Consider the following 144,179-nt stretch of genomic DNA (forward strand, 5'->3'; position numbering starts at 1 on the left):
TCGCATATTTTTTGGGGGGATTGCTAAGTAGGCGATGTTACAGTAGTCAGGTTGACTTAATACGAGGGATTGTACCAAGATTCTGAAGGCAGAGTTATCAAAGTATGCTTTAATGGATTTAAGTTTCCAGAGGGTGAAAAAAACTCTTTTTGATTAGGGAGTCCACCTGATCTTTCATGGTGAGGCATTGGTCCAGAGTTACACCCAGTATTTTAATGGTGGGCTGTATGGGGTAGCTATGTTTGTTGATGTCTAACTGAATTAACTGAATCTTCAATAATTGAATTCATATCTTGAAACAACCAGGCTTTCAGCTTTCTTTTAAATGTATTCTTTTAAACTGGTTTCCAACCTAAGATCTTTATGGAACATAAAGTCAGAGTCATAACAGAAAACATCTTGGATCCTAGCCATTGGCCTTTGATCTCTTTCATCATAGGCACATCTAATAATAGATCTTGACTTGATCTTAAAATCCTTTATGGCGTCTTTTCAGCATATTATGCAAGTATATTGGACTTGTGTTTTTCAGTGCTTTAAATGTCAACAACAAGTCCTTAAAGTTAACTCCAGATGCAACTGGTAAGCAATGAAGTTTCTTCAATAGAGGAATCACACTCTCATTTCTTGATCTATCAAATTACATTCTGACTGCTACATTTTGGACTGATTGTATTTGTCAGACACTGGCATACATAATCTCTCTCTCTCCCTCCCTGCTAACTGTGGAGCACATACTTTAGATATCTGTCCAACATTGGTCTTAGTTTCCAACTTCTGAAGTTGCCATCAAAGCTCACTCTAGTTATTTGTCATAATGCCGCTTTATAGAGCAATGGTCAGACCACACTTGGAATACTGTGTCCAACATTGGTCTCCCAACCTAAAGAAGGATATAAAACTGCTGGAGAGGGTGCAGAGACGAGCAACAAAGCTAATAAGAGGTATGGAGAACTTGGAACTATGAGGAACGACTCAAGAAACTGGGACTGTTCTCCCTTGAGAAGAGGAGGCTGCGAGGGGACATGATCGAGACGTTCAAAATGCTGAAAGGCATCGATAAAATAGAGCAGGAAAATAAATTATTTACATTGTCCAACGCGACACGGACAAGAGGACATGGTTTGAAGCTAAGGGGGGACAAGTCCAGGACAAATGCCAGGAAGTTCTGCTTTACACAGCGAGTGGTAGACGCCTGGAATGCTCTCCCAAAGGAGGTTATTAAGGAATCCACTGTGCTAGGATTCAAAGGCAAATTAGATGCACATCTCCTTACGAGAGGCATAGAGGGATATGGGTGACTAAAACTACATCAGGTGTATACCTGACTGGGCCTCCGCGTGTGCGGATCGCCAGACTCGATGGACCATGGGTCTGATCCGGAGATGGCAGTTCTTATGTATTTAGTTTTCTATACATTTTCCCAGGGAAACTCAGAATGGTTTATGTGAAATTATGTAAGTACTCATGTATTTTTCACTGTCTGTCCTGGTGGGCTCACAATCTATCTAATGTACTTAGGGCAAGGGGGGGGCTAAGTGGCTTGCCCTGGGTTATATAGAGAGTAGCTTGGTTTTGAACCCACAACCTCAGGGTGTGAAGCTGTAGCTTTAACCACTGTACCATACTCTCCCCATTTAGGGGAGGGCATTTAATTTTGCTTTAATCGGATTTCATCCTTGTACTATACTGATATATTGATCCTCTGCATTTACCACAAGCATTTTTCAAATCCATCATTGAGGAGGAAAGGAGAAGAAGAAGCCAAATGTCTATAGGAAGAAAGATGGGGAGGAAAGTGATAGAAGATGGGGAGAAAAGGGGAATGAGATGCCAGACCTCTGCAGGAAGAAAGATGGGGAGGAAAGGGGAAGGGCATAGCGAGGAAGGAGATGGTGCACATTTTGTCTTCTTCAAACCAGCCCCCACCAGAAGAACACCAGTGTCGCTGAAGGGAAGCCCCACACACTCAATGTGCACTAAGATTCAGCACCCTTAAAGGGCCACCATCCAGGCAGGCCCTTCCATTTTGTCTCCTTTGGATTGGCAGAGGCATGAGGAAGCTCTCTACCCTGTCCCTTCAGACCACAGTGGAAGAGCACCAGCATCACAGACGGGAAGTCCTGCCCACCCAATGTGCATCAAGATCCAGCACCCTTAAAGGGCCACTGTCCAGGTAGGCCCTTCCATTTTGTTTTCTTCAGAATATCAGAGGTAGGAAGAAGTTCTGAACCTGGTCCCTCCAGGCCCCACTGGAAGAGCACCAGTGTTGCAGATAGGAAGCCCTGCCTACCCGACATGCACCAAGACCCAGCACCATCTAGGTGGGCCCTTCCATTTTGTCTTCTTTGGACTGGCAGAGGCAAAATAAATCTCTCCACCCAGTCCCTCCAGCCCCCACCAGAAGAGCATCAGTGTCACTGAAGGGAAGCCCCACCTACCCCACATGCACCAAGATCCAGCATCCTTAAAGGGCCACCATCCAGGTAGGCTCTTCCATTATGTAGAAGGAGGAAGCTCTCCACCTGATCCATTCAGCCCCCACCAGAAGAGCAACAGCATCACTGACGGAAAACCCTGCCCACCCAATGTACACCAAGATTCAGCATCCTTAAAGGGTCACTGTCCAGGTGGGCCCTCCCACTGGTGGGCCCTGCTAAAGGGTCACACCAAAGAGCCCTTTGTGTCTGGACTGAGCAGACCGAGAAGAAATTCTGGACAAATCACCATAATGTGAGACAACAGCAGGCACTCATGGCAGCCATTTTTGTTTGCGGCTCTGCATGGGGCAGGAGTATAGTTCCTGCCCCACTTCACCGCTAGACCACCAGGCTTTAAAAGTAAGATGTGGAGAGGTCCGGGAGGTGGGAGAGAGCTAAGGGTGGGTCAGAGTTTAGAAACTCACAAATAATACCAAAGTCACAAGTCCTAAACCTGTAAATATGGAGGGGTCTATAAATATAAATAAAATTATGTTCTAGGTGCATATTCACATGGCAAACATTAAAATATTATTATCAATTTGACAAATAAAGCAAATTTAAAATTTTCTCAATTGTCACCCGTATTATCTTATTTAAACATTAATTTGAATTCATGCGAGAATACATTCTAAGAAGCTCAAGTAAATTCAATAGTGATCATGCCAGTTCTAAATGTTAAGTACTTTATTAAGTTGAAGGAAGCAATATAACAGAGATCAAATAATTAGTAAAATTATACATATTTTACATGAAATGTGGTATTAGAAAGCTGAAATCAATGTTTTTCCCCTCTGGAGATGTAATAATACTTCTTGAGATAAACATTAGCTGAAAAAAAAATCTTATGTCAGTAAAAGTGTAAAGAAATATTTTGCTATGTAACATTTCAAAGGCACATCAAAGTTAGAAGTGTTTATTTTTTTATTTTATTTTTTTAGTTCATGATAAGGAAAAGATTAAAATAAACTTTGTTTTAACTCTCTGGGTGGCTGGTGGGTATGACTCATTTGTGTGTTTATACATTTATTTCAGAACAAAAATCTTAAGTACAGTCTGAATTACAATGCTTTGATTTTCCTCAACACTCAACAGCATATGCTGAAGATAAATTGTGCTGTATGATATTGCAATATAAAACTTAATATATGAAATAAAAATTGTTCTAAAAGAGAAAAAGCAAATCTACTGTATGTAAAACAATTTGTCAACTAAGGGTCTTTTGAGAAAATCAAAATCTAATCTGTGGCTTGCTGTAAAAACAAAGAATGGTCTTATTTGGTAAAAAAAAAATATTGGGGGACCAATATTCAAAGCAATTTAAGCCAGCAGGAGAAGTTAAAAATGTCTTCCCCACTTATCACCTAAGCAGACTACAGTAGAAAACATACATATTCAGGACATATTCAAGAATAATATAATATTTAAATTGCATTCAGTGGGCCAGTCATTGATATTCAGCAGCCTTTAACCAGGCAGTGCCACTGAATATTAGCACCAACCAGCAGTATCAAATCTGGGTGGGAGCAGGGTGTTTAAGGGAATGGAGTCAAAGAGGAACTAGGAGTTATGTGACTGCAGGTAGTATACAGTGCATAGCTAAGCAGGCAGATAGGATTACGTAAAAGGCAGGTCTAACTATGGCTGCTTACCTGTGCAGGTGCCAGCACTGAAAATCAGGAATGGCAGCAGAAAAACAGATGTGATAATGCCTCTGTATAGTTCTCTGTTGAGACCCCATTTAGAGTACTGTTACAGCTCTGAAAATCAAACGTTCAAAAGGATATAAACAGGATGGATGGATACTAAAATGGCCAGTGATCTCTGTCATAAAGCTTATGGGGGATGAACTTACATTACATTACATTAGGGATTTCTATTCCGCCATTACCTTGCGGTTCAAGGTGGATTACAAAAGATTTATAAATGAGGGTTACAATGGGAGAACAATTGATTTACTAGAGTAGTAAAGAGTAGATCTTTTGACATTTCTCGGGTTGTTAAGAGTAAGGCGGCTTACAAAACATTTATAAAAGGGGGTTACAATGGAAACATAATTGTCATTACTAGGCTAGTAAAGAGTAGATCCTTTGTCCATTTTAGCGTTGTTAAGAGTATGTGAAGTGATAGAAGATGGGGAGAAAAGATCTCAATATGTATACTGTACTTTGAATAAAAGGTGGAGATATGATAGAGACATTTAAATAGTTCCATTGCATAAATGTACAAGAAACAAGTCACTTTCAACTAAAAGGAAGCTCAGGAATGGGGGCATGAGATGAAAGTGGATACACTGTGAAGAAACTTTAGGAAATATTTTGTTACTGAAAGGGTTGCGGATGTATGGAACAGCCTCCCAATGGAACTGGAAGAAACATTGTTCCAAATTCAAAAAAATTTCTAAGGGAAAGATATAATGAATGAGATAGATAGATAGATATGCAGACTGACTGCATTCCATATGTATTTTTCATACAGTTCTTCACTGTCAGTTTAATTTCCATCCTATAAATTCACATAGAATTTTTCTTTTTTCAACCATCTTTATTTTCTCTTCTTTATTAATTTCTAGGTACTTTAGTTAGATTGTGAGCCTTCGGGACAGTAAGGGAATTTTTAAGTACCTTCTTACTTCTCATTTATAATCTTAATGTATATTTTCTTCAAACCGCTTAGAACCTAACGGATGTAGCGGTATATAAGAAATAAATTACATTACATTACTGAAGTAAGTGAGGCAAAGAAGTAGACTGACCCAGGTACTGTATTTGTGGGGGCGCCGGCACCTCTCCTCTTCGCCCCCACCCCCCACATACCTCCTTAAACATTCACCGACATGAGTAGCATCTTCCATTTGCTGCTCGCGCTGGCCTTGGCTCCCTTATGACATCACTTCCTGGTTGCAGAACTAAGACATGATGACAGAAGGGAGCCGTGGCCAGCGCAAGCAACACATGAAAGATGCTGTTCACACCGGTGAATATTTCAAGAGGTATACAGGGAGCACTCAAGCAGTGGAAAGAGTAGCGTTTATGCGGAGGGGAAGAGTGGAGGGACACATGGTGCTACGATGCAGTGTGCCACTAACCATATAGCCTCTATTTGTCATAATTTTCTATGTTTCTTTCATGGGGCAGTGAGTAACTGGAGCAGGAGCCTATCCCAATTACTCCTGCCACTGGTATCTTTGGCTTAAAAATGACAGCTGTGACCTCTAGTGGTAGTCTCATGGTATTGCCTCTAGGGCAGTGGTCTCCAGCATGCAGACCTCAAAGTACTCCATTGTGGCCCTCAGTTTTGCTGAAATGTTCCTCAAGTCCTTCCAATTTGCTAAGTTCAATCTTGCCTACTCTTAAATGTCTGAAAAAAGGATTGCTTTAGGCTGAGCATGGATGAAGGTCAGCATAGGGCAGGTATAGGACCTAGAATGCCTGCACTGTATGTACTATAATAGATGATCATCTCTACACTGACCACTGCCAGCTGAATATTGGGGTGATGGTATTGTCTCTAAGAAAAATAGAAACATGATGGCAGATAAAGGCCAAATGGCCCATCTAGTCTGCCCATCCGCAGTAACCATTATCTCTTTCTCTCTCCGAGAGATCTCACATGCCTATCCTAAGCTCTTATGAATTCAGACACAGTCTCTGTCTCCACCACCTCTTCTGGGAGACTGTTCCATGCATCTACCACCCTTTCTGTAAAAAGTATTTCCTTAGAGCTGCACACCTTGGAGCCTATCACCTCTTAACTTCATCCCATGCACTCTCATTGCAGAATTTCCTTTCAAATTAAAGAGACTTGACATAGGTATTTAAACGACTCTATCATAGCTCCCCTCATATCTCCCCTCTTCCGCCTTTCCTCCAAAGTATTCCAGTTCTCTCAGGGCCAACCTAACCAATAGGAAAGACTAGATACCATATATAGTAAAGTTAGAATTTATACCCTTGAACATTATTTATGCATTTTATAGTTGTGTAGAATTTATCAATATCTCAAAATCTAATGTATGGCTTATTGTAACAACAAAGAACAGTCTTATTTGGTAACATATACATGTGGAAAGCCATTTTCGATAGGACATCCAAGTCTGACTTTTGATGTTTCTCACAAGACATCCAAAGTTGGAAGCACAGAAATGTCCATTTTCAAAAGCCAAACCGCTAGATGTCGAAATATATATACTAGTTTCTTTAGCCCATTACATTAAGGGGTGCTAGAATAGATGTGTAGATTTAGGCAGTTCTTTCTTTCTTTCTGTATGTCTGTCTTTCTTTCTCTCTCCCTGACCCCCTATCTTTCTTTCTTTATGTCTTTCTTTCTGTCTCTCTCCCTGGACCCCTGTCTGTCTGTCTCTCTCCCCCTGTTTTTCTTTCTTTCTCTCTCTCCCCCTGTTCCCCCTGTCCATCAATAGCCCTTCTCCCTTCCCCCTTGTCCAGCAACACCCTTCTTTCTGTCTTTCTCCCTCCCCCTATCTTTCTTTCTTTCTATCTTTCTTTCTGTCTCTCTCTCTGCCTTGTGTTATTTCAGGAGGGCAGATATGGCGACTAACATGTATTGAGTCGGAGGTATGTTTTTTTTGTTATTTTTTTGGGGGGAGGGGTGGTAATAAGATGAAGATAGAGTCTCTGCGGCCATGTAGGAAGCTGTCTAGCGCTGGCGTAGGAGCAATGCGGTTTATGGTCTCAGATGTCATGTAAAGTGGGTGTGAGAGAATGTTTTATTTTTCAGTCCGTTATTAGTATGGCGCGTTTATTCATTGCAAAAATAAGTGGAAAAGTGTCACGCTGAACTGGGGGAGGGGGTCAAACACAGGGCCAAGAGAAGCACCACCAGGCTCGATGGGAGGGGGAGATCCGTGGCTGCCTCTCATGCCATTTACACCCTCTTGTGCGGAAAGTTTGCTCCCAGGTTGTTGGGGTTTTTTTACCTTTCGCTCTCCTCCCAGCGCTGTGAACTTTTATCTTCTGAACTGTCCATCTTCAGCGCTGTTGGGGCGGTCAGGCCCCCCCTCCATCTCCTCCTCTTTGGTAGGTCCGGTCGTCACTGAATCCGGCCTTGCAGCATCGCCAAGGGAGGGCAATGTTGAAACCGCCGCAGGTAGAGTTCTACTCTACTGCAGATGCAAAAGCACGGAGGCATGAAGATTGGAGTAAGCATGTGCGCTAAGGATTTTATTATAGCGGATATATATATATATATGTGGAGGGGCATAATCAAAAGGGACGTCTAAGTCCGTTTACGTCCATTTCGCAAGTCGTCCAAAGTCAAAAAGTGCCTAAGTGACATTTTCGAAAGAGACGTCCAATGTCTTTTGACTTTCGAAAATCGTCCAAATTATACATCCTGCAGATCTGATCTACAACATCTATCTTTATAGTCCATTTTTGTACAAATGTCCGTCCAAGTCAAAAAGTCTAGAACAAGCCCGTTGGACGTGGGAGGGGTCTGCAAAGTGATTGACAGAACACCCAGACAGGGCACCTAAATAGTGGGGTACCTTACAGGGCACTGCTGTGACCTTCACTAACAGGGTGCCATGGCTTCTCCTCACTATAGCTTCCTTATAGGTGACGGTGAGCCCCCCCCCAAACCACCTCCAAAATCCCCTAGACCCACTTATCTACCACCCCTATAGCCCTTATGGATGCATGAGCCACTTATATGCCAGTACAAAAGGGTTTTGGGGGTGTATAGGGGAGTGCACATGTTTTAGTAACAATGCAGTGATTACAGGAGCTTATGGGCATGGGTCCATCTCTCTATGGGTCCCAAACCCACCCCCAAGATGACTTAAGTTGCCTCTGGGCTGGACGACTAGGCTTTCCTATGCTAGGCAGCCAGGTGATGATGGTCTGGAGGCTGAAATTTTAAGTTATGATCACTGGGGTAGTGTATGGGGGTCTGTGTTATGTGTTTTCAGTGATTATCTGGTGAGTTTAGGTGGGTTTTAGTGACTTAGACAATGTTTTAGATCAGGGGTGTCCAATGTCGGTCCTCGAGGGCCGCAATCCAGTCGGGTTTTCAGGATTTCCCCAATGAATATGCATGAGATCTATGTGCATGCACTGCTTTAATGCATATTCATTGGGGAAATCCTGAAAACCCGACTGGATTGCGGCCCTCGAGGACCGACATTGGACACCCCTGTTTTAGATGGTCTAAGTCAAAACGTCCAAGTTTCCTCTAGGCTCTGTTGTTTAACTTTCGGTTATACATGCTGTACGACTAAGTCTAAGCCGGCCCACGTCCCGCCCAACTCCTGCCTTCGACACGCCTCCTGAAACGCCCCGTTTAGCTTAGGACGTTGAGCGGCTCTATGAAAGCCTTAGTCGTTTAGAAATACATCCAAAACTCGGTTTGATTATCGGCACTTGGATGTTTTAGAGAAATGTTCATCCAAGTGCCGATTATGAGCCCCATAGCCTACTTAGATGTCTTGGCCGACAGGGTGTCCAGCCCTTAGGATGTCTAACTTTATTCCCCATTTTCAACCACAGAAAAATCCAAATCCAGACCATCTGGACATAGGAGTGGCCATCATTGTGATGCACTGGCCACACAAACATGCTAACAGAGCAGAAGGACACTTTAGAGGGCACTGCTGTGAACTTCACATAAAGGGTACCAGATGTACATCTCACCTTAACCCCTTTATAATTTATGGTGAGCCCTCCAAACCTCCCCTAAAATCCTAGATCCATCTGCCTACCACCCCAATAGCCCTTATTTTTATTTTATTTATTTATTTTTCTATATTGTTCTCCCGAGGGAGCTCAGAACGGTTTACATGAATTTATTCAGGTACTCAAGCAGTTTTCCCTCTCTGTCCCGGCGGGCTCACAATCTATCTAATGTACGTGGGGCAATGGGGGGATTAAGTGACTTGCCCAGGGTCACAAGGAGCAGCGTGGGTTTGAACCCACAACCCCAAGGTGCTGAGGCTGTAGCTTTAACCACTGCATCTATCACCTATATGGTAATAGAGTAAGGTGTTGGTGGGCTTTGGTGGCCTCACAATTTCCACCATAAATGTAGTGGTTAGAGTGGCTTATGGGCCTGGGTCCTCTTTTCTATGGTTCACTAGCTCACCCACCAGGTTACTTAAGATACCTGTGTGCAGGGCCGGATTTTCCTATAGGCTAATTAGGCTTCAGCCTAGGGCCTCAAGATCGTGTACCAATAACAACATGTTTCATTTAACATATTGATATATATCAGAGTAATGATGTATTTTATTATCTCTCATGTAATTTACAAACTTAAAAATGGGAGGTGAAAGGACCTCATAAGTGGAATAGCCTAGGGCCTCTTTTCATCTAAATCCGGCCCTGCCTGTGTGCAGCTCTACTAAGCTTCCCCATACCAAGTGCTGCTGTTCTAGAGACAGGTATGTACTCTTCATTTAGATTTTGGGGAGGTAGGAGGGGGTGAAAGGGTGAGGGGGTCATATCTTCATGTTTCCAGTGGTCATCTGGTCAGTTTGAGTCTCTTTGTGGCACTTACGGTATATGCTTCTAAAAGAGGACTAGCTCAGAACATCCATGTTCCATCCTGAACATCTTGGGAAAGGTTTGCTTATCGCTGCAAGATGTCCAAGTTAAGCACACCCAAAGCATGTCCATAACATCCCTCCCAAAATGCCACCTGAACTCTGGATACTGAGCAGGTAAAACACCTCGCTAGATGTCCAGAAAAACAGCTTTGAAAATTGGCACTTGGAAGTCCTAGTGCCAACTTAAGATGGATTTTGGATGTCTCTATTTTTTTTATTATGAACCCCATTGTATTCATAAAATACATAATGACCACTGAAGATAATCATCATGGACATTTGCATATATATTGCTATTAACCAATATCTCTATAACTTTTAGCCATTAAATAGCATTAAACAAAAATCAAAGAACAATCTTTCATTTTATTAATGACTGGATCTATTAAAGACCTTCATTTTCAAAAGAAACATATTACTTTTACTGAAACTTGTTAAATGTTTAATGCATGTTTTAAGGAGGGTTAACTGTCAATGCAGAGTTTAAAAATACAGTATGATAATATAGAGGATGTACAATTCAGGATTGCATTGACCATGGTTGGGATGTTTCAAATTCCACTATTGTTTTAGAAAAGGAGACAGAACATAAACATTTATATCAGTCATTTTAGAAACATAAACATTTATTTTTCTGGTATTCAAGGGATGACCATGTATAATCCTTCTAGGGAAATCTTGTCCAACCTATGTGCTTTTTTTCTGGTCCTCGGAAGTTTGGTAATTCATGTGGTACTTATAGCAAGATTCATAGTAGCCAAATTTTGAAAATGATTGGGGTTGCTGAGCTCATAACTCACAACAAATTTTCCTTCACCCAGGAAAGAAAAACAAAATACATATACTACTTCTACTATTTATTATTTCAATAGCACAACTAGATGCATGCAGCACTGTACATTAAACACGCAAGAGATGGTCTCTGCTCTAAAGAGCTTACAATCTAAGTATGATAGACATGGTAAATCTATGTATGTTTAGGTATGGAATTACAGAGGAAAAAATGAAGTAGAGAGGGTAAGGGACCATAGATGGAATGGCAAACAGATTTTTGTGCTTTGCAAGTTGGTAAGGTTAAGACTTAAGCACAGCTTTGAAGACGTGGGCTTTAAGACTGGATTTGAAAAATGGCACCATTTTTCAATCTTGCCTGACTACGATTTGCTGTGATTAACTTTTGTAAGCGAGCAGAGACAGCAGTGCTGGTTCCTAAGGAAGGGGGTTGTGAACCCTTGAAACGGAGCCCCGTTGGACAATTGAGCAAGCAGTCTATATGAATTTACTCCAGATTTTAATTGGAGAAGATAAGTACTACGCTCTTTTTGCAAATTTTTCCTTGCTTGTCCACCTTTTGTCCAGCTTGGATGAACTCTGGCTGCTGTGCACCCTCGGGTCGGGGGGCAGAGATGGCCTGACACTTAATTTATTTTGATTTCTTTATCTTTTTTGCTTCACTATTAGCACACGAGTGTAGTGCACTAATTTATATACACAAAATTTGGGTTGTCCGAGGATGTTTCACATGCAATACCCTGTTGGGTGTATGACTGTGGCAACTGAATGTTAGGGGCGGTGTTTCACCTTTTGTGGGATGAGAGACTGAGGACTTCCCCATTCACATAAAATTTTAATAGTAATTCTTGTCAGGACTGTCTATGTCCCCTCCTTACAAGATTGGGCGAGGGGATACTCTTTCTCATTTTGCTATTGTTATAGTACTCCGTTGGATGTTTTATAGTTAAAATAGTTTTTCACTAGTACATCACATTTTTGTAATGAGGCTCATTATATATAATTATAAACGTTAATTAGGCGATATATCATGCGTTTATAGGATAAACGTATAAGGATGATTAACAACAGTTGTCTTTGTTTTTTTATGCTATAGATGGTGATTAATATCAGTCTTTATCATGTCCAGACATTGTACTAATCATCCAGATAGTTTATGCTACGTCTGTGGTTCATTCACGACGAAAGCACAATGCTTGAGTACCTGATTGTAAAACCGCTTAGATAACCTTGATAGGCGGTATATAAAAACCTAATAAACTTGAAACTTGATGTCACCCAATTACCGAGAATCTGAAGAAGGTATACAAATTGTACTTTGGCTATCCACCGGATGATTAGGATAAGTCTTGGGCTCCACATATCATCTGTACCAGTTGTTCCAATGAACTTCATGACTGGCTCAATCGACGAAAGGCAGCGATGTAATTTGCAATCCCAATAATATAGAGGGAACAAAACAAAACAACATTTTTTCAAGTGCATTGAATGTAGTTAGCCTTTGAGATAAAAGGGCCATTCAGGAAGTATAAGGCAATAGAAAGTGAGTGAATTATTAGCTTCAGTGTACAGAGGATAATTCCCACACAGAAATATTCTTTAATAGAGATGGTTTAGAGGAACTGAAGCAAATCATGATGAATCAGAAAAATATAACTAACTGACAAAACAAAGTGAAACAAATCACCGGGGCCTGATTGTATTCAACTTAGTTCTTGAAGAAGTCATTAATGAAACTGCAGACCCATCACTAGTAATCTGCAACCTATCATTAAGATAAGCTACAGTACCTGGTGATTGGCTGGTGGCCAACATAACTCCAGTTTTTCAAAAGGGCTTCAAGAATCTGAGAAACTACAGACTGTTGAGCCTGATTTCAATATTAGGCACAATGTATGAAGCTAAACAAATATATTCTCCCAATTTGTTCCTCAGGCACATTTCATCACCCTTCTCTTTTACAAACAACTAACACATCGATCATATTTATCAATCATAATTATCAGAAAAATATCAGCACTACTCCAGAGTACTAATATGAGCCACTCCATCTAGGTTTCTGAACTCAGTTCTGGAGTACCCCCTTACCAGTCAGGTTTTCAGAATATCCACAATGAGTATGCATAAACTTGATTTGCTTACACTGCCTCTATTATTTGCAAATTTCTTTCATGCATTTTCATTGAGGATATCCTGAAAACCTGACTGGCAAGGGGGTACTCCAGAACCGAGTTGAGAAACACTGATCTAGATACACCCTGTATTCTCCCCCTGAGTGCTCTATTCCAGTGTAGATGCTTTCATCAGTGCATTCACACAGATATGCTCGACGCATAAATAGAAGATTAGATTAGATTCTAAGAATGGAATGGGACAATTCATCCATGGCCATTTCAGTACGGCCAGTTCATCGCCTCCAGTTCAGTGTGGCCTGTTCAGCATTCCAGTTTGGGGGGGGGGGGGGGCACAAGTAGCTGTGCCCCTGATCCTAATTAAAATTCTCCAAAATGGAAATGGATAGTGCTCCAGTGGGGTGTGAGGGGGGGGGGGCAATACCCCCCCCCCCCAATGGAGTTACAATTCTCCAAAATGAAAACTTGGATACTGCAGACACAGCTCCAGTGGTCATCCTCACAAAGTACTCCAGTGGGAGGTGAAGAGGGCAGGAGAGGATATGAACGGCAAACAAAAGTGCTCCAGTGGTGGGGATGGGGCGGGGGCTATGACCCATCAACATAGTTAAAATTTTCCAAGTTGAAAACTTGGCAAATTAGAACAGCCCCATAGTGATGTCTACTTAACTTTTTGCCAGGTACTGCCTACTCCTGACAATGGTGGAGCTTTTTGTACTAGAGAGTTGCATGGGGACAGAAATCCCACCCATCCCTGCCCGTCCCCGCCAGGATCCTCTCCGTCCCCACCATTCCCCATCAGGATCCTCTCTGTCCCTACCCATCCCTGCAAGGAATTACCTCCATCCCCGCCCTTCCCCATAAAAAGCAGCAATTACTTCTGACAGGATCATCAATTCCACAGTTTCTTTTGTGTTTGCGCTGCTGTTTTCCTTTTGGAATCTCTTTGGTGGAACCCTTTTTTTGTTTTCTGTTCAGGTAATTAACTTATAAACCCCTCTTTTACTAAGGCTGACATGTCCATTATATTATATGGACGAACCCTGCTTCCAAAGCCTTCAATCCCCGTGGGAGTCCCGTGAGCCAGAGAGGGGTCCCCGTGGGAGTCCCATGGGTTAGGGGGGGATTCCCGCGATCCCCGTTCCCGTGCAGACCTCTACTTTGTACCCAGCTTCTGCAGACAAATAAGGACAGCACAGGTCCTTGACTGCCCTCTGTGATTCTCCTACTGTATGCACATTGATGGTGCAGGATAGACTGTTGCAAAATGCAAGCAGCTTCTCAACGAACCAGGTTCTGAAAACATGAAACCTTACACTCGCTCCAGCACATTGGTAATGTGACGTCTCAATTTCAGTCACACAGCCTGCTCTTTCTTTTCACACCATCTCCAGGCAAGGATGAATTTAGCAAACTTAAGTCTTGTTTACAAAGGATTTTTACCTAGTCTGTGTCTATGGGGAGCAAAATGCTTAGAAGTTCTGGCTCAAATGTTCTTTTTCTACCCTTCTCCCTCTGTATTCGCTGTGATAGGGGATTAACAGATCCACGAATACAGAAAAATCGCAAATAACTTTTTCATATGTTATTCACTGTTTTCTATTAAAAACCATCGTGAATATGGTAAAACCGCGAATAACATGGTAGGAGATCTGGCCTGTTCCTGAAGGAGAGGCAAAACATGGTGAAAAAAGTGCCGGGAATCAACGATTTTCTCTGTAAATACACGGAATCGGCGATTTCTCTATGCAAGCTAATCTAATCTAATCTAAATCTTGGGTTTATATACCGCATCATCTCCGCAGATGGAGCTCGACACGGTTTACATGGTTAGGGAAGGAACGGAACTCCAGTGGAATTATATAAGTATGAGAGAAGAGAGGTTGGTGTGAGAGTGCCAGGAGCAAGCTGACGTAAAACCACGAATAATCAAAACCACAATTGCTGAAACCACAAATACAGAGGGAGAAGTGTATATATTTCCTTTATTTGAACCTCCAGTCCCTCATCATATTCAGTCTTAGCCCTGTGCTCTTGGTAGCCTCTGATTCTCATCATTTATTTTTCCACCACCTTGCTCACTGTGCTGAAATGGCCATGATTAAATGGCCAGAACAAACTGGGTACACTGAACTGGCCATATTGAACTGGTCGTGCTAAATCAGTCAAGCTGAATCATCCTAGACCCTGAAGCTTCAAAGTAGTAGATTTAAAACAAAACAGAGAAAATATTTCTTCACTCAATGTGCAATTAAACTCTGGGAATTCATTGTCGGAGAATGTGGTGAAAGCAGTTAGCTTAACATGGTTTAAAAAAGGCTTAGATAATTTCCTAAAACAAAAGCCTATACGCTATTATTAATATGGCTTGTGGTAATCCATTGCTTATGAAGGGGTGCTAAAAGTTGTCAGCCAAATCTGAACATTATTTTGTCACTGTAGTTGAAAAGAGTGCTATCGTACGGGTCCTTTTCCTAAGGCATTCTAACTGATTTAGCGAGTGCTAACTGATTAGTGAAAGAACCCCTTATTTTATTATGTGCCAATGTGCAGAAGCAAAATTTGATGAACAAAAGAACATAAGAATTGCCGCTGCTGGGTCAGACCAGTGGTTCATCGTGCCCAGCAGTCCGCTCAAGTGGCGGCCCTTAGGTCAAAGACTGGTGCCCTAACTGAGACTAGCCTTACTATATAGTGCTATATATATATATATATATAGCCTAACTATATAGTGCTATATAGTGCTACCACTATCCCATCTGTCGCCGAATTTCTTTAATCTCCTAACCAATACCCTAAACCAAATAGAACTTTGGATGAAGGCCTTCAAACTCAAACTGAACACAGAAAAAACTAAATTTTTCCTGGCTTCTCCCAATGAACAGATAAAAGACAACAAGATTCACGTGAATGGCAGAGATTATGAAATTGCACAATCTATAAAAATACTAGGAGCTACCCTTGACAGACATCTAACCCTAGAAAAGCATACAGATCTAATGTTCAAAAAATGTATTTCAACTCTATGGAAACTCCGCACCGTCAAAAAATTCTTCGATGAATCATCCTTTCGACTACTCGTACAAGCCTCCATCTTGAGTGCACTGGACTACTGCAACATCATATTTCTGGGAGCTTACAAAAAGTCACTTCACAAGCTAAGATTAATCCAAAACACTGCAGTCCGACTCATGTTCGGATTAAAAAAATGGGAACATATCACCCCATACTTCCAAATACTCCACTGGTTGCCAGTAGAATCCAGAATACTCTTCAAGTTTGCCTGCATCAGCTACAAAGCGATCTTTGGGATGCTACCAACTTACCTCGCCTCCCAATTCTTCACCATCTACCCGAATATGACCTCTCGCAGAACAACCCTCTTTAATTACCCATCTCTGAAATCATGTCACTACAAGAAGTACCTAGACAGAATGCTATCATTCCAGGCAGCTAAACTGAACACATGGCTAGCAAAACCAATACTCGAGGCCACATCATATGCTGACTTCAGAAAATCACTGAAGACCCGTCTCTTTAACGTTACCTGAGTTATCCCCCCTGCCAATTTTTCCTCCCCGAAAGCCCTCTCTCTACCAATATCCTTCCCCTTCGTATATTGCTGTTTCCCCTCTTATTCACATTGTAAATATCTTCCCGTAAACAGCTTTGATCTCTTGTCCCATGTTGTGAACCCATTTCGCACTATAACCTGACCCAAAACATTTTGCTTCATGTTGCAAACATCCTGTATTCTCATTGCATGTATCTTCTTGCAAGCTGCCCTAATCAGATGTATCCTGTTCCAAACATATGTATTTTGTTGTAAACATATGTCTCTTGCTGTAATCACTGCATTATTCTCATTGTAAACCGCTTTGAACTTATGGTATAGCGGTATATAAGAAATAAAATTATTATTATTATATCCATTCATTCTTGTCTTGGTTGGGCTGAGAACTTTTCAGCACCCCCTTCGTATTCCTAGGATAAGCAGCATAAAATTTGTTTTACTTTTTACTTTTTACGATCTTGCCAGGTATTTGTGACTTAGGTTGGCCACTGTTTGAAACTGGATACTGGGCTTGATGGACCTTCGGTCTGTCCCAGTATGGCAATTCTTATGTTCATGTTTGATATCCCTCTGATGTTTTAATCCCTGACATCCCTGTTAGATTTCTCAAACACCATGCATTGTCTGATCCCTCCCTCTAAAAACCTCATCCCCAAGGAAAATCCCAATCCCTAGAACCCATGAAGTTCCAGTAGGCCAAGAGCAAGAATGATCCCCCTCCACTCCTGCCCCAGGACTGTGCCATGAAAAAACTACTATAAGGGACACTGATGCTTAATTAGATTTTTTTGCTTTTCCCTCTATAAAGGGTTGTTTATATAAGAGATTTTTCAGTAGAATTATGGCTTACCAGGCTGCTCTTTTGGATAAGAGCTTTAGCAAGTTGATTTCCAGTTCTTATTCCTATTTTAACTTCAGGAAATTGTTTTATAAAAAATATCTTTTTAAGAAAAACTTTTAGCAACTAAATTGTTATACCCCTGCGTATTGTGACAGGGAGAGTCCTGTCATGCTGGAGGAAACCTTGCAGTGCTCTAAAACTATCCCTAAACCTGTTCCTAGAAGCAGGCAGGTTAGGGAAACTGCCCTGCAGAATTTATCCCCAGTGAAAGGAAGCCCAAAAGTGACCCAATTATACTTGCCTAGTTCTAGTGTAGGGAATGCTAAAGGCAAAGAACTACAAGTACCAGCAGGCACCAGGGTGGTGATAGTAAAACCCACAAAGGGATTAGTTCCTGCAATCAGCTCTGCTAGGGGCAGCGCTAGTCAGTAGGGAAGCTATCCAGGCTCATTAGCAAAGCACCAGAGAACCACAGGTGTTTCTAGAGACAATCGCCCAATGCTAGAGAAAAGGGTGTGGTCTCTAGAGCAAGGAGGCAGTCACAAACTTACAACATACCTGAAGCTTTGGAGAGAAGCAGACCTGTGCAAACCTGGATTCAGAAGACAGAGACCAGCACTTCCCAAAGCAAGCATGTAGAAAACCTCAGAACTGAAGCCTCTAATCATTCTTCTGATGGTACTGAATATGATGTGGAAATGCCAGAAGAAATGTTAATAAATGATATTGAAATGGAGGCTGAGGAATTAGGCATGTTTGAAAGCATGGTCATTCAGTGAAGTTTGAGGGAAGTAAAAGCTGTTTCCGATAATATGGTGTTGCCTCGCAAAACAAAGTAACAGCAAAATTAAGAATTAATGCTTCTGATTTAACTAAGGGTAACAGAAGAGTTAAGAATCCCATGTTCAGGGTGGGAAAGCTAATTACATCCTAAGAATTGCTCCAGAGGTAAGTTGCCAGGTTTTCTTGAACTATAAAGTGAATAAGCATGGTGGGCTAACAGCAGGGATCTGTCTCAAAGTCCCTCCTTGAAGTGCCACAATCCAGTCGGGTTTTCAGGATTTCCCCAATGAATATAGCATTGAAAGCACTGAAACCACGACTTCCTTGTGGCCCTCAAGGAGGGACCTTGAGATCCTTGGCTAACAGGCTGTTTAGCCACCAATGAGAGTTTTTGTGTGTTTTGGAATTACACTACAGTACAAAGTCAGAAAATAAAGGCATGATAAATTCACACTAACCACCTGTGCTGGACCTTTTTATTTGATACAGACACCCCTCTATCCTCCATGCCTCATTCAACCGCTCGGCTGAGGCTTGGATGACCCAGGTCAGGACTCTGGCTGATCCAATCCAGGTCTTACCCGGTCACAGTATGCGCAGTCTTCTTTATTTGTAACCACACAGAGCTTTGAGGTTGTAGTGGTATACAAGAGTTCTGTTATGTTATGCTATGTTATATTATTTTGGACTCTGCACAGTCTGTGGAGAGAGAAGGACAGGATCTGGTAGGGGGTGGGGCTTGTGCACATGAATGGGACTTTTTGACGGAAAGATTATACTGGGGCAGGGTTTGCAATATCAGGTGCAGGATCAAACCTGGAAAAGGAATGCCCAAGGAGGTGAAACTTTTAATGGAGGATTGAACCTGGTGAGAGGGGTATATTCCAGGTAGTTTCCAAGTTTATTAATATTTGATATACTGTCTATGAAGCATTAGCTAAACGGTTTACAAGTTTTATATAAAAATATAACTTAAAAAAATAAAAGCTATATAAGGTATGATAAAAGGGGGGGTTGGCGACAAACATGAGCTAACATGACTAGTAGGAAAGAACGATGGGGCATAAAAAAAATATATAGAAACATGATGGCAGATAAAAGCCAAATGGCCCATCTAGTCTGTCCATGTGCCTATCCCAGGCCATTTTTAATTCAGACATAGGTAGGTTATGCTTTACAAATTTATCAGGCTTGGAGCGGGCTGGCATTGTGTTAAAATGCTGCTGCAGATAGCATACATGCTCCCATGTTATCTGTCACTACCATACATTTAGCTTACTGCCTATGTGGTTTCTGCCCTTTATGTCTGCTAGATCTTACCACTAATGTGATAAGTACAATAACTTACTGTAGTTTAGTAAAAGAGTCCCTTTATCTCTTTTGTCTTGATGATACATTAATTGTCACTTCTATCTACTAGGGTTATTGAAATATCCCATTGTGACATGTTTATGAACCTTTCTAATTGCTGTAAGAATTCCATTGGAGCTCAGCCTACCTCTGAAATTCTCGGTGCATAATTGGAGAATTCCTGTGAATGATACTCTGGGGAATTTGTATTTTAATCTCATAGAACCCTAAGCCTTGCTTCCAGAAATTCTTTTCTGTACCTTCCTATGTTGATACACACATCTTCCATGATAGTTGGCAATTCCTTAGTGATCTCTAAAATACTATCTAGGTGACACATGAGATTTATTACCTTTGCACCAGACAGGGAGGTTATCAAAAAATTTTTATTCTCAACAACAACTCAACTATCTGTGTTCCAAATGATTGAATTGCCAACAATGGCTGTCCTAGTCTTACCCTCCTAGGCACATGCCACAAAGACATATATCCTTGGTACAAAAGGGTATTTAATCGCCTAAAGTGTGGGTCCTAGCTACAAAGTCATTTTCTACTATTCCCAAGTGATCTGACCTTGTTCCTCTAAAGAAGAACAGGGACCATCATACTGGAGGTAGGACTGATTGGGGGGGGGGGAGGAGGGGGATGAAGGGATTTGTGAACCACCTTTTTGTAGTTTTACAACTACGCTCGAAGTGGTTTACATACAGGTTAGAGAATGACACGGTGGCAGTTACCTGCCACGGGCAACCCACCAAAATGATGGGAGCAAAAGTGCTCACTATGGGCACAGGGACAAGACCATTCACTGCCCTGTGGAGTGATGAATGGCCTTGTCCCCGCAGTTAAGGGGGGAAGGCGTGCGGTCACTCCCCCCCTCCCTCTGGCCAAATCTTTCTCCCTCCCTCCCTCTTACTTTTGCAGTGTTTTAGAAAATAAATTGAAGCTGGCGAAGCCTGCCTGTGCCGCCCTACAGCTGTGTGTGTATGGGCAGAAGCTTCTCCTCTGACGCAACTTCCAGTTGCGTCAGAGAAGAAGCTTCCACCCACAAACACACGACAGCATGGCAGCACAGGCAGGCTTCGCTGGCTTCAGTTTCTTTTCTAAAGCGCCGCAAAGGTAAGGAAGGGGGAGAGAGATAGATTTGGCTGGAGGGAGAGAGGTAAGGTGCCACACGCGCGATCGGTGACTGCGTGCCTTCTCTCCCTTAAGTTTCTTTACGCTGTGAAGGTAAGGGAGGGGAGGGAGATTCTTGGGCTGCTGAAAGGCGGTGAGGTGGCGAGAGGGAAGGGTGGATGCTACGGGGACCAGGCGGTGAAGGGGACAGTGGTCCAGTGACAGGGCAGTGACAGGGACAGATTTTTTTTTTCCCGTGTTATTCTCTAATACAGGTACTTCAAGCGAAACACAGCTCTGAGTTGAAAACAGGATTACTTTGTCTCTTTTAAATTCATCTACATGCTGCTATGTTTTTGCACTTTAGAATGATTTTTGGGGAATGTTTTTGCAGGACTCATGTGATTTATGGAATCCAATAAATGATGAACTAATGAAACCTGTATTACTTAGATATACCCTGCTTATCATTTCAACAATTTTGATGAGATATGGCTTGTTATTGAAGTTTGTGATGAGCAAGGACGTTTACCTTTTTGGATTACATTGGTATTTTGATATCTATGATCCATTTTTTTTTTTTTTAAGAATTGTGTGTAGTGTAAAGTATGAGTCAGTTTGAATGTTTTTTGAATATGTTTAATTTTTGAGTATTTTGGCTAGTTAAAGTATATGACATAATAAAGAAATATTCCATGTATGAAATTTATAGCTTTACTAGCTGATGACCCGGCGTTGCACGGGTATTTAATTATAGCAATAACACAGTAAATGGATTCAAATAAAGATACTTTATAGTGGTGAATGAAATTATATTTTTACAGCTTTATAAAAAGTACAATAATCAAATTATAATGTGAAATATTTGACAAAATGAATACAATACAACAAACACAAAACTTGATTATAAACAACATTTTTAGTTTCACCTCCAGGAGCAAGAACATATAAATTCTTGGGTGAAGAGACCCCCAGAACATATCACCCCAGGTAGTGAGGGATCTGAATACCAAGTTTCGATCAAATCGGTCAAGCCGTTTATTATTTACTGTGAGAATGGCAGCTGAGTACATTTTTTCCATTGACATGAATGGGTGAAATCTGATTTTCTGTTTGTAGCTCCACCCACGTGTGCAGGTGGGCCGCAAGACCCCCAGAACATATCACCCCAGGTAGTAAGGGATCTGCATACCAAGTTTCGTTCAAATCGGTCAAGCCGTTTTTGAAGCACTGTGAGAATGGCAGCTTTTTACTGTTTTTCCATTGACATGAATGGGTGAAATCTGATGTTCTGTTTGTAGCTCCGCCCACGTGTGCAGGTGGGCCGAGAGACTCCCAGAACATATCACCCCAGGTAGTTGGAATTACTGTGAGAATGGCAGCTTTTTACATTTTTTCCATTGACATAAATGGGTGAAATCTGATTTTATGTTTGTAGCTCTGCCCACGTGTGCAGGTGGGCCGCGAGACCCCCAGAACATATCACCCCAGGTAGTGAGGGATCTGCATACCAAGTTTCGTTCAAATCGGGCAAGCCGTTTTTGCGTTGGCAGCTGTTTTACATTTTTTCCATTGACTTGAATGGGTGAAATCTGATTTTCTGTTTGTAGCTCCGCACAGGTGTGCAGATTGGCCGCGATACCCCCAGAACATATCACCCCAGGTAGTGAGGGATCTGCATACCAAGTTTCGTTCAAATCGGGCAAGCCGTTTTTGCGTTGGCAGCTGTTTTACATTTTTTCCATTGACATGAATGGGTGAAATCTGATTTTATGTTTGTAGCTCTGCCCACATGTGCAGGTGGGCTGTGAGACCCCCAGAACATATCACCCCAGGTAGTGAGGGATCTGCATACCAAGTTTCGTTCAAATCGGGCAAGCCGTTTTTGCGTTGGCAGCTGTTTTACATTTTTTCCATTGACATGAATGGGTGAAATCTGATTTTATGTTTGTAGCTCCGCCCACATGTGCAGGTGGGCTGTGAGACCCCCAGAACATATCACCCCAGGTAGTGAGGGATCGGCATACCAAGTTTCGTTCAAATCGGGCAAGCCGTTTTTGCATTGGCAGCTCTTTACATTTTTTCCATTGACATGAATGGGTGAAATCCGATTATCTGTTTGTAGCTCCGCCCATGTGTGCAGGTGGGCCGCGAGACCCCCAGAACATATCATCCCGGGTAGTGAGGGATCTGCATACCAAGTTTCGTTCAAATCGTTCAAGCCGTTTTTGCGTGATCGCGGCACATACATACATACATCCGATTTTATATATATATAGATTGTAATAGAGAAGAAGAATATTCCATAACAGGGGAGCAGCACAGAAAAAAAGCATGATGGCATGTTGCATCTAAATGGGAAGCCTGGATAGAAAGTATGGACAAACTGGCTTAGTGTGGATCATCCCAGCATCCAACGTTGGTTTACTCTATACGGAATTCATCCTAAGATGCCTTCTCAATTGCCTTCCTTTAGGGCCAGCTCAAGGGACTGTAGTGCCCTGAACCAAGTTTTGCATTGGTGCCCCCCAGCCCAGCAATCTGGTATCTCTCTACTTCTCTCCATCGCCCACCAGTGATCCAGTATCTTTCCTCTCTCTCAAGTCTCCCTGCAGGACCAGGTGAGGCACTGGCACAGGGCACGGATGATAAAGGGTGCCAAAATCTCAGTCCAGCATCTATTCCTCCAGAAGTGTCAAAGTAGATTGTACTGGGATTTTGGCACCCTTTATGACTGATGTTCTGGGCCAGGGCATCACCTAGTGCATGGATTGAACCAGCCCGACCTTTATTGATAAAAATAATTTATTGGAAGTTGATGATAAAAATAACAAAATAACTTGACACATTAAATTAGATGATGTAGAAAAAGCTGAGAAAATAATTCTGAAGACTCTGATAAGAAGTAATATGGACAGATGGAAGTGGAGACTAATCTAAGAGCAGTTGATGATATATTTTATGAAGGGGTGCTGAAAAGTTCTCAGCCCAACCAATCAACTTCCTAAATGCTGAGAGTTATTTTGCCACTGTAGCTGAAAAGTGTTACCTTGTATTGTTAAGTGACAATCTGCAGAAACAAAATTCTATGTTTTGACATTGTTTCAGATCATTAATTGAACCACATCATTCTCTTGGTTGGGCTGAGAACTTTTCAGCACACCCTTGTAAAGGGGATGGGGCTTGATATATACTGTTGTTGTTGTTTTTTCTGTGTGGTTTTTGCATTCAAAGCGGTTTATGTATTTTAGACAGGTACTTATTTTTGTACCTGGGGTAATGAGGTGTTAGGTGAATTGCCCAGAGTTACAAGGAGCAGCAGTGAGAATTGAACTCACAACCTCAGGGTGTTGAGGCAGCTGCTTTAACCACTAGACCAGCCTCAAGGAAGCCCATTTCATGCCAGTACTTAATTAATGTTCCATTAAATCCCTCCCCTTATATTGATTTTTGAATGAAAATATGCTTGATCAGCAATTTTTATATTTAATTTCTAAACCAGGCGGCCTGATGTGCAACATGACCCTTGAACAAAGTCTCTTTTTTTTTTTTTTTTAACATAAATTTCACGTCTGTTTTCTTTAACGAATAAATGAAGTCTATTTTGCTTTCGATGAACAAGCTGCACGCCGTACAATGAGGGCGGATTTTCTCCATTTACATGCAGTACAAACAAGGAATAGAAAACTTCATTAAAAATGCTAACCACTTCATTGAAATCGTACAATTGTAAGAAAACATACTGTCAGTTCACACAGAAAGGACATTTTGCTGAAAATGTCTTCTGGGGGCAGACCTCCTGCCGAAGCAAGTTTTGGGCATGGAAATCAAAAAAAAAAACTCTACTTCAAAAATGCTAAAAGTGAGGATTAGCAGAGTACAGATAAATGACCCTTTTGTAGACGTGATGCTTTCTTTTTGCACTGCGTTGTGACTAATTGACGAGTGGCGTCGCTTTCTGGAGGAAAGAAAAGGTCGTCGTTGGCTGCGATCCTATTACCAAAACGTGGCTGGAGCCCGGCCATCTGTCCCAGCTGCTGCTCGCTTTAACTGCCACTCTAATTGACAATGAACTCAGAGACCTGTAATAATTGGGACTTCAGCAGGTAATGCCTTCTTTTTAGACTCCATCAAGCCCCATCTGTGCAGCAATACTGTCTTTCTCTCCGGATGCCAGGGTCTGTCAAACTCTGCAGCTACGATTTGGTGTTTTTTTTTTTGTGTTTTGTTTTTTTTTTTCTGAAAGATCGCTTCATTGGGGGGGAAAATGTAAGAAGGCCTGAGGGAAGCTGGGCCCTCAATGAAAATTGAAAACATTCTGAAAGTGATTATAAGATTTTTTTTTTTTTAATCCCGTTGCCTGGCATACACCCATTTGCCATTCAGACTGAGCTTACGTGCATTGTGCAAGTCCCCCCAGTCGGCTTCGTCGCAATTATTTTTTTTGTGTGTTTTGTTTCTTAGACTTGATTTTCTCTTTAGTTTTGGTGGATTTAAACTCTCACACTTGGGATGCAATTCATTTTTATTCTTTGCAAGTAAAAATTCCAACTTGGAATTCAATTTGGAAGCATTCTTAGTTGTAAAAAAAAAAAAAAAGAAAGAAAAGAAAAGAGAGGTCTTTTGTTTTAAAGAAAAGTAATGGCAATACCTGGTAAATTATTTTAATTCTGTTATTTTATAACGTTTCTAGTTGTTTTTAGACTAAAAAAAAAAAAGTTACTCTAAAATTAGGTAAGTCAAGGTCCTTACTGCATTTTATTCTGATGGCTCTACTCACAGAATATCTTCCCTTCCGCAGTCTGCAATTGGGGGTGAAGTTTTGAACAATCTTAATTCACCAGGTTGGCCAGGGTTCTTACTGAAGCTGTATTAATAAGCCCTTGGTAGGAGGGAGTCACACTCCTCAATATTAAAAAAAAAAAATGATGCTACTGGTTCATTAAAAATGCACTCATGCTGGACTCCAGAGGGATACATGGTGTCTCTCTTTGCATATAATGTTCCTTCGTGCATGCAATTTTTTTAATGCTTGCATTTAAATCTTTTCAAACCCTTTAACATGCTCAGCGTGACCTCTCTGAATATTTAACCCATATGCTGCTGCCTGATGACTCATGGGCAGGCTAGATTTAGAAGATCACAGCTTATTTTGAGACCACAGGTTCATCTGCAACACACACAAAAAAACCTATAGAGAACAGATCATGGAAAATCCAGCCTTGCAGTTCAGAGAATTCTCTAAATTCTCCTGAAGTCTGTCTCCACATGCACCATACTGTATAGTTTATTTTCCCCCTTTTACATATACAAATTATCCTCCCCCCCCCCCACCTTTACGAAGCCATGTTAGGCTTTTTTATTGTCGGCCACGGTGGTATTAGCTCCGACGCTCATAGGATTCCTATGAGCGTCGGAGCTAATACTGCTGCGGCTGGTGATTTAAAAAAAAAAAAAAGTCTAACAAGCCTAACATGGCTTTGTAAAACAGGGCGGAGGGTAAATTTACCTGCAACATAAAACCAGTAGAGAAAGGGCTGTAGGATACCCTACTTTCACAGTTCAGAAGGCTGAAATATGGTAAGTCAATGATAAATCCCATCCAAGTCATGCTAGTTTTCCAACCTGAGTAACACATTTTCACATTAAAACTAGTCAACCAAGGTAACAACACAACATTGTTGATCTGTAATAAGAGTTTTTATAGCGTTTAAGCTCAGTAAAATAAAGCCAAAGATTCAGAGAGAAAACAGGCCCCAATTTTCTCTTGCATGCTCTATTCCTGATGATACTATGACCTGGTTTGTTTGTTGTTGTTTTTTAAATAACTTTTCTACTTTCCTTCTTTTTAACACAGAGCTAATTATCTGTGCTTTCTGGGAGAAAAAAAACATTCCAGGACTTAACCCCGGTCCTCTATAACATTGAAGACGTTCGCTATTAAGTGTTATCGGTAGAATTTGTTGGCATTCTGTTTGCATTACTACTACTATAATTATTATTTCTATAATGCTACCAGCTGCACACAATGCTGTACATTAAACACACAAGAGATGGTTCCTGCTTGAAAGAGCTTACAATCTAAGTTCCATGTTCTGTTACATATGCGGTTCAATTTTACATAAAACTTTGAGATGGAAAGTGAGATGTCCAGGGCAGAACATGCTCAGCTCTGGAAATATTTCACAAAAGGCTCTGTCAAATACAGAGCCTTTTGTAAAATACATAATAGGAATCATAGGCATTTATGTATTTTGCCATAATGTACAGCGGGATAAGCTGTTTTACACACAGAGTATATACATACACAAAAAAGAGCAAAATTACCTCAGCATCTTCTACATGTAATTGTCGGCACTTATACATGGAAGCTGCAATTTTTCAACTTCCTTGTGCAACTGCCACCTTTTACATATAAAACCAATCCTATTTGATCAACCTACTAAGTGGTGCTAATTATATAGTGAGGCCATAGTTTATGTGGTGTTTTATTTTGTGTATGCCTCTGAGTTAGTGCAAAAGCTGATGTAAAATGGAGAATACTTATGTAGATTTTTAGCCTATCTAATACAGCTTTATGTCCCAGGAAGTTCTATGTGTAGATATGAGCTTTCTGAAACCACTATTTATACCTGAATGCCAATTACTGTACACATTTACAGTAAATGCCATTACGAGAAGATGCTGAAAAGTTCTTAGCCCAACCAAGAAGAGAATGATGTGGATATGGTTCAATCAATGATTTAAAACAATATTGAACATAGAATTTTGTTTCTGCAAATTGGCACTTAACAAAATAAGTAAACACTCTTTTAAGCTACAGTTGCAATATAGCTCTCAGCATTCAGGAAGTTGGTTGGTTGGGCTTAGAACTTTTCAGCACCCCCTTGTATTTACACATGTTTTTGGTTTTGTTTTGTTTTTTTAAAATGGAGGCCATAGCTAAAAACATAGTAACATAGTAGATGACGGCAGATAAAGACCCGAATGGTCCATCTAGTCTGCCCAACTTGATTCAATCTACAAAATTTGTTGGCTTTTCTCTTCTTCTTAGCTATTTTTGGGCAAGAATCCGAAGCTCTACCCAGTACTGTTCTTAGGTTCCAACTACTGAAGTCTCCGTCAAAGCTCACTCCAGTCCATCTACACCCTCCCAGCCATTGTAGCCCTCCCCAGCCCATCCTCCACCAAACAGCCATATACAGACACAGACTATGCAAGTCTGCCCAGTACTGGCCTTAGTTCTCCAATATTTACTATTATTTTCTGATTCTAGATCCTCTGTGTTCATCCCACACTTTTTTGAACTCTGACACCATTTTCATCTCCACCACCTCTCTCAGGAGCGCATTCCAAGCATCTACCACCCTCTCTGTAAAGATGAATTTCCTTGCATTGCTCTTGAGTCTACAACCCCTCAACCACAAATTATATCCTGGTTTTACCATTTTCCTTTCTCTGGAAAATGTTTTGTTCTACGTTAATACCTTTTAAGTATTTGAACGTCTGAATCGTATCTCCCCTGTCCTTCCTTTCCTCTAAGGTATACATATTCAAGGCTTCCAATCTCTCCTCGTATGTCTTTTGGCACAAACCTCCTATCATTTTTGTCGCCCTCCTCTGGACCACTTCAAGCCTTTTTGTGTCCTTCGGCAGATACGGTCTCCAAAACTGAATACAGTACTCCAAATGGGGTCTCACCACGACCTGTACAGGGGCATCAATACCTTCATTCTTGTACTGGTTACGCCTTTCTATACAGCCCAGCATCCTTCTGGCAGCAGCCACCACCTTGTCGCACTGTTTTTTTTTTTGCCTTTAGATCTTTGGACACTTATCACCCCATGGTCCCTCTCCCCATCCATGCATATCAGCAGGGCCGCCATCAGAAATTTCTGGGCCCCTTACTGAGCAATCCTATTGGGCCCCCCACGCACCCCTTCCCCCCCGACCCCCCCTTCTTCCATGGGCCGAATACACACATACATTTCTCTGTCGCCACACTCTTTGACCAAAAGATTTGTAAGCCTGCAACCACGTCAAGGTAGACTCTTTCAGCAGGGCCCTAATCTAACCTAAACTAAACTAATCTATACCTATCTATTCTAAACTAACATATGTCTAATACTGAACTAATAACAAACTAACAAACATCTGCATAATAAATAACTAATAAATAATAGTGCTAGTAGCTATAATTCACTTTTGAATGTAAAATCTCAGTTAAGGATTTCTTTTGACCTTTGTAGGCCAGAAGTAGATCACAATTGCACAATATTTTTTGTAACAAGTATTAAATGTGTTTTTATAAATACTGTAAGCTTAATAATATATCAGAAAAAAACTACACATCTGAGCGCATATCTAAACATACACATCTGAGCGCATATCTAAACATACACATCTGAGCGCATATCTGAACATACACATCTGACTGTATATGTGAGCGCATATCTGAACATACACATCTGTATGATCCCATCCTCCTCAGCTTGCCTATAGCTGCATCATGCATGTTAAAAATGTACGATATGTTGATATGTGCACCTTCCTTCCTTCCCATCCATCCTCCTCAGCCTGTCCTTACACATCCACAGCTGCATGTTAATGATGATGTATATGTTATGATGATAAATAAGTGCATATGAGTACATCATTAACATGCAGCTATGGATGAATATATAATGATGTTATGAGTGTGCACCTCTTCCTTCCCATCCTCCTCAGCATGTCACATTCAGCATGTTACATTACACAGAATTTGTTTAATGTAACATGCTGTATTTGACATGCTAAGGAGGATGGGAAGGAAGAGGTGCACACTCATAACATCATTATATATTCATGAATCAATCTGATAATCATCATCACTAGGCTGTGTGAGTTATGGGATGGAGGAAGAAAGGTGCATGTTTAAATTGCTCGGGGACAGAAATTCCACCCGTCCCCACGAGGAATCCCTCCATCCCCACCCGTCCCCGCGAGGAATCCCCTCCGTCCCCACCCATCCCTATAAACTACAGAAATAGTTATTTCATTTAATTATGCTACTGAATTAAAGGCTCTGGTAGAAACCCATTTAAAAATAAGCAAAAAGACTATTAATTTGGAAATATTAATTGGGAAGAATACATACTTTGTAAATGGGTTTCTACCAGAGCCTCTAATGTTTATAAATTTTTATCAACACAACTAATATACTACTTTATCCTGAAGCAAAAAAAAAAAAAAAAAGAATTTTTTTCCTACCTTTGTTGCCTTGTTTCTGCTTTCCTCATGTTCTCATTTAATTCCTTCCATCCACTGTCTCTCTTCTTTCTGCATCTTCCATTTGCTCTGTTACTGTGCCTCTCCCTTTCTCCCCCCATAGTCTGGCATCTCTGTCTTCTTCCCTGCCAGTGTCTTCTCCCCACTCTCTCTTCCCCATTTCCTTTCAGCGTCCTTCTCCCCCCTCTGTCTTCCACATTTGCTTTCAGCGTCCTTCTCCCCCTCTGTCTTCCTCATGTCCTTTCAGCGTCCTTCTCCCCCTCTGTCTTCCCCATGTCCTTTCAGCGTTCTTCTCCACCCCTTTGTCTTCCCCAGTGCTTTCAGTGGCCTTCTCCCCCCTCAGTTTTACCCATTTCCCTTAAGCGTCTTTTCTTCTCCACTCCACCTTTCCTCCCTTTCTCCCTCCCTGCCCCTTACCTTTGTGGCGCTTCCCCACCCGACCGACAACAGAACAGGCCCGGTCAGACAAACCTCCCTGCCCTGTAGCCGCGAATCTAAATTACCTTCTTACAGCAGCTGGAGTATTGAAGCTGCTACAGGGCAGGGAGGTTTGTCGGCCGGGCCTGTTGTCGGTCAGTCGGGGGAAGCGCCACAAGGCTAAGGGGACCTGACCGGCTGTGCACACTCCCCCCCATGGCTGCACCTGGGGCGGACTGCCCCCCCCTTCGGTACACGACTGCCTTTTCCCTACCTGCCCTGCCACAAGCAGCCGACCGGAAGTCTTCCCGATGTCAGCACTGATGTCGGAGGAAGGGAGGGCTTTGCTTAAGCCCTCCCTCTGACGTTAGCGCTGACATCGGGAAGACTTCCGTTCGGCTGTGTGCTGCGGCAGGGCAGGTAAGGAGAAGGAGAGGAGACTATGCTTGCGACCCTGGGGGAGCCCGGGCCCCCTGTCAGCTCCGGGCCCCTGAATGCAGGACTGGTAGTACTGCCCTGATGGCGGCCCTGCATATCAGCCTCTCACCTCTGAGTATATAAGTCTCCTTTTGATTATTAATCCCCAAATGCATTACTCTGCATTTCTTTGCATTGAATTTTAGTAGCCAAATATTAGACCTTTCCTCTAACTTTTGTAGATCCTTTTTCATGGTTGCCAGTCCCTCCTCGGTGTCTTGAAACAATATACACATATGCAGATGACATACTTATCCTCAAAACTGACCAGAACCTCACAAACCTCCAAGAGAATATCACTTCATGCATAATGAGACTTCACGCCTGGTCCCTCTCTGTACAGATGAAATTAAATGAATCTTAAACAAAATTACTCTGGCTCGGCCCAAAATTATTACACCTGCCCACCCTCTTCACATTGCCCACAGGCCCTGCTTTGCACCTTGAATTCTCAAGCAAGGTCCTCGGCATCACTATCGATTCCTCCCTCAACGATCACCTGAATTCCCTGGCAAAATCATGTTTTTTCAGCCTCCACATGCTGAGGAAAGTAAGATCCTACTTTTACCAACAACATTTCACCATCCTTGTACAATCCATCATCCTATCCAAACTCGATTACTGTAACGCCATTTATTTAGGCCTAACAAAAAAAAGTCTTCATAGACTCCAACTTATCCAGAATACTGCAGCCAAGCTGATTTTTGCTAAATGAAAATTTGATCACGTCTCCCCTCTACTTACCAATCTCCACTGGCTCCCAGTACTTTCCAGAATTCATTTCAAATGCTCCTGCCTGGCCTTCAAGATCATTCACGGCATCCTTCCGCCCCTAATCCCTCTATCCTTCCTCGTCCGGACGCTTCCACCACCAGATCCGCTCACAGATATAAACTATCCTTCCCCTCTCTACACAGCATCCTGCAAACTGGGAAGATCCCTTCTCTCCAAAATCACAGGCCTTTGGAATGACCTTACTGTCCCGCTGCGGAACCTGGGCTCCCTCCAACTTTTCCAAAAACAACTGAAAACCTGGTTCTTCTCTAACATCTTTTTTTTTTTTAATTTCTTTATTTATAATTTTAATAATTGGACAATAATTACAGGTCATTGAAAGAAAACATGCAGTGTTCAGCGAGATTCCAAATTATGCTGTGGCTTATTCCCCCTCTCCTTTTGTTTTTTCCCATTTCTTCTACCCCAACTGAAAATTGTAACTTTTATCCTTTCCCTCCCAACTCATGTTTGTTTATGACGAAAGAACTTTGTTAAATGTTTGTTTCTTTTATTATACTCTATTTTTGATTTTGTACATCGCTTAGTGATTCTAATAGGCAATTTATCAAATTTATTAATAAACTTGAAACTTGAAACTTAAACAGTGTAAATTGAAATTAAATCAAAATTCTAAACAACTAAGGAATATCAAAATATACATCGCATTATTAGTCCACAATTTTGGAGACGAGGCTGATGAAAAAGACTGAAATAAGTCATCAAGGCAATTAGTATAAGGCAAAAAAGATAGGCGTTTTGAGCGCTCTTGAACCAATATTTTTGAGCTTAACAAGAGAGCAAGGAAGCTCATGAAGACTATCAGAAATAAATTTAGATAACTGCTGTGAATCATAAAATACATATCTATTCCCCCCAAATGTCAAAACGCATTTACAGGGATATCTTAGAACAAAGGTCATCCCTAGCTGAACAGCCTGTGGTCTCAATATTAAGAATTGTTTTCTTCTTTTCTGGGTCGAGCGAGATACATCAGGGTACATCCTAATTATATTTGTCATAAATGGAACATCTCTATGCTTAAAAAACATTTTAAGCAGCCAATCCCTGTCTGAGTCAATTGCAAACTGTACTATTAATGTAGCAGGGACCTGATTCTCCGTATCCGACCTCTCTAGAAAATGTGTTAAATCCAAACTATCAACAGATAAATTCTGTTGATTTGGATTTTGAGATTTAACTCTCGTTGGTAGGTAATATATTTTTGTGAGAGGTGGGTACGAAGTTTCTGGTACCTTCAAAATTTCTGACAAATATTTTTTAAACATAACTAGGGCAGTTATTGTTTGTACTTTTGGAAAATTAATGATCCGAAGATTACATCTTCTAACAGAATTTTCCAGCATTTCTTGTTTAAAGTGCAAACTAGCACTGTCCTTAATCCAAGTCTGGGCTTGTACTTCCAAAATTTTTACTTTAGGCTCAATGTCACTCATTTTATTTTCCAGACTTGTAACTTTATCTTTAAGTTCCAAATTTTCCGATATAACAGTAGTGCAACTCAAAGATAATTGTTGAATTTGACTCCCCAGTAAAGTTTGCATATTGGATATGGCCTCCCATATGGATTCCATCGTAATTACCTTCGGCCTTTGCAAGGGAACAATCTCAGTTCCAGGAATCCCTGCAATGCCCATCGAGCCAGATACCACTTCCTTTATCAAAAGATTTTCTTGGGCTACTGAAATACCTGTAGCCGCCAGGGTACTTGAAGAGTCTCCTTGGGCTTGCTGTGAACTCCTCACCGCATGCTGTGATCTTAGAAGCTCCTCCTCCCCCCTTCCAGGGTTAGTCCTCCCAAACAGAGAGGATAGCAAGAGGGCATCTCGAGTCGGTGAGTCGGCAAGCGACTCCTCCGTCGCAGCGGGACAGCTAGGCGGTCTTCGCTCATCCGGAGACAGAATGACAGCCTCGAAGGAGAGATCCCGCACCTCAGCCTGTGCAGTCTCTCCAGCCGTGGCACCCTCAGGTTGTGGTGTTCGTGAGCCGCGCTCCACAAAGACGTCCATCGGACCCAATGGTGCCGCTGCCTCAACGGGGAACACCCGAAGTTTTGACTTTCTTTTTACCATCACTCTCAGGAAATCCACACCATGAGCACGACGGCTTCTCCGCAGCTACTCCCAATCCGCCATCTTAGGTAAGCCTCTAACATCTAACATCTCTTTCCCCTGTCCACATCCTCCTCTATTCACATGCTCTTGTAAATCTTTCTCCTCTCTCTTCCTATATTTTTAAACTTTGTAAACCGTGTCGAGCTCCACTTCCATGGAGATGATGCGGTATATAAACTTAAGGTTTAGTTTAGTTTACTGAGTTACAAATCTTTTATCATCAGCAAAAAGGCAGACCTTTTCTTCTAACCCTTCAGCAATGTCACTCACAAACATATTGAACAGGATCGGCCCCAGCACCAAACCCTGAGGGACTCCACTACTCACATTTCCTTCTTCTGAGTGACTGTCCGTCAACCAGTTTCTAATTCAGTTCTCCACTTTGGGTCCTAACTTCAACCCTTCAAGTTTGTTCAACAGCCTCCTATGAGGAACTGTGTCAAAGACTTTGCTGAAATCCATTTTTGGAGTTTATCCCATTGATTCTTAAGTATCTATTCTTCTTTCCTGAAAGGCAAACATTTTGAGGAACACTTTAACAGTGTCTGCATTGCTGTAAAGACTAAGGATACATTTTTCTTTTATTGACTGAAGTAATTTTCCAAGACAAATTCCTTTGAAATTAGCATTGAGTAAAAAGCAATTGCAAACACTTGTATCTCATTTATGTGTTCACTTTTTCATCTAAACATACTTAAAAAAATATAATAGCATATGCATTGCTGCAACTTTTACCCTAATTCTACCCTTGGAACCCCATCCATAAATACAGATTAAAATATGCATTTTGTAGAATTCATAAATATTTTTTAGTTACATAAAAGGGAAAGGGACTTGATATACTGTACTGCCTTTCTATGGTTACAATCAAAACAGTGTTCATATTATGTACAGGCATTTATTTTGTACCTGGGGCAACAGAGTCACAAGGAGCTACAGTAGGGATTGAACCCAAGTTTCCAAGTGTATTTTAGTTTTGATATACCATTCATTACATAACTAAGCAGTGTACAATTTAAGAGTAAAATAGATATCTTACATAGGCTAAAATTATACAGTACATAGTTGGACATTATACATGATACATAGAGGAAATAAAATGTCGGGAGCTGGGAAAGAGCTACATTGTCTTGATAGAAAAGAGGGGGAAGGAAAATGACATGAGGAAAAAGGTTTGGGAGAAGGAAGAGTTTTTGGATAGAGCAGTGATTTACAATCAGGCTACAGAGTCAGATTTAGTTCATAGAAAAGATTAATGTGGGTAGTTATAGGCATCACTAAATAAGACAGGTCGTCTAAGTGCCGATAATCAAACTGATTTTCTGGATGTGCTGTTGGACTTTTTAGGCCTCTGAATCCCGCTGTGTGCCCAGAGCTGAAAGGGGTGTATCTGGAGGAGTGGTTAGAACAGTATGTGGGTGGCATGGGGTCTGACCTAGACATAGTCGTCCTTCAGGGATAATCAAATGTTTTACTAGACATCCTGGATGAAACTTAAACGTTGTGAGTTAGACGATGTAAAAACAGGTCTAAGTGCCAAAAAGGTATCCAGAGTGAACAGATAACCACTGCAGAGACAAAGTAAAGACCCACACACACTCCCCCAGTGTTCACTGACCCTCTTGCACCCTCACAAAGATCAGAACAAAAAAGTACATACCTGTCTCCAGAACCTCAGCACCTGGAAAATGAAAGCCTAGTAGAACTGCACACAGGTGTCTCAAATAGCCTGGGGGCTATGCTAGTGAACTATAGAGAGGATGACCCAGGCCCATAAACCATTCTAACTACTACATTTATAGTGGAACATATGCATCCACTAATCCCCTCCCCCCCAAACCCCACTCTACTACCATATACTTGTCTTCAGTCATAAGGGCTATTGGAGTTGTAGACAGATGGATATAGTGGTTGGGGGAGGGGTGTTTTAGGGGCTCACCATAACCTATAAGGGAGTTCTTGTTAGATGTTTATCTGGCACCCTTTTTGTGAAGTTCACAGCAGTGTCATTTAAGGTGCCTCACTGCTCTGTTGCCATGTGTGGGTGGAGAGTGTGGCACAGTGGTTAAAACTACTGCCTCAGCACCCTAAGGTTGTGGGTTCAAACCCACACTGCTCCTTGTGACCCTGGGCAAGTCATTTAATCCCCCCCACTGGGCGTTTGTTTTGATTGTGCCCCTCCACGTGTCTTGCAGAAGGAAGGGTTAGATTTTGTTGACTAAAGCATTAAGATCTGAATGGGGTCTAAGGAATAAGTAACCAGGTCCGATGACGAGTGGGAGCGTAAAGCCCCGCACAATGAGATGGTTTGAGTGTGTGGTGGCCCGCTGAGGACCTGTAAATATTGTTAAATCATATAGAATGAAATGTGGCAAATCGATAAGATAACATTTTGCGGATGCTGACTGATATATGATAATATTCTTCATTTAAAGTAACTATAATAGTGCCAAGGTTTTCATTCCGAGGTAACTTTGTGCATGCCTATTAGGATTATTGCATATGTTTTATTTTGTAAAATACATGCATACATGCCAATCCTGCCTCTGTTCTATCCAGTTTCCTCCCCTAGAAATGCATACTCATACATCATATAAACTTAGGCACTCTAGTGTCAGGGAGTTGTATGTTTACCCTGAATTCTATATAGGTTGCCTAAATTTTAGAACCCAGGGGAGATGCATGTGCAAATTAATTTAACAAAGGGCTCCCATTTACAAAGATGTATTGGTGAGTACCACCATAGGAATGGAATGGGCAGCATCGCATTTGCCGCATGGGAATCATTACTGCGGCTTTGTAAAAGAGGCCCAAAGCATCAACACTCTATAACTGGCACCATCTGTCCTAGTCGCTATTCTATAATATCTACACATAAATGTTATAGCACGCAACTCAAAAGGGGTGTAGCTATAGGATAAGTATGGATGGCTCAGGAGGAGATCCCAGAGGTTAGGTGCAGTGTTATAGGATAATGTAATTTTCATGTTTAAGTTGGGTGCTGGCTTCAGCAGCACAAATCCAGCACCTAATGTGAGATCGGTGCTACGCCTGCCGTGAGTTCCCGTGAAGTGTAGTAACAAAAAAGACCCCCCCCCCACCCCCCACCCAGTGTCTTGATTTCTTCTCTCATCCTCAAGATATTCTTACCTGGAATATAGGGAGGAAATAACTATAGAAGGACAGATGATTCAGGTCCTTCTGGATTTTGAACCATTCTGTGATCTCTAGAAATTGATAGGAGAAGATTTTTCAGCAGAGAGAAGGGTATGTAGGCTGTGAGGGAAAATAGAGATAAGGTATATCTGTGGTTTCACTATCCCTTACCCATTGTGCAAGGCAGGATTGAGTGTTTGGAAAGGTATTGGATAAATGTAGATGTTTAACTTCACTTTCATATGATGTAGTGTTAACCAGAGATTGAGCCTCTACTCTTGTTTGAATCACTTAGAAGACTGTGTAATGACCCAGTCCCAAATAGCTGCTTTGTAAGTCAGAGGAGATGGCTTTCATTTTTGAGGATGGGAGAAAGGTGGGGGAGGGGGGGAGCAATTGAAACTGAACCCCTTCATAGAAAGAAGAGAGGGGAAAGGAAGGGGGAAGAGAGACTGAGGGTGTTATGATTAGAACAATCCTTTTGGGAAAATGCCCCGGATCCCTCAGGAGGTATAAAAGAAGTTTTCTGTATTTTCCCAGGAACAAGCTAGTGAGTCTACCTTAAATTGGGCATTTGAAGACTGTTTAGAAAAGGGTGTATTTTACCTGGAGGCCACAGAAAAACAGGAAAAAGATCCTAAAACTCAGCTAGTAATTCCCCAGGGTTTTTAGAAAGCTTGTTGCTTTATACCACTAACAGGCAGAGGTCACAGCCTACTGTACTTTGCTAGATTGACTCAGCACAGATCTGTGATTCGGCAATAAACGCCTGCCTCAGGAGTCACAAGATCTAGCCAATACTGTGTCTGATTTGTGTTTAGGCAAATATTGTTAATGAATCGGCATGTATTGAGCAAAAAGGCAGAACAATCTGCAATCACTTCAAGGGTTAACAGTCGGGCAACATTTTCATTTGTTTTACAATTTTTTTTTTTCTGTATGTAATAGAATTAAGGTACCTGTTTTTATTGGCTTCTTAAAATTAATTTTATTTTTTTTTTTTGAGTGGTCTTTTAATACAGGCTATTTTATGTATGTTTATTCACTTCTTCAGCTCGTTGAAATTTAATTGGTCCTCCCTTACTCCTTTCCCTGAGGCTTCTATACATTTGTAGGGGTTTTCTCCTTTGTTTTGCTTCATTCATCAGATAACAATCGGAGAGCAATTAAAAGATAAGATAATTACAGCTGTTATTCATCAGGGACAAAGAGCTCTTAAAGGCACAGGCCTACCCTGCTCACTTCCAGGGAATTGCTGGAGTAAAGGAAGTCTGCAAACTGAAGCTCTGAAGTCACAAAACCTCATCTGCACACTCAGTGAGGGCCTTGGCACCAGTGTCTATATGCAGAAGTCCTAGGTACAAATTACATGATCCACCCCTGCCCTTATATTTGTGGACTCATGCCCATCCTATCTTCCTCAACCAATATGATGCACCAGCCACACAGCTTCTTATTGGTAAAAAAAAATAAAAAATGCCACAATTTTATTGACGGATAAACATGCGAGAAAACCAACCTATTATCTAAGCTAGCACCTATGGCCTAGCTGCCCTGGGTAGGCCTCATCTTACTATTAGAAGATAAGCAGCGTCAGGCCTGGCTAATAGCTGGATGGGAGGCCAACTGGGAATACCAGGTGTTGTAAGCTGAAGGGCCCTATGTTGGGCAGCATGGGAGAAGGCAATGGCAAACCACTCCTGTATTCTGCCTTGAAACATCTCAGTGAGGATTTGTCACTGTGCATGCAGCCATGGGTCAGTAGTCAACTCACAGGCATACAAACACACCCAAGCTAGTTGGTACATTTACACCATCTACCATACAGGCCTGACATATGACTGTAATCGTCTTCAGCACCAAGGGGGAGGGGGAGTCCCGTCCCATCCCTACCCTACCCTACCCTACAGCCATACATTGTTCAAGAAGTACACTGACTCTACAAACTGTGCTGGTCTTATAAGGGCACCTCTTTCATAGTCACTCTCTGACTCTAGTCCATCCAGTTCCTCTCTGGCTTGGGCATATATACTACTAGCCATGGCCTGCGACCAATGTGAGAAGCATTTTTGATATGACATCCAAATCCGAGTTTGGACATTTTGCAGAAGACACACGAAAATCCAATATCAAACATGCCAATTTTCAAAACTGCAAAACATTTGTCTTGTTTTTTCAAAAATGTCCATTTTTCAGATGTGTGTATCTTTTTTTTTTTTTTTTTTTAACCATTATTAAAACAAACAAACAAACAAACACATCCAAAATAAAAACACGCAAAACAAGCTATAGAGATATAGGAGGGCCCAGCAGTGTTAGTAGACTGGTCGCACAGACATACGCGCAGAGCACTGGGAACTTTAGGGCAAACTGCAGTGAACTTCATATAATAAGGCCCAGGTACACATCTAATCATAACCCTCTTAAACGCAGCATATGGTGAGGCCTCCAAAATCCACCCATAAATTACTGGGCCCACCAGTATACCACCCCAATAGCTCTTATGCCTGAATGTGTCACCTATATGTGGGTACAGTGGGATTTGGGTAGGTTTTGGAGTAGTGTAGTAGAGTGGAGTCTGAGTCTCTATCATGTCAAACTTTGGCCCGTGGACCAATGTACTGAAATATGGCTCACCAGATAATTTCAAATTTCCCCTACAGTTTGCCCTAAAGTTCCCCAGTGCTCTGATCTAGTATTTAAGAAAAGCATCTCGGTGCTCTGGAAACTCCGCACAATAAAAAAATATACCTCTTTCCGTCTGTTAATACAATCCTTCATTCTCAGCATCCTTGACTACTGCAATATCATATACCTGGGTGCCTTTAAGAAAACCATCAGGAAACTGAAACTGATTCAGAATACCGCCATCCGCCTCATCTTTGGCTTGAACAAATGGGAACACGTCACCCCTTTCTGCCATAAACTTCACTGGTTACCATTCAAATCCAGAGTCCTGTTCAAGTTCTCCTGTATCTGCTACAAAACAGTATTTGGAATGTCACCGAATTACCTTAACCCACACTTCAATTTAAATTACAACAATAAGAGTTCCCGCAGAATACACCTGTTCGCCTTTCCCTCATTAAAATTATGTCATTTCAAAAGGTTCCTTGATAAAACTTTCTCTTTTCAGGCGGCTAAACTGAATCCATGGCTCGCCCAAATTGTACTTGATGTCCCCTCCTATCTTGACTTCAGAAAGCAGCTCAAAACGCACTTATTCCACAGACTGAACTCCTAATGCACTGTACCACTACTATCTTTTTACTACCTCCCTCATCACTAATACCTTATGACTGCTCTCCCATCCCCTTATGACCTACAACCCTTCCCGCCACTTTCTTATTTTGTTCCCCTTCTAACTGTTAACTTCAATGACTTTACTGTGTGTATTTTTTTATTTAACTGCTGTGAACCGCCTAGAACTCCCCGGGTATGGCGGTATACAAAACAAATTATTATTATTATTACAAGCTCTGCATCATCTTTAGGTTCGTGCCACATCATCTGTAGGTTCACGTGGCATGCAGAGGATCGCTGGTCGGCTGTAACAATCCTAGCAGGCCGCCGTAGCCTCAGCTGCACATTCCCTCTGGTGCGGTCCGTCAGTGGGACCACGCAAGAGGGAACGTGCAGCTGAGGCTCAGTGGCCTGCTAGGATTGTTACAGCCGACCAGCGATCCTCTGCAAGCAGCGTGAACCTACAGATGATGCGGCTTGAACCTACCTGGAAGATTGGACAGCCCACAGAACAGGCATGAAATACAGGTAAGAAATAGATTTATATTCACTTTTTGGAAGAGAGTTGCATTTCAGAAACAATACATATGAAGCATAAGAAAGAAGTTGCTTTTTCATAAGTAGAGCACTGGTATTGAGCAGAGAACATTTGGGTTTACAGAGGTCATCCACATTTCAGTGTAGGCATGTTTGACAAAAAACAACAACTGTCATACATAGCTCCATGCTTAGGGTAAGTGTTTTTCTAGGAAGTCAAGGAAATAAAACTTATTTCTGATAGCAGCCTTCAGCAGACCCAGTGTGTTGGATAATTGTTAATGTTTGTAAAATTTATGGCACTTTGTATTAGTTTTGAAAATTAATAAAGATTAAATAATAATAATAAAGTAGGAACACATTTTAAAATGGCATGTTTCTTTGTGCTTGCTTTCCAGTGGAAAAGAAAATGAAATAACATTCAGGTCCCATTCTACATTTCATTATTTTCATTTATTTATTAAGTAAAAAGTTGTATGCAAAAATGCAAACTTGAGAGTTCTTGAGGTGCACATTTAGCGTACCTTAATAAAAGGACCCCTAAGTATATTAATTAAAAATTCAGCCTGCGACTTATCCTTTTTCAGATTTCGGTTCCTTATGCGATTGAGTTTGACACCCCTGTTCTAAAGCAGGGAGACAGATCTGTGGGTGCTGCACGTGCTCCAGCTCCTCACTATCCCTTTCCTGCCTCCTTAAAATTTGCCTAAATGGTTGCCTCCTTTGGCAGCTTCCATTCCTGGTCACTGAGAGAATCCAAAAGCTTATATTTTTCACAATGGATGTTATCCATAGGCCAACTCTCATTGGTTGGAATGCACATACCACAGTTCCAAGAAATTGGTGATCAGATCCTAGCTGAAAATATACCCCAGAATTCTATATAGGTTGCCCGAAGATAGGTGCCAGAAATCCACAAGAAACATAATCAGGAAATGGGCAACAATTGGATATTTAATTTATGCTAATTGGGATTTCATTGAACTTGGATGTTCCATTCTATAACTTGGTGCCTGACCTTTCCTGTTCACAATCCATAAGGCGATGTGGTCATAAAAAGGTGTCATGAGAATTCCCAAAACTTAAGCACTAAGTTATAAAATATTGCCAATCTGCATCTATCTTTTAGCTCTGGAGTTACATAGAAACATAGAAAAATGACGGCAGAAAAGGGCCAAAGCCCATCAAGTCTGCCCACTCTAGTGACCCTTCTCCTTGATTTTGCTCACCACCCCCTGCCTTTACATCATTAGAGATCCCACATGAATATCCCATTTATTTTTTGAAATCTGCCACGCTGTTGGCCTCAATCACCTGTTTCTATGAGGCATAAGTTCAGTGCCCAGTATAGGCCCTGTTCTATCAAGGCCAAGTGCCCTTTATAGAACAGGACTCGGCACATGTCTTTTCGCCATCCAACTTTCAGCATTATATATAGAACTAGTGTTTAAGCCCGTTACATTAACGGGTGCTGGAGTAGATATCTGTCTGTCTTTCTTTTTTTCTGTCTCTGTCTCTCCCCCATCTATCTATCTTTCTTTCTTTCTTTCTCTCTCTCCCTGCCCAGACCCTCACTGAAGCAGCTTTTCAGCTGTGCCAGCTAAGAGATCCCTTGCCCTTTCCTCAATCCAGCTGTGGCCAGCTGCCCACACACACCTGCCCAGTTACACAACAGGCAAACGCATCCCGTCTCCCCTCCGAACCCCATTCGCTCACCCTTGGTGATGGGTCGCCACCTGATGTTTAAACCCGTTACATTAACAAGTGCTAGAATAGATGTCTGTCTGTCTTTCTTTATTCTCTCTCTCCCTGCCCCGTCTATCTTTCTTTTTTTCTCTCTCTCTCTCTCTCCCTGCCCAGACCTTCACTGAAGCCGCCTTCCAGCTGTGCCAGCTAAAGGATCCCTTGCCCTTTTCTCAGTCCAGCTATGGCTTCCACTTTCCAGTGGCTATCCCATGTCTCTCTTCTCACCAACCTAGGCCCCAACTCTCAATCAGGCATCTTTTTCCTTCCCCACCCAAACATCAGTAGCAGCGGCAGCAATCCTGATTCGCCAACCCCCCCCCCCCTTCCTTACCCAAAGCAACAGTGGCAGCGCTGTAAACAGGCTGTTTCTTGGACAGCCCTGACAGGGCCTTTCTTCTACCGCATCCAAAGTGATGCGGCAGAGGAAAGGCCCTGAAGGACTTGCTGCGATCAGCCTGTTTACAGCGCTGCCACTACTGCTTTGGGTAAGGAATGGGGGGTTGGTAGGTCAGGACTGCTGCCACTGCACTGATGCTTCCCTAGTCGGCGGTTCCTCCATGCTCGGCGGCTTCCTCTACGGAGTCACCGCCGTGGTGTTTGCCACTTCAAACTCCGTGCCTCCGCATGCGCAGTAGAAGGAGCCAGAAAACCGCCGCACACAAATTGCCACAGGCTCCTTCTACTGCGCATGCAGGGCCACGGAGCTACGGATCACGGAGGCAGGAATCACGGAGGGTTTTATTATTATTGATTCCCCCATACTGTGTTGGTGACCCGTTTCATTTGGGATCCCAGAGGAACAGGCTTAGATGAGTCATTTTTGGTAATAAACTTTGCATTATAGCATCTTCCAGCAATTATATGTATTTCAATTTGTATTTCTTCTCTTTGTGTTTTGCAATTAGCAGCTGTTATAGGGGTCACATAGTGATAATATCCAGCAGTCCAAACATTAGAAAAAGAACCATGGAATGCACATTTTGACCTCTATTCAGTAATTTTCAAAAACATATAAAAATGTTGAGCAAAGATTGAATAATTCACTGTTTAAATTAGAATGCTGCTTCTGATCATTAAAAACAGCAATGGCTACCTCTAGACATTTAACCTGCTGACATTAATTTCTGAATCTTTCAGAATTCAGGTTTTTCATGTGCCTAAAGCATGAAGTAATTGATTGTAATGAATATGAGACAGTTTAATGCTATGAAGTATACCAGATGAAAAGTTAATGCGGTAGATTAAGATTTTATTGAAGAAATTTCATTTTTTATTATACTCAAAAACAGCATAAAATGTATGTTTCCTTTTTAAAAACCATTATTGGATGATGTTAACGGGAAAAAATGTTATTTCTATAAACTGTATATTTGATAATACTGGCACTGACTCTGCCACTCTGAGGTATTGTGTTTATTACATTTGATAAACCGCTTGCACACGAGTATTTAAGTGGTTTACAAAACTAAGGCCCTCTTTTACAAAGGCACGCTAAGTGTTTTAGCGTGGATTTAGCACGCGCTAAATCAACGCGTGCACTAACTGCTAACGCGTCCATAGGATAACATGCACACATTAGTATTTAGTGCGCGCTATAAAGTTTAACGCACCTTTGTAAAAGAGGGGGGTGAATACATTTGGCACTTTGGACTTCACTCTCTGTCCTAAATGAGGGTCACAATCTAAACTAAAGCACCTAAGAGAAAAAGGACGTCATTCAAACACCAAACATTGAGACTCAAATTAAAAAATACTGGAGGTCTTGCCAAAACACTGGCCGCTGTTCTGTTACAAATCCATAGAAACCAACTAATTAAATGTAACGATGTATCTCCTACACTATGATGCAGTCATTTTTAGCTTGCTACAAAATAAAAATAGTGTTAAATGTAAATTTGTCATTTAGCAAACTGTGGGTTCTTTTAGGATATACTAAAGTTTGTTAAGTAGTTAATATGCTAATTATGTGTGTTGTTACAACATGAGTGTGATAACTGTTACCAAAGTAACACTGTGGAGAGACGATGTTCCTAAAAATGCATAAATATGTAGCAATCCACAAACACCTTTAAGGACCTAGTCTGGGAACACTGGATCCAACACGGGTCTTTGATAAATGAGCCTTCCTCAGGGGTCCCTGCTAGTCCTAGGGTGAAAGATACTTGGAAAGGCTAAACAATCCAAAAGTACTCCCTTCTGCACCGTCCTGTTCTCGTCCAATCTCAATACCTTCTCCCAAAAGCAAATGCTCATTAAAGTGCGATTCCGATACCACCTCTCCCACATACTGAACTGTTACCAAAGTGACATGACAGGACAGACTAATTTGCCTATTGATCCCCCTTTTGCAAAGCCATAGCGCGGTTTTTAGTGCCGGCCATAGTAACATAGTAGATGACGGCAGATAAAGAACCAAATGGTCCATCCAGTCTGCCCAACCTGATTCAATTTAAATTTTTAAATTTTTTTCTTCTTAGCTATTTCTGGGCAAGAATCCAAAGCTCTACCCGATAGTGTACTTGGGTTCCTACTGCTGAAATCTCCGTTAAAACCTACTCCAGCCCATTTACACCCTCCCAGCCATTGAAGCCCTCCCCAGCCTATCCTCCACCAAACGGCCATATACAGACACAGACCGTGCAAATCTGCCCAGTATTGCCTTTAGTTCAATATTTAATATTATTTTCTGATTCTAAATCCTCTGTGTTCATCCCACGCTTCTTTGAACTCAGTCACAGTTTTACTCTCCACCACCTCTCTCGGGAGCGCATTCCAGGCATCCACTATCCTCTCCGTAAAGTAGAATTTCCTAACATTGCCCCTGAATCTACCACCCCTCAACCTCAAATTATGTCATCTGGTTTTACCATTTTCCTTTCTCTGGAAAAGATTTTGTTCTACATTAATACCCTTCAAGTATTTGAACGTCTGAATCATATTTCCCCTGTCCCTCCTTTCCTCTAGGGTATACATATTCAGGGCTTTCAGTCTCTCCTCATACGTCTTCTGGCGCAAGCCTCCTATCATTTTCGTCGCCCTCCTCTGGCCCGTCTCAAGTCTTCTTACATCCTTCGCCAGATATGGTCTCCAAAACTGAACACAATACTCCAAGTGGGGCCTTACCAATGACCTGTACAGGGGCATCAACACCTTCTTCCTTCTACTGATTACGCCTCTCTTTATACAGCCCAGCATCCTTCTGGCAGCAACCACTGCCTTGTCACACTGTTTTTTCGCCTTTAGATCTTCGGACACTATCACCCCAAGGTCCCTCTCCCCGTCCATGCATATCAGCTTCTCTCCTCCCAGCATATACGGTTCCTTCCGATTATTAATTCCCAAATGCATTACTCTGCATTTCTTTGCATTGAATTTTAGTTGCCAGGCATTAGACCATTCCTATAACTTTTGCAGATCCTTTTTCGTATTCTCCACTCCCTCTTCGGTGTCTACTCTGTTACAAATCTTGGTATCATATGCAAAAAGGCACACTTTTCCTTCTAACCCTTCAGTAATGTCACTCACAAACATATTGAACAGGATTGGCCCCAGCACCGAACCCTGAGAGACTCCACTAGTCACCTTTCCTTCCTTCGAGCAACTTCCATTAACCACCACCCTCTGGCTAGAATTCCTGAGAGCATCGAAGCTGTCACTGCAGCAGCCAGCGCTAAAAACTGTATTACACTTTTGTAAAAGAGGGGGGTAAGTGTGAGCTGTACAGTATTAAGGGGATGGAACTGAGTGGGTTATGGGCAGAGAATGGACATGAACTGCACTTGCCATGTACTGTCACTTGATAGCGTAAGTGCACTTACTGTAGGTCTGCACAACTCAAAATTGATCCTGGGCCGCAACGAAGTCAGAAAATGTAGCAAGGGCCACAGGTAGTGAACACGGCTTGAGGCATGCATGACATGATCACGTTGACATCCACACATGCACAGAGGCCTTTCAAACGGGCCCTGAGACGCCAGTAGGGGGTGCCAACAGAGAAGAGGGTGGGAGAGGAGAGGCTGGCGCTGGCTGATTGCCTACAGCAGTGTTTCTCAACTACCCCCAACCACAGACCTCCCAAGCTCTGCCCTAAACCCACCCAAGCTCTGCCCCAGATCCTGCCCCTTTACTAATTGTAATGCAATTTTTTTCTCCTTTCATTTTCCATGTACACACAGCAGATATAAAGTCACAAAACTGACACACTGCAGTCACTAAATTAACAATAATATCATTTTTCCTACCTTTGTTGTCTGGTGATTTAAATAGTTTCTGATTGGACTTCCTTCTGACTGTACATCCAACATTTCTTTCACAATCCAGTCCCATTCCCTTTGGGTCCAGGTCTCGCTCTATCTTTTCCCTCTGCTTACACCCTCCCCAGATCCAGTGTCAGTTTCCTTTTGTACCTACCACCACCTTTGTTCCAGGTCTCACTCTCTCTCCCTTCTCTGTTATGACCTTGCATCTCTCTGTTCTTCCTCAGGGTATCTCCCCCTCTGTCTGCACCTCCCATATTTCAGCATCTGCCTCCTATCTTTCCCCTTTGGTCTAGGCCTCTCTCTCTCTCTTTCTTCTGCTTACAACTCCCTCTCCCTCTCCCCATGTCCAACATTTGTTCTCATTTCTTCCAGGTCTTCCTCTGCCTCTCTTTCTCTCTCTCCTTCCTTCTTCCCTCCCTCCTTGGTCCAGAATTTTTCTACCTCTATCCAGTCTCTTTCTCTTCCTTCTAGACATCCCCAAGTCCAACATCTGCCCCCTCTCTTCTGCCTCCCCTTTGTTCAGGTCTTTCTGTCTCTCTCACTCTCTGTCTTCTCCCTCCCCAGGGCCTGGCATCTCTTCCTTCCATTCACCCCCCTCCGCAGCCCGACTTCTCTCCCTCATTCTCACACGCTCTATCTCCACGTCGTACTTGCGTCTTTGAAGTTTCCAACAACACTCAAAATTATGCTTCTCCAATGTCCCACTCCCTCTGCCATAACTTCTGTCCCACCCTGCCAGAAACAGGAAGTTGCAGCAGAGGGAGCAAAACATAGCCACTGGAAAGTTTCAGAGGGGATTGGTATTTACAGAGAGATGCCAGATGGAGGGGAAGGGGTGTTCAGTTTGGGTTTGACGGGAAAGAGGGAGAAGCTGAGTCACGAGGGGGTTGGCAATGAGGTTGGATTGGGTTGGGTTTTGGTTTGAGAGGAGGTGGAAGATGCCAGATCAGGGAGTGAGAGTCGTATCAGGCACGGGCTGCAATGAGAACCATATCGGGCCACATGTTGTGCAGGGCTGACTTACTGCCTCCTCAAGATAATTATGAATTCTCTTAACATGCAATAAAGACCTTTCAGTGTTGTAACTACAGAGGACATGCTGGGCATTCCCCCAGTAGTTAGTGTACAATGTTTGCACTTACCATGGGTTCATTTTTGCTGTTAAGGTAAGGTGATGCCTAGTGAAGCTGAAGTCTGGTATCGTCCCCTAAACACTCCCACTTCCTGATTTTGACTTCACTACCTAATTTTAAAAAAATGTTTTTATTGGGTTTTTAATGACACAACCAATTATCGTGCCACTTAAAACACTTAAATTAGGTGCTGGCAGGCGCAATCTTAATTGTCATTATTTTTGTGAGAATTCGACCTTTAATGTGCACTAGTATCTATCCCTCTATACATTGCATGCTCATTTCATTAATTTTCCTTTTTCCTTTGTGTACAGTATATTCCTGCTGTTCAATCATCCTAGCCAACTTTTCTTTCATCATTTTTTCATATGTTCCCCAAATTCTAAGATTCAACCTCCATACCTTCTACTCCCCTCAAAAATAGTAATTTGTTGAGCTATTAATAATCTTAATTGCAATAGATTACCCAGCTGATACCTATTTTATCAAAACTTTTTCCCCATTTTGTGAGTAATCTAATATAATAAAAGCCTACTCGCGCATGCGCACTCCCATCTGCGTGTTCCAATTTCCGTGCGCTGTAGGGCACTGCAGATAGGAGTGCACATGCGCGGGAAATCTCTGTCTCTCTTTCCCCCAAGGCGGATGTCGGCCGCGGCGGCTGTTTTCTCCTCCCATTGACTGCCAGTCTCCACCATGACCCCCCCCCATCTCCATTGACTGCCCAGCCTCACACCTGGCATCCCCTCTCTCCCTTGCCTGATAGCCTCACCTGCCCTGCCTTCCTCTTCCTGCCAGTCTCAGCCGGGATCACTCCTCCCCTCTTCCCTCCCCCCTGGCAGCCCTGAACCTGTTCTACTTTCCCCGTCGCCTCCATCACCGCTCGACATTCTTTAATAAGATTGCGGGATCGCTGGTGGAGAGCGACGATGTCGGCAGTGGCGGCTGTCTGCGGCTGCTGGCCGCGGTGGCTGAACGTCGCTGGGGTTGATGTGGTATGGGCTTTAGGGGACGAGTGTGTGGAGTGGGTGGGGGGAGGGAGGGGAGAGAGTTTCTGCTCCTCCGGTCTGGCTGCCGCGTTATAGTGGGTGTGGCATATTCTCAGTGTGGAGGACTTTGTAAAGGGGAAAAAAGTATCCCCCTTCTTACTCGCAGTGATGTCCCCGGGGCCTGTGGTAGCAAACATGGAAAATGAGGCAAAGAAAGGTAAAAAGGTAAGACTCAGGGAGTGCGGGATGGTATTCTACCCAGGCTGTCTGTGCTTGGAAATTGAGAGTTGAAAGGGGAAAGCGATTTCACCCACCCCTTCCCACACTGTCTATATGGAATCTAATCCATATCATAGCCAAATCTCCTTTATCCCCACCTCTACCTGCAAGAGTCAATGCTGTTACTTACTTGCTGGCAGCCCTCCTTATACTCCTGACCCCAACTGGGTTTTCCTGTGTACAGCTTCACTCAGTTTTCAGTATGAAGCGGGTTCATGTCATGTCATGGTGCTACAGAGAGTGGTCTGAGGATACCATTGGGGGTGGAGTTTCAATTGGTGCAGGCTCTGGTGTTGGGGTGCGGTTGGGTGAAGAGGGTTAAAGTGGCACATGTTGGAATGGGGAGGGGGCAGTTGCATTACCGTGGGAAGGGGCAGGGGAGAGACGACAGAGAAATTGGTAAAAAAGGAAGAGAAGCTGGGTGGGGGTGGAATATAGGGACAGGAAAAATGGCCTTGGAGGCAATGAAAGGAAGGATAGATAGGACTGGAGCTGGGACTGAAAGGGTGATAAATGCAGTACAGGATCGATGAGGGCCAAAAGGGTACAGAGGACTAAGGAAATGGTGAAAGGTGAGATGCTGGGACTGAGATCAGTGGGAGGCAGGGTCTGGGCATTGTAGAGGCGGGGCACGGGTGGGGTCAGGGTCAGGGTATAGGTGGGGCTATTCTAGCACCCATTGCTGTAACGAATGTAATGGGCTTAAACACTAGTGAGGAAATAACATGCTAATTCAAGCTCTTTAAAGTAAAAGGAAGGGCATATCCCTAAGCCACAGTCTATTTCTCCATAGGCACTTTTTTTTTTGTCTCTTCCTACAACATATACATTGCAATATTGTATGGTAAGATGAAATGGAAAAAAATAAAGATTTAGCAGCAATCTCAGCAGTTATGGAAATAATACTGATTGATGTTGTGGTCCATTAAAGACACAAATACATTTTAAAGATATTATAAGTTGCAGGATTTTGGAAATTTGAACTGAATGAAGATTGATGACAGAGAAAAAGAAACTTAATACTGAAACACTAACCTCATAATTCTATTCACGCTTCCTCTCAATTGTCACAGAAACCTTGAAGGAAAGCAAGAGGTTTAATGGAAGACTTTTCCTTGATTTTTTTTTTTTTTTTTTTTTCAAATGCCATTTAGGTGTGCTTTTTTAAATACAGAAGCAAAAACAGCTTGCATACCACATGAAGTGGACATATGTGCTAAACGATGAAAAGTTGTGAAAAACGTCAGACGCGTTGCTAGTTTTATCATAGGAAAATGAATGAAGATTAATATATGTTCAAAAAATGAGATATGCTAAATTATTACAAAGAACAGAGATCATTTCTATAACAATTTTGTGACTTTTCTTTTTGTTGGTCCATGAGCACCAATGGCCCTCCCTTTAGAAATGGGCAGATAATTTAGGGAATCTGTGGTTACCAAAGACAGGCAAAAAGGAGGATACTCAGGGGAGTCTGGGCCCTTCATTCTGCAAAGACAAAATGAGGCCTATCTCTCTTTCTTTCTATAGGAGAGAAAGAGTGAGTGACCTGTCAAGACACCTCTGGGGTTTTTTTCCCCCTCTTAAACAGAGGAAGAGTGTGTGGTGCAGTGGTTAGAGCTACAGCCTCAGCACCCTGAGGTTGTGGGTTTAAATCCCCCACTGCTCCATATCGCCCACTTAATCTCCATTGCCCCAGGTGCATTAGATAGAGTGGGAGTCCACCAAGATAGTTAGGGGAAAAATGCTGGAGTACCTGAATAAATTGTAATCTATATAGAATTGTAGGATGTGCAGAATATACATTATTTAAAAAATAAGAGGAAGGATATGAAAAATTTTTAACTTTCATTCTTTAATTGGAAAGGGCTTCCATTTTTTTCTAAACAGAGGACTAGGATGAAAGGGCCTACTAGAAGTGAAAGGAACTACAGTGGCTATGTCATTCTCTTTTCAAGTAGAAAGAAAGAGGTTTCCAAAGTCCTCCTTGTTCTAGTAACAGGTAGAAAGGAGGAAGGCCCATGAATCACATTCATTCCACTTATTTTCAGTAGGAAATTTGAGATATCTATGGATCCTATTTAATCACCCTGGATGTAATGTGGTAAAAGAATATAGCTCTAAATACTGGCATGACTGTTTCAGTGGTAAACAAATTACTGGAAACATTGATGATTTAAAACCTTCGTTCACACAATGTATGTTCAACTCCACAGCTTTCCTTTATTGCTAGCAGACAGCGAAAGAGCTGGCTATACTTGAATCGAGCCAAGATAGAAGACATACGTTTTCACTTATGTCATCATTATTCTTTAACAAGGCTTGCTCTTTGGCAAATGAAAACATACCCCTGATTTATTTATTTATTTTATTTGAAAGATTTATTACCCACACATTTGAATTGCATCATGGCGGAGTACAGAAACAATGGCAAAGCTGAATACACAACCCCCAAAAAAAATCAGCTAGTTGATAGGGATACAAAAAAGAACAACAAAAATAAGGGAGGTTAAGCATCAGGCAATAATAACATTCCAAGAGACAGCTATGTGACAGATCATAATGGGAAAGGGGAAAAGAGAGAAAAAGAATTCAGAGAACAAAATGTCTAAACTCTGACTCAATAATTCAAGAACAAAATGTCTAAACCCTGACTCAATAATTCAAGCTATGTCAGCGTTACCACACAAGAGTCAAGTCTTAAAGCAGGGTTTTACATTTTTTGGGGAGTCAAAGCAAAGCCTAGTAAATAAGGGAACAGCTAGATGCTGAGTATTTGAAGACTGTAAAGTGCAAACTGGTTGATATGCTATAAGGAAAGATGAAAGATAAGAATGCTGACCAGTATAATATGCCTTGTGGGAGAGCACAAAGCTTTTCAAATGTATCTTAGCATTTACTGTATAGGAAGCCAGTATTGCACCGGAAAATGAGAAGTCACATGATCATCAAGTCTTACTACTGTGCTATAGATTAGTTGAAGCCATTTGAGGGAATAGGAGATAACTCCAGCTAGAAGGGAATTGCAGTAGTCTATTATGTTAATCACTAGGACATAAACAAGTGTTTTCAGATCCTGAGCATAGAAAATGGATGCAATGATCAGATTTTGCCTAAGCTAAAACTGATACATTTATAATTTGAGAAATGTGAGGATCAAATGAGTGAGCTATCAAAGAAGACTCCTAAGCAACATGTGCCTTTTATTGGAATTGGTATAGAACCGAGTCATTGTTGAAAAAGAAATGGACACTGGGAGCTAGGAAGCCAAGAACTTCCAACATTGATGGCTACAAAATTAGTTTATTATTGGTAATCTAGGAAGAGACCAGGCCAAGATAGTTGTCAAGTAAATACTTAAGGAAAGAATCCCAAGTATCCAAAGCTGTAAGCAGTTGAATATCATCCATGTAAATATATGAGCTCAGTCCCAAATCCTGAATAAAAGACACCACAGGTGTCAAAAAATATTAAAAATAATTGTGAACAGGATAGACCCTTGGGGCACTCATGTCATTAAGGCCCTCTTTTACAATGCTGCAGAAGAACATAAGAATATAAGAATAGCCTTACTGGGTCATACCAATGGTCCATCAAGCCCAGTAACCTGTTCTCACGGTGGCCAATCCAGGTCACTAGTACATGGCCAAAACCCAAGGAGTGGCAATATTCCATGCTACAAATACAGGGCAAGAAATGGCTTCCCCCGTGTCTTTCTCAATAACAGACTATGGACTTTTCCTCCAAGAATTTGTCCAAACTTTTCTTAATACCAGCTAAGCTATCCACTTTTACTACATCCTCTGGCAACTTGTTCCATAGCTTAACTATTCTCTGGGTGAAAAAATATTTCCTCCTATTGGTTTTAAAAGTAACTTCATTATATGTCCCCTAGTCTTTGTAATTTTTGACAGAGTGAAAAATCAATCCGCTTGTACCTGTTCTACTCCACTCAGGATTTTGTAGACTTCAATCATATCTCCCCTCAGCTGTCTCTTTTCCAGGCTGAATAGCCCTAACCATTTTAGTCTTTCCTCATATGAGAGGAGTTCCATCCCTTTTACCATCTTGGTCACTCTTCTTTGAACCTTTTCTAGCACCACTATCTTTCTTGAGATAAGGAGACCAGAATTGAACACAATACTTCAGATGAGGTCGCACCATGGAGCGATACAGGGGCATTATAACATTCTTAGTCTTTTTTTAAAAAATTTATTTATCAATTTTTCATTTTAACAAAATCAAACATTTTGTACAGAAAGATTGTATGATTATAACATTAGTCTTGTTAACCATCCTTTTTAAAATAATTCCTAGCATCCTGTTTGCTTTTTTGGCCACCACCACTCATTGGGCAGAAGGTTTCATCATATTGTCTGCAATGATACCCAGATCCTTTTCTTGGGCTCTAAGCCCCAAGATGGACCCTAGCATCCGGTAACTGTAATTCAGGTTATTCTTCCCAAGGTTTCTACTACGGCCCATAGCATAGGTTATGATGTTTTAATTAAGTATGTTGGAGTGTAACTCACTCATAATTGTTGGATGATTGTGAGTAATACATTTTTTAATTAATAAATGTTCTGACGCTGCTCTGACACTTATAGAAATTCTATGAGCGTCGATGCAGCATTGAAGCATTTAGCACTCCGTGCTACAGTAGAAACCTTTACTGCAGTTTAGTAAGGGGGAGGGGGGGTAAATAACCATACTACTGAAAGTTCATACCACCTATAGGATTTTTCTGCATGTTAGCCACCTTGGATTGCTGACACCATCCTGTGCAACTTGTGAGTGTTGCCCCATTCACTATATATGCATAAATGGTAGTTGAGGCAGGTGTACATGGCTTGTACATCTTTTGTTCTATTGGGTACCATGATTCCCATATACCCTATTTCATGAATATCTGTAGGGCATTGTTTTCTTTTTTTTTATTATTTTTTCCATGATTATTTCAGGGAATTGAAAAGCACCAATTGTATATTATGCCAGAACTTTGAAAATACCCAGATACCTTGAATAATGTTATTTCTGGATTTACATATATATTATACACTCACCTTTACAGAATACCTAAAAAGATGCACACATAAATATAATTTTGTGCTCAATTATTGGTGCTAATTGGCTTCTTCAATTAAATAGTGTATGCAAATTGGGCATGTGCCCAAATTTGTATACACTATTTTGAGATAAGAGACAGCCCTTTCTTGTTTCCCTACCTTAAGTATACTGTGAGGATAGTTAACCATTAACCTGATCTGTATGGGTCAGTGCTACATATATATGCCATAATTCTATATATATCTCACTTCACAATAAAGGCTACAAACTTTCGAGCTTAAGGATAATCATCAATCAATCACACTGTCTCCACAAGCACACTAGAGTTCTCAATAAAGCTTCCCAGGACCTCAACAATACAACTCAGGGCTCAAATATTTTCACAGCCCTAGAGTTTTAAGCATCAGATCATCACTGGTCAACTTTTAAATTCTACTGTTCTTTTTTTTTTAAATATAATATTGTTTTATTAACTTTAGATATCTTTTCATGAAAGTTATATAGAAAAGCACTTAGCTTTAGAAACATTGTGTTGCTCGGTCAGGGGGTCCTACAGTCCGACATGTTTTGGTAATCGCTTCTACAAGGACATACTCCATTAGCCATTATCGCGAACAACCCCTCACTCCAGCAATTCCCCTGACCGTGGAAAAAGAACAGTAGAATTTAAAAGTGGACCAGTGATGATCTGGTACATAAAGCTCTAGGGCTGTGAGAGTATTCGAGCCCTGAGTTGTATCGCTGAGGTCCTGGGAAGATTTACTGAGCACTCTGGCGTGCTTGTGGATACCGTGTGACTAATTCCATATATGACGCTCAAAATTGCATACACAAATTTGGATACATGCCTAATTTGCACGCATTAATGGAAGAGCATATATGTGGACGTAATCCAACTCTCACAAACAGCAACATTCATATCTACATTCCCCTTTTCAATGCAAAACACAATAATATAAAAAATATAAACATCCCCATATAACTGCACCTCTTAAAATTTTGTTCTATAATCTTATTTCTTCATTGATCAATTAGTTTAACATAAATAAGATTGTAGAAATCTGTTACAATTTGGGACGGTCACACCTCGAATACTGTGCAATTCTGGTCGCTATATCTCAAAAAAGATGTAGCGGAATTAGAAACGGTACAGAGGTGTTTTAGCTTTAGGGGCTACTTTCTATTTAAGGCACCCCTGCAAGTGTATAGTGCATCACCGTGAAATTAAGTATGTTTTCTTTGAACCTTTTCAGCTAACTAATTTCTTGGCATTATCTCGTATGGAAAAAGAACACCATTAGCTCTTTAGATTAATTTAGGCATTAGCTCTCGGCCCTACAGCTTTATATCTTTGACTACTTAATTTTCTCACATTTTGTTAATCTTGGATCCCTTTGTTTGACTTGAATAAAGTTAAACATATATATGTTCTTTTTTTCTGATTGTTGCAATGTCAACCTTGATGGAATTTGTTCTTATGTTTAACTTCTTTCTGTACACGTTATTATGCTTGAAATAACTTTGAAAATGATATAAATTAAAAAAAAGAAAGAAAAGGTACAGAGAAGGGCAACAAAAATGATAAAAGGGATGGGATGAATTTCTTATGAGTAAAGGCTAAAACAGCTAGGGCTCTTCAGCTTGGAAAATAGATGGCTCAAAGGTGATATGATAGAGGTCAATAAAATAATGAGTTTAGTGGAAAGGGTAGATGTAACTATTGTTTACTCTTTTCAAAAATATTAGGATTATGGGGTATGTGATGAAACTACTAAGTAGTAAATTTTTAAAATAGACTGGAGAAAATAGTTCTTCACACAATGTATAATTAAATTCTGGAATTTGTTGCCAGAGAATGTGGCAAAATCAGTTAGCTTAGCAGGGTTTAAAAGAGGTTTGGATAATTTCCTAAAAGAGAATTTCATATTGAGATGGCTTGGGGAAATCCACTGCTTATTCCTAGAATAAGCAGCATACAATGTTTGAGTACTTAAGTACTTGGGACTCCACTATTGGAAACAAGGATACTGGGCTTGATGGACCTTCAGTCTGTCCCAGTATGGCAATTTTTATGTTCTTATTTTAATTTGTTTTCTACTTTATGCAATGCAAACTTTCGACAGATTTTTCAAACTTTCAAAAAATAAAAGAACAAGAGGGCATTCGGAAAAGTTAAAAGGGGACAGATTCAAAACGAATGCTAGGAAGTTCTTCTTTACCCAACCTGTGGTGGACACCTGGAATGCGCTTCCAGAGGATGTAATAGGGCAGAGTACGGTATTGGGGTTCAAGAAAGGATTGGACAATTTCCTGCTGGAAAAGGGGATAGAGGGGTATAGATAGAGGATTACTGCACAGGTCCTGGACCTGTTGAGCCGCCGTGTGAGTGGACTGCTGGGCACGATGGACCTCAGGTCTGACCCAGCGGAGGTATTGCTTATGTTCTTATGTTCATTGTGTATTATTAGGAACATGCTATTCTTTTTGTAGTTGATGTGTTTTAATCTATGATGTCTCTTAAATAAGACCTTCAAATGAAGTTTATTATGACCAACAAATTTGCCATTAATCAACAGAATTGCAAATGAATAAATTGTACTTGATTGATTCTTTGCAATGTAGAAGCATAAAGATGCTTTCAGATTTAGACTGAGAGCATATAACATGGCAGAATCTGCTATTCAGTGCGGCAGGTATAGTGCGGGTATCAGTAGGTTAAAAGGTGGTGTTAAAAGGTGTTGGAGGGTTAAAAGGTGGTGGAGAGCAAATGATCATAAGAATAGCCTTACTGGGTCAGCCCAATGGTCCATCTAGCCCAGTTGCCTGTCCTCATGGTGGCCAATCCAAGCCACTAGTACCTAGCAGAAACCCAAATAGTAGCAACATTCCATGCTACCGATCCAGGGCAAGCAGTGACTTCCCCCATGTCTGTCTCAAAAACAGACTATGGACTTTTCCTAGAGGAAATTGTCCAAACCTTTCTTAAAACCAGCTACGCTATCCACTCTTACCACACCCTCTGACAACGCATTCCAGAGCTTAACTATTCTCTGAGTGAAAAAATATTTCCTCCTATTGGTTTTAAAAGTATTTCCCTATAACTTCATTGAGTGTCCCATAGTTTTTGTAATTTTTTACAAAGTGAAACATTGTTCCACTCAGGATTTTGTAGACTTCAATTATATCTCCCCTCAGCCGTCTATTTTCCAAGCTGAAGAGCCCTAACCTTTTTAGTCTTCTCTCACACGAGAGGAGTTCCATCACCTTTATCATCTTGGTGGCTCTTCTTTGAACCTTTTCTAGTGCCGCTATATCTTTATTGAGATAAGGAGACCAGAATTGAACGCAATAGTCCAGGTGAGGTCACTCCATTAAGTGATACAGAGGCATTATAACCTTCTTGTTAACCATCCCTTTTTTAATAATTCCTAACCTCTTGTTTGCTTTTTTGGCTGCTGCTGCACATTGGGTGGAAAGTCTAATTGTATTGTCTACAATGACACCTAGATCTTTTACTTGAGCGCTAACCCCCAAGGTGAACCCTAGCATCCGGTAACTGATTTGGGTTATTCTTCCCAATGTGCATTACTTTGCATTTGTCCAGCTTGCCTGAGTTCGGGGCAGGCAGGAGAAGTCGGGCCAAAGAGGGAGAGAGGAGGAATCGGTCAAAGGAGGCAGAAGGGAGCGAAGAGGAGATAGAGGGTGAGGGGCTGCAGCGAGAGGTAGCTCCGCCCACCCCTGACATCACCTGAAACTCCCCCTTAAAAGGGGAGGGGCCAACAGCGCACAGCTCCAGCTGATCCAGCTTGTTTGAGTTCGGGGCAGGCAGGAGAAGTCGGGCCGAAGAGGGAAAGAGAAGGAATTGGTCAAAGGAGGCAGAAGGGAGCAAAGAGGAGGCAGAGGGTGAGGGGCTGCGGTGAGAGGTAGCTCCACCCACCCCTGACATCACCCAAAGCAGATACGAAGCTCCCCCTTAAAAGGGGAGGGGCAACGGCACACAGTCGTTTGGCACACGTCAAAGGTAAGCATTAAAGGCGCTCGCCTTAGCGAGAGCACCTTTGCGAAGGGCCTCGAGAAGGGATGAGCCACCACTAAGGAAGACAAGAGGGAGACCACAGATGCAGAGGACATCCAACCAGGCAGACCCAGTAGGTACAGAGGCAAACAACCAGGCAGACACAGGACACAACAGGCGCAGAGGACAGCCACAGCGGGCACAGAGGACACACAACTAGGCAAACACTGAAGACATAACCAGGTGAACACAGAAGACACAGCAGGCAAAGAAGACATCCACAGCTGACACAAAAGACATCCACAGCAGATGCAGAAGACATCCACAGGAGACCGGCAAGCGGGCAGCAATGGAAGCAACAGACAGAAGCAGGAAGTTGAGCTACCCAGTTTTCTGCACAGTCTGCCATATGTATGACTACCTCCCTTCTGGGAGGCGGTCTTACGTATGCGCTCGATGTGGAGAACAGGAAAGCCTGAAGAATCAAGTTGGACTTCTGGAGGGCAGAATACTGGAACTGGAGGCACTTCAAGCAGTGGAGGAAGATGACAGAGATGTAGAGATCATCAAGACGGAGGACACCATCGAGGAAGAAGTCCATGAGCTGGAGAACTTCATAGAAGAGGCCTACAGGGAGGCCGTGGAAAGACACCAACTACAGAGGAACTGCCGGGATATGCCTTCAGAGACTGTGGACCACCAGACGGACAGCCACCAGGAGGAAATGGGGGACACAGCAGCAAGATCTGGAAACAGCGGAGGGAACCCACATGAAGACGAATGTCAGGATAAGAGGAAATGGATAGGAACGAAGGACACTGATCTACAGCTGGAGAGATGGGCATACACCAAGGACACGGACCTGCGGCTGGAGAATCAAGAGAAGATAAAGAGGACAGCAATCATCATGGGGGATTCTATCATCAGACAAGTGGACAGCCACATAGCGGGAGGAAGACTGGATCTACTAATGACCTGCCTACCGGGAACCAAGGTAGAAGACATAGTAAGCCGCATCGACAGGATAATGGACAGTGTGAAAGAAGAAGATACGACAGTGGTGATCCATGTGGGGATGAGCAACGTGAGCAACAGGAACTACAACAGAGAAGTACTGAAGGAACAGTTCCGGATGCTAGGAAAGAAGCTGAAGATCAGAACGAGCAGGATAGCATTCTCGGAGATCCTGCTGGTACCCAGGGCAGATGAGAAGAGACAGATAGAGCTGCAAGCAGTCAATGCATGATGTGAGGAAGAAGGATTCCACTTTGTGCACAACTGGACGGTGTTCTGGGGGAAGAGCAAGCTATACAGGAAGGATGGACTCCACCTCAGCAGAGACAGAACAAGGCTACTTGCAAGCAACACCAAGAGTGAAGATGTTGTTTTTAAACTAGGAAGAAGGGGAAAACCGACAGTCGACAGAGAGAAAGTCGAGGTACCCAGAGGATACCTTGCAGGAAGATGGAGGGGAAGACTTACCAGATTGCAGACAAGGCAAACCGAAAGGGACACAAGAGGGAAAGACATGCAAGCTCAAGTGTATGTACATGAATGCAAGGAGCCTCAGAAATAAGATGGGTGAATTAGAAGCTGTGGCACAAAAGGATAATGTCGACATCATCGGCATCATGGAAACATGGTGGACTGATGAAAATGTCTGGGACACGGTGCTACCAGGATACAAACTATACTATAGAGACAGAGGGACTCAAAAAGGAGGAGGCATTGCCATATTCGTCAAAGAGGGAATTGAATCTACTGGAGAGAACATGCCACAAGAGATGGATGTTAGTCTCTATGGGTCAAAATTCCAGGAATAAAAGGACCGGAAATGAGGATAGGCATCTAATACCGACCCCAAGGGCAGTCCGAAGAAATTGATGGAGAAATGACAGATGAGATTAAATGCAACTGTAAGGGAGGCAACGCAGTTATCATGGGCGACTTCAACTATCCGGGGGTAGAATGGAACCTCGGCACCTCCGGCTGTGCTAGAGAGACCAAGTTCCTGGAAACTGTAGGTGATTGTTTCCTGGAACAACTTGTCAAGGATAACATGAGAGGAAATGCAATTCTGGACTTAATTTTAAATGGGCTGTGAGTACCGGTGCAGGATGTAGAAGTAGAAGGGACGCTGGGAAACAGCGATCACAATATGAACAGGGGCAAAACATCAGTCCAGAACAGCCATGGTGCTAAACTTCTGAAAAGGGAATTATGAAGGGATGAGACGCATGGTGGGGAAGAAGATTAAGAAGAGGATAAACACTGTAAAGATGCTAGTAACATAGTAACATAGTAACATTGTAGATGACGGCAGATAAAGACCCGAATGGTCCATCCAGTCTGCCCAACCTGATTCAATTTAAAATTTTTTTTTTTTTTTCTTCTTAGCTATTTCTGGGCGAGAATCCAAAGCTTTACCCGGTACTGTGCTTGGGTTCCAACTTCCGAAATCTCTGTTAAGACTTACTCCAGCCCATCTACACCCTCCCAGCCATTGAAGCCCTCCCCTGCCCATCCTCCTCCAAACGGCCATACACAGACACAGACCGTACAAGTCTGCCCAGTAACTGGCCTAGTTCAATCTTTAATATTATTTTCTGATTCTAAATCTTCTGTGTTCATCCCACGCTTCTTTGAACTCAGTCACAGTTTTACTCTCCACCACCTCTCTCGGGAGCGCATTCCAGGCATCCACCACCCTCTCCGTAAAGTAGAATTTCCTAACATTGCCCCTGAATCTACCACCCCTCAACCTCAAATTATGTCCTCTGGTTTTACCATTTTCCTTTCTCTGGAAAAGATTTTGTTCTACGTTAATACCCTTTAAGTATTTGAACGTCTGAATCATATCTCCCCTGTCTCTCCTTTCCTCTAGGGTATACATATTCAGGGCTTCCAGTCTCTCCTCATATGTCTTCTGGTGCAAGCCTCCTATCATTTTCGTCTTGGACTCTTTTAGGATACGGTCACCGAGGCACAAAATCTATATATACCGTGTAACAATAAGGGATCAAAGAGGGAAAAGTATAAAGAACCAGTGTGGCTCACTATAGAGGTGACTGAAACAATCAGACAAGAAAACCTCGTTTAAGGAATGGAAAAGATCAAAAATGGACGAAAACTGGAATAAGCACAAACAACATCAATACAGGTGCCATAAGAAAGTAAAAGGGGCCAAAAGGGACTACAATGAAAAAATAGCCAAGGAGGCAAAAATCTTCAAGCCGTTCTTTTGATATATCAAGGGGAAATGACCTGCAAAGGAAGCGGTGGGACCATTGGATGACCATGGAGTAAAAGGAGCGCTAAAGGAGGACAAAGCAATCGCCGACAAACTGAACACATTTTTTTCGTCTGTATTTACCAAAGAAGATGTACACAGTATACCGGAACCCATCAGGCTATATGCTGGAAGTGAAAACAGGAAACTGACAGGATTAATGGTCAGTCTAGAAGGGGTATGCAGGCAGACTGATAGGCTCGATAAAGCCCAGGGACCGAATGGCATCCATCCGAGGGTCATCAAGGAACTGAAAGGGACCATAGCTGAACTGCTTCAATTAATAGCCAATCTGTCAATCAAAACGGGAAAGATTCCAGAAGACTGGAAGGTGACGAATGTTATGCCGATCTTCAAAAAAGGTTTGAGGGGAGACCAGGAAACTACAGGCCGGTGAGTCTGACTGACCTCGGTACCGGGAAAGATGGTAGAGGCACTGATAAAGGACCGCATTATTGATCACCTTGATGTACATGAGCTGATGAGGATCAGCCAGCATGGTTTCAGCAATTCAGATCTTGTTTGACAAACTTGCTGCACTTCTTCGAGGGAGTAAACAGGCAGATAGACAAGGGCGAACCGGTCGACATTGTACATCTGGATTTTCAGAAGGCATTTGACAAGGTTCCACATGAACGACTACTTTGGAAAATTGCGAGCCATGGAATCGAGGGTGAAATACTCATATGGATTAAAAACTGGCTGGAGCATAGGAAACAGAGAGTGGGGGTAAATGGACAATACTCGGACTGGAAGAGCGTCACCAGAGGGGTGCCGCAGGGCTCAGTGCTTGAACCCGTGCTTTCAACATCTTCATTAATGATCTGGACATAGGTACGACGAGTGAGGTGATTAAATTTGCAGACAATACAAAGTTATTCAGAGTAGTGAAGATGCAGGGGGATTACAAAGATCTACAACGTGACATAATCAGGCTCGAGGAATGGGTTGCGACATGGCAGATGAGGCTTAACGTGGACAAGTGTAAAGTGATGCATGTTGGTAACAAAAATCTCATGCACAAATGCAAGATGTTGGGGGCGGTACTTGGAGACACCTCCCAGGAAAGGGACTTGGGAGTTCTGATTGAAAAGTCGATGAAGCTGTCCGCGCAATGGGCGGGGTGGCGAAAAGGGTGAACAGAATGCTAGGAATAATAAAGAAAGGGATCACAAACAGATCGGAGAAGGTTATATTGCTGTACAGGTCTATGGTGCGCCCGCACCTGACGTACTGCGTCCAGCATTGGTCACTGTACATGAAGAAGGACACAGTACTACTCAAAAGAGTCCAGAGAAGAGTGACTAAGATGGTTAAGGGGTTGGAGGAGCTGCCGTACAGCGAAATATTAGAGAAACTAGGCCTCTTTTCCCTCAAACAAAGGAGATTGAGAGGGGACATGATCGAAACATTCATGGTACTAAAGGAGATAGACTTAGTAGATAAGGACAGGTTGTTCATCCTCTCCAAGGTAGGGAGAATGAGAGGCACTCTCTAAAGTTGAAAGGGGATAGATTTCGTACAAACGTGAGGAAGTTCTTCTTCACCCAGAGAGTGGTAGGACTAGTGTCAGGGCACTGGTCTTTGACCAGAGGGCTGCCACGTGAGCAGACTGCTGGGCATGATGGACCACCGGTCTGACCCAGCAGCGGCAATTCTTATGTTGAAAAGGGGGTTAAATTGAGAGCTTGGGGGGTAACCCAATCTTCAAGAATTGATGGTTGGAACACTTGTGTATGACACTATCATAATTGTGGGAACAACTCTGAGCCCTCAGACTCATATATTCACTCAGCAAATACGACCACATTACCAATGCATACCTAGAATCTCACTGGCTACCAATAAAAGCAAGAACACAATTCAAACTCTACTGTCTCATTTTCAAAGTAACCCATGGCACGGCACCCAGTTACCTAAATAACCGTTTTCACTACTACCACCCACCAAGAAAAAGGAGAACACAGAACCTATTCACCTATCCACCACTCAACGGTACATGTCGTAAGAAACTCTACGACAACCTCCTGGGGACACAGGCAGCCAAAATAGACTCTGACATCTCTAAATTACTGACCAAAACAACAGACATAAAAGAGTTCCGCAAAGAAATAAAAACACTACTGTTCAAAAAATATCTCCCATCACTCTAACCACCGCCCAATGAGTTCCCAATCAACGACTTCGGAATCACTCATCCATATTATCTCTTTGTCTGTGATCAAGAATGTACTGTAACTCTTCTACACTACACCCGACTTAACTGATCGAGTTGACATGTATTACCTCTGTAAAATGCATTATCTTCTGCTATATGTATTATCTTCTGTAATAAGTAATATCTTCTGTAAAATTGTAATATCATAACTCTTCACTGTTCCTGCAACTTACTCCTATCCTGAAATGTAATTCTACTGGAATGTCCCAGATATTTTCTATATTGTAATCCGCCTAGAACCGCAAGGCACAGGCGGAATAGAAATCCCTAATGTAATGTAATGTAATGTAATGTATTACTTGTTATGAAATATGATGTTGGTATTTATAAGTGGCTAGTTCGACACTAAAGGGACCAATGATTGGGATTGATATACCACTTGGATAAGATGTATTAAGAGGTTTATAATCAGGTACTCAAGCTTAAACTTGAAACTTTCCAGATTCCCCCGCCTCTCAAACCAATAACCTTTTTTCCAACCCCCCACTCAGAATAGGAGTGAGAAACAAGGTCCTCAAGGGCCGCAACCCTGTCAGGTTTTCAAGATTTCAACTGTGAATATGCATGAGATCTATTTTCATATAATGGAAGCAGAACATGCAAATCAATCTCAGATATATTCATTGTGTAAATCTTGAAAATCTGATTGGGTTTTGGTTGCCCACCCCTGCCTGAGAATGATCCCAAGCATTTTCTGTGTGGTTGACTGGTGGCTTGTGTCTGGACCCCATCAGGTTTTAAAATGGCACTTTTTGACCCCCTAGCAGTAATCTCATGCCAAATGAGATTGGTTTTAGCTAAATATTCACTTTCATATGTCCAGCTAAAGTTGAGCTCAGTCTTTGGCTAAAGCTGATGACGCCAAATTTAACATCCTGTGCATAATCGGCAACTTCTCAGTCTCTTTCTATAGAGTTTCACTATCACAGGATCTATTTCACCTACCCAAAAGGACATAAAGAGGAGTCAAGTATATTTTAATAAACCTGATAATACCTTTTGCACTTCTGAGAAAGCTCTGCCCTTAATGTCTTATTTTACATTCAATATCATAATTTGCTGCTGTTTTGACCTCCCACACAACTTCTGTTCAATCTCTTATTTTTTTTTTAATTCACCCTACTTTCCCAAATAACTATTCATCATTGCCTTCCTTCCAAACTCCAAACAAGTGCATTGCTAATAAATAATTTATAAATGGTAAGTATCCAGGATATTATACAGTAAATGAAATTTGTTTTTTTTCTTTTGCTGTTGCCTCATAGAGTGCGAAAGGAAATATGCTCGTATCACTGGCATTAGATTTGGTCATCAGCTAAAACCAATGTGAAATTGGTGCCATGTTCACTAAAGCATTCTACAAATTACTCTAAATGAGGTCTCACCAGATACCGAGGCATCATTACTTCTTTTTTCCTACTGGCCATTCCTCTCCCTATATACCCAAATATCTTTCTGGCTTTCACTATCACATTTTCTACCTATTTGTCTACCTTAAGATCATTACATATAATCTCATCCAAATCCTGCTCCTCTTTCATGCACAAAAATTATACAGTTCCCTTGGGGTTTTGCAGCCCAAATGCATGACCCTACATTTCTTAGCATTACTGTAGATCAGTGGATCCCAACCCTGTCCTGGAGGACCACCAGGCCAATTGTGTTTTCAAGCTAGCCCTAATAAATATGCATGAGAGAGATTTGCATATAATGAAAGTGACAAGCATGCAAATCTGCTCCATGCATATTCATTAGGGCTATCTTGAAAACCCAATTGGCCTGGTGGTCCACCAGGACAGGGTTGGGAACCACTGTTGTAGATCATAACAGCCAAATTTTGGACTATTTTTCAAGCTTTGCTAGGTCCTTCTTCCTGTTATCTACACTAGTGATCCCCAACCGTGTCCTGGAGGACCACCAAGCCAATCGGGTTTTCTGGATAGCCCTAATGAATATGCATGGAGCAGATTTGCATGGTTGTCACTTCAATTATATGCAAATCTCTCTCATGCATATTCTTTAGGGCTAGCCTGAAAACCCAATTGGCCTGGTGGTCCTCCAGGACAGGGTTGGGACCACTGATCTACACCATAAGGGGTGTCTACCCTACTTCAGATGTTGGCATTATCCACAAAAAGGCAACCCTTACCAGACAGCCCTTCAGCAATATCACTTAGAAAAATGGTAAAAAGCACAAGCCCAAGAACTGAACCTTATGGCGCACCACTGAAAACATCCCTTACTTCATAGTAATAAAAAATAGTGAGCTCCATTTACCACTACCCTCTGTTGCCTTCTACTCAACCAATTTCTAACCCAGTCACTTTAGAGCCCATATTGAGGGTACTCAGTTTATTTATTAGTCATCTATGCTGAATTATGTCACATTACTTGCTAAAATCGAAATATACCACATCTACCGTGTTTCCCCCCAAATAAGACAGTGTCTTATATTAATTTTGGGCCCAAAAAATGCACTAGGGCTTATTTTCGGGGTAGGTCTTATTTTTTTCATGTTCATGATCATCTCTCCCTTCCTCTCCTTCACCCCAATTCTTCCTCTTTCCTTTCTTTTTACCCCACATGTGCAGCATCTTTCTTCCCCTCTCACACATTCCCTTGTGCCTTCCCTCTGCAGCATCTTTCTATCCCTCCCTTCCTCCCATCCCTTGTACAGCATAACTCCTACACAGCTTCTATCCATCGCTTCCGTGCAGAACCCCCACTGACCCTCCCATCCTTCCATCTCTCCCTCCCATCTGAACCCTGCCAACCACAAGACCTACATACCTCCCTCCAAAGAGCAGCATTGGCAGCACTCTAAACAGACTGCTTTGCAGCCTTCTTCTACCAGGGCCTTCCTTGCACTGTGTTACTGATGATATAATCAGTGATGCGGCAGAGGGAATGCCCCAGCGGGAGAAAGCCATAGAGCAGCCTGTTTAGAGTGCTGCCAATGCTGCTTTTTGGAGATCTTGTGGTTGAAGGGTCGACGGGGTTCAGAAGGGAGGGAGAGATGGAAAGATGGACGGGTCAGCGGGGCTTAGGCTGCATGGCGGGGGAGGCAGGAAGCACTGCTGCTGGCAAATCCAGGGACATTTGGGTTAGGCTTCCGGGAATGTTTATTTTTGGCATAGGGCTTATATTAAGACCTACCCTGAAAATCATGCTAGGGCTTATTTTTGGGGATGGCCTTATTTTTGGGGCAAAATGGTAGCACTCTCCCTTGATCTAACTTTCTGGTCACTCAGTCAAAGAAATTATATTTGTCTGTCAAGACCTACCTCTAGTGAAACCATGTTGTCTCAGGTCCCTGCATTCTATGAGATTCCAGAAGCTTCACTATTTTATGTTTCAAAAGTGTTACAAATAAATTACTTATTACAGAAAGACTTACTGGCCTTTAGTTCCCAATCTCTTCCCTACTTTCACTTTTATGGAGAGGGACCACATTCATTTTCCATCCATACTAGAAACTTCATTTTTTTCGGTGCAATAGCCAGAATTAGGGAATTCCTTGCCTCCCCACTTAAACGATACAAAAATTGATCTGAAAACTTTTTTCTTTAAAGATGCCTATCACCCTCGTGAGAATATATCTTTTATCCAGTTGACTCTACCTTTCTGATTGCAGTGTTTGGACACAAGTCTCTGGCCAAACATATGATGACCTATTGTGTCTTATCTTCCCCTTACTTTCCTATTGATATTGTAGTTCCATTCTCTAACCTATCCTTGTTATAGTACACTACCCCATCCCCTATTTTTGATTATAAGCCACCTAGAAGATCTGTCTGATGGGTGGGATAGAATGTTTTTAATAAACTTGAAACTTTTCCAGTCCTCCAGAACCACACCTGACTCTAGAGAGGTACGGTATTTAAAATGTCAGCCAGCAGATCCTCCAGAACTAAGTCCTCCTTGAAGTAATCCCCCATCTAGAAAGAGTTAGTTTTTTGTTGTTTTTTTTAAGTGTGAAACTTTGCTTTTGAATGAAGCCTCTCCTTATCTGTCTAAATATTAAATCACACTATAACATCAGAAACACTCTCCCCATCCATAACCACTGTTCAATATGGCCCCATCCCACATAGGTTCCATTACAACTGCTGGAACAGTTCATCCTGGTATAGGAAGCCTAGTAGAGCTACACATAGGTGTCTTAAATAGCCTGGGGGTGGGTTACTGAACCATAGAGAGGAGGACCCATACCCATAAGCCACTCTAGCCAGTACATTTATGGTAAAACATATGTGCCCACTAACCCCTTTCCCCCCAATCCCCACTCTATTGCCATATAGGTACTACCTGTAGACATAAGGGAAATTGGGGTTGTAGACAGGCAGGTTTTGAGGGTTCTAGTGAGGTGTATCTGGCAGCCTGTTTATGAAGTTCACAGTAGTGTCCTGTAAGTTGCCCCAATGCTCTGTTATGTCTAGGTGGCCAGTCCATTACAAGATTGGCCACTCCCATGTCTAAATGGTCTTGTTCTGGATGTTTGGGACTTGGACAAAATTTTGGTTGAAAATATGGTATAAAGATAAATGTACTGGTGGTCTGGATGAATAATAGCCTAGACATCCAGATAGAGAATTTTAAAAAAATATATTCTAGACGTATTTTTCAAAAATGGGCATTTTCCCACTGCCGACTTTGGGTGTCTAGCGCCATATGCCAAAATCAGACTTAGATGTATGTTTTGATTATACCTCTCCACATGCTCACACTGGAAGTTTGGAATGAGAGGGCAGGCTAAGACTCAATTGCAAGACATTATAGGGGGCATTCATGAAAAAGCTAGAAATATGAAAGCGTTGGCTTCATGAAAACCAAGATGCATGATAGATCTGCTGTAAACTCCATCTGCATATTTTTGTTGTTATAACTGGCATATTTACAACCTGATGCTGTTAGCTCAAATTTTCACATTTGAATGATAGTATCATCTTGGAAAAACTCTTTCTAGCTTTCCTTTAATGACTGACTTAAATAGCAGGGCTCACAAAATCTTTACAGTTCGCTAAACTTTTGTAAACTGTTAAAAAAAAAATGCTCACCTGTGCCAACCTCTTTTCTAGCAATTTAGTGAGAACATTTTAAGAAGTCATGATAATCTGAAGCACATAGTCCAAGCTGAAAATGTGCTTCTTGAAACCAGATTCTTTAGTATAAAATTCCTCATGATTGCTCGTTAGCTTGTCCTAGTTGAAATGGAATGAAGCTATACAGTGATCAAAATCTCATTGTTCTCCACAGCTTCCAGTACAATTACCTTCTCTATGGTGTATACTTATGTCTTTTATTATATTCCAGAAGCAAATATGCTTGGAGAGAGAGAATAAAACCTATTTAAAGTGGAAAAAGGATAAACCCATGGATGCAATCTCATGTTCCAGATCATAAGCACCATCTTTCTACAAATGGCTCATTGTGACTTTCCTCACTGTAACGATATCTGAGTTTCCTGTTGCGGTAAAAGCTGTTGCCATGGTGAAATCCCATTTAATATTTACACTCCCTATTTCTGCTGATATGATGCAACCTTTTCCTTCTCTTAAGTGCATTATAGAACTCTGCCTATGAATCAGCATGATTAGATCAGCATGAGATCATCTTTTAAATAAGGTAAAACACAGTCAGCTATATGGGAAATGGAACTGAGCACTGATTGGCAACCTTCGGGGGGGAGGGGGGGTGACTGTTTGTGTCCTGGGTTATGTTTCAGCTCTTACCAAGTCATCTTGCACTGAATTTTTATCTATTTTCCTTATTTGACTCCAAATGAAATACAAATTCTCATATGTGGAGCTATTTTAACGCCTTAAAATTTCAAGGAATGCTGACAAGAATAATTGGGCAACATCTTGCTTGCTAACTCCTGTTATTTATATTTAGATCAATAGCTTTAAAAGGAAAAAGGCATTTATTCTGCAGCCAGTGCAGTGGTTAAGGGCTAATGCACTTATGCACAGTAAGGTTGCTTAGGATCTGTAAAATATAGGAGACTAATACAGTACATTAATGCTTTCACATAAACTTTAAAATGCTCACTCCAAACACAGGCATGAGTGGGTGAATGCTACAATTAGCATTAAAAATTCAAACGCAAATTAGTTGTTAACAAGAGCACAAGAGCCCATGAAACATGCTACATTGTCCAGGGCTCATTTTTTTGGATGGGGACTGAGGTTAATGTGAGAAAGAGACAGGCAGTGTAGATCCTGTTATGACCTCCAGTTCTTTAGTGTTTGCCTGTGCTGCTGCCACTGATCAACCAGGTTTTATTCCAAAGTATAGGGATTATAGAGGCACCGTATATACTCAAATATAAGATGATCTAAATATACAGTAAGTTGAGGTACCCTTTTTCCCTCCAAAAAGAAGGAAAAAAGGTTGACTCAAATATAAGCTGGGGGGGGGATAATATTCATGTGCCCTGCCCTGCCAGATTTACACCCAGCCCTCCTCACACTCTGCCAGACTCTGTACCAAGCCCCCCTCACTTCCTGCCCTGCCAGACTTTCCACCCTGTCCCTACTCCCTCTCTGGTAGGCTCTGCACCCTATCCTGCCGTATGATCTAATGATCAAGTGGTAGGCCAGAACAGAAGGGATCCCTCCCGTCTCCTGTCCTTGCCAACTCTGACCATTTTTTTTACCTCCCTCCCACCTTTCCCCTCCCTCCACCCCTTTTTGAATCCCTGGTTGTCCAGCGGTGTCTAGGGTAGGAGCAAGCTTTCTGTGCTCCCTGCGCTGAGCCACTCCCTGAATGGCTGCTGCCACTTTTCATGAGTCCCGCGAGAACTGGTAGCAGCTATTCAGCAAGCGGCTCAGTGCCGGTCATGAGTGCATAAAGCTTTCTCATGCCCGCTGGGCCACGAGAACTCAAGGCAGTAATTCAGAGGGGCTCAGCGTGGGGCAGGACCATGGAAAGATTGCGCCTACAGTACAACAGGTTTATTATAATGTCCAGGTTCAGAACAGCCCTGCTTCAGCCATAGTCTGTTTCCATAGCATATTCATTTGCCTCTGAATTCTCTTCAAAAAATTCCATATCCTTTTCTGGATAAGCATTTTCATTACTGTCTACATCATCCAGGTAATCATTAAATGCTTCAATAATGAAAGTATCACTGGTAAGATTACATTCAGGGCTAACCTGTGTTTTGAATTGTGCAATATTCTTCCTTGCTCTAGGTACCGGATTCTCCTCACTGTTCCATTTTCCTTCAGGGTTGGATTGATTCTGTAGCTGTCCCCTTCCTGAAGCCAGCTGCCTGTTCTTATAGGAGTTTTGGTAATAAGGAACAGGTGTGGATTGTTCCCTAATGTGGTATTCTCTAGAATGTGGAATTCTCATTCATACATAGTAAATCATGGACTTAACAAGGAGATAGAATGGTTAACACTTCATTGATAAATCACATCTGGTTATTATCTTCTTTTTATGTCAAAAAGTGGATTGACATATTTAATGTCTTGATGCATTGACAACACAGATGGAAGCAATCTATCATCAATGACGCTATATATGATGTCAGATTTTTTAAGCTATTTATTTATTTTAAAATTTTCTACACCGCTTAAAACCTAAGGGGCTCATAATCGAAAGAGAAAAACGTCCAACAACCAGCCTAAGTTGGCACTTGGACGATTATAATCGAAAGACATCCAAGTGCCAATAATCAAACCGGGTTTTGGACGTATTTCTAAATGACCTAGACCTTCATAGTGCCGCTAAATGACCATAGCTAAACGGGCGTTTCAGGAGGCGTGTCGAGGGTGGTATTTGGGCGGGATGTGGGCAGGCTTAGACTTAGTTGCACAGCATGTATAACCAAAAGTTTTACAACAGAGCCTAGACGGAACTTAGACGTTGTGACTTAGACCATTTAAAACATGGTCTAAGTCAGTGTTCTTCAACTACCGATCCATGGACCACAGAAATTTCCTGCCGGTCCACAGGTCCAGCACGTGCATCAGGCCCAAAACAGTGCTCTTCAACCGCCGGTCCACAGTGCGATCGATGTGGCGTTATCTTCAAACCAGCTCCCTCTTCCTCACTGATTCAGTGTACAAAGCCACGGGCAGTGGCTCCTATGTGCATCCTGCGCCTGAACCGGAAGCCTTCTCTCTGACGTTGCAACATCAGAGGGAAGGCTTCCAGATGAGGCACGGGACGCTCAAGGAGCTGCTGCCCACAGCTTTGTGCACTGCATCATTGAGGAAGAGGGAACCGGCCTGAAGATAATACTGGGGGCGGCATAAAATGGCCAGGCGGGAGCAGGCCAGAAGGTAAGGCATAGCATGGAGGGAGGGAGACAACAAAGGTAGGGGGGGAATGATTTTATTTTTGAATTTAGTGATTGAATTATGTCAATTTTGAGAATTTACATCTGCTGTCAGTGTGCTTTGTGTAGTTTAATTTTGTGGTTAACCATTATGTAAAAAATGAATGGAAAAAATAGTGTTACAATTTTTTTCCATTCATTTTTCACATAATGGTGGGCAGGGTCTGGGGTGGAGATTGGGTAGAGATGGGCGGGGTCTGGCCCACAACTTAGCCTAGTGTTCTTCAACCACCGGTCCACGGAATGATGCTGGTCCACAGAATAATTATTTTAGGGGTCACAAGTGGCATCCCACAAGGGTCAGTGCTGGGACCACTGCTATTCAATATATTTATTAATGACTTGGAAACAGGGACAAAGTGTGAAGTTATAAAATTTGCAGATGACACCAAACTCTCCGGTAAGGTTAGATCTGTAGAGGAATGTAAAGAACTCCAAAGGGACCTGGACAAACTGAGTGAGTGGGCAGATAAATGGTAGATGAGCTTTAATGTGGAGAAATGTAAAGTTATGCACATAGGGAAAGGGAACCTGATGTACAACTACACGATGGGGGGGATGACATTGGGAAAAGGCAACCTAGAAAAGGACTTGGGGGTTTTGGTGGATAAAACAATGAAACCGGCAGCACAATGCGCAGTGGCCTCAAAAAAGGCAAAAAGAATGTTGGGCATTATCAAAAAAGGTATCACTACCAGAACCAAGGAAGTTATCCTCCCGCTGTACAGGGCAATGGTGCGACCGCATCTGGAGTACTGTGTCCAGTACTGGTCGCCGTACCTAAAGAAAGATATGGCGATACTCGAGAGAGTCCAGAGAAGAGCAACAAAAATGATAAAGGGCATGGAAAACCTCTCGTATGCTGAGAGGCTGGAGAAGCTGGGGCTCTTTTCCCTGGAAAAGCGGAGACTTAGAGGGGATATGATAGAAACTTATAAGATCATGAAGGGTATAGTGAATGTAGAGAGAGACAGATTCTTCAGACTAGCGGGGGCAACAAAAAACTAGAGGGCACTCAAAAAAATTGAAGGGAGATAAGTTCAGAACAAATGCTAGGAAGTTCTTCTTCACCCAGATGGTGGTGGACACCTGAAATGCGCTTCCAGGGGCTGGTTGAGCAGAGTACGGTTTTGGGTTTCAAAAAGGGATTGGACAAGTTCCTGAAGGGTAAGGGAATCCAGGGGTATAATTAGAGGGTTACTATACAAGACAAACTACCTGGGGGGCCGCTGCGGGAGCGGACTTCTGGGCATGATGGACCTATGGTCTGACTCGGCAAAGACAATGCTTATGTGCTTATTTATTTCTGCCGGTCCATAGGTGTAAAAAGGTTGAAAAACACTGGTCTAAGTCACAAAAATCCACCTAAAGTCACCAGATAAGCACTGCAAACACATCATACAGAACCACACACACTACCCCAGTGATCAATGACCCCCTCCCCAACCCCATAAAAATTGTAATCAGATCTGTAAAATTCAGCCTCCAGAACATAATCACTTGGCAGCCTGGCATAGGAAGCCTAGTCGTCCTGCACAGAGGCAGCTTAAGTCATCTTGGGGGTGGGTTAGGGACCCACAGAGAAGAGGGCCCATGCCCATAAGCCCCTGCATTGATACTGGAATATGTGCACTCCCCTATACACCCCCAAAACCCTTTTGTACTGGCATATATGTGGCTCCTGCAGCTATAAGGGCTATTAGGGTAGATAAGAAGATCTAGGGAATTCTGGAGGTGGTTTTGGGGGGCTCACCATGACCTATATGGGAGCTGTAATGAGATGAAGACATGGCACCCTTTTTATGAAGTTCACAGCAGTGCCCTGTAGGTACCCCACTATTTAGGTGCCATGTCTGGATGTTCAGTCCATCACTTTGCGCCCACGTCCAGCAGGGCTTGTTCTAGGCATTTTTGACTTGGACGAAAAGTTGGAAGAAAATGTGTTATAAAGATAGATGATTTAGCGGCTTGGACGATCAGATCGGCAGGGCGTATAGTTTAAAACGATTTTCAAAACAAAAAAAATTGGGACGTATTTTACGGAAAATGTGTCCTAAGCTATTTTTTACTTTGGATGACTTGTGACTTGGACGAAAATGGACTTAGACGTTCCTTTCGATTATGTCCCTCTAAGCATTTTACAAAAAGAATATGCATAATTATGTAGACACACATAATCAAAACAACATATACAATGACTCATTATAATTATCTAACATCCTAAAACTAGTACAAAACTAGTAAACTTCAGTAAAATAGGTTATCAAAAACTGACCTCCAGTAAATAGGCTGTCGAATTCTAACCTAGTATAAAGCTCTCACAAACAGATGTGGTTTTTAATTGCTTCTTAAAAGACTATCATGTTCTTACATAGCCTCAAACATCCTGGCAGAGCATTCCATTTCAGAGGACCCACCACAGAAATGGCTGTTGCATGCGATCTTCTTGTAATGGGTTTTCATCAAGCACCTTTATTGATAGCTTCACGGTAGATTCCAGTCTTAACATTCTATATGGTATATAATGTTTCAATACTTGCTTTTAAATACCACGGTGCTACCCCATAGATCGCTTGGTGAATAACCATCAAAATGAGGAGTTCAGTCAGGTAGGCGGAACAGAACCATCACCTGCGTTTTTCTTTTCTCATTTCTATTGGAGTCCTGAAGTTTGTATTTTAATGTAATATATTTTGAAAGTGTTAAAAGTTATGGATAATAATGGCATTGCTGATTCAAATAGCTTGTTTTATTACAGACTAGTATTCTTAGTATTTTGGAGATTATAATTGTTTTTTTGAAGACACTTTTTTTGTTGATCACGGGAAGTACATTGACACTGATACTTTGGATTTACATGGGGATCTCCCGGCAACGACAGAGCAGATTTTATGCTGTTTAAAGATCATCTACTCACCTGATGCAGCATCATTCAAAGAATAAATAAGTGTGATCATTATTTCTACTAGCTTTTGATCATTCATAAATAGTAAAGCTATAGGAGGCAGGTGGGTGCTATGATGTTGGATACAACACCGTCTTGATACACTGTTGCTGGTGTAGACGTGATGAATTGACTGAGCAATATAATTATATATATTTATTAATATTACTTTTGATATTATAAGCATTGCAAGGATTTATTTGAGATTTTGTTTGTAATAAAAATGTAAATGTGTCTGAATTTATATCTGCTGTCTATATTTTACACTAAGGTCCCCTTTTACTAAACCGCAATAGTGGTTTTTAGCACAGGGAGCCTATGAGTGTCGAGAGCAGCGCTGGGCATTCAGCGTAGCTCCTTGCGTTAAAAACTGCTATCGTGGTTTAGTAAAAAGGGAGGGGGTATATTTATCTATTTTTGTATGGTTGTTACTGAGGTGATAGTGCATAGAGTCATCTGCTTTGACCTCTTTGAAAAACCCTGGAATAGGAATGATAATTAACATTTTCTATGCGTACAGTGTGCTTTGTGTTTGTTTGTTTTTTAATTTTATTGTTGGTAGACATTTTGACTTGGTCATTTAAAAAGTAGCTCGCAAGCCCAAAAAGTGTGGGCACCCCTGCTTTAAAGAGATCCTGTAATGGATGGGAAGCCAATGCTCTTTTGCCAGCAAAGAAGCAATTTACCGTATTTTTCGCTCCAGAAGAAGCACCTGACCATACGACACACCCTAGATTTAGAGGAGGAAAATGAGAAAAATAACATTCTGAACCAAACTCTCCCTGCCAGGCTCTGCACCCAACCCCATACTCCTTGCCAGGCTCTGTCCCCCCTCTGATAGTCTAGTGGTAGGCCGAGACAGGGCACATGGCAGACAGTGACAGGGCACGCAGGCAGGCCTCCCCCATCCCCAGGCAGCCTCCCTCCTCCCAGGCTTCCCCATAGGCAGGCCCGGCCTCTCCTGCTCCCTCCATATTTTTAATTTGGCAGGGCATGCAGGCCTATTCCTCTGCCTCTTGCCCCGTACCTATTTTTAATTCGGCACAGCATGGCAGGGCAGGTCCCAGCCTCCCTCTCTCTCCCAATCGCTCCTGTCCGAAAGCCCGCTAGACCACAAGGTAAGGCCAGGATGCCGGGGGGAAGGCTAAACTATGGTGGGTTTTTTTTTCTTTTTTTCCCCTCCCCCCAAAAATCACGAATATGTGAAATTGCGATTGCCGAAACCGCGAATGGGGAGGGGGAAGTGTATTGCTGAAAGCTAAGTACAAGTCAGACTTACCAGCCTGTAGTTTCCTACTTCTTCCTTACTTCTACTTTTGTGGAGAGGGACCACATCCAACCTTCTCTAGTTCTTTGGTACCACTCCCAGCTGAAGAGAAGCATTGAAAAGGTTAGCCAGCGGAGCTGCCAGAACTTTCTAAGTTCCTTCAGTACCCTCAGATGTACACCATCCAGCCCCATTAGTTTGTCCACTTTTAGTTTAGCTTCAACAAACACAAGTCACCACACCTCTGTCCCTATTTGTGTTTGTCTTCTGTGGTTCCTTTCCCAGCACTTCAGCTGTGAACACAGAACAGAAAAATTTATTAAGCAATTCAGCCTTACCATTATTAGCTTCTACTTATTCCTCCCCTTCATCTTAGAGTCTCACAATGCTACTTTTGCACTTCTTCCTATCACTAATACTGTATATCTAAAAAATGTCTTGTCCCCTGTTTTACTATTTTACCTGTATTTTGCTCTAGAAATGGTGCATATCATTGTGTTTTATATCATTGGAGTGACTTCTCTATTTGTGAGACTGATTAATATTCAAAACATGTCACAATAATGGTGTGGTTCATCCTAGATTATAAGCACCTCATTTTCCACAGTCTTCTTAGGTCATGATCCCATGATCCCAATAATTGATCCTTATCTATCAACTTTTTCCCCTGTGAAAGAATTTATATATTTAGAAGGGAAGAACAGGTACAAACTCAGACTTTAGGGAAGAAGAGGAACAAGAAAAATAATTAAAGTTTTAACAAGAAATAAAAGAGAAAGCAGTTGCCAAGAATAGAGTTTGGGGAGATGGGAGGACAAAGTTCCACCCAAGCCAACTTCTGGACTCATAATTAGAGAACCAGTGAGAGCCAGATTAGAAAAATATTTGAGTAGGCATATGCATATGTTTGGATGCAGAGGAAGCATTGATTAATAAAAATAAATAATTCCAGGCTAAGTTAGGATCCATGGCTAAGTTAGGTTTGGTAGGGCCCATTTTGGAATGCTGGGGATAACTACAAATATGAAGCAAAATTGGAAGCCTTAAATATATAAGGCAAGACATATTCAGAAGCCCAGAGCTTACCCAGAGATAGAAGATGCCTCAAGGTAGGTCTGGCCCTACCAAGTTTCCAAGTTTATTAGTTTTTAATATACCGACCATCAAACAAATGTCTGGCCGGTTAACAATAAAATTTTAAAAGGTAGATGAAAATAATAATAGGCACTGAGCAATTGTGCATTTTTTGCACGTGGCCTCACTTTTCAGACTCTAGAGATTTATGCAAATAAGGACTTGTAGTGAGTCATGGCACATAGCCTGTCATTTCCCATGGACTCCCTCTGCACTGAGGTACCATATGAAGATTCTGATTGTGGTGAAAACTAAGTAAATTGCAGAGACAGGGTTATACTATCAAAAAGAACATATATACAATGTTCAAAGCATGGCGTTCTTTTTCTTTTTAATTGATGTACATTGCACTGATGTTGTAACAAAGAGCGGTATATAAATAACAATGAACATAAACAAACTCAGAAGAAACATGAGAAAGTACTTTTTGTTGGTAGGGTGAAGGTTGCCTGGAATAGTTTACTAGTAGAGGTAATTGAGTCTGGCACTGTCACATTATTTATACATGCTTCAAAGGCTGAGTACAGGGATTTTGAATGCTGAGACTTGATCATCCTAAATTTTATTCAGTGTTTTTGACTGAGCCATATGCAATATGGTAAGCTATCTTACTGTTGCCTCTATTTTTAACCCTTTAATCTAACTTCTTCTGGTATTGTGTACTCGGTTCCTCATTTCAGTATGGATCAACCAAGAGTTTGTGCAGACATGTTTTACCTTTGATCTCTGTAGGATTTGTGCCCACTAATTCTAATTAGCTTTATATATATATATATAAAATTAACCTCCATGTCTATGGGTCCTAATAGAATTCAATAGAACAATATCTTTAGTTATAGGTATGGATATACTCATCCAGTATAAATAACGAAAATGTCTGTCAGCCATACAGAAGGAACCTACAAGAAGTGTGGAATTAAAAATAATCACTGAAAACTAAGTTTATTCATTATTTTCCTTTTATATTGGTGTAAATCCTGATTTGAACTATGTTTAAATCTATATATCTCATCAAACTTTCTGCTCAAGATGATTTTAATGCTTGGAATTGTATTTTTGAAAATTTGAATAAAGAATTAAAAAAATAAAAAGAAGTTGGGACAAAAGGAAAGTCTGTTCTTCAACAGAACTCTGCTTTAATGAAAAATAACACTTTGTTCTATTGTAAACTTGAATTTATGGAAAATCAGGTGTGAAGTGAAAATTAATCTTCTTAGAGTACCAAATATTTCTCCTCAAGAAATGTTTCATAAATATCTATTGGGGTTTTAAAAATTTCAGAGTCCTCTCTCTCCCATTTGATTGCTACATATTATTTACTGGTTACAATGAAAGAAAGAGCAACTGGGGTCTTGGTGGACTCTTTGGATACTTCTAGAGAAGTTAAAGGAATGGGATTGACTACATTCTTGGAAACATCTGTAGACCAACAAGCTACTCCTACCACCATGACTTTTGTTTTGTGCTACTGAAGTAAGAAATTTTCCTGATGTAACTCATGCCACACAGAAGAAGAGATGGCAGTTCCTGCTTCTAAGACTAACCCCCTCTTTTACTAAGGTGCACTAACCGATTAGCGTGCGCTAATTGAATTAGCGTGTTCTAAATGCTAACACGTCCATAGACTAACATGCACGCATTAGCATTTAGTTTGAGCTAAATTGATTAGCATGCATTAATCAGTTAGTGCACCTTAGTAAAAGAGGGCATAAGAGTTCAAATTGAGGCTACTTTTTTCTTAAAGTACCCTTGCAAATGTCTAGTGAAGTATCTTCTTTGAACCTCTTCATTTATCACTATTTCTTAGAACGTTTCCTTTAAATTTTTCTACTCCAGGGTGGATTTTCTACTATAGGCCCCCTTTTATAAAGCCATGCAGCTGTCATGCAGCAAATGCTCCAATACCCATTCAATTCCTATGAGGATCAGAGCATTTACCGCACCGTCCCATGCTGTCAGCTTTTGTATAAGAGGGGGAAAGTTTTACAAATCAATATGTTGCAAGTTTGAAGGATGTTCAGTGTGTGACGAGCTTTTTCTTGGTTATGAATTGTTTATAATTTTAATATTATTTCTCTCTAATACTTCTTATTAAGGCCAGAGGGGTTTTGAAATTTGTCCCCATCCCCACAGGAACTCATTTTCCCTGTCCTCTCCCCGTGTTTTTTGTCGCTGTCACTGTCCCATTCCTGTAAGCTCTGCCTTAACCGCTCAAGCCTCAAACACTTATGATTTTAAAGTGTTTTAGGCTTGTGCAGATGAGGACAGAACTTGCAGGAATGGGGCAGGGATAGGAAAAGAATTTACGGGGATGGGACGGGAAAATGAGTTCCTGCAGGAACAGGGAAAAATGTGTCATTCTCTAATTTGAATGTACTTGTTATAAATTGCTGTACGGTCTTATCTTATTGACCATTTTGTATTTGCCAATCCTAGATGATCTGTGCATAGTTCTGCATTGATTACATGTCCACCTGTTAAGGGTTGTACACACAAAAGATATTTTCAGAAGCTCAGTCGTCTTTTTCTTAATTACATTATAGGAAATCTTTGAAAACTTATTTATTTGTTACATTTATGTAGTGTGTGTTTACCTTAATTTTTTTGTAAACCATATAGATCTGCAAGGTATTGCGTTGTAGAAATAAAGTTTGATATGTTATGTTATATTGTTGTTCGTCCTTCTCATATGGATTCAATTATGATTACTTTTGTGTGTAATGTATTTTTTTCATCTCCCATCTTATTTTCTTAAGCAAGATTATCTAGTAATTTGATTCTAATTAGCATAAATACAAATTTAGGGCTTCTTTTATGAAGCTATTTAGCAAGGACCGCTGTGGTAACTGCTCTAAAGCCCTTTGGGGCTGTCACACAACTTTGTAAAAGGGAGGGGCTAAAAAAAGACATGGCAATATTTCCCATGTTTTTCAAATCATTTTTAGAATGTTATTTTTAAATGAGCCATTTATAATGAAACACTATTATGCAAACAGTGCAGTCTATCACTTAGCAGTGGACTCTGTATTGCTCAGTAAAGTGCCCTAATGCTCAATAATATACATTATTTATGAATAGGCACACTATTGGATATTAACCTCCATTTAGAAAACAGTAATGACCAAGATGTTGCTGATATTTTTGTAAGTATTAAATGTCTTTTCCCTAAGTATTGAATGTCTTTTTCCATTTGGCCTCTATCTGCCATCATGTTTCTATGTCTCTGTAGAAAGGGTGGTAGATACGTGGAACAATCTCTGGAAGATGTGGTGGAGAAAGAGACTGTGTCTGAATTCAAAAGGGCCTGGGATAGGCATGTGGGATCTCTGAGAGAGAAAGAGATAAAGGTTACTGCGGATGGGCAGACTAGATGGGCCATTTGGCTTTTATCTGCTTTCATGTTTCTATGTATGTGATTTACAAGTTACATATGAAAAAGCGGTGCCCGTGATTGTTTAACAATGCTCATTGGATCTCTTTCACTCGCTGGATCAGAAGAAGCTCTTTAGACTTTTTTTTGTAAATTAACATCAACTGCATCAGATAATGTTGGTATGCAGCTACAAAGGTACACACTTCCGGCTCACCACACAATTGTTTCCCATGTACTCACCTTTATAGGACCCCCAGGGACCCCTGAAGAAGACTTTTTGTTGAAACGCGGACCGTGTTGGGTCCTGTATCCCTAGCGGACTAGGTTCTTTTAGGCTCTTATGTGGATGATTTACTTTTATGTGGATGGAATTATTTTATGTGGATGATTTTAGTGTACCTTTGGAACTTTGATACTTTCAAATAAAGTCCATTTAGGAACATCGTCACTCCACAGAGTTTTTTTGGTTTTCTCTGGATTTTCTTCTTTGTGGATATTTTGGGGTCAATTCCTTTTGTTTTTTGCTGGTATGCAGCTTCTTCACCTCTCATTATTTTTCATTCCTCCAGATTTAGATCTAGCAATCGCTTTTCCTGATCAAATTAACATCAGTAGCTGGGAAATTCTACAAATGGTGCCTTAATCATAGCTGTCAAGCGATGTCTAAGTTTGGGATCCATGCCAAATTTTTTTTTTTTAATAATTAGCTTATTTGGCATGGTAATTGACCACACTGGGTTTCAGTTAATAAAAAAAAAATCAAGCAATTTAAGAGTTTGGTGCCAAATTCATAGGAACCCTAGCGATGCCTAAGTAGAGGTGACCTCCAATGCCTAGGGACGCCTCGAAACTGGTAGGGAAGGAATCCCCAAGCTCTTTTTATCCCTAATTCATGCCAAATTTGCATAATAGATGATAGAAGAGCACTCTTGTGCCACAGGCCATGTGGTGCATGAAGGGGAGGGAGTTTATAGCTGATAGAATGATTCTTAACCCCTCAAAAAGGATGGTTTGTTGGATTATAGATTATTGTTTCCACCAGCACATAACATCCACCTGTTTGAAACAGATTTACTTTCCATTAATTCTTTCTATTATTTGGGAGTTGTCTTTGATTTAGCACTTTCTTTTGCATTTCAGGCCTCACAAGAACTTGGTTAGTTGAAGCAAATTATATCAATTAGTTCCATCCTAGACTCCCAAGCATTACATACCCTCCTTCATGCGTTTGTCCTTTTTAGAATCAATTATTATAACTCGGTGTATTATGGAATCTCTTCATTCAGTTTACACTGTCTTCAAACATTCCAGAACTCAGCAAGATTCCTGTGTAAAGCCAAATTTCACGATCATGTCTCTCTCTATTACTGATACATCTGCACTGGCTGCCGGTTCAGTTCAGATGCCAATTTAAATTTTATGCCTAACATTTAAGGCACTTCATTACATACACTCCTTCTCATTCATTATGTTTTCTCAACTCCAATAGACTTGTTCTTCTATTCCCAAGACTAGCACTCTATGAAACCACATGATCATTTATTTCTTTATTTCCCCTTTCTTTTGGAGCAACCTTTGACCTTCCATTTAAGCTCAACAATCTTTTCTAAAGTTTAAATCGCTCCTGAGAACACATTTCTTCAGGAAAGTTTTTAATGTTTCTCTGGGGTAGGTCTTTTTTTCCTTTCGTTGGAGTGGACGAGAAAGAATAGTTATGTGTATTTAATTATTTTATTGTTTTTATAACTTTATGTATGATTATCCTCTTTAATTGTGTTACTTTTGCTTTTAATATTGGTGTTCTTTTCTATGCCATTTAAAAGCTGATGAAAAATTATAAGATGCTTGCCGGCACCTAAAAAAATGGCAGTGGAATCCTACCTCTGGAGGGACCTGCCAGCTCCTAATGCCACTGTAGGTGTGGCTAACACTGGAAGTGGCATTAGGTGCCAGTAGGCGTTGCTGGAGGCGCAATTCATATCAAAGGTAGGCATCGGAAATGTAGGCCTTGAAAACTGTGGTTTATATTTCCAACACCTACCTTTGCCAGAGATATGATTCTCTAAATCCATGCCAATCACGTGAATTGACACACAATTGGCTGTCAGTAACGGTGCCGTTTACAGATAATGATGCAGTCCAGGCCTAAGGACCTTTGTATCACAAAAACATAGAATTTGGAAACTTTATTACATTTTATAAAACCAATGTGAACTCTCTTCATATAAGGTATCTCAATTTCATTAATACTCATAGCTACATCCCTTGTAACAATGTGTCAGTCAAAAAAATGAACTAGGAGTTATGTTCAATTAAATAACAACATTATTCTATGTATGTATTCTTAAATACATAAGAAAAAAAAAATGAAACTCTTTGACTTCCAGAATTTTTTTTTTTTTTTTTTTTCTTTTTCAGCCCTTGGATCTATAAGCAACAAACTTCAATCCAATAAACTGGAGGCTTGATTGGCCAGCTCAAATCAACACAATATTGAAGAACACCCAAAATTGTGAGTTATTACTACACAAAAGCAAACACTGTCGGTGAGATTTCTTCTACACTTTCAATACAATTTTACAGATCCCATTTGGAAAAGCATATATAAACCACTTAACTTTTCCTTTAGAGCCAAATGCTGATCACTGATATAGACAAGAAAATACTACCTAATAATTGATAATTTCAACTTCAGAATCAAAGGTTTCATTCACAAGTATTTAGTGAGAAAGAAGTATCAGTGTGCCAAGTTTCAAGTTTGTTTAAATTTTAATATACCGACCATCGACATGCACCTGGCCGGTTTTCAAAGCTAAAAATATTAAAATAAATTTTAGAAGGGGGGTAGGAGGAGAAAATGTGAACATTAAAAAGACAAATTACGATTACGAATGCGAGTTTGAGGGTGAAGAGGGAGGAAAAGTTAATAATTACATCGTTAAAACAAATTAAGGGGAAGGGGGGGGGGGGAATAAAAACACCAGGAAATGGGATCGCTTCTTAAAAGTGGTTCGTTTAATATACTGCTACGCTGTTGGAAAAGGAAATATTTAGATGCTATGGTATGCGTCTTGGAATAAGAACATTTTTAGTTTAGTCTTGAATTTATTGAATGAGTTTTCATGTAGGAGTTGAGGTGACATGGCGTTCCTTAAAGTTGGAGCTACAACAGAAAAATTAGTATTTCTAGCAAAGTAGAATTCCTTGATAGAAGGTATGGTCAATATGTTCTGATCAGCCAGTCTAAGTGTCCGAGAAGAGCAGTAGGGGATAAGTTTATCAAGAAAGGATGAGAGGCGTGAAAGTTTGATTTTAAAGACCAGCATTAAAGTTTTATAAGTGATACAATGTGTTGTGGGTAGCCAATGTGCTTCTTGCAGAAGATGGGTAAAATGATCATATTTTCCTACCTTTTTGGGCGATTCCATTATATAGGGAGTTGCAGTAATCTAAATGAGAAATGACCAGTGAGTGAATAAGGGTTGTGATAGTATCAGTTTCGAGGATTGAGGTTAAAGAACGGATGAGCTGAAGTTTGTGGAAACAGCTTTTTACGATGGAGCTTATCTGGTCATGATAGGTTAAATCTTTGTCTAGAATGACTCCGAGCAATTTTATTTTTGATTCCATTTTTACTGGGCAAGATTTGACAGAGATTTGTCCATTTATCATTTTGTTCCTGATCGGGAAGAGTATACTGCAGGATTTATTTATATTGAGGCAAAGTTTTATTTATACGGAGCCAGTCACTAATTTTGTCAAGTTTAGGGTTCCTTTTATGAAGCTGCGGTAGCGGCTTTAACACGCGTGACTTTTCATCACGCGTTAGCCGGAATACTATCACCTGCTCAAGAGGAGGTGGTAGCAGCTAGCACGGTCGGCGGTTTAGCACGTGTTATTACATGCGTTAAACCGTTACCACGGCTTCATAAAAGGAGCCCTTAGAGTTTATTTCTTATATCACGGATATTGGTAGTATCAATGGGGTGAAGAATTTGGATGTTGTCTGCGAAAGCAAAGATTGTGAATCCAATGGACTGAGCTAGAGTGAGAAGAGGGACTAGAAAAATATTAAATAGTAAAGGAAAGAGAATAGAGCCTTGGGAATGCCAAAAGTTTGAGTAATTGGAGATGAGATATTTTCTTTCGAGTAGACTTTGAAATTACGGTCTTCAAAGTAAGAAGTGAACCATAAGAGGGCGGAGCCTGTGATACCGCAGTTCTTAAGATGAGTGATGAGGAGGTGATGGTCAACAGTGTCGAAAGTGGCTGACAAGTCTAAAGAGATAAGAAGGACGAATTTTCAATGGTCATGGAAGTAGTGTATAGTGGAGGTGAGATCAAGTAGGAATAATTCTGTGGAATAGAATGAGCGGAAGCTGGTTTGGTATGGGTGAAGGGCAGTGGTTTTATCAAGGAATTCAGTAAGCTGGTTCAGTACTACTTTTTCCGTAAGTTTTGTGATAAGAGGAAAGTTGGCGATAGGACGATAGTTTGCTGGCTGTGTTTCATCTAGATTTTGGTTTTTTAGTTTAGGAAAAACTAGTACAGATTTCCAGGCTTTTGGGACAAGATTAGAGGTAAGGCTTTTTGTTATAATTTCCAAAATGAATGGGCCAAAAATAGGGAAAATTTTTTTAGAATCGAAGGAGTAATGCTCTCTGTTGGGTTATTAGAAGTGTTAATTGATTGGAAGACTTTGAGTAGGTCTGTTAAGGAAGGAGGTTTAATATTAGAAAGAGTGCTGAAGGGTAAGTGGTTTGGCTGGTCTGATGGATCCGGAGACTATAAGGGTATAGATTGTCCTAGGTTCAATCTGATATCTAGTTAGCGAATTCTGAAGCTGATGGTTGTGTAAGTAAAGGGAGGGGGTTCTTGTTTGAGTATGGGGATAGGGATCGTAGTATATTAAACAGTACAGAAGAGTTGCGGGCAGTGATTATGAATTTTGAATAGTAGTCTTTTTTGGCTTGTTGTATTGAAGTTTTGTGTAGTGTAATGATTTCTTGGTAATGGTGAAGGGCATTGTTGGACCAAGATTGCCACCATTTATGTTCAGAAAAGTGGAGTTGATGGCGGAGGAGGATAAGATTTTCAGTGTACCATGGCTTCTTTTTGGGTTGTAATTGGGATGTTTTTTCCTGGGAGGGGGCAAGAAGGTCCATAAGAGATTGTGTTGAGTCTTTCTAGAGATCAGATTGTTTTTCCATTGTAAGATTAGTGAAGTCTTGTAGGTTCAGGTTAAAGGAATTTTGTATAATGGAAGTTGTAATTTTATTGATGTCTCTGGAAGTGTAAGTGTTCTGTGAGGCAGTGGATGGAGGAGTAGGAAGATTTAGGGCTCTTTTCATGAAGCCGCATTAGCGGCTTTATCACACACACATTTTTAGCGTGTGCTAACCCCCGTGCTAGCCGATAAACTACCGTCTGCTCAAGAGGAGGCGGTAGCGGCTAGCGCAGCTGGCAAATTAGTGTGAACTATTACACGCATTAAACTGCTAACATGGCTTCAGAAAAGGAGCCTTTAGTTGAAGATTTTTTTAAATAAATTTATTATTTTCCAATAAATAGTGCAATATAAATATATACATCTGAAACATATCAAACCATTACAAAGCACTTTTGAACTACAAAAATTAAAAGACATCATTACCCCCACAACCCTGTATAACTCAGAAATGTAAACATACATCAAATATATATGCGATATCCCCCTCCCCTCCTTGGATGTGTATGGGAACGAAACCTAATTTAAAAGAGATATAAGACATAAATATATAACTATATATCATAAATAGATGCAACAAAAGCTGCTAACGGGCCTCACACTAACATAAATACCTTATTATTCCCCATTAATTCTGCATTCATTTTTTCATATTTGTAACTAGAACACAAATTTGCCCACCAAAAAGGAAAATTTAAAGTATCAGAACTCTTCCAATTTCTTGTTATCATTTGGATGGCCTGCCTTTATTCCGGTCAAATGGGGGTTTAACATATAAGGTACCACATATAATCATCTCATATGACAATGGAAGGGCAGAATCAAGTATTACTTTGATTTGTCCCCATATCAATTTCCAGAAGCTGAGTATCGGAGGACAAAAAAACAACAGATGATCTAATGTCCCAATATAAGTATGACAATGCCAGCATCTATTAGATCTGGAACCTTTTTACACCCTTGGTCCGGCAGAAATAAAATAATTATTTGGTGGATCGGCAAACTACTAGGACTAAAATTTAAAAACCCCGTTTCCGCCCCATCTTCGCGAGCTCGGTCACCGCAAATCATCTGATCTCATCCATACAAGCCTCAGTTATGATTTTAAATTGATTGAATGCATTTTATTAAAGTATAAAAAGAAATAATATTCTGTACAATTGTTATTTTATAAATACAAATAATACAGAGCAAGGATCAACAAAACCCCTGTCTCCCCTCCCCTTCACATAAATCCCCTCTACTATCAAGAAAACTGAACAAGCCAAATTATTACAGAATGCTACACATTAATATCATGCTAACAGAATACTGCAGTCACATATGGCAGGAATAGTGTTAGGGGAATGCAACTAGGGCAACTGTCCCCTGGTCAGAGAGCATCCTAAGCCAGCTGGAAGTTAAAGAAGCACTGCCTGGGCTTTGCAGTCCCCAGTTATGTCTAACACCAGCTTCACTGCTCTCATCATTTTTATCTCACCTACACCAGATCTAGCATCGTTGTCCCTCTCTGCTTATTTCTCTGCTGACCCCTTCCCATCATCAATTTCTCTACTTTCTCATGCCTGTCTCTCCCCTTCCCCTCCTCTAATCTCCCTGCCAGCTGTTTCTTTCCTTTTTTCCTTCTCCCTTCCCTCCTCCTTCTGTCCACCAGTAACTCTCTTCCCTTCTTCCCCTCCCAGCAGCATCTCTCCTTCTCCTTCCCTCCAGGTCCAGTAGCAGCTGTCCCTTTTTTTTCCTTTGTCCAGCAGCTTTCCAGATTCCTTTCCATCCTCCCCTCCCAGCAGCATCTCTCCTTCTCCCTCTCCAGTAGCAGCTGTCCCTTTTTTCCCTTGCCCAGCAGCTTCCCAGACTCCAATAGTGGCTTTCTCCCCTCCCAGAAGCTCTCCTTACTTCCCAGCGCAGTGATTTAGGAAGGCAGCCTCGGGTCCTTTGTTGGGTCGCGCCGCCTCTGAGGAAAGAGGAAGTTGCATCATCAGAGGCAGCCGCAACTCGGCAAAAGCCCCAAGGCTGCCTTCATGAATTGCTGCACTGGGAAGTAAAGGACAGCTGCAGAGAGGGGAGAAAGCCACTGTCGGAGGCTCCCCATGATCTCTCCTGCCCAGCGCGGACCAGCTAAAAATATCTCGTCAATCTTGCCGGCCCTGAGTGGACTAGCAGGAAATTTAACTTAATCAATCTCGCCGGCCCTGCGCGGACTGGCAGAAATTTCCTGCGGACCGGCGGTTGAAGAACAGTGATCTAAAGTACGTACACCTGCTTGCATCCAATGCTTTCAGACAATCTTCGTCCCACCAATTTGAATCTTGGAGTTTACCCATAATAATTGACATGTGGATTTCTCTATTTGAATATCAGATAGATTATTAATATATATTAGAGTTTTCCATGTATCCATTAAAATAATATTATCCTTAACATAGGTTGGTAACTTAATACTCAATACATAGGGCAATCTCAATGGGGACATCAATTGCCATTCTAAATACAACCAATCCGGAAGATGCTCCTTGAGCTCTGGATGGACCTAGTACATACCCTGACGCATAATATAGGCTTGATGATACCTATAAAAATTGGAAAATTTACCCCACCAGCTGCAATTGGTTTTTGTAAAGATACTAAAGCAACTCTAGCTTTTTTCCGTAGCCAAACAAATTTAGTAAGAATATAGTTTAACTTCTTATAAAAGGACCCCTGAAAAAACACTGGCATCATACTCATTTGGTAACAAACCACAGGTAAAAATCATCATTTTAACAGTATGAATTATCCCCCACCAAGACAAATGTAAAGGGTTCCAATGCTCACACATTTCTGTAACCTTTGCCAAAAGCAATTTTTCATTTACTTTCATCATTTCTTCCACCGTTTTATGCATACAAATACCTAAATACTTTATACCATCTTCTTTCCAAAAAAAGAAAATGAATCTAATAAACCTTTTGAACAATGAACATATAATAATAATAATAATAACTTCATTCTTGTATACCGCAATACCATGGAAGTTCAATACCATGGAAGTTCAATTTAGTGAAAGAACTTCCGATTTATTCCAATTTATTTTATAGCCAGAAAACTTACCAAATCTGTCAATTAATTCCAGTAAAATCTGGTATGGTAGCTTCAGGATTTCTCATATGAAGCAAAATTTCATCTGCATATGCAGAGATCTTATATTTCTGACCTGCATAAGGAATAACTTGAATATCTCCGCTTGTTGAATATCTAACAATAAAGGTTCCAATACAATGTCAAGAAGCAGAGGGGATAATGGACATCCTTGTCTAACTCCCCTCTCCAGACAGAAACGTTCTGAAAAAGTATTAATATATAATCTGGCAGCAGGGAAACTATACAAGGTTTGAATCATTTGTATAAATCCAGAACCAATACCAAACCAATCCATTGCTTGATACATAAAGGTCCATTCTACATGATCAAAAGCCTTCTCTGCATCCAAGGACACCAAGAAGGACGGATCATCCATTGCTTTTGTTAAATTTAGCATATGAAAAGCCATTCTAGTGTTATTTGAAGAGTGTCTTTGAGCAACAAACCCCATTTAGTGTAAACCTATAAAATGAGGGAAAGTCTTGGCCAATCGTAAAGCCAATAATTTGGCCAAAAGTTTTTCATCCACATTAATCAAAGAAATAAGCTTGTAATTAGAAACCAGTGTATGATCTTGTTTGGCTTTGGTAAAACTATAGTTAGAGATTCTGCCATAGTGCCAGTAATGCAACCTTTAGTCAGTTGAGCCTGATATAAATTTAACAAATATGGTAATAAGGTTTTTTGAAATGATTTATAAAACTCTACAGTGAAGCCATCACCACCTGGAGTAGATCCAACGCTAAGGGATTTCAACGCTGTTTGAAGATCCTTCAACAAAATCGGCTCAGGAATTTTTGGTCCCTTTATTAGCTTTAAGAATTCTAGTCCATCAATTTCTTTATCAGAATAACGCTCAGAAGAATATAAGACTTTATAATATCTTAAAAATTGTTTTAAAATGTTACCAATCTGAGAGTTTCCCCTTTCTCATCTACAATAGCAACAATCTTTACTTTTCTTTTTTCCGCTTTTAAATAATTAGCCAATAATCTTCCTGCTTTATTCGAGTTTCCATAATACAGAGCTTGCTGGGATAACAAATCCTTCCTGGCTAATTGTGAAGAAATTTCATTGTACCTATAATTAGTCTTCAAAGCTCTTGCAAAGTAATTTGTTCCCAATTCAAGGCCAACTTTGACTCTAAATCTTTTATATTTTGTTCTAATTCAGAGCATTCCAATTTAAATTTTTTCTTAATATGTACTAAATATGAAATAATTTGTCCTCTTATGGTGGCTTTAAATGCATCCCATAAAGTATCTATTGAAATTTCCTCTGATGTATTGAATTGAAAATATTCATTCATTTTCAGTTGGAATTCTTCTAAAAAGTTTGAATCTGCCTGCAATGTATTATCAAATCTCCATACAGGTCTACTATACTCAAGTTCATTCATTTTAAATTCAATCCATATCCCAGCATGATCCAAAATTAAAATTGGATCTATGCCAGATTTTGTCACTCGTCTGATCATTAAATCTGAAATAAAAATATAATCAATTTTCAAAAATGATTTATGCACCTGAGACCAAAATGAAAATTCCTGAACATTATAGTGAAGGATCCTCCAAATATCCTTCAAACCACAAGAATGTACCAAATTATCCAAACCCATAGATTTTATAAGTTTCCTTGGTTGTTTGTCCAACAAAGGGTCCATAACAGCATTGAAATCCCCTGCCACTATTAAATTAGAAGTAGCCAGTGGTAAGATCAGCTGTTGAAGAGACTTAAAGAATTTGGCTTGATTTAAATTGGGAACATAGACATTAAGAAGCTTCAGAGTAACTTTTCCAGAGCTCAAGTCAACTTGAATCCATCTTCCCAAAGGATCAGCATTGACCTTTCCAACTATAAATGGACATTTTTTATGAATAAGAATAGCCACCCCCACCTTTTTTCCAACAACAGGAGCAAAAACACATTGTTTAACCCAACCACCCTCCATCTTTGCTGATTCAGTAGCCAACAAGTGAGTCTCTTGTATAAAATAAATATCAGGTTTTTGTTGCTTTAAGAAATTAATGATCTTTTTCCTTTTTATGGGATTGTTAAGCCCATTAACATTTAAAGAAAATGCCATAAATTAATCTTAAATACATGAAATCTTATATGATGACTCATTGGTGAAATTATGTTCCTATATCCCAACAAATAACTCATAAATAACATAAATCCCATACACATCTAGAACCCATTATCCCCTAGCCCTACTTCCAATCCTCTACCCTTTATAACATATGAACATTTATATACATCCATATAGACTAGTGAATAGAAGTACCCATGGCATACTTGCACATCATCCTGTAATACCAGCTACTAATAGCTTTAACCCATTTTATGAAAAACTAAGTTACAGTAGACCTAATAATAATAAAAATATATTTACTTAGAGTAATAAATTAAATAATATAACCCTAATTATAAGCATATTAGCATCAATTACCTCTGCGTGAATTCTTCCCATTAAATTATAGAAATTATAGTATAACCCTAATAAATATAAAATTAATTTACTTTTGAAGTTAGATTTTAATTTTCCCCCAACCCAACACCAACCTTACCATTCTGACTTTAAAAAACAGCAAATCTATTACCTCAGTTCCTCTCAGAGAACAACAAAAACTTTAAATAAAACCAACAATTTAACAAATAATGTATAGAAATAAAATTTAAAATAGGAGCCACAGATATCAATATAAACACTATGAAATCAATTAATTATTCAGCTCTCATTAATTAATTAATCTCTGACCCAGAATACAACTTATAAACACTCCATTCTCTAATCTATTTACTATTTTTAATTGACCCAGATATTTCCCCCCTCTAAATTTAATATAAGAAGATCCCTAATAAACTTGAAATCTAACACTTGAACAAAAATTTTATTACTACTTATGGTATTGTCAATTTTTGTGTTGAACATGCTTATAGAGGACATGCAACTTTGTAGGGTTAGGGATCAATAACTAAATGTTAGGTACAAACTTCAAAATAAGAGCACAGGAAGAAGGTGCATGAAGGAGCGCATAAAGGAGCCAGTGCCACAAAGGAGGTAATTTTGAAAGGGAAGCTACCGGAGCAAATTTGTGGGTGGAGTCATCAGCGAAGTGGTGGCGGTCTTCTCAGAGAGCAGGAGAACCTGTTGGGAGCAGAGTGACAAGACATTAGGAGGACAAAAATGAAAAATCAATAGGTAATGGAAAGGTGCAATAATACGATTATAATTAAAACAATGAATTAAATTAAGGAGCAAATCCAATAGAAATACATACAAAATGAATGAGAGCAGACATGCAAAGCCGAAGATATACTTACAGAAGGACAAGAACAAAGCAGTGTACAGGCTGTTCCTGTTAGAGTGAGCACAACTTAACAAGGTGCAGAAAGATGGCAGGGTCCAGTTAGTTGGCTTTATGAAGTCAAACCCCCAACACAACCTGGAAGGTTAAAATATTGCCAAAGCCTAGTGCTCTATGAGTATAACACTTTATTGATTTTAGATTAACAATCAAATTTACATTTTAGCAGATTGTAGTTTATTGCTTTGAAGGAGAATGACACCACAGTGATTTGTTTGTTTTTTTTAGATAAATAAGATTTTTTGTATAGTATTGAATTTATATATACACATGGATAGCATTTGTTAGTCATAACGCTGAGCACAAATCATAGTTCATTGTTCTGACTGACATATTATAACAAAGGTTGTGACACTGATCAGTAATGAAATTGAGATTTTGCTGTTAGGCACTATACTGTATATGAAGCCAATTCACATTTTGGTTTTATAAAATCTCATAAATGTACCATGCCCTGTATTTTGTAATACTGAGGGGCCTATCCACTAAACTGCATTAGCTGTTAATGTAGCAATTAACACATGCTAACAGTATAAGGCATACATGCCATAGAAGTTGGCAAGCATTAATAACAATGTTATCAGATGACAAGATAGATGTAACTGCCTTGCAGGGGCATAGTAAGGGTAGGAGGCGCCCAGGGCAGTGATGACACCAACCCACACCACCCCATGCCCTCCTCTCCATGCCCCACTCCTTCCATGCCCACCTCCACTCCTTACCACCCTCCCATTCCATACTTGTGCTCTCCCTCTCCCCCACCGTACCTCTTAATCTTCATCTTAATCTTATATTAAAGTTTGGCACACACTAACAGATGTGTGGATCATAGGTATAAAACAGGATGCATGGATGGGCATAATCAAAACATAAATCTAAGTTTGATTTGAATGTATGGTGCTAGACACCCAAAGTCGGCAGTGGGAAATACCCATTTTCAAAAAATACATCTAATTTTTTTTATTTTATTTTTAGGGGGAGGGGGAAATCGCCTATCTCAACGTCCAAGTCATCGGGTCGCCTAGACCACCAGGACGCTTATCTTTTTACCACATTTTTGACCAAAATTTTGTCCAAGTCCCAAATGTCCAGAATAAGACCATTTGGACATGGGAGGTGCCAGTCCTGTAATGGACTAGCCACCTAGACATGGCAACAGAGCAGTGGGGCACTGCTGAAAACTTCACATAAAGGGTGCCACATAAACATCTCACCAGAACTCCCTTATAGGTTTTGGTGAGCCCCCTAAAATCCACTATACCCTCCTGTCTACAACCCCCAATAGCCCGTATGGCTGCAAGTGGGACCTATATGGCAGTAAAATAGAGTTTTGGGGTTTATGGGTGGGCTCACATTTTCCACCATGAATGTAGTGGTTATAGTGGCTTATGGGACTTGCTACCCCTCTATATTTCACTAACCCATCCTCAGGCTATTTAAGACACCTGTGCGCATCTCCACTAGGCTTTCCTATACCTGGACGCAGGTATGTACTTTTTTATTCTGATCTTTGTGGGAGTGTGAGTGGATCAGTGAATACTAGGGGAGTATGTGAGGGTCTTTACTTTGTCTCTGCAGTGGTTATCTGGTCACTTTAGATACCTTTTTGGCATTTATACCTGTTTTCATATCATCTAACTCACAACATCTAAGTTTCATCCAGGATTATCCCTGCAGGACATCTAAGTCTAAGTTGCCCCATATCCTGCTCAAATATCACCCTGACCAGTCCTCCAGATACACCTCTTTCAGCTCTGGGTGCACAGCGGCAATTCAGAGGCATAAGAAATCTCACTACACATCCAGAAAGTCAGTTTGGTTATCGGCACTTGGATATCCTGTCTATTAGGACATCAAAGTGCTGACATAGATGGGTCTTTAGACGTTTTAAAGTTTTGATTATGAGCCCCTTAGCATTTAGGGCACACCACTTTAGTAAAAGGACAACTAAATCGGGTATTGATGTTGTTTAAAAATACCATCGTGGAAGTCCAGAATGTACAGTATGTATTCCACTATTAAAAAAGGTGGAAAGAAGAGCAAACGGCCTCCATGATTAAAAAGTGAAGTGAAAGTGAGTATTAGATCAAAAAGAATGGAGAAAATAGAAGGCAACATAATCACTAGCAAGTTAAATGCAAAGCATTGATCAGAAAGGCTAAATGAATATTGGAAAAGAAACTTGCAAAACACTCATAGTACATTTTTAGGTATATTAGAAGCAGAAAGGCACCCTCACCCTGCAAGTCTATGATATTGCACGTAACCTTTTGGACTGCATCATTATCTTCAACAAAGACAGCTTTAAAACCAATAATTAACGTATCCTACTATGTCTTCAGGCCCAATATTCAGCTAACAGTAGCATTTTGCGGACTGCCACTGGTGTGAAACCCAGAAATTCAATGCCAGGCCATGTCTAGGCACTGACATTGAATTTCTAAGTTTGCAGAGCTGACTAATGCATAGCTAATTAAGGCCCCCTTTTATGAAGCCGCGTTAGGCTTTTTTATCACTGGTTGCGGCTCATAGGAATTCTATGAGCGTCGCAGATTTCACCATCGCAGCCGGTGATAAAAAAAGCCTAACATGGCTTCATAAAAGGGTGAGGGGAATGTGATATCTATCATTTAATTGGTTATGGGCTAACACATAAAGGGCTCTTTTTAAAAAGTTGCAGTAGTGACTGCTGCTGCGTGAATCGTTCCGACACTCATGGGATTTAATGGGTGCTAGAGCATTTGCCATGCAGCAGCCACTACTGTGGCTGTGTATAAAGGGGGAGGGGATAGGACTGCAGTGCTATTTAAGCTGTTAACCTGGCCAATTAAGTGCTGAATATTGGCAATTAACTGGTTATGTACCGACTCCATCCCACAATGCATTATCTGGTTAAGTGCTGCTGCAAATTAGTAGTTGGCTTCAAACATGTGATTTAGTTACAGTAGAAGTTTTTGACACAGCCCAGGGTGCTGAATGCTTAGATGCTCAGGAATTCTATGAGTGTTGGAGCAGCGTCAGAGCATTTACCACTCAAAACTGTGGTAGAAACCTCTACTATGGCTTAGTAAAAGGAGAGTTAACCAATCAGGAGTCATTTTTAGCTTAGTTATTTATTTTTAAATATAAATGAAAAAAAAAAATCATAGTAATGCTGTAGTCCATAATGTTGTCCAAGGTAGTGCTGCCTGATTTCCAATTCACTGATTCACTTCAGGTGAATCGATTCATTTTTTTTAAGAAACGGAACTCACCAATTCAAGTCTGCTCCCTTGCTAGAGACCCATTTGAGCTTTCCCTCTACTGCCAGAGTCCTTCCATCTAATGTAACTTCCAGTTTTGTGAAATCAAAAGTGACATCAGAAGAAAGGACTTCAGCAAGAGAAGTGCCAAGTGGTCCTCTGTGTGCGGATCGGCAGCAGCAAGGTGATTTTTATATTGGTTGACTGGCTCTCTCCTCCCTGGCCGCATCTACCTTTCTATTCCAGGCATAAGCGGCAGTAGCACTACCCTGCCGCTACTCTGGGTGTCTTCTCTCCATTTGGCCACCCAAGCGGAAACAGTAAGTTTTCAGTAAGGGTAGGCCGCAGTGGAGAGAAGATGCAAGGAGTGGTGGCAGGAGAACTCTGTGGATCGCTAAATCACTACCACCACCGGAAACAAGTTTTAACATCAAAATAAAGGTATATGGGGGAGAGGGGAAATGGACTTGGGGGAGTTGGTGGACTGGAGAGGGAGAGATGGGGAGAAGATGGATGGGAGAGATGTACTTGGTGGAGGGGGGGGATGGATGGTGGAGGGGGGAAATGGATTTGGGGAAGTTGGTGGACTGGAGATGGAGAAATGGGGAGAAGATGGATGGGAGAGATGAACTTTGGAGGGGAGAATATGGATGTTGGAGGGGGGAAAAGGACTTGGGGAGTTGGTGAACTGGAGAGGGAGAGATGAGGAGAAGACAGAAGGAAGAGATGAACTTGGTGGAGGGGGAAATGGATGGTGGAGGGGGAGAGGGGAGATGGGCTTGGGGGGAGAGAGAGAGATGATCTTGGGGGAGATCATGCAGAGGGGAAAGGAAAGGAGGGAGAGGGGTGATGGGGGAGGGATGGAAGAAATAATGGATCTAAAAACAGAGATGGTGGACAATGGGATTTAGGGAGGGAACGAACAGAAAGTGAGAGAAGTTGGACACAAGGGATGGTATAAAGGGGAGGGATAGAGATACTGGATAGGAGGGTAGTTGGGAAGATAAAGGGAGAGGTGGTGGACCCTGGAGTGGTGGGGAAAGAGGGGGAGATGCTGGATGAAAGAGTAGTTGAGAAAAGGAGAGATGTGGATCTGGGAATGGTGGGGTCCATCACTGCAGCTATGGGAATAGAGATGAAAAAAAAAGAAAGATGCCAGCCCTCTGTGGCAGGGAAGGGAAATGGAAGGGGGGGATAGAGATGGAAGATGGATAGTTAGCATGGAGAAAGAATAAAACAACAAATGGGCAAGAGACCCTGGCAAGCAAGATATCAGAAGACATTTGTCTCAGAGCCTGGGACCAACATGATTTGAATAATGACAGACAACAAAAGGTAGAAAAAATAATTTTATTTTTTGTTTTGTGATTACAATGTGTCAGATTTGAAATGTGTATCCTATCAGAGCTGATATTAGACTGCAAACGTGAGCTAGGATTTAACAGAGAGAAGAAAAGTCTTTTTTGTTTATTTTGTTTACACCACAGCGCTAGCATGGGTAGGAGAGGGCAAAGGGGAAGGAGTGGATGAAGAGGCTATAAAATAAACCTAGAAGGATGTTTGAAAAAAAAACAAAAAACAACCACCACCCAATAGAGCAGAAAAATCGAATCAAATTGAAAAATTGATTCAATAGGCTGAATCGAATCAAATTTTTTTTTCCTGAATCAGGCAGCATTAGTCCAAGGTACATTGACAACTATTCTTTTGCCTTAGTAGTTCTTGACATTATATAAATAAGCCTATAATAGAGCTATTTCTGTTTACTGTATTTGTTGTTGGCAATTCAACCTGCTCAGCTTTGACCTAATGAAAATAAAAGCTGATTTTTTTTTTGTCTCACTGAGTAGAAAGGACACAAGAAAGACATGGTTTCACCTATATTTAAGCTAAAAGCTACAGAAAATTTGCTGGTATTTTATATAAGCACTAAAGGAATATATTGATGCATTATGACTAAGAAATCTATACTATGGGGGAGATACAAAAACATTTAGTGTAAGCTAATAATTTTATTGAATTATTTTGGGCTGGGCAAGATACAACTGGAAAAGGATTCAAATGGATTAACTGCTAGCTACTACATCCTTTTCTTATTTTTCCTGTATATATCACCGCCCCTGGCCCCCTCCTTTCCTTCCTTCATCTTAGCTCTGCAATCTTATGATAAAAGAAGGATGCCATGTGGGATAAATTCAGTCAGGTTGTCAATGTATCCGTCCACATTCTCAGTCTCTGTTCAATGTTCCATGACAACAAGGTGAGACGGCAGAGGTTATCCGAACAGCTGCTTCCTAAGCTGGAAATTCTAGGCATTGAGAACCATCTGTCTATACATTCACAAATTTATATAAGGGCAATCTATCAGGCTGCAGTAGTGCAGCTGCCACTCCATCAGGCCTGCTTCCTTTCTAGACACTGAACAATGAGAGCTAGTTCTTCACTTTGTGTCACACAGAATGGCTGATTTGATTAAGTCCCCAACTCTCATTATGCTAGGTAGGGGTGTAGAATTTCAATGATAATCCATAATGCATGACCAGTTTGTTACCATGGCAACATAAATTCAAGGTTACTAGCTCAGGCACATAATTGGCTATGCATTGAACACTGAGGAAAGGCTGTTAAAATTCTTGTCATAGGAAAGTAGCATCCATCATACTGTCGAGAATTGCAAAGTACTCTTAAGCAGAAAGAAAATCCCTCAGAGAAAAATATTAATAAAATAATTATTACCAGCTAATATAATTAAGTTCTAACTTCTGTTATTTTAAATTATTTTAGCAATATGAATGAAACTAACAATTTAAGGGAGTCCACCTATTTTTAACGTATACAGTTTTAGTATTTTCTGTGTGAGTTTGGTCTCCAAATGTCAGCTGTGACTAAACTGGCCCTTGCAGCATTTTCATTTTCAAACCGAGAGATTCATTATCACACATCTGTGAGAATTTTAGAGATCATTAACTTGGCCATGGCATCCAATATGGACATTTCCAGATAAATACATCCCACAGAAGCACACACACATACACATTGATGTCTATATCTATATAATCTCTATGTTTTGCATGTACTAGTATTTGTAGTGCTATATTTAATAATCTAACAATGTGTTGAGTGCCCTTTTTATTTATTAGATTTTAAAATGTGTTTGTGGCACTAACTGGGACTACAGTTCAAATAAAAATATTTCATAGAACTAGGAAGACTATCTCCTTTACAATGGATATAATTCATTTCAGGATTTCAGTTCATTTATTACTTTTACATTTATAAAATTGATGAAACCAGGGTCCTTCAGTAACCTATGCATCCATTTTATAGGAGGTAGCCTTTTCAGTTCCGTATTGCTGAAATGTATTTATTCACACTGTAGTCTCAGGTAGCACCACAGAAAATGTTTAAAATCTAATAAATAAAAAAAGGACACTCGATGAGTTGTTAGAACATTAATTATTCTTTAGATATAAAGAAAAATGAAATATTGATTTGCTGAAACATTCAGCTTTCTGATAATGAATTCTTTATTAATACTTTAATCACAACCTTCATTTTAATAATAATTGTGATTATAATTATGATTAAAATAGTAATATTGCTTGAAAATCCTAATGACTCAGTAAATCAACATATCAGTTTTATTTAAATGTGGAGAATATAGCTGCCACAACTTGCTTTGCAGACTGAGGGATCCTTTAACTAAGCTATGCGAAAAGTAGATTGTGCGAGTTTCCGGAGTGCGGAGGCCACTTTTAGCGCAGCTGTAAATTAACCACATTTTCAATATCCTCAATTAATGGTCATGTACTAATTTCCCAATTAGCAAGTGGCCATTAGCGTAGGAACCCTTAGCCACACCTATTTTCTAGGCAGTAAGGGCTCCCATCTAAACACATGCATGGTGAGGTAGCTGTGCTAATCAATTAGTGCTGGGCATACCTATTCTCTGCCTCCCAAGCATGCCCCCAGTGCTGAAAAATCAAAACTAATTTCTTAGCACATGGGAAGCTCACACACCAGAGCACGCCAAATGGTGGTAGGGCCTAAGCTGCAGTAAGCATGTGTTAGTGCTTACTGCAGCTTAGGCCCTCTTTTACAAAGGCACACTATGCGTTTTAGGATAACATGCATGCGTTAGCATTTAGCATGTGTTTAGCGCACCTTTGCAAAAGAAGGGGATAGTAAAATGGGCTTCTCAGCTTTCCATGTCATTTTTAACCTGACAGGAAAAAATGAAATTTTGGTTCTTTTTTTTTTTGCGTTGTCAAGAGTGCACTTGATTTTGCAATAGTGTGCTTTATTTCACAATGGTGAGTAAAATGTTGAAATATCATTGTAAAATAAAACTGACTGTTGTGAAACAGTCATACAGTTGACAACATTGTTCTGAAACAAACAAACCCATAAAAAAAAAAAATCCATAACAATACACAAAACTAAAACAAAACCGCATTTTCCCCTGCACACCTATATTTAGTTTTACATGCCCAGCAAACAGAGGGGTCTTTTTTCTAAGCTGCGATAAGTGATAGCAATGCACTTACTGCGGCTTAAAATGGCTTATTGTGGGATAAGCTCAGGCGCGTGCTGACTGCGCAAAATATATATACTGTAGAGGCATGTCTGAGAGGCAGAAAGGGGGTAACCCTGTGCTGATCAATTAGCATACTAACCAATGAGCTCAGGATAGAGAATGACATAGGGACAAATTTGTTCCCGTCCCCACGGGATCTATCTCCATCCCTGTCCCATCTCTGCCCCTGCTCCATCCCTGCACGCTCTCTCCTCATCTGCATCAGTCATTTTACTGCCTACTTTAAAAATGGCTTTGGCGCAAAGGGAAGAAACCCTTATAAGGGTGTACTAAGGTTATTTTATACTGCAGCTTAGTAAAAGGACTCCAAGAGGCAGCAGTAGCAGTTTTGTGTTCAAGATTTAAGTACTGCAAGTGATTTGATTTTGAGACATTTGAAAGGATAATTACTAAATGAAACATTATCCTTAACTAACTGTTCAGTAACATTCTCTTAAGTCTTAAAGCTGTCAGGATTCATTCTATAATCTGCTTTCTTATCTGTTGCATTTTTACCACTTTAGAAAGATTCCGGATTGACAGTGCTGAAAACCAAAGTCTTTGTGTACAGAACAGACACAACAGAATAAGATGCCAATGCTGTCCACCAATGTGATTTAGTACTGTTCTTTCATATGGGTAAGAGATCAACACGAGTTTCCATTCATTTTCTGGCATTTTAGAAAACCAAATAAAAACATAATACTTATACTGAATGTGATACGAGGGGATGCTTAAATGTTCTCAGTCCAACCAAGAAGAGAATGACTTCGAAATGGTTCAATAAATGATCTGAAACAATGTCAAAACAGAGAATTTTGTTTCTGCAAATTGGCACTTAACGAAATAAGAGAGCACTCTTTTCAGCTACAGTGGCAAAATAACACTCAGGATACAGGAAGTTGGTTGGTTGGGCTGAGAACCTTTCACCTCCCCCTTGTAGTTGATAATGGTCTGACCATGGCTGAACACATGCAGCCAATGTCGTTTATGATAAGCAGTTGGAAAAAAAAAGTATTTTCTGATATTTGCCTTCAAGTATCATATAATGAATGCATGTTTCTCTATTTCCTTTCATTTATTGAATGCATTTTTAAATGAGATTGGTTTGTTTAAAATTTAAAAAAAACAAACATGTACTGGCATTCATTTTTCATTCATTGTATCTTTTAAAATAGATGACCTCATGAACTAGTTGCATCGGGATTAAAGGAACATGAAGTGGTTAATGAAAGCATTGCATTTTCCAATAATTATTTCTATTTTAATCCTTTAATCAAAAGTTTAATCATAATTATGGTTATAATTGTGATTACAATGAAAACATTAAAATTGAAACTAATGCTTGAAAACCTAATGATTCAGTAGATCTTGCCTATTGTAGCCTTTCTTTAAATAGAGGATGAAATAATTTTCAATAGAACACGGTGGTCATTAGAAGGATAATTTTATAGTAGACACCCTGATTATTTTCCTTGTCCTTTCAATATGCACAACTGTCATGATCTATTTTCTGTACTCAGATTAGAAAGCCTTATGAGCATACAGACTAATAGAGAGTATTGTATAATTAGGTGCCTAGTTGTAGGAGGCAAAAATACATCTATTTCAAACCTGTTTTATAAAGAAAAGGACCACCAATTTTTCTCTCTAAAATAATAGCATAGTGCTCAAAATCACATCATCTTATAACCTTTTCATGTGAAGGCTGCAGTGTGAATACAAGAAAGCTCTTAGGGCCACCAAAAGATTTCAAACTTACACATACTACTAATTTTGACCTTGACTTGCTTTTTCAGACTGGATATTAAACATTAAAGAATTAATATTAATATTAATTAATTAATTATTCTACAATGCTTCAAGGATATTTTAAAACTCACCTTATTTTGGATTGTCAACAATAGAAAATTCCAAATATGAGACATCATAGTAACACACATAAGAGATTGAAATTAACACATATGCAGAATTTGAAGAACATTTCAGCCAACTGTTTAAGGGCTGCAGTGGAGACTATAGGGGTTGTTCCTTCTTCTCACACCTGGGGTTAGGCCTCTATGATGTCACAAAGCCTGAACCATCTTTTGCAAGAAGAGAAAAGAAGAAACCATCTTTGTTGCCTGCTGCCTGCCAGGTGCTTTCTGGACTTGTTTACAAGAACTCTGTGTTTCTTCAGTCAAAGATATCTGCCCAGCTCAGCTCCTGAGAAAGTTGTAGGAGGAATTAGCTTCCATGATCGGTATGTATCTCTCTCTTATCTACTGAGGCACCTCTCTGGAAGGCTGGTACACGAAGATACAGAATGGCTACTAATTGGTGAAAGACTACTAATTGGTATTGTTCCTGGATTGGTCAGAGGGAGGTCATCTGATGAGAGCTAAGGAGAAGGTGCCTAATTATTATGATTCTATGCTGAGGTGTAAGGGAGCTTGCATCTTAACATAGTTTTCTCTGCACACCTTCTATAATAATAAAATCGGATAAGTTACCTCTTGTGATTAGCTCTACCAAAGAGTGAAGAAAAGAGAAATCTTCATACTGGATTCCAGCACATAAGGAAACTGTTACAGACCTAATTTATAGCTTTTCTAGTAGCTAACGGACTGTTCTTAATCAGAAAGAACAAGCTCCGATCCCATATAGGGAGGAGCGAGGCCAAATCGGCCGAAGCCGGAGCGAAAAGAAGGGAGGGGGGAGGGGGGGAAGGAGGAGGAGAAGGAACCAATCAGTGATGGAGGCCGGGGGGGAGGGGGGTTAGGAGAAGAAGGGGAAGCGGAAGGGAAGTCGCCCCTTTTCCAGACGGAGACCCAATTTCCACATCTGCTAAGCGGAGGAAAGAAACGGATTCCTTCTCCCCGATTTTGCTGAGGCCTGATCTAAGTGTGAGAATAAGGAATTATCTGTCTTTTCAGCTGGGTAAATAAAATTCTATTGTTTGGGACAAGGTTAGTTAAGGTCCCGTGGTGATAAGCTATATTTTTAGATTGCTGCTATTCAGGAATTATTATTATAAGGAATTACTTAGTGTGTAAGAATTTATAGATACTCATTTACTTAGGGATTATTGTGTAATAATTATGTAATGAGATATATGTATGTACAGAGACATTGTTAACAATAATTAGTTATTATTTACTGCTGGCTTGTGAATTATATTTTTCTATTTCTATAATAAAATATTTCATATATCCCTGGTCTCTATTCTTAGTATAAACTGGCAAGATAACAAACCTGGATAAGGTGTTTATGGGGTATCTTAGATGCGAGACGTGTGCTTGATATATTTATGTAACACTACTTTATTATACCCATAAATCTACCTACAAGACCACTGTCATAAGAAGCATTAAAAATAGGATTGGGGAGAAGGGGATTGAAGGGTATAGATAGAGGGTTACTATACAGGATATTAAATGATTAGGGAATAAAAGGTTTAGGTAAAGGATCACTTACAGGTCATGGACCTGGGGGGCTGCTGCAGGAGCGGACTGCTGGGCACAATGGATCCCTGGTCTGACCCGGCAGAGGCAATGCTTATGTTCTTATGTTCATACTCTTACATAAGAACATAAGAATAGCCTTACTGGGTCAGATAAAAGGTCCATCAAGCCCAGTATTCCGTTCTCACGGTGGCCAATCCAAGTCACTAGTATCTAGTCCAGGGATAGACAATTCCGGTCCTCGAGAGCCGGAGCAAGGTAAGGTTTTCAGGATATCCACAATAAATATGCATGAGATAGATTTGCATCTCAAGGAGGCAGTGCATGCAAATCCATCTCATACATATTCATTGTGGATATCCTGAAAACCTGACCTGGCTCTGGCTCTCGAGGACCAGAATTGCCTACCCCTGATCTAGCCAAAACCCAAAGAGTAGCAACATTCCATGCTACTGATCCAGGGCAAGCAGTGGCTCTCTCAATAACAGACTATCCGCTCTTACCACAACCTCTGGCAATGCGTTCCAGCATTTAACTATTCTCTGAGTGAAAAAATATTTCCTCCTATTGGTTTTAAAAGTATTTCCCTGTAACTTCATTGAGTGTCCCCTAGTCTTTGTAACTTTTGATGGAGTGAAAAATCGATTCACTTGTACCCATTCTACTCCACTCAGGATTTTGTAGACTTCAAACATATCTCCCCTCAGCCCTCTCTTTTCCAAGCTGAAGAGCCATTACCTTTTTAGTCTTTCCTCATATGAGAGGAGTTCCATCTCCTTTTATCATCTTGGTCACTCTTCTTTGAACCTTTTCTAATGCCGCTATATTTTTCTTGAGATAAGGAGACCAGAATTGAATGCAATACTCCAGGTGAGATGGCACCTTGGAGCAATACAGGGGCATTATAAGATTCTTAGGGCCTTTTTCTATTAAACTGCACTAGTAGTTTATAGCACGGTGAGTCGTGCTGAATGGCCCGCACTGCTCCCAATGCTTATAGGCTTCCTAAGTCTTGTTAACCATCCCTTGTTTTAATAATTCCTAGCATCTTGTTTGCTTTTATGGCTGCCGCTGCATATTGGGTGGAAGGTTTCATCATATTGTCTACAAGGACACCCAGATCCTTTTTCTTGGGTAATAACCCCCAAGGTGGACCACAGCATCTGGTAACTGTGATTTGGGTCTTTCCCGTATGCTAAGACCACTTTTACACTTCCATAAAATCTTCAGTTTTCCATTTTTTGCATTCACAGCCATCACTAATATTGTCATTAGTGACAGATAGTTTTATATATTACTGTGGGAACACTTACATCCACCCATTTTGTATGTGGTAAGGGCTCCTGCGTTATTCATGTGTTAACTAGTTAATACACAATAATGTAGATGCACTAACCACTAGATTCTCTATATGGCAACTAAAGTGTGCACAAATTTGACTGCATATCCAAATTGTATGCACAACTTAGGCCCTCTTTTACTAAGCCATGGTAGAGGTTTCTATCGTGGCCTGGATCGCTAAATGCTCCAACACTCATTGGAATTCTATGAGCGTCAGAGCAGCATCAAAGCATTTAGCGCTCCGGGCCATGATAGAAACCTCTACTGCGGCTTAATAAAAGGGGGAGGTAAATTCTTTAAGAAGCCAAGTGGTGCCAATAATTGGCCACTAACAAGCAATTATCAGCACTAATTTACATTGATTAGAATTTATGCACACAATTTTCTAAGCATATTCTAAAGTGGTGCATATACATTCTAATGTGCAGATCTAAAAAGGGGGCGTAAGGATGGACAGTTGTGGGAGCTCCTAAAAATTATGCACGGTGTTATAGATCCACTCAGAATTTATAGTAGGTGTGGGCATTTACACCAGGTTTCAGCTGGCGTAAATGGTCACACCTAAATTTTAGTCATGAGGATGACCACTGTGTACATTCTATAAACTGCGCCTAAATTTAGACGCAGTTTTAAAGAATAGTACTAAGCGCATTTTTATTCCATGCTGATTTTTCTGGAACCATAAATAGAATTTAGGCCTACATGGTTAGTACGCGAATGTCCACTTTTCACCTCTAACACGCCCTCTCAAAAAAAAAAATTAAGAAAAGTATTTTAGTGTACATAGGGCTCCTTTTACAAAGCCTATTAGGTTTTTTTTTTATCAGCGGCCACGGTGGTGTTAGCTCCGAGGATCTTAGAATTCCTATGAATGTTGGAGCCAATACCATCGCAGCTAGTGATAAAAAAGCCTAACGTGACCTCGTAAAAGAGGTGGGGTGGGGTAGTTAACGCACACAGATTGAAAGTTACTGCATAATTCCTGAGTACATCCCATGGTACACCTACCCCCTCTTTTACTAAGGTACCAATTACCGCACGCTAATCGAATTAGCGCACACTAAATACTAACGCATCCATAGACTAATATGCATGTATTAGCGTTTAGCGTGCGCTAATCGGTTAGCGCACCTTAGTAAAAGAGGGCCCTAGTGCAGCTTAGTAAAAGGACCCAATAGTAAAAGAAGTCAGATAAGACTGTCTCTTACATGGTTAATACAGTGGAACCTTGGTTTACAAGCATATTTCATTCCAGAAGCATGCACGTAAACCAAAATACTCGTATATCAAAGTGAGTTTCCCATAGGAAATAATGGAAACTCGCTTGATACGTACTTCCCACCCACCCCCACCCCACCAGGCCAGCGGCGCTGCTCCCCTCCCTCCCCCCCCCACTCGTGAACTAGCACCCCCCGCTCAAACAACTGGAAACTTACCCCCCCGGATGGCACCGGCATGCAGCCCACAGGACGTGCCGGTGCCGCTTGAAGAACTCGGCGAGAGGGAGAATTAGAAGGCCTTGAGCATGTCCAGATGCATGCTCAAGGCCCGGCAGAGGCAAGAAGTTCTTCAAGAGGCACCGGCAAGTCCTGTGGGCTGCGTGCCGGTACCAGACAGGGGTGGGGGGTGGGGTAAGTTTCCAGTTGTTCGGGCGGGGGGTGCCAGTTCACGCGGGGGGGGTTTGCCGGTTTGAGAGGGGGGCCTTTGCGAGTGGGGGGGAGCGATGCTGGTTCTCCGGGGGGGGGGGGGGGTGCTCGCAAATCGAGTCAACATTCGGTTTGCGATACAAATTTTGCGAGAATGTTTTGCTCGTCTTGCAAAACACTCGCAAACCGGGCTACTTGCAAACCGAGGTTTGACTAATGTACAGCGCTGCATGTGTCTGGCAGTTCTATAGAAATGATAAGTAGTAGTAATAATATAAACACCTGCATGGTCCATCCAGGCAATTAAACCTGCAATCCAACATTGTAATGACATTTTAATAACAATATTCAACCTTAAGATGTCTTTCCCTCCCCCACTGAGATGCACAAATAGCATATGATATGTATGTGATATAAAATACCCATACTTGATCATGATTTGTCTTTGACATTTGCAAGACACAGACTGTAGAATACTGCTCTGAACTGGCCTTATTTCTCAATTATTGGAGTTGCCATTTAAGCATCACATCTGCCGATCCTAGGACATTTAATTTTTGTTTTCATTTCATCCTTTTTTGTTATAGAAAACATTGGGGCTGCTTTTACTAAGGTGCGCTAGCGTTTTTAGCGCACACAGGATATTACCGCACGCTACGAGGCTAGAACTAACGCCAGCTCAATGCTGGCATTAGCATCTAGCACACGCGGCAATGTAGCGCGCGCTATTCCACGCATTAATGCCCTAACGCAGCTTCGTAAAAGGAGCCCCTGGTGTTTCTTTTAATTTTTTTGTCATTGTTTTTTGTCCTCATCATCTCCACTGGAAGAGTATACCAGCATCGATCATCCATCATATTTAAGATGTGATCACTTATACCAGCCCTGTAGTTAGTGTAACTCACTATATACACAAACATTATAGCATTCTATTATCTATGGGGCTGATATTCAGAGTGATTTAAGTGGACTAAAGAGGCTCTGGCCCACTTAAATCACCCGTTGCCTCCCAACTGCTGATATTCAGCAGCACTAAACCAGATAATACCACTGAATATCATCTCTGACTGGCCCAGTGGCTAGCAGGTAGTGCTGGGGAAGAGCCAGGGTTTATGCGAGTGCCAGCAATAGTCAGCTGAGGCATAAGAACATAAGAAACGCCTTCGCCGGATCAGACCGAGGTCCATCTAGTCCAGCGATCCGCACCCGCGGCGGCCCATTTAAGTACTCCTTTTTGGAGACCCAGTATTACCATATCCCTCAATATGATATGCAAGAAGGTGTGCATCCAACTTGCGCTTGAATCCCAGTACAGTAGTCTCCTCCACAACCTCTCCGGGGAGTGCATTCCAAGCACCCACCACGCGCTGCGTGAAACAGAACTTCCCGACATTTGTCCTGAACCTACTGCCACTCAGTTTCAGGCTATGACCTCTAGTCCGTGTCACATTTGAAAATGTTAGTAATGCTGTTTTTTGGTCCATTTTATCAAATCCTTTTAATATTTTAAAAGTCTCTATCATATCCCCCCTCAGTCTTCTCTTCTCGAGGGTAAACAGTCCCAGTTTCCTGAGTCGATCTTTGTAATCCAAATGCTCCATCCCTTTGACAAGTTTCGTGGCTCGCCTCTGCACTCTCTCCAGCAGAGTTATATCTTTCTTAAGGTATGGAGACCAGTGTTGAACACAGTATTCTAAATGCGGTCTGACCATTGTTCTGTAAAGCGGCATTATGACCTCTTCCGATCTACTTGTAATCCCCTTCTTAATTATGCCTAACATCCTGTTTGCTTTCTTTGCCGCCGCCGCACATTGTACCGATGGTTTAAGGGTACTGTCAATCAGTACCCCCAAATCCCTTTCTTGTTTGCATTTTGCTAACTTCACCCCCCATCACCCGCATAAGTGAGTGAATTTAGGCTGTGGGCTGGGGGAGAGGGGCGGATGCTGTTGTGAGCTTGGGGAGGCTTCTTGTTTTTTTCTTTTTTTTGGAGGGGGGGGTGTTTTTTTGTTTTTTTTAAAAAAAGCTAATGCATGTCCCATCTTGATATTCAGCCGGAACCTGCATAACACTAATGCGGCCCTGGCTGATTATTGATTGGGCCTGCAAATGCTTCAGCAGCCAGGCTGCCCAGAATTATCCCATGATATTCAATGCCAGTGACCAGACATGGACTGGCACTGAATACCTGGGGATAACTTTGCAGGCGATGACCAGCATGTAATAAAACATTGCCACCAGCTGAATATCTGGAGACATGTATATACTTCTTCACACTGCCCATACTCAACCCGAGATCAGTCCATGTACATATCCACAGTAAATGTACATGCCATGCAAATGACCCACATATTTATACGATCGATATAGTAAGAGTAATTTGCACTTGTACGTGACCACTTAATATGTGTGAAAAGCTAAAATAACAACATTTCTTGCAGTGGTCATTCCTAAAACTAGAAATCATCTTATAGAATTACCCTCATAAGGGTAGTTTCAAGTTTTATTTAAAATTTGATAAAAATGCTTATAAAAATTTCCTAAGTGCTGTACATAGTAATAAAAATAAGGGGTACGAAACAAGCAGAAATACAAACAAGACAATCATTGGACAACAACTAACAGGAACAAAGGGGAAAGAGGGGAAGAACTACAATCGTATAAAGAAAAGTTCACAATAAAGGAAAAAATTGATAGGATGGGGACGTGACTAGAAAAATTTCTTATGAAAATGGAAGAAATTGAAGGATTAACTGACCTGTTGTTTAGACAACATTAGGCATAGTGGATTTAAGTTTCAAATGCGTCCTTGAAGAGAGAAATTTTCACGGAACTCTTAAATCTTTCCAGTATGGATTCCTCTCTAAGATAATTTGGGAATGAGTTCCAAAGCTGGGGTGCGGTGATTGAAAAGATCTCATTATACCTAGTGCTGATGATTTTTAATAAGGGTACTGAGAGGAGATTATGGGTGCTCAAACAAAGTGCTCTGGTAGTGGAATGGGGAATTAACAATCTGTCTAAAAAGATAGGAAAGTGACTTTGACAAATCTTAAATGATAGATGGGCAATTTTATAGGAAATGCGGTAAGGGATTGGTAACCAATGAGTATTTTTCAAGAGCGGCGTTATATGATCATATTTCTTGGAATTTTTATGATTTTTATTGTTGTATTTTGTATTAATTAAAGTCGCCTTAATTGTTTCTGAGTAATGCGTTTGAATAATGAAGTACAGTAATCCAGTTTTGATGATGAGTGAGTGAATAAGAATATTAAGAGCTGATGGTTCATGCGTAATTTGAAGAAACAGTTTTTTTACCACTTGACTGATATGATCCTATGATCATCTATATTTAGACACTTAAAAGGTACCTATTTGGAACCTATTCTATAAAGGAATGCAGACACCTACTTTTCTTTACAGAATATTAGTATAACTAGGTATATACAGTATTGATGTGTTGCAGCATGAGCCCATACATCAGCCAAAGAGCTGTGCCTAAATTTGGAAGATATGCATGTAACCTATAGCATTCTATAATCTATGCATGATACTGTGAGAACTGCTCAGATTCTACTGATGTAAATATCTACAAGAAGACACTCTATCAACGATATGTGTGTGCTTACAGAACAGCTTGTACCTACGTTATTTAGGAGCTTTCTGTGTTCAAATATACTGTATATGTAAATGACTAGAATTCTGGCATTTACTTAGAACATGAGAATAGCCATACTGGGTCTTCCCCAGTATCCTGTTTCTACAGTAGCCAATCCAGGTCACAAGTACCTGGCAAAAACCCAAATAGTAGCAACATTCCATGCTACCGATCCCAAAGCAAGCAGTAGGTTCCCCCAGTCTATCTCAATAGCAGACCATGGACTTTTCCTCCAGGAACTTATCCAAACCTTTTTTAAATCCAGCTACGTTAACCACTGTTACCACATCCTCTGGTAACACATTCCAGAGCCTAACTATTCTCTGAGTGAAAAAAAAAAAGAGATTTCCTTCTATTGGTTTTAAAAAGTATTTCCCTGTAACTTCGAGGGTCCCCTAGTCTTTGTAATTTTTGATGGTGTAAAAAATCGATCGACTTGTATCCGTTTTACACCACTCAGGATTTTGTAGACTTTGATCATATCTCTCCCCAGCCGTCTCTTTTCCAAGCTGAAGAGCCCTAACCTTTTTAGTCTTTCCTCGTATGAGAGGCGTTCCATCCCCTTTATCATCTTGGTCGCTCTTCTTTGAACCTTTTCTAGTTCTACTATATCCCCACCCCCATCCCTTTTACCAAACCGCGCAAGAGATTTTTTTGTGCCGACCGGCACACTGAATGCTCTGCACTGTTCTGGCGGTCATAAAGTTTCTATGAGCATTGGAACAGTGCAGAGCATTTAGCATGCCGCCCAGTGCTAAAAACCTCTTGCATGGTTTTATAAAAGGGGATGGGGGAGTAAATTTTTTAAGATACGGTGACCAGAATTGAACACAATACTCAAGGTGAGGTTGCACCATAGAGCAATATAGAGACATTCCTAGTCTTATTTACCATGCCTTTTCTAATAATTGCTAGCATCTTGTTTGCTTTTTTGGTTATGTAAATGTAGACAGCTTCTTATAGATTTACCTCCTATATGCCTACATCAGGGCAATATTATAAAAAAAGACTCTTTCTGTGTATCAAACTCTTGTTACCCCCTCAAAATGCTTTAATAAAACTACCCCTTTATTGGTAGTGATCCAATCCATATGAAACAATCTGTAATACAATTAATGAAAATCTTAGTCATGCCATGTCATATTTTCAGCAAAAAAACAATGCAGTTTATAATTCTGGTCTCCTTTGTGCCATCATAATTATTAGCATTTATGCATTATCATCAACATTCTACCTGCACTTCACTTGATCAGTGGTACCACAGCTGAATTTGCCTTCTTTCTCTTACTTAAATTCATTGGAAATGCTTTGACGATCCTAAGAACTTATTGGGATATTAATGACAGAGTCTTAAGCTCCTAAATGAGGTAATGACATAAAATAATTTGGTATAAGGCTAGATACCTCATTAGAAGTGAGTCTAAGTATTTTGGGGAGTAGATAATGTTTTAGATTCTAGTCTGGACATTCTCTTTATTTCTTATTTTTAAAAAGTACTGGCCTGAAACCTAAATGTACTATTATCAATATGTGCTTTCAGTACCACAGAGCATTTTTTTCCAGCTGGAAATATGATTTAAATCTCCGAATGTATTGATCTAAGACAGAGCCTCTACCTCAGAGTTAAAAGAGAAGATTCTCCTGATTACCTTAGTATAACCCTATCTGTTTAACCAGTTTACTCATAGTCATCCCCTTAATTAATCCATCTTGTCACAAGATATTTTTTTTCTGATGTCAACAGCTTCCATTTTCTCTGGAAAGAAGATGCAACATGAGGCAATCAAGGAACACTCCATATGCAAACTCTGGGTGCTCAAATAACCCAGAAGGTTTATTTTTCACTGTTTAAAATGTGGCCCTTGGGACCTTCTGCAGAGTCTATTTTTTTTTTAAGAGTGTCTTTCTCAGCTAACAAAACATGAGCTCATTGATCTGAATTACTGCAGCTGGTCTCAAAGCAGGGGAGTCGCTGGCTTATTTTGCCATCTGCTTACTTCTGCTTCCAGAATCACTTCTTACCATGTTTTAGGATGTATGCAATATGAGTAGTATATAAGATTTCTCACATTCTTAAATATACTTTTTCTTGTCCCTGGTAACATGCTAATTTATGTCTATTTATGTCTATTTATGTCTTGATTTATGGACAATGCTATTATGTAGCTAGGTATTATGTTTTGGGGTTGTTTTTTTTAAGAGGTCTGAAATATCTGTGAAGTACTATTATGGATGTGTTGTTGTACATTGCCTTGAAAAAGGTGGATTATAAATAAACAAACTATAAACCATATGTCCTGTATTATTGCTTCTGTTGTCTCCTATAGCACTTCTCTGACAACATTTGAGTCAACATTTCAAGCCACTGATACAGCCAGAACTGGGTCTGTGCGAATTTGCCAAGATAGGCAACGCATAATATTTATCCAGAAAAGTTGCTAACCCCTAAATTATAGTTTTAAAAAAGCGTTAAAAATTGTGCTCTCAAATTTGGGGAGCACATCTGATTTGCATGCACAATTTAATTGAATGAGACCATTAGCACTGATAATTGGGATCTTAACGAGCAATGATTGCTGTTAATTGGTTTTAATTAAAAATTACATGTGTCAATTTAGGCATTGGATCCATGTGAGTAAAAAAAGGGGGCATGGAAATGGGAGGTTATGAGCAGATCGAGGGTGTTCCTTGAATTCACGTGCATAATTATAGAATAATGGGGATTTGACTTAATTTAGGCATGAGGATTTATGCCACATTTCAGTTGGTGTAAATGGCACCACACCTAAAGATAAGCAAGGTTCCTGGCGCTAAGTGCCATTCTTTAAATGTTTCTAAACTTTGAGCGCCGTGTATAGGATAGCGCTGAAAAATATTTTTTGGTGCCAATTTTTTAGACGCCATTTCTAGAATTCTGTCCTAAATGGCCAACAAATATATATTTTAAAGTGAGGTGGAATTAACCTCTATTCAAGGTTGAGACCTGAAGTAATACAGAGAGCAGTGTATCTGCAGAAATAGGTCTAAATGTAAATGGATATTTTTCTATTTCTCTATTTCTGTAAACCAACAGAAAAAGAACATTTGGACCCACCCAGTCTGTTGGTTTATATCTGCCTGCTGTTTTGTCCCATCTAGCTTTGCTGTCATCTGTCTTGCTCTGCCACTAAGAGATGGGTAGTAAAGTGGATATTTATTTTGGGTATATTTTTATAAAGATTCATAGGTGCTCTTGTACCTTTTTAAAATTCTAGTATAAATTTTACAGAAATCTCAGGTAAAACTAACCCACATATATTTACACATGCTTGGAAATGTACACATACATACATACATACTTATTACAAAGACTATGGATGAACTGTAACTCTGGCTATGCTCCACCCAAAATCTACCTCCAAACACTCAAGGTGTACAAAAGTGCACATTTCTTTCTCACCACACATTTTTATATGTAGGGCAATTTTATAAAGGCATTTCCCCCTTAATTCTACATATGATGTTCAAAATCGCACATGCAAATTTGGGTCAATTAACACTGATATTTGGGCGCCAAAAATTATTGATGCTAATCGGCAACAATTTGATTTTTTTTTTAATTTTTTAATTTCTAATTTTGAACTTACATGTATTTAGCAATACAATCAAGCAAAGAACAATTTCCCAAAGTAATTACCAATAAGAAAAAAATGGATTAATCACTAGTTCTAAAATCCATATTGATAGGGAGACAACAGGAGTCTTATTAACCAAACCCCCTTTTAAAAAAGCCATGGTAGCGGCTGTGCACGACAAACACTCCAACACCCATTAAATCCCTACGAGTGTTGGAGCGTCAGAACATAAGTATTGCCACTGCTGGGTCAGACCAGTGGTCCATCGTGCCCAGCAGTCCGCTCTCGCGGTGGCCCTTAGGTCAAAGACCAGTGCCCTAACTGTTTAGCCTTACCTGCATACGTTCCGGTTCAGCAGGAACTTGTCTAACTTTGTCTTGAATCCCTGGAGGGTGTTTTCCCCTATAAGAGCTTTCCAGTTTTCTACCACTCTCTAGGTGAAGAAGAACTTCCTTACGTTTGTACGGAATCTATCCCTTTTAACTTTAGAGAGTGCCCTCTCATTCGCCCTACCTTGGAAAGGGTGAACAACCTGTCTTTATCTTGAATGCTTCGATCATGACCCCTCTCAGCCTTCTCTTTTCAAGGGAAAAGAGGCCTAACAATTACCACTGCAGTAGCTGCTACCATGGCTTTGTAAATGGAGCACCAAATAAATAACAGTTAAACATTCAAGGATCAGAAAATATAATCTATCTCTAACCATAAAGCCTTGTACTGTATACTTTAAATGATCCCTTTCTACTAATTTCCCTTTTCTTGGTCTCCCAGAAGTTTTCCAGATGAGATACATCAAAGAAAATATATCGCTTTCCTTGATAGTGTATCAAATACCTACAAGGAAAGAGAAGCAAGAAAGTTGCTCTAAGAGCCAAAACCCTCTGTTATAATACAAGAATCAATTTCCTTCACTCATGAGTAGAGTGAGTCACATCTGGAAATATCTGAATCTTCTGCCAACAAAAATGCTAATTTTTAATCTAGAACTATGCTTTTAGAACTAACAATTTATCTTTTTCAGAAATAAAAGTCATAATCAAAGTAGCCCTTATAGGAATTACATCTTGAAAATCTTCAAGGAAGACTGTCAATTGATCTACTACTAATGTTACTACTATTTATTATTTCTATAGCGCTACCAAATGTGCGCAATGCTGTACATTAAACACGCATTAGACGGTCCCTGCTTGAAAGAGCTTACAATCTAATTATGCCATATCTGCCTCATTTGTTAAACACCCTCTTTCCTCTTTGCCAGTGGGGGCAAATGGATATTGGGGAATGTAGAAACATTTAAAAAAAAAAAGTTAGTATCAGAATTCTCAAGATGTAGAATTTCAGAAAAATATTTCCGTAACAAAATCTCAAAGGAAATCAAATAAATAAAAGGAAAACCCCAAATAAATTATTAATCCTGATTCGATTTCTTCAACATTTCAATTTTATTAAGCAATCCCAAATTCCCTCTCACAGATGATACATTAATCACCTGCAGAGTTTGAACCTTAGGTTGAATTACAGAAACCAACTTTTCCATCTTTGTAATTTTTGTTTTAATGGGGTAATTAAACTCGGGAATTTGTTGCCAAAGAATGAAGTGAAAGCAATTAGCTTAGGGTTTAAAAAAGGTTTGGATAATTTCCTAAAAGAGTCCATAAGTCATTATTAAGATGACTTGTGGAAATCCACTGCTTATTCCTAGGATAAGCAGCATAAAATCTGTTTTTCTCCTTGGGATCTTGCCAAGTACTTGTGACCTGGGTTGACCACTGTTGGGAACAGGATACTGGGCTTGTTGGACCTTTGGTCTGTCCCACTACGGCAACTCTTATGTACATCCTGACAATTAGGACTTCCAAGTGCCAATTTTGAAAATGCCCCTAATAATGTTGCATCAAGCCATTTGGTTTTGTATGATTTTCCATTTCCCCAATTAGTAGCCATGCACTAAATTGTTATTAGCGTATGACCATTAACAAGATTAGTGTGCAAGTGCTTACCCCCATTCATTTTCTAGTCTCTAATCCCATGCTAATCATTTGTATGTGGTAATGTGGCTGTGCTGATTCACCCACTCTCTGCCCCTCCCTCCCCAGATAGCCCCTTCTGAGAAAAATTCAAAAATATATTTTAGCACATAGTTTGTATACACAGTATGCACATTGGGATTTTATCACTGGATGCCTGTGTGTCCCGCAGTAAGCCCTTTTAAGCTGTGATAGGCATGCACTAGCGCTTACCACAATAATAAATTGGCCCCTTAATGTGTAATGATAGCATCCATTTTATAGAATTACTCCCATAATGCCTCCATCCTTCATATGAGTTGGATTGGATTGAATTTTTTTTATGTTAAACCTTTGTAAATAATAGGTATTTGAGACTATGTGAATGCATGACTGAGTATAATACAGCAATGTTTCTACTTTCACTTTGATCTGTGATGGTAAGAGCTGTGAAAGTGCTTCCTTGGAGCATGACTAATTTAATTGGAGTTTGGAAGCACTGTAGTGTGCCTTTTGGTAGTAACTTTTGAAAATAATCACTCTGGAAAAGGTAATCTGAGATACTAGCAGCAATCCTGGCTTCTACAGTATGAACAATTTGGAAGAGTGAAAGGTGGTTTGTGAATTTAATTCCAATGTGAGTGATGACCTTTTACAATACTTAGCCATTAATTATTGTAAAAATGTTTGATTATATATGCTAGTTGTTACCTGTTTTGATTTTTAGGTATAGGGGTTAGAAATTGTTTTAAAAATTAAATATATAAATAAGATATACAACTATTTGTGAGGGCATGGATAGGGGGTGTGGGGTTATGCGGAGTGAGGGGGGGTGTTATAAGAAGCTAGGGAGGATCAAGAACCAGTGCTGCCACATCTTCTGTGACAGCGGGCTGCACTACCAGACTACCAGTAGCACAGCTGTACTTACTGTCTCTTTTGCTCCAGTATCAGCAGAACATCTAGCTGTACTCATCACCGTCATTCCCAGACCCAGCCCACTCCCCTATTAAGCAATTAATGCACTATTTTTAATACATAAGTTGCAGCTTAGAGAATGACACGGTGACAAAATTCATCACCGTTCCCGTCCCAGCGGATAACTGCGGGAAATAATCCCATGTCATTTTCTAGTGTCTATTTCAACCTCAGTCCTTCTACACCAGCATTCTTCAAAGCAAAGCTTGCGGGTCGGTGGTTGTGGCCATTCATACTCTGATTCTTCCCTCTCTCTTTAAAGAATGACATGAAGATGGTTTCCCGCGGTTATCCGCGGGGACGGGAACGGTGATGAATTTTGTCACCATGTCATTCTCTATTGCAGCTGCCCATTGTGCAGGCCTGGGCTACTAATGCTCTGTAAATGCCACATTAGCTGCTTAGTAAAAGACCCTCCTTCATTAATAATCTGTTTTTTCCTCCTTATAAGAAATAGCTTGATAGAAAAAAAAACATGTCTCATGAAAGTTGTTTTAATTGTATAAGAAAGATTTTAGTACAATGGAAAATGTGGGATTGTTGCTCTTAATAACTCAAGACACAAGCTAGAATTTGCTGAACTGAAAGCAGTTTGATTTGAAGAGGGAGCTATTCTCCACAGGTGAAGGGGAGGAGTTGGGAGATTTGAAGGACACCTTTCTGCAAAGTTTGCGGGACAACAGCTACAGTACAGAACCCTATGTTTTCTAACAGAAAAGAGATCATCGAACACTTAGGCCCAGATTCTACAAAAGACGCCTAAAGTTAGGTGTCTAGATCGGTGTGCTTAGTCAATCTAGGCACCTAATTTATCCCTCTCCCCCTTTACTATACCCCAATAGCGGTTATTAGCGCAAGGAGTCTCTATGAGCACCAGAAGCAGCATGAAGCATTCAGCGCAGCTCCCTGCGCTAATAAGTGCTATTGTGGTTTAGTAAAAGGTGGGTGGGGGGGGGGCAAAAGGGGGGTTAATCATTTATAAAACTTATTAGCACTGATAAGAAATTAGCACTTCATAATTGGCTTAACTTTTTATTTTTATAAATCTTTATTAATTTTCAATTGGAGAAGAGTGCATTAAATATATACATACAATTAACGTCATAGACAGCACTTACAACAAAATATATTACCCCCCCCCATCCCTCCCACCCTCCCTGGATGTGCAAATCAAATAGGAAATAAAGGCATAATCCAACTAATCAGAGTTAACAAAATTCATCAATGGACCCTATGTTAATTGAAATAGTTTATTATGGCACAATATTTCTGAATTCATTTTTTTCATATTTATAACATAAACATAAAGTTTCCCACCAAAAGGAAAAATTAAGTCTGTCCCAATTTTTCTAGTTCTTGGTAATCACTTGCATGGTTATCCCAATCATAATGATAGTCTGCTTTTATACCTTTCTAACGGAGGTTTAGTTGACAACAATGTTCCACAGATTACCACCTCATAGGACAACAGAATCAAAGATTCCAGTATCAAATTAATGTGGCCCCATATTGATTTCCAAAAATTGAGTAGCAAAGGACCATAGAACAAGATGATCCAGTGTCCCTATACTTAAAATGACTTGGATGGGGAGGTGCAACTCGGTAGGCACCTACCACTTTCAGGTAGGCACCTAATCCAAGGGGTGGATCAGGGGTGTGATTTGTGTGTAGGCACCTGCTTTGAACTTAGGTACCGGTATTCAGGTTAAGAAAACACTGGCATAAATAGGGTGCACCTAAGGTTAAGACACCTACCAGCGCCTAAGTTGACTTTGTGTACCGCTAGGTGTGTTTCTATAAATGGCATCTAACTTAAGATTTACATACGTTTTGAAGATGTTTTTTTAAACATAAAGTTATACTCTTTTTGAATCAAAAAAATTAGAATGTACCCTGATGTATCTAGGCAAACACACACAAAAAAAGAGGAAATAGATTTTGCTATTGAGACCCCAGGTCTTAAAACTGGGAGCTACTTTTGTATGAAGATTTCCATGTAAATATTTGATTAATTTTAAAGGAGCAAGGTATATTTTCTTTGATTCTTCAGTTATTTAGGTTTATTGTGGATAATGGTGTGGTGACAGCAAGTACCCCTGTCAGCAGGCAAGAATAAAGCTCGTAGTTTAATTTTGGGCTCACTTCAGGAGGTCCATCTGAATGCCTTAAGAGTTTTTTTTGTAAATGTTGCTCCGATTTATTGGGATTACTCCTCCTTCAAGTATTATTGTGGGCTAACAAACAGTTTTACGATTTACTTTTCTTCCTATTTTTTTGTTTTATTGCCTATTTACTATTATTGTAGATACTATTGATTTTGATATGATTTTTGTTATCATGAAAATGTGAAATTCAATAAAGAAATAAAGTACATTAAAAAAAGATTTACATACACTGTGCACCACATTCCTCAGTGCTTATGTTTTAGTCACCATTTATAGAATTGGCCAGCCAGTGCCTCCTACAAAAGGGGTACTAAGGGGGGAATTCATCAGGCAGCATTATGGCCTTAATGTATATTGCGGCCTTAATTAGCACATAGGTATAGAATGGACTTTTATAAGTTAGTACACACTAATTCCTTTAATGAGTGTTAAGACCATAATGTCGCTTAACAAATTTCTCCTAATTACTCCAGCATTATTTTTAAATCCCGTACACTAATGGAAAAATTAGCACAGGACTGGCAGAAAAATATATATTTTAAAAAACCCCAAAATAGGGTGGCCCCCCCCCCAAATTAACACATTTTGGGGTTCTTTAACTAAGACGCGCTAGCTGATTTAGCACACGCTAAATATTAGCAGGCACTAAAGCCTAGATTCTGTAAAGTGCACCTAACTTTAGGCGTGGTTTAGACTTCCTCGTAGTGCAAGTGTCAATCAGTGTTACTTAGGCGTTAGATAGGCTTCATTTAGACATCTGTACAGCGCACAGCGCGTGTTAGACGCAGGTTCCAAAAACGTCATATAGACGTCCTTATGTGGGCATGCCTAGACGCCAGATAGACGTCCCTACGATGTTATATATAAAAAGGTGGTTTTTACTGATTTATTATCATTATTTCAGGATTGTAAGCTTTCACATAATTAACTCAAAGTATAGGATCATTAAAAGGATAATAAATACACAGTATACCATGTTTAAAAGGATATTTATAATATATTAGTTTCAGTGGGAGTTGATCTGGGAACATCAGTGTGCATATTGAAAAAATGTGACATGCTAACCCTCACTCTAATCCGCTGTGCTAGACAAAGAACCATAAAATAATAGCAATTCTGATTTGATTAGATTACTCCTTATATGTAGTGAATGGCAGTTAATTCTGCTAGGAGAAAGAACACTGCCCTGTTATGTTTTTTCTTCATGTTTCAGAATTTATACTTCAACAGTATAAAAAATAAAAAAGTAACAAATTATGCCATGTTTAAAAGGATAAGTATAAGATTAGTTTTTGACGGGGAGTTGAACTAGAATTATCAGCATGAAAGAGGGGGGGAAGCTCTAGTTTATGCTACACAGAAAGTTGTATGGCAACGGTATCATTAACTGCTAAAAGAAGTGGAAATCATGGGACTTTGAGGACCATATACACTTCTGATAGACGTAGTTTAAGTTCCAGAAAGATTAGCAGGATAGGCAGCCTAGTTCATCCAATCAGCTTTCTCTGGGCTTCCTATAGACGTTATTTGAGAGAGGTTTTTAGAAGTGATTCATTGCTCTAAATAATACTCTTTGTTATGAAACATTGCTACAATCAGCTCATTCTTCAAACCAAAGGGAAATCTCATGACTTCAATTGGCCAAGCCTATAAACAGAATAAAACACAGAACAGACCTGAATGTGGCTTCTAGTTCATTGGAAATGGAAGTATACAGCTGCACATTGATGACCTGATTGTGACATCATCAAGATGCACCTGGAAGGTAGAATGCCAGAAGTAAAAGACAGGCTGGGAGTTGAACTTACAACCTCTGGAAGATCAGTTCAGCACTTTTACTCATTGAGCTACACCACCTTCCACTGCAGTTTCTCTGACTCCCCTGTCATATCATAGATTAGTCATCTGCTAAGGTTTCATCTGCTTAGCTATCATCTGACAGTTAGTTGAGACAACAGACTGGTAGCTCAATGGTTTAAAGCACTGCTTTCACTGACCCAAACCCCATATTCTCAAGTATGGTTCAATAAATGTGACATGGAGTCAAATAATGCTGTTTTTATCAAATGCAAGCTCAACTTTTGTAATGTATTGTTTCTAGTATTGCTAATGTGCTGTTTGAGATGAAAATTAGATGTGATTGGTCTGTATCTTGTAATTTTTAATAAAATGAGTATTGTGTCAGCGGAAGGACTTGAGGGAGTGGAACCCAGACCATGCTCACATGCTAACCTTCATTCTAGCTACTGTGCTACTGAGTGAGGTATAAATTTTTAAGTATTCTTCTGTTACGTTTAGGCGTCATATACAGAAAATCAGCGTCCTTTGTGCTTTATGATTGGCGTCATTAGCGAAGTAACCTCGGCGTCAATGCGGATCTATAAGCATGCCTAAGCAGCGCCGAATGATGTCATGCCGTTTTGGCGTTGTGACATCACAGAATTGCCGATTTTTACAACGCAATTCATTTTTTCATCATGGCTGCCAGGAGGAACCCCAACTTTGGAACTGGGGATTCAAGGCTCCTGGCCAGCCTGTTCCTCACAAAGGAACATCATTTTTCCAAAGTTTTTGGAAGGAGGAGGACTTGCCTCCAATACAGAGCATCGTGGGAGCGCCTCACAAGGAGATTCAATCGCCTGGCCTCCTTTCCCAGGAATGTAAGTATTCATATTTAGAAAATGTTAAAACTATTTTCTTTATATAAACCTGTACAAAATAATTCTTTTTACAAATACCCCCTCAAAGGTGGCAGAGTGAGATTTGAACTTACAACCTCCAGTTTTTCATCATGTTCATTCACAAGGTGCTGCTTTTAATCTTTGTGCCACATGCAAGTGATACCAAACAGCTCATTTATAATAGAAACTTATTGAAATCCACTTTGCCAAAAAAAAAAAATGTAAAATATTAACATGCCTGCCTGATTACATATATGTACCTGTAATTTCTCTTTGGCATATGTACACAGCAATCTGTATTGCAGCACACCCTCAGCACCCTGAGCTTGTAAGTTCATAACCATGCTGCTTCTTCTCATCCTGGCCAACCCATTTAATTGCCACATCAGGATAAGAAAAGTTGCCTGAAAGCCTGAATACATTTATTTGAACTGTTGGCCTATGGTGTACAAACGTAAATTTATTAATGTTGGTTCCTATAACCCAGGCCGTAGCATTGTGGTCTGCCAACATCCATGTGTCTTCCCTATCCTATTATCACTGAAGGCCAGCATATCTTGTCATCCATTTTTCTGTGATATAGAGGTCAAGACATAAATAAGACTATTAGGTCACACTGCGATATGACACTCATCCTTTCTCTCCTTCTCCATTATGCAGATGGAGGGCCTACGCAAACGTGGCCGGCTCCTGAGACAGGAGGAGCAGGGATTTTTACAGGGGGTGCGGCAGGAATTTTCCGCTCAAGCTGATGAGTAATACTGTAAACCATTCAGAGAGCACAGTAGGCGTGGAGGGGCAAAATAAAAAAAAACGTCTAAGTCCCCTTTTGGCCTAAGTCCCTAAACGTTCAACCCAGAAGCAGGGAAAGTGTCCATAACCAAAACATACGTCCATGTTTTGATTATGGCCTTCCTCTGCCTAAACACCCAATCTCCACTACGTCTAAAAGTACCCCCACATCACGTCTACACTTTTTAACCATAATGAAAAAAAACACAAAACGTCCAACAGAAGGGCTTTTAGGCGAAGGAGGAGCCAGTCCTTCGCCTAAAAGCTGGATTCTGTAACAGCTGTCTGTCAAAAACAACACCGGTTACAGAATCCTCCCCTCCCCCAACAACGATCCAGGCAGGAGGGTGCCCAAGCCCTCCTGCCATGTCATACCGCGACCCCCCCCTCCCGACAATATCGGGGCAAGAGGGAGTCCAAGCCCTCTTGCCCCGTTGAAGCTGCGACCCCCCGATAACAAGGGCAAGAGTCCAAGCCCTCTTGCCCCAGGCACCCACAGGAGGGGCCTAAGGCTCCTGGGCCTATTCTGATTGGCCCAGGTGCCTTAGGCCCGACCAGGAGGCGGGGCTTTGGTGCCCCTGGCCAATCCAGCCCCATTCTTCGTTGAGCTGCATGCCGGATGGACGGGTTTGGCACCCGTCTGTCCGGCCAACCTAAAATAGGTACGGGGAAGGGGGAGTTGTGGGGTTGGCCAGGGGGGTCACGGGTCAGCTGGGGGGGCCGATCGGGGGTTCTTGGGGGGGCAGTCGTTGGGGGGGGATGGGGGTGCGTCGAGGGCAGGAGGGCCTGGGATCCCTCCTGCCAGTACTGTAGTGGGGGTGGGGGTAGGGGGGGGGGTCGCCTGTGCCATCCCCTGCCGCGATGGTTAGGTTGCCGGGCCGCTAAACTGATGGCACCAGCGGCCATCAGCTCTGCGGCCCGCTTTTCAGCACTTAGACCTGGTTTTATTTCGTCTAAGTGAAAAAGGTCTAAGTGCCGATTAAATTGTTTTGGTTATACCTGTTGTACGATTAGGTGTAGGTCGGCCCACCTCCTGCCCATTGCCCGCCTTTTCCCCTCCTCTAAACACACCTCTTTTCTCTCTGTATGTTTAGCGGCAGGGGAAAGGCCTAAGTTGGTTTTAGATACATCTAAAAACCAGCTTTGGTTATGGGTACTTGGACAATCAGGCTTTTTGATCGTCCAAGTAGCCACTTAGGACACTTTTTAGACGTTTTTTTTTTTTTTATTATGAGCCCCATAACTTTTTCATGAAATCATGTCAAAAGATTTTGCCTAAAACAGTCACCTAAAACAATATGCATGAGAAAGATTTGCCTGCACTGCCTTCTTGGTATGCAAATCTCTCTCATGCATATCCTGAAAACCTTGCCTACAAAGAGATTGAGGGCCAGAATTTCCCACCCTTTCTCCCCTCTCCCTTAGACCTTCTTTTTTTGATGCTGCTCTGGTGTATGATAAAGGTGAGTTTTGTCATGGCCAAATGTAGGCAAGGTATAATAGTAGAAATCTAGTAGAACTCAGAACTTGCACTGCACCATTTGCTATTGTCTGTTGTAAAGACTTTACAATTCTGTCTCATTCCTCACAAATAGGCACTGCTTCGGCACAAGTAGAGCTAGCAGCAGGGTCTTGCCTGTCTCCCAAATAAAGTTCCTTCTAGGAGGTGGATGCTTTGGGGTTTTATTAACATTTCAAGGAATGAAAGCAGTAAAACAATGTCATGTTCAGAACTGAACTTCACCTGATGGTGGTATCCTGTTTCCTTCCTGTCTAGATGAAGCAGCTGCAGCAAACCCACCCCCTACCAGTCCAGGAGCTAGCCACGAGGAGGCTGAGGAAGCCATGGAGGTGGTGGCAGTGGCCGAGATGGCAGCGGGCCAGGCCGAAGCCCAGGAGAGGGCGGAGGCCTGGGAGTAGACAGAGGCAGAGGCCCAGGAGTGGGAGGAGGCAGAGGCCTGGGAGCAGGCAGCCCAGGACATGGCAGCTCGAGAGAGGCTGGCCCACACCCCTTCCCACACCCATACCCCTTCCCCCTACTCTCCTCCACTTCTGTTTGTACACCCCACCACACCCCCTTCCCTCTCTTCCCCCCCCCCCAGAGAGCAGCATGACCAGCCTCAGGAGGAGATTGGCCTCCTCCATGCTCCCTCAACCTCTCCAACCCAGAGGGATCCAGGGGTAGGGGCAGCTGCTCCTGCCTCTGGAGACACTGTTTTGGAGAGGTTGAGGGTGATAGAGGAGGCCTTGGTGACTCTTATCCAGGAGGTCCAGTCATGCAGGGAATGCCTGGATAGGGTGGAGCATGCCCTCGGACTCCAGGATGGGGAGGGAGGGCATGCATCTACCCATGTGCCAGCGTTCTCTCCATGACTAGCCTTTTCCATACCTCCTGACTCCTCCTGAGGTAGTTCAAGCTGCTCTTGGGGGGCACCCACCATCTCTTTCCCTTTGTAAATAGTTTTAATTAATATTTGTTAAAGAAAGTTTTCAAAATAATTTTAAATATTTTATTTTAAAAGTTTATATTGGTTTATAGGTTTCTATGTGATTTTCTTTTTGGAGGTACTGCTGAATGGGCTTTGTCATTCCCTTTCAAAATAAGAACAAGGCAACATAGTAAAGGTGTGATGATCTTTATGGGTCTCTGTAATTGTGTTACCTCCTAGCCACTCAGAGTGTAAAGTTATGCAACTGTAGCTAGATGAGGTGAGATGATGTGCTAGCTATGATATGCAAAGTAAGCCACTCACGGTTCTAAAGCAGAAGGCTACGTGAGGAAGAGGAAAAAGTCACTGTGGTAGAATTGTAGAAGAAAGGGCTGCTGCTAGGATAAGTTAAGCTCTAGAACAAGAGGATGACCAAATGAGACATCTGTTTTTTTCTTTCTGCCACTGAAGGCAAGGGAAGTGAAACCCAGATTTCTGACTGTTTGGTAAAACCAGCTGTGTACAAAGCAACAAATATCAGGCAGCTGAAGTTCAATGAGATGGATGAAGAAAAAGGAAGATGATTGAGACAAATTAAGAGTTGATTGGTTAATTTCTCTTTGTAAAAGAGCCTAAAACTCACCAATTTACTCTTTTCTCATTAAAACTTCTATAACTACACCCTTCTAAAGGAAAAAAAGGTGTGAAATATGTTAGTATTGTGAAAATGTAGATAATTCATCACAAGGGTAAAGAAAGGTTGCAGTACATCATTCTCAACTATTCTTTCTGTTTTGGTACTTGAGCTCTGGCCTCTGTGAAACACAAGGCCACTCTGGAAACCTGAAATCAGGAGAAAAGGGGGATAAAGTGCAGACATATGTGACAAAAATAAAAAGCTGCAGTCTCTGAATAACAGCTAGAATGAACAGAAGCAATAAAACACACTGTTCCTTTTTTATAATAAGGATACCTAACAATTAGGACTCTCAAAAGATTTACTTTTAGCTCTATGAGGAAAAGCACTGCTATTGCTTCCACATATTCATGTAACTTGCATATCCTTTTTGCTTGCACAAAGTTTCAAACAGCATGGGTTTTATTTTCAGCCAAGACTCCTTGAACCAAATTTTATTATCACATTCTCAGACCTGCTAATGACCCTGTGGAATGGAGAGAATTGTGGCAGATAGGGGAGAAAAAGTTAATGGAGAATCACCATAAGCAGAATGAGAGTCCAAAAAAGAAATCAGTTCTGCTTGAGCTTTTATCTAATAAAGACACCTAAGAAGCTAGCAATATATCATTCTCACCTAGATTTGTTCCTGGAAAGATGAAAAAGGTTAGACAAACATCAAAATTGCAAATTACTATAGCTGCTAATGGTCCTATGAAATGGAGAGTTGTGGCAGATATAGGAATGAAAAGGTTAAAAGATAATCAAGAAAAGTAAAGTCTCAGAAATAAGCATTGACACAGAATAGATGCTCTAAAAGAGATGGACCTTCTTATACTAAGCATGCCTAAGTAATATCTGACATGATAGGCACTGTTTGGACTTCCCACCAGGAAATTTTCAAATCCGATTGGGCGTGCTTTAGGTGTGGTTTGGGCAAACACACCTGTGCTGACTTTTAATTTCCTTCCCTTCTCAAAGCTTTTACTAGAAGTCATGTGTCATCTGCTTAGTCTGTTAAAAGCTCTGTTACCAAATTCTAAACAAAGTTCCCTCTGTAGCTCTATGCCTTAAGGTGCTTCTTTTATCTTCCATACATCAGGGGGTCAAGTCTTGAATGTGGTAAGCAAATATTTGATCTTCATTTGTCTACCAGAAAACCTTCAAACTCTTTGGCCATTCCTTTGTTTAAACATATTTGAGTTGATTTTTAAAATGATCTGCAGCAGTTCTCAGATGACTAAAGCAGCCTGTTCTCTCTCATCCTAAAACCCCTCCCTCACCCCAACACACACTCCTGAAGCATGAAATCACAACCAGCCAAGCTGAATATACCAACAGGAATGTCTCTAGGGTACATCTCAAAAACATGTACCTTCCTTCAATACTTGTCCAAGCTCTCTGAAGTTTTAATAAACTCTTCTATCTGTTGCCCTGTGCAGATATTAGAAGGAAATCCATTCCTACCACAAGGGCTTGTAGCAGAGATGAATGTATCTGATGCATCTGTGCCTGCAAACTGCTGATAAAAAACAGCAAAGTCCACCACTTATAAGAGCTGTTAGGATGCTGTTAAAATAAGCGAAGGTGAGGGTGGGATTTGAACCAGGGAGCTTCAGAAGATGGACAAGGTACAAGGCACATTAACCTGGTGACCCACAAATAGCATCTTTCTGTCAAAGGAGAAGTTTCCTCCCATGACAGCTTAGGATGTCCTAGCCATGGGAAGGAGAAAATAAGTTTGCCTGGAAAGGGAAATGTGCTGATAAAAATGGCAAAGTCCATCATTTAGAGTTCTAGACCCTCTTATGAGAGCTAATAGGAAGCTGTTAAAATTAGTGAAGGTAGGATTTGAACCAGGGTGCTTGAGATAGACAATGTGCAACAATGCACATTAACCTGATGAGCCAGAAATGCTTTCTTTGTGGTGAGTGTGATATGATAGCTAATCAGATGATACATAGGCAGGTCAGTCAACTATGATATGAAAGGGCAGTGAGATCCACCTGAATAAAAGCTTATGTAGCTCTAAGGGTTAAAGTCCTATGCTGATCATGCAGAGATTGTGAGTTCAACACCCAGCATATCTTTTAATTGTGGCATACTACCTTGAAGGTGCAGCTTGATGATCTCACAATGAGGTTAGCTTTGTGAAGCTGAAGTGCTCCATTTTGCAATGAGGGAAAATGCATGTTAAGGTCTGTATCTGGTTTTTCTTTTTTTAAGCACTGAGAAATGAAGTAGTGTGTGCAATAATGATATGTTTTTCATGTTCTTTCTTTGCTCTCAAGAAAGAGCTGATTGCAGCACTGTTTGATGAGAAAAAAGGGAGCTCTTTTTAAGCAGGAAAGCCAAAGGTAGTGTAATGAGTAAATCATATTACTGTTTGGGCAGAAAAGTACTATGTTTTGCATGTAATATGTTTATATTGATTTGCTCTATTCATATGGTGGCTTATTAAATCTATTAGGAGGGAGAAAGAAGAAAAAAACCATATTCAGACTCACTATCATTGCCGAAGCGGAAACCACGCCTAACTTGCGTCTATAGGAAGTCTCCGGCTAGGAAAACTGAAACTGCATTGAAATGAAGCAAAAACTACACTTAGACCAGCTTTTTCTACGCCTACATTTTCCACACTGTTTAGACGCACTCTGCCACCTAGCTAGTGTCTATCTGGTGCCTATCTTAACCACGCCCATGTTATGCCTACGTCTAGGGACTTAGATGCGTCTATCTGCGTCCAACTGATGCCTAACTCCGTCTAAGTCACAATTAACGCTTGTTAAGACCCTTAAATCGCTCATTAACCACTTAAATCAGATGTCTAAAGCAAGCCTAAAGTTAGGCGCACTTTACAGAATCTAGGCCTAAATGCTAATGCGCCCATAGAATCTAATGGACATGTTAGCATTTAGTGTGCACTAAATCAGCTAGCACGCCTTAGTAAAAGGACCCCTTTGTTTGTCCGCAGGGCTAATTTTATTCCTTTATACATAAATGAAAAACACACAAAATTTTACTTAAAACAAACAAACCCACTCTTTTATAAAGGTGTGCTAAGCTTTTTAGTTAAATATTAGTGCACGCTAAACATGTGTTAAATGCTAACGCGTGCATGTTATCCTATGGACGCATTAGTGGTTTAGTGCCTGTGTTGATTTAATGCTTGCTAAATCCACGCTAAAACGCTTAGCGTGCCTTTATAAAAGCCAGCCAAAGTCTCTAATAACACTGGAATTCGCACATCGCTCAGATTGTCCAAAATAAGACAGTAACTTACATATAGTGGCAAAAATGGGCCGCAACTTTATTGTCATTAACAACAAATCTTAATAAAATCAACTTATCAACATTTTCCAATACAGTGTAGCTTAGTCACAAAATTCTGGCACTACTCGGTGCCGAACTAGCTCCTCTTCCAAAATTCTCCCCCATTCCCTTTTGGCAAGACACGCGGTGCCGCAGAGTCCAGCCACCACCCATGGCGGTATCGCACATGAGCAGTTAACAAAATTTAGTCACCAAATCTGTTGCATAGCCACACTGATCCAAAATTGTTTCCCCAACATCGCATTTTTTCCGCCAACAAAACTGCAACCAACCTAACCCCCACCCTACCACCCCACCACCCCAAAAACAAACCCTCCAAAGAGAGGACTCCCAAAATAAGGAAGGGAAGGGCGGGACAAATTTTCCCCATCAACCCTAACCTTTCACACTCCCTCCAAACCCCTAAAGTTCCACTACCTGCCAATTCCCTCACAGAACTCCTCCAATCCCAGAACCCTTCCCCAGCCAATCCTCATTCGCTCTCCTAACCTATCATTACCTCTCTTACTTCCAGATCCCTCCTCCCCTTACCTAACTTACCTAACAACCCACTACTCAATCTCCTACCTACCTACTACTATTTCATTAACCCTTTCCCCCCCCACATTAATCTGCAAGCCACTTAAAATTAATAAAAATATTTGGGGAAAAAAACCAAAGTTTAGGGGTCGCCCCACCTCACTGTTTTTTTTTTTAAACTACCACTAAGCTTAACAGTATATTGTAATTCTTGTGCACTCGACAAATAACCAATGGTCTATGACACATTTGATGCAGAAGAAAACTTCTTTCAGTGACTGGCCACTAGCCATAGAACAAATTACTTCTGTTCTTCATCTTTGGTCAAAGTATCATTGTATATTTCAGTGAGGCTTATCCCTTGTTTTGCTGCATCATTAAAGGCTCCTTTTACTAAGGTGCACTAGCGTTTTTAGCGCGCGCTGCATTGCCGTGCACGCTAACCCCGCCATACGCACCAAGAACTAACACCAGCTCAATGCTGGCATTAGCATCTAGCACACGCGGCAATGCAGTGCGCACTAAAACCACTAGCGCAACTTAGTAAAAGGAACCCTAACAGTCAATTTGGATGCCCGAATCCAAAAGTTCCTCGAAAACTGGACCGTCAGTCCACTGTGTGGGATGTTTCTTCAGGAATATTTTTTGCTTCTGTTAATCCTCCTTGTGTCATGATTTTCTCTTTGTCACGCTGCCTCTTTGTGCAATCTTTTGCAGTTGTTTGCAGGTCAATTCCATTCATACAGCAAGATAATTTGTTCTGCCTTTACTTCTGTAGGAATTCTCGATCTTAATTTTTAAGTTGTCATAACATCTTTTTTTTTAAATATCAAACATATGTGAGTTCACTTTTAAAGATTTCTTCATTTGGTCGATCACCTTCTTGTTGATGAGTTCTGTGTTTCTTTGGGGACAAACACTCTTTGTGTAGTTTCTTGAACTTTCTTTTTTTTTTAAAAAAAAAATTCTTTATTGATTTTTAATCAAAAACAGTGTCATACAAATGAAAGAACAAAAGATATTCCACATATTACACTATTATCTATACAGGTAACATAAATATCATTCAATAATTTTATTTTCCTGCATATAATAATATCATAATATATCCTAATATACAATACAAATAAAGAATAAAGTTACCCAAATATCACTATCAATATTTATTCCCCTCCCTCCAACCCCCCACCCCCCTGGATGTGTAAAGATAAATAAACCAAAGAAAAGAAGAGATATGATGAAAATACATTATTATGTTTTTACAAATTTAGTTTCTTGAACTTTCTAACACAAGAGTTTATGCATTGTGTCAATATCATGGCTCGATCCTATACTGCCATTGCTGACTCAAATCAAGTTTCCGGGCTCTATTTTCCAAAGCGACAAACCGTACAGAAGCTTTTAGCAAGTGCTAAAAAGAGTGTGGGGGTCAAAAAATCATCAAAATTATCAAGGTTAATTAACCGTATTATAACAGTAACAGAAGTTTGTACAGGGAAATAATCAAGTTCCCGTAAACTCTAAAGAAATAGATCGCATGGAAGTTTCAGTAAGCCCTAAAATGTTTAGTTGTGGCATTTTCATGCTTTGTTTGTGGTGGGGTCCAGAAGACTAGCCCCCCTCTTCTACGAAACTGCACTAGCAGGTTTTAGCGCGGTGAGCCACGCTGAATGTCCCATGTTGCTCCCGACGCTCATAGAGCTCTTATGAGTGTAGGGAGCAGCGCAGGCCATTCAGTGCTGCTCTCTGCACTACAAACTGCTAGCACAGTTTAATAAAAGAGGGGGTAAGGTGAATTAGCCCAAATTTCAAATTTTATAAAGGATAAATTGAAAAAGAATAAACTTAAAAAGGGAAAATTATTATGCTCCCAGTTTCGACTGGGGGCACATAACACTGGCTGAGCCAGTAAGCTGAGGGTAGGAAATGTATGGGTTAATTTCAGTCTGTGAGGAAGGGTGGTGGAGTCGGGAGAAGAGGAGAAAAGGTCTGGGATAGGAAGGAAGTGGTGGGTTTAGTAGGATTGGTGGGTTAGTGAGGAGTTAGGTGGGCTTTGTGTGTGGTAAAAAGAGAGAGGACTGGTGGAAGTTTTTGTGAGGATTAGGAATATAGGGGTGATTTTGGTGGGTATTTTTGGATTGGGTGAGGATTTGAGGGAAAAGTTGTTTGGACAGTTGTTTCCTGTTTTTTCATGGTACCTTTAGAGCGGCCCGACTTTGTGGTTCTGGGGAGCAGTCCGTGTGTGTAGGGCCTGTGTGTGTGTGTGGATCAACAAGACTAGTTCTAAATCGAACAACCTTGGACACTTGAGGTCACTGTTCCCCATAACAAGATTCACTAAAGAAGACAACAGAAATATAGTAAAAGAAATATAAAAAGAAGTTTACCCCCCTCCCCCCATGAGTTCCATAGTGGAAGAGTGTAATACAAACTAATTATACACAAACACCTTTATACACAGCACACAAGCAAACAGTGCATGCTGGGGTGACCTCTAAATATTGCCTAATCAAGCTGAAATTTGACACATGAGTAAGACATACCAAGTGGACAAAAATAAGCATTGTGGAGACAAGATTTGACAAGGTTGAATTTTTTTTTTTTTTTTTTTTTGCATACTACCAGTGGTATGCAAAAAAAATCAACCTTTGCAAATCTTGTCTCCACAACGCTTATTTTTGTCCACTTGGTATGTCTTACTCATGTGTCAAATTTCAGCTTGATTAGGCAATATTTAGAGGTCACCCCAGCATGCACTGTTTGCTTGTGTGCTGTGTATGTAGATGTACATATATACACACAAGCCCTAAATATTATTACTCAATGTTTCTTTAAATCATCTCTTATATGTTTGAGTGTCATGATATTGCTTTGCAAAGTTGTTACAAAGAAGTTATTCATTGTTTGTAAATGTAGAAAATACAAATATAATTTAAAAAAAAACTTAAAAACTTCCATATTAAATCTGAGCTTAGTGTGTGGGGAAACGCCATCATTAAAACAGTTTAAACTCAGATTTTAGTTAAAGGCATCTTACATTCTTTGTAATAAATAATTTTAAGCAACTTCCTCATAGCAATAGCTAACAAAACACAAAAAGAAAATCATCATTTGTACATATTCAATAGTTGATTTTATGTTTGTTAGTTGAACAGTTAACACAACTAATATTACCTATGATAATAACTAGCATTTGTTTTGTTTGTTAAGAATTAAATTGAATAAAGCAGTTTTCTTTTTAAATTTTTAATATTTAATTGTACCATGAAATCAAAACCTTCATCCGTGTGATACCCAGTACCAAAATGGCATTAACAGATGGACAGACTTATTATCATATATATTATCCCATCCATTATGCACCAGCTGGGGTATTTGCTAAATGGAATGTTCTATGATAATAAATCCCCATTTCAGTCCCTCATTTTCTTCCAGCTTGACAAATTGTCCCTATAAAATTTTAGGCCTCAATTTTTCAAGATTTCTGAGCTGCATAAATAGCCAGATATCTGGAAATATTTGGGGCATGACATTTGCTATAACATTAAATATTAGATATTTAGATTAGAGCTATTTTTCTGCTCAGCAGACATATAATCCTATGCACTGATTTTTGTCTAGTTCCAAATATTGTATAACATATGAAATTGATTTACTAAAGCTTTTCCACTATTCTATATCTATGCAAAATATGTTTAGTCCATAAGGCCTATAGACCTAAGCATTTAAATCAATTCCTGTTGCCTCATTTTATTCTTGGTGTTTTTAATGGAAACGTTTCACATTTTAATCTAAGACAGGCTGAATCAAGTTTTCCAATCTGTACCTCGTGGCAATTTGATCAACCATGTCAAAACTGGAAAAGGTTCACGGGTACTTTTTAACTTGTAGAAAACAGCACATATACTTCATTTGAACATCATTCCCATGATTGTTCCCTTGGTTTTGGTAAAGAAAAACTCCACATCTCACAACACCTGGCGACTAGAGTATGAAAGAAGATAGGTTAAAACATTTATTAACAGATGTTTTGTTTAAAGGGAACATTAACAACGAGTAACATGTTTCTTATAAAAACAAACATGGGCAGTAGACTGTGGTTTTGCTTGAGAGGGCCAAACAAACCAGTTTTATTATTTATTAGGAGATGCAGTGTGGGAAAGATTATATTATGTATCTATGAAAAATCAATGGAAAAAAAATAGTGTTACAATTAGTACTATTATGGGAGCGGGGTCTGGGGTGGAGATTGGGTAGAGATGGACGGGGTCTGGCCCACAACTTAGCCCAGTGTTCTTCAACCGCCGGTCCACGGACCGATGCCTGTCCACAGAATAATTATTTTATTTCTGCTGGTCCATAGTATTCCATATTCACAAATTCACCCAAAATAAAGTATAACCTATTTTCACTATTCACGGGCATTTTCACTTATTTGCGGTCATGTAGAGCAGTGTTCTTCAACTACCGGTCCGTGGACCGGTGCTGGTCCACAGAAATTTCCTGCTTGACAGGGCCACAGGGCCACACTTGCATCAGGGCCAAGCTAAATTGTGCAGTACTCAGGTAAGTATATATTCAAGTTATACAGTCACAATAATGCTGCAAGGGAGACCAGATACAATGAAAATTCCCTTGGGAACCTCTACACTCTGCCAAACGCAATTCATATTTATAACACATTAGAACCATATTCCACCATTGATGAATAGATACTGGGGATTTGCGTTTCCAATGTAGGAGCACAGTTTTTATGGCTAATCCCAGGAATGCATCATAAAGAACAGAATATGTTCGAGAGAGTGGAGGATCCAATATGGCAGAACGTAGTATTACCTGACGGTAAGACAGGGTCGATGAAGAGGATAGGACCTGGCCTACTATAGTTCCCACCTCAGTCCAAAAGGCGGAAACAAGGGGACAATCGAAAAGCATATGCTGGAAAGTTCCCAGGTGGGTCTCACAACGCCAGCATTTATTGGAAGATGTTGGAGAGACCCGTTGTTGTTTAATAGGAGTCCACAGTGATTTATGTAGAACAAAAAACAATGATTGTCTGAGAGACGCCGAATGCAGGGGTCTGTTGCAATGGCCCCATACCTGGGTCCATTGTTGCTCTGAAACAAGGCATTGAAGATCCTGGGCCCACTGTTTTTGAACAGGAAGAAAAGCGTCCGGGTCAGCACCCTGCATAACCTCATAAATTCTGGACATCAGATGAGGTTTAGTACTCCAAGAGGTTAGTAGGGTAGACATGAGAGAAGAGCCTCGTTGCAAACGCTCTAGTTTAGGGCCATAAGCCGCTTTCAGACTATGACATAATTGAAGATAGCTATACATCTGATGGGAAGGTAAATTAAATTTTAGCTGTAATTGAGCAAAAGGCAACAAGGTATGATTATGCAGAATATCCCGGATATACCAAATGCCAGCTTTCATCCATGATGGCCAATGCACCATACTGGAACCTACAGTAATATTAGGATTATCCCAGATGGAGGAATGGGCATTGGTAAATATCGGGTATTGTAATACGCGACCCAATTCAAGGATCGCCTGCTGGGTAGTATGCAGCACTTCCCAAGTGTGAAAACAAGGAAATGTTTTGGAGTAACAGGCATCAGTTAAGGTGTAAGGAGACACGAGTGCGAGTTCCAGCAAGCCCCAATAAGGCATAGTAACACAGTTAGGAGGCAGGAACCATTTGCTGGCACCTCGCAACAATGCTGCCACAGCGTATCTTTTGTACTGAGGAAAGTTAACCCCACCCTGAGACCATGGTTTCTTAAGGGTAGTTAGCGCAACACGGGATGGCTTCCCGGACCATAAGAATTTAATCAAGATCCTGTCTATTTGTTTGAACAAGATAGGAGGAAGAGGCAGAGGCAACATTTGAAGCACATATAGAATTTGGGGTGTGAACATCATGCGAATGGTCTCCAACCTACCCCACCATGTTAAATACATAGGGGACCACTGGTGACAAAATGCTTGGAGTTTGGAGAGCAGGAGTTTGACATTATGTGCCACCGTATCATGCCATGTGTTACAAAAATGAATACCTAAGTATTTAATGGTCGTGGAACACCAGGTAAGGCCATATGGTGCAATCATATCCTGGGTGCAATAAACATTCAAGGGCAATACTTCAGTCTTATCCCAATTAATGGTGTAACCAGAAAGCTGCCCAAACTTGGAAAGAAGATTAAGTATTGCTGGGAGGGAATCAGCTGGGTTGGACACATAGAGAAGCACATCATCGGCGAAAGCCGATAGACGTACCTCAGTTGGGCCCACTAATATGCCGGTGATTGCAGGGTCAGAATCAAGTCTGCGTAACAAAGGTTCCAGGGCCAGATTGAAGAGGAGAGGAGACAGTGGGCATCCCTGTCTAGTTCCCCGAAATAGGGAAAAGTATGGAGACAAATACCCCTCCACATTCAACCTGGCTCTGGGATTGGCATATAATATATGTACCATGTCCGTGAAAACCTGTCCCAACCGAAACCACCCTAAAGTAAAAAATAAATATTTCCACTCCACATAGTCAAAAGCTTTTTCGGCGTCTAATGACATCACGCATGCCGGAGTGGAAACATTTCGGGCTGCTTGTAAGACATGGCAGAAAACTCTAGAGTTATCCGCTGTTAGTCGACCTTTCACAAAACCACATTGAGTAGGATGTATAAGTAAAGGGAGAGCTGTAGCAAGTCTATCTGCAAGAAGTTTCGCGTAAATTTTACAATCATAATTGAGTAGTGAGATGGGTCTATAATTTTTCGGAAGCATGGGGTCCCGTCCTGGCTTGGGAAATACTACTATATCTGCTTCAACAAAAGTACCTCCACTGGTAGCATTGGCCAAAAAGTCTGAGTATAATGTAAATAATTTGGGAAGAATTATCTTCCGAAAGACTTTATAAAAGCCCAGAGATAATCCATCTCCCCCCGGAGCCTTACCAGATTTCAGACCATCTATGGCCTCACCAATCTCTAATTCAGAGATAGGTTTGTTAAGATTTTCCAGTAATTTAGATGGCAGTTCAGGAGGGGTCATGCCTTTAAAGAAATCTTCAAAATCTGTTTCGGTAGGATTGATCCCCGAGGTGTATAGGTGTTCATAGAAGGTTTTAAAATGGTCAGCTATGGCATTAGGATCCGTGACGATAGATCCAGCTGCTTTAAGAACTTTGATGTGTCCAGCTCTTTTTTTATGTTTGAGGTAATTGGCCAGCAGTGACCCCGCTTTGTTGCGATGCTCATAGTAAAGAGCCACTTCATGGAGCAGTAAGATCCCAGCTCGTTCAGAAATGATGGAATTATACTGAAATTTAAGTTTACGAAGCAGAGTCAAAGTTGGGATAGATGGAGACAAATGATATTTTATCTCTAATGATTTAATTTGGGTGTCTAAGTCAGTGAGCTCACGCTTCCTTTCCTTATTTAAGTGAGCTGAGTAAGCTATGATTCTACCTCGTAGGTAAGCTTTATAGGCATCCCATATAGTTTGAAATGCCAATTCCTGGGTGTCATTAAGTGCAAAATATTCTATAGTCCAATCTTCAACCTGTTGAGTAAATTTTTTATCCGTCAGTAGAGCAGTATTCAGATGCCAGGTAAGCGTAGGGGACGATGGAGCAGAGAGAGAAAAGGAGACAGAAATAGCAGAATGATCAGTAAGAGGGCAAGAGAGAATAGAAGTGGAACGTACCAATGACAAGAGAGATCGAGACAAAAGAAAGTAGTCCAGCCTCATGGCAGAAGCATGAGGCGCGGACCAAAAAGTATATTCAAGATCTTTTGGATGATATAGACGCCAAGCATCCACTAATCCATATGATTGGATAATGTGTGTTAATATCGGGAGCGTCGGAGGGGAGCGATATGATGATTGAGATCTACGGTCCAGATGAGCATCCAAAACTAGATTCCAATCACCCCTCATTATAAAATAGTCTGTAGATATAGAGGTCAATTCTTTAGCTAGTGTTTTAAAAAATTCAGTGTTGGGGATATTCGGGCCATATACTGTAAAGAAGGTGTATCTGATAGCATTAATTGCTAATGTGACAGTGACCCACCGACCTTGCGAGTCGTGGGAAGAGTGTATAATAGAGTATTTGAGATGCTTGGCTAGTAGAATTGCCACCCCAACCTTAGAGGCCACTGCAGGAGAAAAGAAGCACTGAGAGACCCAGTCATGTTTTAATTTAGCAGATTCAATGGCATTCAATTTGGTTTCTTGCAGAAAGACTACTTGAGCGGAATGATGTTTACAATACAAAAGCATCCTTTTTCTCTTGATAGGATGGTTTAAGCCTCTAATATTCAGAGATAACACATTGCAAAAAGCCATCAGGGAACTGTAAAGGAAGCGATGGGAAAACGAAACATGGAGCCTCTCATGTATACACTACAACCTGCATTGTACATAGTAATCCAAATCAGATGTGCTTTGTTCTGTAGAAAAAAGAAACAACCCCCCCCCCCCACACACAGAAGCATACACCCCCCCACCCTCCCAACAGTCATCCAAACTCCCCCCAACCTGCAAGACAAAAGCCTTGCAATCAACCCACCCAAATGGCGCCCCAAGGGCCTGCGGAGGGGAGGAGACACCACAACATGGAGGCCTCGAGTCGTCTCCCTCCCCCACCAACCCCGCAATAAGGCCTTGTTGAAAACACAGAACCTATGTCGGAAAGAACATCACTCACAAATTATGCTAGAGCTGAATATGATAAGCATAAGAAATCCCCAAAGAGGAGCAAACAGAAAGTACTAATCACGTTTCCATAGGGAGTAATGCTTCTTGCTCCTTAAGAAAATGCTCCACCTCGTCCGGCTCGGTATAGGTCTTAGTCTTATTTTGAAAAGTAATTTTGAAGCGAGCCGGCGAGAGGAGACCAAAACGGGCTTCCAAGGCCCTTAGACAAGGACGCAAAGCGAGAAATCTTTGCCGCTTGTCGGCTGTAGCTTTAGTAAAATCCGCCGAAATGTATATAGTCTGACCTTGCCGTTCGATCTTGTGTATCGAGCGCATCTTTTCCAGGATCGCCGCCACGTGGGGGAAGCGGAGCAGCCTCAATACTATCGGTCTTGATTTCTGTGAGCCGTTTTGCATTTTCGTTGGTACTCTGTGGGCTCTTTCCACCTCCAAAGGCCTGGTAAACGTGAGGGATAATACTTTGGGAAGCCAGTCCTCAAAAAACTTACATGCATCAGCCCCCTCGATTCCCTCGTTAAGGCCACTGATGCGCAAATTCTGATGACGCCCACAATTGCCCAAATCTTCAAGTTGGACTTCAAGGGCATGTATGACTTTCCGATCCATTTTTTGATTCGTGGCGACTTCGTCTATTAGTTGGGTTTTTCGTTCTAGCGTTATCATTTTAGCGTCCATCGCTGAGATTTTTTCGGTAAGATTCATAATCTCATATTTGATATCTTTTATGTCGTCCTTGCTTTCTGACATCATATTAGAGATCTGCTGTAATTGATCGGAAATGGTTTGTTCAGGATCAACACGTGGCCTGCCCGAGTCGTTTTTCGTGGGCGTCGGGGGATCCTGTTTCTGTCATTTGGCGCCCGAAGTGCTGGCAAAGGCAGCCTCAATCTTGCCCTGCTTAGGGAGAGGCATTGCTGTAGCACTAAAAATCGGAGGATTATGCAGATATATCGAGTGATATGCCAGTAATAGCGGAGTTGGCGGCGGGAGCTCGCGACTCAAGCCTCCATCTTGTTCAGGCTCTCTAGCGCCCCCCCCCCATATATATATTTTTTTAATAATAAAGCCCATTTCAGGAACATTCTCTCCACAGTGTTTTATGGTTTCTCTCAACAGGTACCGTTTCACATTAAGCATACCATTTTGTTAACAGCATAACAAAAGTAAAATGTTATGCCCAAATATAAACATAAATACAAATAAATGAAGTAAATTTGAATTCATCAAATTGAAACTTAATAATAGGACTAACTAATTCTTCTCCGCCGACAACTTCGTTCATCTGAAAATAAATGGCGAAAAACACACCTTAATATTCATCTTATTCAATTCAAAGAAAAAGCTATTCACTACAAAACAACCATTCAACAAACAAAAAAAGAATATTATTCAAAACTTATCTCCTCTACTCGTAATTCCTCTACTCTTTTCAATATCGCCCATTCTCTTTCAAAATATTCCAAAAATAAAAAACCAAACTCTCATACTTCAACTTGTCCTTCTGCAGACGAACTATCTCTATTCTTCGATACAAAAATTAAAGACATTAGATCTCACCTCGGAACATCTATACCTACCCCCCCCCCACTCAAACTATCAACCCTTCTACCCAACTCTCTTTTAGCTCTCTCAGTCATTTCAAGATGCCCTCACCAGCACAACTTTTTCTTACAATACAATCTTTAAACTCTCCTAATAATCTCTTAGAGAGCATTCCCCCGTTCTTACTTAAAAAATTCTATTCTTTCTTCGGCCCTTTCATCTGGGAAATGATTTCAAAATCTCTTTCAGAAAGCACAGTACCCAACACTTGGAAATCTGCACTCGTCTTCCCAAAACTTAAACAATACAACTCAGATCCTTCTCTCCCCAAAAACTATCGCCCTATCGCTAATCTTCCTCTACTCTCCAAAATTACGGAAAAAATCATTCACTCCCAATTAACAGACTTTCTCGAAAAAACTCATGCATTACATCCTTGTCAAACAGGCTTTCACTCTTCACATTCTACTGAACTATCTTTACTTGGCCTCATTTCAACCATACAATACTACCATGAACACCAAAAATCTGTTATTCTAATCTCTCTAGACCTCTCCTCAGCTTTTGACACTATCGATCATTCTCTTCTTATCTCTAGATTAAAAGATTGCCGCATTTCAGGTTCAGCACTCTCTTGGTTCTTATCTTACTTTCAGGAACGCAGCTCTAAAGTCTGTGTAAAAAACGAAATTTCCTCAACTATATTTCAAACTTTCGGAGTGCCACAAGGTTCAATATTATCACCATTATTATTCAATGTATTCCTCTCTCCTCTCCTTACATTAGCCCAATCGATAGGATTTACCATTTTTGCCTATGCAGACGATATTCAACTTCTTCACCCTATTAATATCACTAACACCTCTGACATAAAAGACATAAATAATAAATTGGATAACATAAATCGATGGCTATACACAAATAAACTTTCACTCAACATTGACAAATCTTGTGGGCTACTACTCCCGATTAAAAAATCTGAATCATTACCAGGAACTATCTCTATCAAATCTATCCCACTACATATGGAAACTAAAATTAAACTACTTGGCGTCATCATTGATAGAGATCTCTCTTTTCACGAACATATTAGTTCCGTAGTAAAGGTCTGCTTCTATAAACTTCGCATCATCAGATCATTAATATCCATTCTAAATACTGATTCTATTACTATATTAACCCACTCTTTAGTAATTTCTCACTTAGACTACTGCAACTCGCTCCTCAATGGCCTTCCGCAAAAAGAATTACGACGCCTTCAACTGATACAAAATACCGCAATAAAACTTATCTACAAAAAAACCAAATACGATCATGTCACTCCTCTCTTAAAGGAAGCCCACTGGCTTCCAATTTCTTATCGTATCACTTACAAAATTATTCTACTCACTTTCAAAATCAAACTCTTACATCAACCTACATTCCTCGATAAACTTCTTATTCCTCAAAGTTCCACTCGTACATTAAGATCATCTGACCAAAAACTTCTCTATATTCCATCTCTTAAAGATTTTTATTATACTCGCAAAACAAACTTCGCTATAACAGCCCCTACCTTATGGAACTCACTTCCACAACACCTCCGCGACGAACAACAACTAGTCAAATTCAAGATCAATCTAAAGACTTTCTTATTTCGAGATGCTTTTAATCAAACCTAAAAGCATCTTCTCTCTCTTCCTTCGGCCAGCAAACTTCCATTATCTTAATGTTCCCCTCCCTTTTGTTCAATCCTCCCCCCCACTCTCTCCTTTTCATCTATACAATGTAACTTTTTCCCCTTCCACATTTACTGCCCTCACACTCCAGTTCGTCAAGTCTTTGTCATTTATGTTTAACTTAAGACATCTTTTTGCACATACTGCTACATTTAACGCTTTTTTTATAATTTTATTGTAAACCGGCCAGACAATTGTTTGATGGTCGGGATATTAAAAACCAATAAACTTGGAAACTTGGACTACCAGGAAACAATATCAAAAATATTTGCATTTAACAGCACTGAAATTCAAATAAGAGTTGAATACTTTATTTTAGTATTTACAGACCACTTATAGCCAAAGGGGCTCATAATCGGAAAAAACAAAACAAAACCCGTCTAAAAAGCGTCCTAAATGGGTACTTGGACGATCGAAAAGCCTGATTGTCCAAGTACCCATAATCAAAGCTGGTTTTAGACATATCTAAAACCAGCTTAGGCCTTTCCCCTGCATCTAAACGCATAGAGCGAAAAGAGGAATTTTTAGAGGAGGGGAAATGGCAGGAGGTGGGTGGGAGGTGGGCTAACCTAGACATATGCATACAGCAGGTATAACCAAAAGTTTAGGCAAGTTGCCTAGTCAGCACTTATACGTTTTGTCTTAGACCAAGTCAAAACACGTATAAGTGCCGAAAAATGGACCACTGAGCTGAAGGCAACTGGCGCGATCAGCTCACTGGCCTGACAACCTACCCATCCCCCATTGCAACCATAGGGGCAGGAGAGATGCCTCATCTCCCCTCCTGAAATAGCGATACCACCAAGTGCCACCAAATGCGGCACTTAGGATCGCTAAAGCGGCAGGAGAGATGACCCATCTCTCCTGCTGCGATCCAACCCTTCCCCCAATCCAATAGAGCCAGGAGAGAGCCCAAGCCCTCTTGTCCATGCGACCCCCCCTACAAGATCAGGCAGGAGGGAGCCCAGCCCCTCCTGCCCAGGTGACCACCCTATCCCCCACCCCCCCACTAAGATCCGGGCAGGAGGGATCCCAGGCCCTCCTGCCCCGAAGCAACCATCACACGACTGCCACCCCAGCCCCCTATCGGCCTGCCAAAAACCTCCACCCACCCGCTGACCCGTGAGACCCCCCTACTGACCCTGTGACCCCACCCCCAACACCCCCTTACCTGAAAAATATTGGCTGGCCTTAGGCCCAAATGGCTCAAACCCCGCCCACAGGTGGGGCAAGAGGTGCCTAGGCCAACCGTAATCGGCCCGGTAGCCTTAGGCCCCTCCTGTGGGTGGGGCCTTAGGCACATGAGCCAAACATGGCCCGATGTTGTCAATGTTATCTGATTTAGATCCAGGTTTAATGTGTGTATTACTGAATCATTGATTTCTCAGGATGACACTTTTACCCAAAATGACATTTGCCCCCAGGGCTTTAGGAGCCTATTGTCTTTTAAAAACAATAAAAAAGGTGATTGACTAGCTTTATTATTTAAATCATATTTTAATGTTTAATTGCTCAAAGGCTAGTAGCCCAGAGTTAGAGTATTTGCTGGCATCTGTTAAAGATGAACTTTCTTCCCACCCTCTGGGTATTCTCCTTTTCTATCAACCCCCCAATTCCTTGGAATAGATCTTCTTTTTCTGTTTTGGATACGATCGCCAATGACTCAACTAAATTTCATAGATTATTAGTGTAAGGTGACTTAAATTTGCATCGTGAAGATACTAATAATAGGGATGCCTCTTATTTCATCATTTTTCTTCAGTCATTGGGGTTTTCATCTTCACCTTTTACTTCAACCCATGAAAAAGGTCATTCACTGGATATTGTTAGTTTTTTGATCATACCACCCAACAGACTTTTATTGATCCTGTCCACTGGCAGCAAGTCCCTAGGACTGATCACTACCTTGGTGAGTTTTCACTTCCTATTTTTATATCCCCTATTCCGACACAATCTTTGCAGAAAAAAAACTGTTACTTTTAGAAAGAAAATCTGCCCAGAATCCTTCTGGTCTCATGTCTTAGCTTCCCTCCCTGGTTCCCCTAGGGAATATCCTATTGATGTGATCTGGTCTAAGTAGAGTTCTGTTATGGAACTTATCTACCATTCTTTAGCACCAGTCACTAATAAAACCATTTCTTATGTTCGGAATGCACCATGGTTTTTACCTTCCCATAGAGTTATGAAACAAAATTGTAGAAAGTTAGAAAAGAAATGGAAAAAAATCTCATTCAGACTTGGACAAATTAAACTGGAGAAGTGCAATTAGAATATATAATTTCAAACTTAGGAAAGCGAGAAAATCTTACTATGGTTGTAAAATAGCTAAGTCTGATAACCAGAGTGGTACCCTTTTTAAACTCTGGCATTCTTTGACCAACTCTGATTCTAAATCTGATCATTCTTCATCTCCCTCTGCTGATACTCTAGGTCAGGGGTGTCAAAGTCCCTCCTTGAGGGCCGCAATCCAGTCGGGTTTTCAGGATTTACCCAATGAATATGCTTTCATTGTATGCTAATAGATCTCATACATATTCATTGGGGAAATACTGAAAACCCAACTGGATTGCGGCCCTCAAGGAAGGACTTTGACACCCCTGCTCTAGGTTGTTTTTTTCAAGATAAAATCTGTCTCATTAGACAATCTTTTCCCACAATCAAAACTGAGTATCTCCCT

At 40.8% G+C, this 144,179-nt stretch overlaps 1 long non-coding RNA gene across 1 annotated transcript; it reads left to right on the forward strand.

The window, feature by feature from the left end:
- Positions 1-17,926: 17,926 nt before the first annotated feature.
- On the forward strand, positions 17,927-112,615 carry LOC117358277. Its single transcript, XR_004538987.1, has 4 exons — positions 17,927-18,328; positions 83,117-83,210; positions 100,756-100,870; positions 112,067-112,615. It is a non-coding gene; the product is annotated as an uncharacterized LOC117358277 (long non-coding RNA).
- The last annotated feature ends 31,564 nt before the right edge of the window (positions 112,616-144,179 follow it).

Source organism: Geotrypetes seraphini, chromosome 3, assembly GCF_902459505.1.
Source record: "Geotrypetes seraphini chromosome 3, aGeoSer1.1, whole genome shotgun sequence".
In the NCBI taxonomy this organism is placed as follows: domain Eukaryota; kingdom Metazoa; phylum Chordata; class Amphibia; order Gymnophiona; family Dermophiidae; genus Geotrypetes; species Geotrypetes seraphini.